The following is a 141,480-nucleotide window of genomic DNA, read 5'->3' on the forward strand; positions in this document are numbered from 1 at the left end:
ACTAGGGGTGTGTGGCAGAAAGGGCTGGGTAGGGGTGCAGAGGATGGGCTGAGACTGCCCCTGTGCCCACCGCAGCCTCGAGGCCCATAGTTCCTTTCCAGGTGCACAAATTCGTGCACTGGGCCCCTAGTCCTATATAATAAAAGGCTAATATGCAAATCGACTGAATGGCAGAACAACCAGTCGCTATGACGCACACTGACTACCAGGAGGGGCAGAAGCTTAACACAGGAGCTGCCCCCTGGTGGTCAGTGCGCTCCCTCAGTGGGAGCGCCTCTGGAGAGGCCAGAAACCTGGATCAAGGCTGGCAAACACAATGGCAGTGGCAGGAGCCTCTCCCACTTCCATGGCAGGGCTAAGGATGTTCGACTGCTGGACTGCAAGAGTGCGCAGTTTGGGCTAAGGAACCCTCCCCCAGTGCACAAGTTTTGTGCACTGGGCCTCTACTGGGTTAATAATTAGCATGAGGGTCTGATGGGCTGGGGTAGGATGCCTGCCAGACATTGCTGAGAAACACAGTGGGGGCAGCTTCTCTGGTAAACTGGCTGAAGGCTCTCTTTTGGGTGAGACATGGACTAACTGTTATTTTAACATGGTAGCAAGTTTCTATTACTTTCTAGAAAGATTTTTTTTTTTTTTTTTTTAATAATTAAGCTCAGATCCTTCTGTCAATCAACCGGTTGGGACAGAGGCTGACATGCTAATGGGAGTGAGCCAAGCTGGGCACCCTCGCTTACACTTAGCCTGATGGGGGCTGAGAGTTTCTTGAAACAGCCTGTTAAAACTCCCCATCTCCGCTCACAACAAGAGTGCCCAGCTGAAACCGGTTTGGCCCAGTGCATAGAGCGTCGGCCTGCAGACTGAAAGGTCCCAGGTTTGATTCCAGTCAAGGGCATGTACATTGGTTGTGGGCACATCCCCAGTAGAGGATGTGCAAGAGGCAGCTGATTGATGATTCTCTCTCATCAGTGTTTCTAACTCTCTATCCCTTTCTCTTCCTCTCTGTAAAAAATCAATAAAATATATTTTAAAAAAAAGAAAAAAGAAAAAATAGTGTCCAGTGCCCACCCACCACCCACGTGCTTAGGGCAGTGCAGTGAGAAGGTGGACCGTCCCAATTCCCCCTCCTCTTTTCCCTTCCTCCTGGGGGACAGCCTGTGACCTGAGGCCTGGGACCCTCACCAAAATGCTCCCTCGGCACCCCGACACCCTGTCACAAGATGGTGGCCTACTGCCCTCCTCCAAAGCCGCCTGTGGAATATGGATTAAACGCCGAGCACGAAACACCGAAATAAAATGCACGTTGGGCTCGGGGATGCCGTCGTGGTGCACTCAGCCAGCTCCTGCTCAGGGAACCGGGACGGGCCTCACCTCACACCCACAGACTGAATGGGCTTATTTAAGGGGCCACCAAGATATGATAAGGCAGTCAAGGGAAAAAAAGACGTTCTTCCATTTTGGGAAATAGTCAAAGCTTTTATATTCCACCAAAAATAGAAGTGGAATTCTAGAAAGCAAGACTAGCTGGGCTTATGCATGTCTGCCATTCAGACAAACCCACATAGACTACGATGCTCTCATCTTTCTGGAATGTGCGCCTGCGTTTCCCTGAGGACCCGGACCCTGGACAGAAGGGAGTCTGGGACCAGCATCTTTCTCTTCCCCGGACACCAGTCCTTCTCTTCCCACTCTCTTCCTATCACAGCCAGTGGGTACTGATGGGCATCACAAACTCAGCACAGCCAGAAGGGTCTCCTGGCTTCTCCCCCATCCTCTCTCGCTCTCCCCCCACCTCATTATGTCACTTCCAACACACGCAGCCAGAATACTGGGCAAGTCTTTTTTTTTTTTTTTTTTTTTTTTTTAAATATATTTTACTGAATTTTACAGAGAAGAGGAGAGAGGGACAGAGAGTTCGAAACACCGATGAGAGAGAAATATGGATCAGCTGCCTCCTGCACACCCCCCACTGGGGATGTGCCTGCAACCAAAGTACATGCCCTTGACTGGAATCGAACCTGGGACCTTTTAGTCCACAGGCTGATGCTCTATCCACTGAGCCAAACCGGTTTCAGCACTGGGCGAGTCTTGATCCTTCCCTCTCTATACCCCTTCACCCAGTCTATCACTAAGTCTTATTCAGTCTGTTTCCAAAAGCACCCCAACTCTTTCCACTTCCGTGTTACCACCTGATCTAAGCTATCAGCCTCTCACCTCAGCAGGTGCATTGACTTCAGAGCAGACACTGGTGAGGTGTAACAAGCCGCCAGCATGAAGGGCCTGGTCACATCCCACCTGTGCCATTGCTGCTGGGGAGAAGGTGAGAGTCACACCTGCAGCTCCGACTGAAGGGCATCCCCGAGTTAAATACCACTCCCTGAGGCCAGTCAAAGATGGCCTCAGGGACGGTCTCCTGTGAGTCACGTGTCCCTTTGTCACTTGCTTTGGGCCAATGAGACCTTAATAAACATGGTGCAGAGGTTGGAAAAGCCCTGTGCACAGAGCATTGCCACCATGAGAAAAATCCGGCCAGCCTGCTGATGGGGGGTGATACATGGCCCATCAGAGGATGTCCCAAGAGTCTTCATTTTTACTTATTTGTCAACTAGTGGCCCTTGGATACTGTGGCTGGCCGTTGGCCCTCAGGCAGGGTCAAGGGCTTGCTTGTTCACTGGCTGACCGCAAAGACAGGTTTTTCCTTTCCCTCAGAGAGCAACCTGAAGCAGGTGACTGGCCTGTGGCAACACTTTCCCCTGTGGTTAATTTATGCCCCGGATCACTGAGCTTCTCTGTCATGTTCAAATGTCACATGACTCCTGAGTAAGAGAAGCCAACACTGACGGCATGCTGACCATATCCCGGGCTCTACCCTGGGCTCTATACCTGTGTCAGTGTCTCCTCTTCTCCATCTCACACACCAGGAAACAGGCAGGGTTCAACCCCCTCAGTTGAGAATTGGCTGCAGCTGGACTTGACCTTGGAGCCTAGCCTGTGCTCCCACTGCCCGCACCCGGCACCAGGCTAGCCAGGCCCTACCCACTCTCTCCATCCCTTGAGAAAACGAATTAAGGGAACCCTCTGAAGGGGAAGCTCTCATGTACCATACTCACTGACATCTGCAGACTCCAGCAGGAAGAAGCTACCTTGTACTTTCCCGCCACGTATCTCAGTGGTTGAGTGTTGACCTATGAACCAGGAGGTCATGGTTCGATTCCCAGTCAGGGCACATTCCTGGGTTACGGGCTTGATCCCTAGTGTGGGGCATGGAGGAGGCAGCCGATCAATTATCAATGATGCTCTTTCATCACTGATGTTTTCCCCCTCTTTCCCTGAAATGAATAAAAATATATTTTAAATATGTAATTTAAAATTTTAAAATAAAAAAAGCGCACTTTATCACAGAGGCAGGAGGAAGGTTTTCTTCTGGCTCAACAACAGCCCAACCAATGAAAGTTGACACACTCAGCCAATCACCACCATGACCTCTGGTTCTCCTTGAATGGACTTTGGCTCATAACTGCTCCTCCCAACTTCCTCCTTTTTCTCCATAAAGTAACACTCTCCTCCTTTGTTCTCTGGACTTGCCTATTGTTCCCGATAATTTGCAGTCTCAAACTGCAACACGTCCGGTATTCCTGAATAAACTCATTTCCCCTGGTAAGATAAGTGGCAATTTTATTTTTGAGGTTGACATCCTTGAGTTCTCCTAGTAAACCACCCCAAAACAAACTGCTCCCGCCTTATTACCCACTCCTCCGCTCTCAGGACCCGTGTTCAAGAACTATAGTTTTTCCTTATAAACCTTCATTTTCCGTCTGAATAGAATCGCCGTCTTGAGTTATTCTGGTCTTCAGAAATGCCTCTCCACATATGCTTGTCGCATGTGCACATTTCTAGATCAAACCATACACCACAGATACAGGAGTCAGTCTATTGCATGCACTGTAAAAAGACTTTCAAACGCCTTTACTGTCAAAACCAACCAATCCAATGACCACCTTAACGCTGGTACTCTGGACTCGCCTCTGCTGTCACTGAAAGTGCTTCCCTGAAACAGGGGAGCCCCCTTGTAATTCGGGGACCCCGATTTCCTAATGCGCACCCAGGGCTCTCGGGGAGGTGGACCGGCGGAATGCGTTAGAACATCAGATCTCAGCGGGCCGTCCCGAGCCCCCTGCCCCGCCCAGGCCACCCCCAACCCCCCGGTGGGGCACCCCGCTCCTCGCCCCAGCCTCGCCTAGCGCTCGGGGTCGCCCTGGGACCCAGAGCAGAGCTCGGCTCGGCGCCCGCGCCCGCGCGCGTCCTACGTCACGCCGTCGCCCCCGGCGTGCGCGCGGCCGCGGCCAGGGGGCGGGGCTGGCGCCGAGGGCGGGGGCGGGGGCGGAGGCTGCGGCGGCGGCCCTGTCAGGCCCGCACGGGGGCGCGCTCGGGGCCGCGCCAGGCCACGGCCCGCGCGCCGCAGCCCGGGACGGCAGAGCGGTGCGAGCCCAGACGAGGCGCGCCGATCGGAGCGGCGGCGGCGGGCGGCTGAGGTGAGGCGGGGGCGGCGAGGGTCTGACACCGGCAGCGGCGGACACCCGCCGCGGGAGCCGCGTTTCTGTAAGCGCCGCCGCCGGGCAGGTGGGGAGGCCGGGCCGGGTGTGGTGGGGGGCTCTGGCGAGACACCCCGTGTGCCACCGGCGGGGTGTCGGAGAGGGGCTGCGGGCCGGGCTGCCCGGGGGAGGGCGGGAGGGAAGCTGCACCCGGACGGCCCGATCGCCTCCCGGGGCGCCGGTCCGCGCGGATGCTCTGCGCCGCCCGAGAGGAGGCTGCGCCCGCCCGGGGTGGCGGGGACACTGCGCCTCGGGACGAGGGTGCGCCCCCGGAATGAAGGGGAGGCTGCGCGCCCTGGGATGCGGCGGTGCCCGGGGGGCGGGGGCCTACATCCCTGGATGAGGCTGCGCTCGGGGTGGGTGAGGCTGCTCCCGGGGAGGGGAGCCTGCGGCGGGGACAGCGGGTCCCCACCCTGGGAGCGCCGCGTCTGCGCCGATCCTCCGTCCCGAGGAGGAAGCCCGCGCCCGGGGATGCGGCTGCGTCCCCGGGATGGGGCTGCGCCCCGGGATGGGGCTGCGCCCCCAGGACGAGGCTGCGCAGAGGTTGGCCCGCGTTCCCCGCTGTGTCCCCGCGGGATGCTGTGCTTCGCGGGGAGCAGAGGGGGCCCTCCTCCCGGAGAGGGGCCGCCGAGTCCCGGGAGAGGCTGCGCGCTCAGAGGGCACCGTGTCCGCGGGATGCCCTGCGCCGCGGGCGCCCGGGTGGGGAAGTTCCCGCCGGCGCCGGGCGCCCGGAGCGCTCGCTCCGGAGCAATCTGGGGCGCCTGGGGGCCCCCCGAGGTGACTTCTGACGCGGGCACCTCTGCGGTAGGAAAACTACCGGGCTGTGGAGGGGGCCCGGGGAAGGGGGCCGAGTGGAGTCCCGATGTACACGTTGGTGAACCTGAAATGTATTCCAGCCCCGGGTTAGCCGAGGGAGACGTCTCCCGCACCACTTTGTTTGGTTCGCAGGTCAGATGTTTTAGCCGCCAACCCGCGTTGGTGTTACGTATGATAAAGGCATTTTATCGCCTCCTTACCCAAGCCAATGACGGTTAGCGTTCCATTCTCAAAGTAACCTGTAACGAAAAGTGGCTTCATGTCAAACTTGCTTCTTGACTCGTAGTGCTCTCATTAAGGTGATCAACCGATCATTAAGGTTTGGGAATAGAAATATTTAAAGATTTTCGTTCCCTCTTACATGTACCCGTGCGTGTTATGCCTTGGAAAGATGCCACCCAGAGCTGCATTTCCTCTCTCACGGGCACCATCAATGGTGAGTGGCATGATAATAGGTGGTGAGAGCTCTGAGCTGGGTGCCCCATTCTGCCCTAGGTGGAGGCCAAGGACTCAGCTTGGGAAGGAATCCCTTGTCTTTGAGGAGTGCCTGTTAGCTACTGGGGGGTTCCAGAGACAATGCCTTCAGCGACATCCTCAACAAATTTGCAGACATAGTTGAAAGGGAAGAGCGGGGAAAGGAAAACTGGTCCAGCTCTGAGAAAGGCATGACGCCTGTCCCGAGGTGCGATGTGCCCAGGAAGTCGGTACTGGGAGTGAAGAGAGAATTAGCTGATGACATCATCGGCAGAAACTTCTGGACGCACAGGCTGATTCGTTCCTTTGTGAATTTACATGTTGCAAGAGCAGTTCAACTGCTTTTTGATTTTTGGAATAAGAAAATTCTTTAGGCTTACATTTGTGAGTAAAACAAACGTAACTCATTTGATAAATACTTATCCATAACATTTGCCACATACTGTGCTGGGTGCTAGGTCCTCCCTGTTTTTAGCAGGGGACACAATAAAGGAAAAGCTAGGCAGAGATTTTAAAAAGTTCAAAAGCTGGCAGTTTGTTTTATTGATCTCTTTGGTAGCACTACAGTTTAAAAATAAAATGTATAATTTTAGTTATACATTTTTAAATGTCTAGCATTAATTTTTTTTGCAGATTTAAAAAAATAAGCATGCACACAGTACATTCTAAAGGTACAAAAAGACATGGAAACCTTCTTCTACCCCATACCCAGTAGCTCAGTTTCCTCCACCTGCTATGATGATGTATTCTTCCCGCAATAGTCAAAATAGCGTATACACAGTCGTATATGCGTTCTAATATCGTTTTTAGTGTTTGCTGGAACAGACAGCGCTGCAGTGAACATTTTATGCATAGCTGCAAGCAAAACCTGCTAATCACTTTTTTATTAATCATCAAAATTCCTTAGCTATAAGAGCCCGCTTATATTCCCTTGAATGTTGTGACAAGCCTTGTCAGCACTTAGCACCAAAGCATATTATTTAAATAGGTAGACGATCGCTAGAACGTACACTTTGCAGTTTAATAGGTGAACTTACCAACTTATTAAAAACTTGAAGAAAATTTATCAGTCTTAGCATGAAACTGAAAAGCGCTTAGCGAGGTCCAATTTTATTGGAAAACCTGATTTTTCCCCCCTTTTTTTGGTGTTAGCATTCCAAAATGCAAATTTCCAAATCTATAATTTGTCATAGAAATGGTGATTAAAAACAACAACTCCTTTTAAAAATATATGTTCATAATATGTGAGGAGGGTAGGAAAGGCCAGTAGTGAGAATTTCATTTACAAATTGTACGTTGGAGTCATCATGACTTCCTTGTTCCTTGAGTGACTTCTCTTGGCTATGTTCCTTTCACGTGGACTGTGGAGAGGGGACATGCCGTGACCAGCAGGTCTTCACGTGGCCTTGCTGCAGAGCTCACCCCTGGGCCCAGACCAGGAGTATCATCACCTCTCGGTGTGACCCGGTGAGTGTGCTGGCTGACCTTCTCCCCCTGTACCTGTGCAAGGTGTTCTAGGAATGTACAAAGACAAGGCACTTTGGTTTTAGGTTTCCCATCCTTGCGATGGGATGAAGATGAAGATAAGCAGAGAGGGGTGGAAGGAGCTCAGAGGTGCCTGGTATTTTTATTGGCCACATCTGCTTGCCTCGAGGCTGGTTTTGTCTCACCTTCAGGGTCACCCCACAGGTATTTACAAGGTTATTGTTCTGGACATGGGAGCCCAAAGGATGGAGTGAGCTGGGTGCTGCCCCAGCAGCTTCATTCGGGCAGCAGGAACTCTGGAGTCAAAGCTCTGTGCCCAAGCGATCGTACTGCGCTGGTGATAGCAGGGAGGTCGCTGGCAGGAAGGGCACGGAGGGCTGAGGCGAGGAATTGGATGTTCACCTTCCTCAGTGTGATGGGAAGCCTTGGGAGGGCTGCCTTCCTCCCTGCTTCTCTTCCTCCTTCCTTCCCTCCCCTTCTTCCTAGTTGGTTTAGAGAGCTTTGAATGAGGGAGTGACATGATCTGATTTATCTTTATAAAGAATCGCTCTGGCTGAGACCGATTTGGCTCAGTGGACAGAGCGTCATTCTGTGGACTGAAGGGTTCGGTCAAGGGCATGTACATTGGTTGCGGGCACATCCCCCATCGGGGGTGTGCAGGAGGCAGCCAGTCGATGTTTCTTCCTCGTCGATGTTTCTAGCTCTCTGTCCCTCTCCCTTCCTCTTAGTAAAAAAATCAATAAAATATATTAAAGAGAAAAAAAAAGAATCGTTCTGGCTGTTATGTAGCTAACATTTGTGAGGAGCTTAAGCACTTTGCATATACTAATTAATGTACTTCTCATAAAGTCCAAAAAGTAGGCATTATTGTTTATCTTCCGTGGGTAAAACTAGACAGAGAGAGGCCACCGATAAGTGGCAAAGGCAGGACCCCCCTGAGCACCTGTCCCTGGGGCCCTTCCCACCTGCGGGCCACAGGCGGGAGAGGAACAACGGGGTGTCCGTGACCCGGACCAGGCAGGCTCAGGCCAGGCAGAGGAGGCCAGACCCAGCCCACCAGCGGTAAGTTGCAGTGTTACTGTTGGTGCTATTAGCAGGAAAGTGTTGCCAATTAGACTGACACGTGCTTTCTTATCGCTGCGCTTTTCCTTCTACTCACTGCAAGTACAGACTTTTCAAGTCAGACAGGTCTTGTGCTTCCATAAAAGAGGAAGATAAGAGTGAAATGAAAGAAAGTAATTCTAAACGTTTAGAATCCAGTTCTTCCAAGTCAGCCTTTGCTGTGGTGCCCCGCTGCCCACGGTGCTGTCCACTGTGCTGTCACTGAGCGTTTCTGAGACAGCCGCACTGCTGTCCCTGCGGTGTCTGTTGTCCCAGCTGCCAGGCCCAGTCAGCAGGTCTGCATGCTTCCTTGGACTCACTGGCAGGTGTTAAGGAAAGGCTTCCGGTCCTGAAGGGACTGGCTGACAGACTCGCTGACAGTTACTCTGTCCTGTCATACCTCCAAGAGCAGCAGCCCAGTTGAGTGTGCCTGCGCAGAGCGCTGCACTGACTGGCGGCTAAAAGCAGGTGACACGCCTCCAATTGCAGGCACTCCGTTTCCCCAGTAGCTAGGATGTGGGGCACGCCCTCAGCACTGAGGAATGTGGCCTGTTTAGCAGGCGGGCCCATCAGGATGGCCAATAGACTCTGTGAGAAGGAGCATTCCAGAAGGACCCCAGGGTTGTTTTCGGCACAGCTGGCTGGCCAGTGGTGAGGTGGGGAAGTCTCTGTGGCAAGGAGGAGCGAGGAGGAGCGCAGGAGGCAGCTCCTCAGCTGTCCCCGCGGACTAGAGCTGGGGCGTGCAGGCGGCTGCTCAGCCCACCCCAGCCAGATGTGTGGTTTTGAGCAGGCTATGTCATCTTCCTGGGCTTTGGTTTTCTTGCCTGTGAATTAGGAGGAAGACAAGCGGCTTGTGTCCTATGGTTACTGGGTGGATAAACTGAGCTCTGTAAAGTGCCCAAAATGTCCCTCAAATAGGACTAAAGAGGGTTTTGCTTTTTACTTCTATGATTAGTCACCCAAGGGCAGGTGTTTAGATAATTCAAGAATATGTAAATGTGGCTGTGATTTGCTTATCTCAGGTATTTGAAACCACAGACTGGGCCTTGGGTGTGGAGACTGGAGAGCTGGACGAGGACTGAGCCTAGGGGCTTTGGCCAGGAGTCCATAAGACAAGGATCTAGCGATACCCACTGAAAGCGGTCTGTAGAAGAAGGAGGAAACCTGGAGCGTTTAGTGGCCTGGAACCTGGGAGGAGGGCTGAGTTCAGCCCCTCTCAGTGAAGGATTGCTTGGGTTTGATGAGAGGCAGATGGCCTTGTGGTGGGGAGAGGGGATGGGAGTGAGGAAGCAAGAACATCCAGTAGAGAAGACTCTACAAGTTTGGTTGAGAAGGGACAGTAGCTGGGGAGGTGGGCGGGGGGACTCCGGAGTTTTTTTATTTTTTAAATGAGAGTGTTTATAGCATGTTTATGGGCTAATAGGAACACTCTCATAGTGAAGGACAAATATACACTGAGTGGCCAGATTATTATGATCTCTGAATGCATAATAATCTGGCCACTCAGTATATATGTGTATGTGTGTACACACACACACACACACACACATATATGTATGTGTATATATATAATGTATATACACATACATTAGAGGCCTGGTGCATGAATTTGTGCATGGGTGGGGTCTGGCCAGCCTGGCCAGGGGGAGGGGACATGGGTGGTTGGCTGGCCTGCCTGCTGATCAAACTCCTGGTTGAGAGGACAATTTACCTTTTATTATATAGGAATATATACTGAGTGGCCAGATTATTATGCGTTCAGAGATCATAATAATCTGGCCACTCAGTGTATAATACTACAGGCCCAGTGTTGAGAATCTGCCCCCTGGTGGTCAGTGTGCATCGTAGCGACCAATCGTTCTGTGCTTTGGTTGATTTGCATATTAGCCTTTTATCATATAGGATGCTGGGAAAGAGGGTAATTGCAGAGCAAAGTCTTTGAGAAGGTGAGAGGGCATGGCTAGAGGAGCAGGGACACCCAGCCCCAGGAGCCAGGCAGGACTTTGCTAACACCTGGGCAGCTTGATTTACTTAGGATCTAACAGGGGTCCTCAAACTTTTTAAAGTGGGGGCCAGATCATGGTCCCTCAGAGAGCTGGAGGGCCGGATTATATGAACTACTAATTCCTACTGTAACACCTCGGCTGCGCTCACTGCCCAAAAAACCTGGCGGGCCAGATCAGACTCCTCTGCGGGCCGAATGTGGCCCGCGGGGCCGTAGTTTGAAGACGCCTGAAAATGAAAATAACGTGTGCTCAGTCAGGAAGCTGGGCATTGTGCTCTAGGATTTGGCATCTAGTTTATGGTGTTCAACATGCCTTGGGCACTCTTACAGAAAGATACATGTAAAAATGGCATTTTTTTTTAATTAAAAAAATTTGAGTGTTCCTAACAGTATTAACTTAATTAGACTCTGTCACCTTTACTCACCAAATTTGGTACTGCTTAGAGGACTAGCAAGACTTGTGCTTCGTTTGTCCTAGGATCTGGCAGGAAGTGCCCATGTTACACCCTGGGGTAGGGGAGGGTGGGAACAGGAGTCAATGCTTTGGGCCAGGAATGAGTGAGCACGTAGGGGGCAGCAGCATTCACTTCAAGCTGTCTGTTGAAATTATAAATACCTTCCTTGCATGTCGGTTTGCATTGTTTGAGCTCACCTGAGTTTTTAGGTCAGGAGTTTGGAAAAACTACAGTTTCTCTGTGGTTCCACAGACGTGATGAAATGTGGAAGCCCTTCCTTGACCTTGCCGTCAGTCCGCTGTGGGTGGGGGAGGGGGGTGGGAGAGTGGGTTTGTATCGCTCTGGGCATACTTTCTCTTCCCTCTGCCCCGAGTGGACAGGTTTCACGAATGCCTTCTCTCTGTGTCACTGTGGAGAGACGCGGGGAAGGAGGAGCTCCCTGCCTTGTTGAGCCAACATTCCAGTGGAGGAGACTAAGCAAGGACAAAGGCAGATAATATAACCTCAGAATTTATGTCCTTGGGATGAGTGTAGAAACGGGGCTGAGGTGGATGGCGTCAGAGGGCTGCCCGACTGCAGGCCTGGCATTCCGGGAAGGCCTCCCGGAGAGGGTGCTGTGCTGAGGCCAGAAGGAGTTCTTTGAGGGACAGAAGGAGCTCTCGTGTCAGGAGAGGAGATAAGAATAATTCGGGCAGAAGGGACAGCTTGCAGGACTCCTGCTGGTTGGAACAGCTGAGGTGGGGCCAGTAGCCTTTGTCCAGTCGTCATTAATGGGGAGTGCAGAGGAAGGTGACTTTGAGAGACACGTGTGGCCGGCTGTGCAGGCTGTCATGCACCACAGGAAGTTTGAAGCAAAGGATGAGGAGGGTAAAGGGAGCAGGTGGAGAAGCTGGAGAGCAGAGAGCCAAGTGCAGTTTCTTGTGGTTGAGCCAGCAGGGCTGGTGATGGGTCGGGTCTGGGAGAGGAGAGGACTGGAGGGCATGAGAGGGGCTGCCCTGAGGACTCCTAGTGGTGCTGATGCTGAGGACCAGCGTGTCCGAGGGCGATGCTTCAGTTATGGACGTTATCATCCTTTACTGGGTTCTGTTTGGATCTGCAAATCAGTCCTTTCCAGTGTGTGATGTGCAGAATATTTATCTACACCGATATGTGGTCTATAGGAAACATAACATATTTGTAAACACACAGACCTTTGTAAACATTTAAACCTCTATTTGGTACAATAGAGGCACTAACTGGGAGTCCTCACAAATCTTACATGGAGGTTTCATTCCCCCTGCTTTTCAGATCAGCAACTTCCTGGGAGGGCTAGACAATAGCTATCAATACATTTATTATGCTCTTACTCTGTGTCAGGCATGGTGGGACCAGTGTATTCCAGTTCGCTCCTCCTGCTAACCTTCGATGGTCACTTTATGTGGGATCGCCATTATCTGCTCTTACTGATCAGGAGCCTTGCTGGGCTCACCTGAGTTGCCTCCTCACAGGTATCCTCTCCTCCTGTCTATTCTTGACCAGCAGCCAAAACAGAAGCTTAAATGGAGGACACATCAGTCATCCTTTTGCTCAGAAGCTTGTAACTGCCCCCATATCATAGTCCTTCCAGGGGCCTCCCCTCCTGCCATCCCGTCAGCTGTCTCCTGGGCTGCACGCCTCTGTGCCCTCAGCTCTTCCTCCACTGTGTGCCCTGCTGTCCCTACTATCTCCCTCATACCCTCCCAGCCTGCCAGGAAGATGGTTCTTGCTCTGTCTCTGTCCTTAGGGAACAGAACAATGCCTGGCAGATAACAGACACTTGACAATGTTTGTTGAATAAATGAATGCCTATTTCTTACTTTTTATGTTGGTAGTAAGTGGTGGAATCCAAATTGGGGCTCTTGGCCTCTGAAAACTTGTGCTTTTCTGCCTCCCATTGTGCTGGTGCATCAGGCATACATTTATGTCCATAAGTCTGTTATCTCCAAAGTTCCATGCTTTCCTTTGTAGAATAGAAACATTCACTAAACACTCAGAATTGTTCTAAAACTAGACATTAGTGCAATAGATTAAATGAATCTCTTGAAAAACAGTAAATTAACCTGAAAAAGTGGCTCTGTCCCACCACCATTATTTTAACCCCTTTCACTTGATGGGTAATTGAGACATTCTTTTAAGTAGTAACAGCATTTATAATAGTCAGAAGTAACAATTATAGCTACATCTTGATAAAAATGAGAATACTTTAAATCTGGGAAGTTTCAGAAAAGCAACCAAATTAAATGAAAAATATGGGATTCAACTGAGGAGGCTTAAAGGATTTACACATCGGATAGAATGCGGCTTTATAAGCTGTGTGGTAGAGGAGCAATCAGAAGAATTTCCCTGGGTTTGGGAATCCGGGGATTTAATCCCAGCCCTGCCCTGCCCTCACCAGCACCTCATTTCCCGGCTCTGCCGCAGGTCTCCTGAGTGTTAACTTGATGGTTTCCAAGCTTCCTTCCATTTCTAGAAGACTGCAAAATAGTACTGTACATGCTACGTGTTTTAAGGGCCATGCAGTGGGTTGTACAAGAAATAGCACCTGTGTGCAGTCCTGCTCTAAATACAGTGATGCCACTAAATACAGTCCTGCACTAAATACAGTGATGTCACTTCATGGCTGCTTAAGACCTACAAGAGGCCAGCAACTGGCACCAACCATCCCGCCCCTTCCCTGTGGACCCGGTCACTCTGTTGGAAGAGGTGAGGTGCAGGCCCGAGGAAGGTGGGCCAGCAGGCAGGATCTGGGTCAGGGGTGGAGTGATGGGTCTGACTCTATGAGAAGTGGTGAGACTCCAGAGTCCAAGTGATCTTCTGTGTTTTCCTCAGGCTCAGGAACTGGACTGCTAGTTGTCGTGAATTAAATGAAGCAAGGATTGTGTTCAGTTTGCAAATCTAGAGCATGTCATAACTAACGATAATTCAGTGGTAGGTGACATTGAATTAGCCCCTCTTCCAATGTTGTAGAGTTAGAAACAGGTGGTTGGAGAATAAGTTTGAAAGTCGCATTGTATTCTGTGCCTTCACTTCTGGGCAGTGCACGCACATCCGATTCCTTCTGGGCTTTCTTGGTTAGTCACAGTGCATACAAGTTCTCTCCCTCTCCGAGTGTCAGCACGCTCAGGGTGAGTTGATTTCTGTAAGGACAGGAACTTACCAAGGATGTCAGGAAGTGTCTCATCATGTCTGTGAGGCCGAGAGCCAGTCACAATAGCCCTTTTCCTGTGAATCACCTGCTTGGAGCTGGTGCTGCACGTGAGTCCCCTGCCTACTGTCATCTCGCGGCACCCAGGTCTCCGTCATCTCCTTTTCCTCCCTTTTCAGGAATGGGTTCTGCCAGGCACCTGCTTTCACAGGTTTCTCTTTAGAGGCGAGGTCTCGTGTGTGCCTTATGTGAGACCTGGCTGAGAGCGGACAAGTATTCCATATCTGGCCTCTGCCTTACGAAGGGGGACCCAGCCAAGGGGATGTCCCCAAGTAGAGGAGGGGAGTCAGGGGCTGTCAATGGGAAGATGATGGAAAACAGACTTCATTCAGATGCTTCACCTGGTTCAGGCCTGAGCACAAACAGTCCACGTTAAATTTAATACAGGAAGTAGTTTTGAGAGACCTGCTCGGACCACAGCTTAAATTGCAATGAAGTGACTGTTTATATCCACTCTAGCTAGATAGGAATGAAATTAATCACACCAAATGCATATTTATTTGTATTGACCACTTGAATTTGATCCCTTTTTAGAATAGGAATCTATCCCAAATAACAGTCAGACTTATTATTCTTGAGTCAGTCATTGGCATTAGATTTCACAGCATGCCTATTATAATACAGTGTTCTTTGCAGGCTACTTTAGAGGATTAGCTTTCCTTTCTTACTATATTAACACTTTATTTAATTAAAAAGTTACCTAAGGTAGGCCTGGTGGGGCAGGGGCACCTGGTGGCAGGGTTTTCCTTCTAGCTAGCCAGCCACTTCTCTCTGCCTGTATTAGTACCAAACATGAAATGTGGGGCATCGGCCTGCTAGTGCGGGTCTGAGCTGAGGTCTGGGTTCCCGGAGTCTGGTTTTGCACCAGCCTTCCAGGTGGGGCTGAAACCCACGAATGGCACCTCTGCAATGGGCCCTTGGGTTGTGGGTGGAACCTGCGGGCGCCTGGGAGAGGTCAGCCATGGCTCTTGACAGGTCTCTGCGGGGACCACTTGCAGGTCAGCCCTGCCAGGAAGGCCTGGGTGGAGCAGGAGGAGTCAGGTACGCCACCCTCATCGCCACTGAGCCCTGAGCAGTTGGCCCATGTCCAGAAGAACAAGACCGCGGCCCTACGTAGACTCACGGCTCGCAACCTGCATGTGAGTTTCTGTGAGAGTTGGAAGAAGCACCTTGGTGAGAATTCAGAAAACAATATTTTATAAAGCTAATGGGATTTGTTGCATAAGAAAGAAGGCATGACACTGTTTATTCACCCCTACACCAAGCCTCCACATGGATCCAAATATGCAACACAAGAGAAGGTGTCATTCTGGGACAGGATCCGTATCATGGACCAAATCGAGCTCATGGGCTCTGCTTTAGTGTTCAAAGACCGGCTCTACATCCCCCCAGTTTGGGAAGCATTTTTAAAGAGCTGTCTACAGACATTGATGGTTTTGTTCATCCTGGTCAGGGAGATGTATCTGGGTAGGCCAAGCAAGGTGTTCTCATTTTCCTCACTGTCTGTGCACATCAAGCCAATTCTCAAAGGAGAAAGGTTGGGAGCAATTTATTGATATGATTGCATCCTGGCTAAATCAGAACTCAAGTGACCTTGTCTTTTTGCTCTGGGGCTCTTATGCTCAGAAGAAGGGCAGTGCCATTGATAGGAAGTGCCTGGTGGTCATTTGCTGCAGACTACCCACCCCTCCCCATTGTCAGTGTACAGATGGTTCTTTGGATGCATACATTTCTCTAAAACCAACGAGCTTATGAAAACCTCTGGCAAGGAGCCCATCAACTAGAAGGATCTGTGACCTTGAACTGGGGTAAGAGTGAAGGTCCTCCAGGCGGCGGTTACTAGCGGCTGCTATTGAAGTATTTGTCAGTGACAAAGTTGAATTGAAAATAGAATTTCCCTAGTGATTCTGAAGCACTATGCATGCCAGGGAGGAAGTCTTGGTGAAGTGGCCATGAGCCAAGCTGCCCAGGAGTGGCAGCTTTGTCCAGCAGAGACTGTACCCTGTGACCGCATGTCTGTCTTTGCCACTTGGCTCTGGCCTAGAATATGCGTCAAAGTTTTCGGAAGGAAAAGGAGGTCAAATTCTCTAGATTCTCCTCCCCTCTGTTTCCTTTATGGTTAAAGATGGGAGATAAGCACCTTTTTGGTGTATGAGTCAGCTGCTCCTCTACTTGTGTTTACCTGTAGGTTAAACGTTAGGTTCTAAGGTGTTGGGTGTTTTTATATAGAAAGGCCTCCTTTGCACATCCTGGTGTTCTGGTCTGGCCAGGTACACTGCCCTTTGACCTTTTACAGAGCTCTCAAGCCCTTCCTTGAAGGAAATAGGACTTTTTTTTTTTTTTTTTTTTTGCCATTTCCCAGAAATTAAGGTTCAATTTCCTGACAGTAGCAGAGGTGAAAATTCCTAAGGAACAATCCTGTTGTGACTCTTCAGACTGTCAGAGCCAAGAGAACCGGGCTGGGACTTGTTATACTGTTCTCTGGGTGTTTCTAGCAATAAGCAGTGGAAGTTGAACAGAAAGGAGGGGAAAGGGGAATTTACTTTTTTTTTTTTTTTTTTTTTTTTTAGCAGAGGAAATGCTATTCGCTCAGGTGTGTCCTGAACTGGATTTTTAAGGCAGCACAGTGTCAAATGCTCTTTTTTCTTGACTGAAATCACTTCGGGATACTTTTTTCTGCAACACTGGAGAATTTCACTCTTTTAAAAAAAACTTCATAAATGGATGTTTTATATTTTATTAATCTTTTGTTTAAGAGACCATGTTTATTAGGTCTGTATCCAAGGTCCAGTTAGAGATGCTGTATTGCTGTTAGTTGGTCTCAAAGTTAAACCTGCTAGAGTTTGTTAATAAAAGGTTCCTGGAGTTAAAAAAAAAAAAAAAAAAAAAAAAAAAGCTATCTAAATGTTTAAAAAGTCTCATGTAATAATTAACATTTCCGGAAAGTAGTGGCATGTGCAGTAAACAATGAATTATTTGCTGGAGGTAGAAGCGGGTTTGGGGGTTGAGTCTGAAAATCTTAATCCAGGAGGATCTGGAATTTGTAGGATGGAATCTGAGGACTTCAGAGCTGCGATAGCCCAGGTCATCACCAGGGACAGAGTCACACCCTCAAGTCTCCGCTGGTACAATGAGAACCTCCGTGTGAGGACTTGTGAGCCGTGTCCTCTTCGCTGTGAGAGCCAGACGTGGAGCTGGGTTAGGCCTGCGCCTCCGACTCCTACTCTGGGGTTTTCTGTCTTCGTATATTTTGGTGTCACGAGTAGGTGGCTTCCGCCCATGTGCACAAGAGTGAGTGACATATTTGATGATTTCACAATGGAGCTTTCTAATCTTCAGTTTTATGCCTCTAATGAAGCTATGAGGGCATTGATAGTATTTCTGTAGAAGAGGCAGGTACTGTGTAAACCTACAGGATGTTTCAGAGCACAAAGCATCATGTCCCTTGTACCTCGTCCCACCCAGCTACCCTTAAATTCTCACTTTTTCTGGGCAGGCGGGGCACAGGCAGGGAGGGGGTGCAGGATAAATGGAAGTGTTCTCATTGCTAGCCCTTGCTGTAGGAAAGGGAGGCTTTCCTCTAAGTTCACCAAGACTTGGAGCCATGATGTAACCTGGGAAAGATGCACAGGGTTCCTGGGACAGAGCGACGCTGTGGGTGGCACCAGGAAAGGGCAGTGCTGGGTGACACACCACACTGCCCTGTGTGCAGTCACATAGAAGAACCCTTCTGCATGATTTCCCAGTCTTACTGAGTGTTGAAAGAAACACTACAGATTGTGTGTACGATCAGTTATGGTCTGGGTGTCCATCTTCTAAGTGTTTGGGAAGATAGAGGCAGAAGCAAGGCGGGAATGGTACTGTAAGGAGGTTTTGTTTCTTTTCTTTCTTATTTTTAAAAATATATTTTATTGATTTTTTACAGAGAGGAAGGGAGAGGGATAGAGAGCTAGAAACATCGATGAGAGAGAAAGATCGGCCAGCTGCCTCCTGCATGCCTCCTACCGAGGATGTGCCTGCAACCAATGTTTATGCCCTTGACCGGAATCGAACCTGGGACTTTCCAGTCCACAGGCTGACGCTCTATCCACTGAGCCAAACTGGTTTGGGCAGGTTTTGTTTCTTGTTTGGGTTTAAACTGCTACCATTGCCCCCCCCCCCCCCCCCCCGTAATGGATGATTCAGACATTTTCATGAATTTCTAAGTTGTGTAACCATTACCACAGTCTAGCCTTGAAACCTTCCCATCACCCCAAAATGTTCATGTGCTTGTGCTTAGTGCCCATTCCCACTGCAGCCACAGGCAACCACCAGCCTGCTCTGTCTTTCTGTTTGCCTTGTCTAGGCATTTCATATAAGTGGAATTAGGCCGTGTGCAGTCTTTTGTGCCAGGCTCCTTTCACTTTGTGTGTTTTGGGCATGTCCTTGTTGTAACATGGGTCAGTCCTGGTATCCTATTTGATAAAAGCCTAATATGCAAATTGTCCCCTCGACCAGGAGTTTGACTGGGAGTTTGACCAGGGAGTGGGGCAAGCAGGCCAACCGCGTATGGCCCCTTCCCCCAGCTGCCTCTCCTCTCCCCACCCCCCACTCACAATCAGGGGCAGGGCCAGCCAACTAACCTGGCTGGCCCAGCCCAAACAGGGCCAATCGGGGTTGGCCGGACCCCATCCATGCATGAATTAGTGTACCGGGCTTCTAGTAAGTAAATAATTGGATAAATCAGTTAATCGGAAGAAGGATTGAGGAAATAGAAAATCACCATCAGCTGACACCATAGTCAAGTCACTTCAGGCGAGACCCAAGGACCAATGCTAAGATACCGGGTGCAAGTTTGAGGAGAAACAGGATATTTGCCTAGTCTCGAAGTATCTCTTCCCAAGTTACTTATTTATTAAAAGAGGAAAAATAGTAACTGTAGAGTGGATAAAGCCAGCAGACACTACCTCCCCCAGGTGGCTCAGGTTAACAACACCTGTGATAAGACAGGTCCTAGGCTCCCTGCTAGCATACAGCACGTCCTCTTCCTGGTGTTCTTGTCATAGATTCACTACCACCGTGTCATCTCAGGGAAAAGCTGCCAGACTCTAGGAGAGGACTTCCTGAGAAACATCTGTCCAGTACTCTACAAGCACCCAGACTGGCAGCAATGGAGGAGGAACCTAAGGACATAAGGCCTTGAAATGCAACGTGCATTCTGGGTGGGGTCCTGGAACACGAGGGACAGAGCAACACTATGGATGGCACAAGGGACATTCCAGGGCAACCAGCACATTCAACTGTGGTCTGCACTTGAGCTGACACTGTTGTACCAGGGGCTCCTTTTCTAATTTTGGGAACCGCTCAGTGATTCTGAGAGATGTGGGCACTTGTAGAAGCTTGGTGAAGGGCAATGAAAACTCAGTTCTATGTTCCACTTAAAAAAAAAAAAAATATATATATATATATATATATATATATATATATATATATATATATATACACACACACACACACACACACATTGATTTTTCACAGAGAGGAAGAGAAAGGGATAGAGAGTTAGAAACATCAATGAGAGAATCATTGATCAGCTGCCTCTTGCACCCCCCCGCCATCCCCCCCCCCCCCCCCCCCCCCCCCCCCACTGGGGATGTGCCTGCAACCAAGGTACATGCCCTTGACCGGAATCGAACCTGGGATCTTTCAGTCCGCAGGCCGAAGCTCTATCCACTGAGACAAACCGGTTTCGGCTGTTTCACTTTTTATTAGCCTAACTTTTAAAAACAAAATGTTGATAAAGCAAAGCATACACAGCATGGTGTGGTACCTGTGGAATGTGGCCAGGACGGGGCCATGGCCTCGGTCTCCTCATCAGGCTGAGGGAGGATTCCTAGTGGTCCTCAGGGAGAGTCCTTCCCTGTGTTCGTGCTGGACATCCTGGCTACCTGGAGCCCCAGTGTGGAGCCTCTGGGAGAGTGGTTCCTGCCCGCACCTGTGTGGGGAGGGGCGTCTTCTTCACCGGGGCCAAGAATGCCTGGTTCCCCTGGGGAGGGGCACAGTGAGCAGGAAGCTCCAGAGTGGGGGCCTCTGGCTTGGTTGCTGCGGATGTCATAGGTTGTCCTTGGTCTTTTAATGTTTTTTTTTTTTTCAAAGAGAAATTTTTAATTTTTATATATTCAAACTAATCGGTCTTTTTCTTCACGACTTTGTGTTTGCATACCTTCTAAGAACATTTCCCTACCTCAAGGGTCATTCTTTAATTTCTTCCAGCAGTTTCATATTCTGTTTTCCACCTTTAGGTCTATGTGAAATCTGTCTTCATACAGCTTGAGGTCAGGATCATATGTTTTTTCCATTGGCTATCCATTGTCCAGTGGTCAGAAATGCCACTTTCATCATATCCTAAATTCTTTCTTCAGTTACATTCTAATTGCTTATCATTGCTCTGTGGGAAAGCTGTTGACTTTATATGTCAGCTATGTTTCATGTTTTCAGATAGAAGATCAAATTGTGCAAACAATGCCTCTTCCTTTCTAATCCTTGTGCTTTCCCCCTGACTCTAACTTCTGATACCCTGGCTGAATACGGTGTTTAAACAGTAGCCGTGATGAGCAGTGCTTCTCTTGTTCTAACTTTAACACAAATGCTTCTAAAGTTTCCTCACCGAGTGTGATGGTTACCATGCTCTCTCACCATAGTTGATTATACACATCCTTTGTCTAGTTAAGCAACTTACCTCCCCAGTTTGCTGAGAATTTTAAAATAAATTTTGTTATGTATAGTAGTTGAATTTTACTGTTGCTTTTTCTACATGCAATCTGTAGAGATGATCCTGTGTCTCCCCCACCCCTTCACCCCATCCTCCCCCCGCAATCTGTTAATATAGTACATTTCATTGGATTTCCTGATGGTAAATGTTCTTTCATTCTCAGAAAAAAAGTTTGCTATACTTTTAACACACTGAATATTAAATGTGTTATTTATTTTAATACCTTCTTTTGAAAAATGAATCCCTCCTCTTCCCCTTCAGTCCCACCCTTTTCTTTCCTGAGATGTAGTTTGCATACTCTGAGGTGTCCGCAATATGGCTGGTGCATGAGTAACACTGGCTTTCTTGGAGGTGGATGTGTAAAAGCCCTGATTTGCCGCATTTGTCAATTTTCATGGCAAAAATATTCTCACCCTTGGCTATTTTCAGCTGCCAATGAGCTGACATGACAGCTAGTTCACAAAACTCCCAAAAGTGTAGCTGTCCTTGCTCCTGAGCTGGTACCAGCTGCCACCGGACCCTGGTGTGCAGTCTGGTGACTTCCATGTCTGTGCACATGTGTCACCATCTCCCATGTTCACCCGGAGGCTTCATCGTGCCGTCCAGCTCAGCCCCATTTTGAGAAGTGATTTCCACTTGTCTTCTAACCATTTGGTAGAGTTTACTGCTGCTTTTCAGTCGTCCCAGGGTTACCACCAGCTTCTGGCTCTAACACCTAGTTTATTTATTTTCAACTCATTCTTGTTTTCTACTTGGTGCAGTGACAGCTGTTCATTTTCCCCTAAGAACTACCTTGGCTGCTTCACTTATGGAGAGTTAATATTGGGCTCAGAGTGATTTTTAGTGGCCAATTAGGCGTCTAACCCATGGGTGCATGACCCACAGTAAGTACAGAAAAATGAGGCAGGTTCTGTGATGGTATATCCTTAAATCTGAGGGGTTGCTAGCATCTTATATTCATGAAGCTTTTTGTCTTCCATAATGAAAATTAAACCATTTCTCATTCATCCTTTTGCAGTCATTTGACAAATATTTTTGAGCACCTACTGTGTGTCTGGCACTTTGTAGCCTTAGGTAGAGCAGTGGATAAAATAGTCCTTTCCTCATGGAGCACAGGTTCTGGTATATCTTTATTTTATATATATATATATATATATATATATATATATATATATTTGATTTCAGAGAGGAAAGAAGAGGGATAAAGAGATAGAAATATCAATGATGAGAGACACTCATTGATCAGCTGCCTTCTGCATGCCCCCCACTGGGGATCGAGCCCACAACCTGGGCATGTGCCCTGACTGTGAATCAAACTCAGACCTCCTAGTACATAGGTCTACACTCAATCACTGAGCCATGCTAGCTGGGCAGGTTCTGGTATATCTTTAAGCTGTGTGCTTTCCCAGTTTGACTGTCCTTGCCAATTTTCTCCTCAGACATCCACTTGTTTTTGCCCCTGGGATTCTCTTAAATCAAGTTGAAATTAATCCAGTTTATCCCACTGCTTCATTTTGAAATTTTCTGCTTCCATACTAACTAATCTTTAGCTTAAATAATTATATAATTACTAGAGGCCAGTGCACAAATGGGTTCCTCGGCCTGGCCTGTGCCCTCTCGCAATCCGGGACTTCTTGGGGGATGTTAGAGAGCCAGTTTCACCCTGATCCCCACAGGTCAGGCTGAGGGACCCCACCAGTGCATGAATCTGTGCACCAGGCCTCTAGTATGCATATAAGATCTTTGCTCAATCTCTTCCTGCCCTTCCTCCTCCCCTCTTTCCTCTGAGATTCATCAGTCTGTTCCAGGTTTCCATGCCTGTGCACTGATCATCTCCTCCCTGGTGGTGTCATAGCTACTGGTTGAATAGTCGACTGGTCGGCTTAGGCTTTTATATATATAGACTAGAGGCACAATGCATGAAATTCATGCAAGGGGCTCAGCCCTTAAAGCCCCAGCTATTTCAGCCCTCACAGCCCTGGCTGCCTTGCCCCTCACAGCCCTGGCTTTATCCGAGAGGTCGTTCAGCAGGTCGTTCTGCTATTCAATCCAATTAACATATTAGCTTTTAATTAGTAGTATATAGGATTTCTGCTTTGACTAAATTTTCCACAATGAAATGGCAAAGGAATCGAATCTGGTAATTTTTACCTTAGGAAAGGTTAATGTTTTCAAAGTGAAGCAATTAGAAACGTGTACCGAAGTGACAGTCTTTCTGACGTGTGGACTGTCGCCTAAGGAGGGGCTGCGGCGAGCCTATGGTCTTCCGTGGCAGCTCCGGATGTCGGCAGTTTGTTCCCCTCAGCGTGGTCTCTGGCTCTGGAGGGCATGAGGGTCCTTGGGGCTGTGCCTTCTGGCAGCTTGGTGGCTCCTAGGGATGGTGCCCTGGTCCCCAGCCCTGAATAGTATAGTTACATGTTTGCTCTGTGTTTTGGAAGCAGGTGGAGGACATCAGGACTCAGGTCCCCATTCTCCTGCAGGCCCCAGTCCAGGGGGCGTGGCGGGTCTCCTTGGGGGAGAAAGAGCTGAAGGACTCCACCGAGTTTGGTGTCATGATGGGGAGGCTGGGGAATGTGGATGCAGGCCAATGGGCCTCAGAATTCCATCTGCTCGTCTTTCTGCCTGATGGATTTGGTTTCTGCTTTTTAAATCCTTTGCAAAATCAGTGTCTTTAATTTACAAGTCAGTATTTCATTTTAATAAGAGAAAATAGTCCTAATTTATTCAAGTAATTTAAAAGTCCATAGAGGTCAACTTTCCTCATTCCTTGAGGAAGATCTGGAAGAATAGAGCGTGAAAGGCAGTCTGGGTGGGCCTTGGCTCCTGGCCCCCGAACAAACCATTTGCCAAGAAGAGCCTTCTGGGGAAGGACGGGTCACTCTGCTGCCGGGCTGTCGGTCCAGAAGGTGTGCCCTGGCCCCTAGCCGAGGTCCAGAGTCAACAACACACTCCCTTTCCTCCCCCTGATCCTCATGGCTCCTTTTTACCAGCTGGGTCTGTTCAGAAGGGAACCTTCTAAGGCAAGCATGTCAGACTTGCGGCCTGTGGGCTGGGAGTTTGACATGCTTCTTCTAAGTCATCTTGTTTATCAGATGACATCTTTTCTCTCCTGGGTGAATGCCTGAGCTGGTCATCCTTGCTCTCTCACCACAGTGCAACTGGCTGATAGAGGGAGGAATGTTAATGGCAATAAACATTTTCTTTTTAAAAAATGTAACCTTTGAAAGTAGTAATTATGGGGATCGAGTATTAATCTGAGGGTTGAATTCTTATAAATTACCCTTACATCTTGGAATCAGAATTCAGGAGCCCTCATCGGAGTCATTTTCCATTGTTGTGCTGCTGCTGGCTTTTAGAAGACAGACCCATCTTATTTATATTCACTTAAATGTGTAAGTCAGACTGATGCTAATAGTATCACAGAAGAGGAAAAGGCAAAGCATCTTTCAGTGAATATGAAGGTAATGAGCAATTTAGGGATTGTTACCAAAACATAGAGCGGATGAGGTGGAGGAAGTCAGTGACGCTCATAATAGCGTAAATCTAACCCTTTTTCTGAATCATTATTTAAAAATTATTTTAATAAGTAGAACCTCCCAATCCTATAAAAAGGCATAATTCATCATCACACGTGTGTATATTTTACTTCCTTTTCTTGAAGATACGTCCTAGGTCCTAGGGATGTCAAAGCCATGTCAAAACTAGTACCACTAGTTTTCAAAAGCCAAGGAAATCTTTGTCCTTTTCTCAGAGGCCAACAGGGCGATTACTAGGCTGTTGAAACGCTTTTGAATTGTCTCGGATCTCTACACACACACACACACACACACACACACACTATTTACACAATAAACACAGTGAAAACCAGGAAATCAAGGCTTTGAGATAAGCACATCTCGGGAGGAAGGAAGCAGCACAGCACAGCCTTCACGCGATTCGGGGGCTGAAGTGCCACCTGGAGGCTGTACTCCCCTGGCTCTCTGGCATGTTCCAGGCAGCTGTCCCTCCCCCCTCTAGGCCCAGGCACCAGTGGAGGCTGTTCCAGGTCGGCTTAGCACTCCTGTTGACAGAATTCTAGAGGTGCCCACTGACATCCCTGGTGATGGGAAGAGAGAAGTGGGCATCCTGGTGCTGAGCCCTCGGAGCCATGTGCTGTGGTTCTCTGATTGAGAGGCATTTTCCTGCCACTTCTTGCACTCTTCTGCGGTTTGGGAGTGAGCGCCTGTGCCCTGTGTGATGGTTCTGGGAGTTCACAACCTGAGGCTGAAGTTGTCTTGCAGGCACACTGCTGTGTCCATCTCTTGGCTTGGCCTCAGCGTCCTGCACCTGGGAGAGGCCAGGCAGCCATGTCTGTAAGGTATGGACAGCCCTGCTTTGGCCCCAGGACTCTGGGTAGGGTGACGAGGCCCTGCCAAGGGAGCTCTGGTGAGGAGGCTACTGGCAAGGCCTCCTGAGTTTTACACGACTGTCCAGACTTCATGAGTCTGACCTCCTGGCTCTAGTCCTGGGAAAACACCTAATCTGCCCAGTTAAGCACCTTTGGGTTGGGTTTCGTGTCCCCGCACAGCCGCAGTACAGTGGCTGCTCAGGAAATGTTTGATAACATGGACCTTATTTTCACTGGTGACTTGCTAGTCGCCTTCTCAACTTGTGACTCTTGTTTCTTTGGCTCTACATGGTTGTAACCTTCTCATTCACTGAATTTTAGGAGCTGGTTCTAGATTTTGATGTAATGTTTAATGATCTCTCTCAGACGATGGGTTTCTGGTGATTTTATGTTTAAGAAGTGAGGCTCTTTTGAGAAATAAAATGTGTGAGGTTATTTGTGCAGAAGCCCTCCGGAGCATGCTTGCAGGCCCCTCAGCGTGGGTCTGCAGGCCCTGTGCACAGCTCCTGTCAGGCTGCGCGTCCTGCCTTGACTGAGGGCAGAGCCTGGCGAGTGAGTGCTGGGAGCTAGTTTGTCATCTGAAGTTGCCTTTATACTCAGAACTCTTTACCACTTTGGGAAATTTTTGGCGAACCTCTAGGATGCTTTGGAATGTAGGATTTGGTGGGAAAGTGTTTCTGACATTCTGGCACCACCACTCACTGCTGCGTGAGGACTGCTTGGTTCCCTATGGGTCGCACCCTCTGCAGGGAAACGCAGCACCCAAGGGCTCCTGGCATGTGAGGCTGTGACGGGGTGGGGAGAGGGTGCATGAGCAGGAGACAGGGCCTTGCTCTTGTGGAAGCGTCTGGTGGTGCAGACATGTAAGTATCAGGTAGGCACCCACACAGTGTAAAACGAGAACCCAGACCAAGCCCAGGCCTCCCCTTGGGGGCTGGGGACAGCCTGCAAGAAGGCGGTCGGCGTTCATGCTGGGCTCTCCCTGGCTCCACCTCCTCGTCTTTTCTGGTCGGGTTTGATCTTACTGTTTCTCCGAGATGGCTCTTCAACTCACTAGTGGCCTGTCTTTGCCAACGGCAGTGGCCACTGTCCTGTCCCTGTCTCTCTTGGACCCTCAGCAGGTCTAACAGAACTGCCTGAGCCAGCCTGCTTTTCCTCCTCCTCCCGCCCCACCTGTTCTCAGCTCAAAGGCCACACTTCAGTCCCGCTCCAGATACCCAGGCCTTTCTCACAGACTTATCCTCCAGCCCCGGCTCCGGACAGGGGACAGTGAGTGCCAGCTCAGAGCCGCATTCATGACCCCAGTCCCGTCACTCTGGCCCAGCCCTGCTTTCTGAATGGCCGCAGCCGTTCTCACGCTCTGTCTCATCCGCACGCCAGTGCCCGGTGAGACCTGCCAGCTTCTGCTCCCACGTCGCTCCCGGCTTTTCTCTCTAGAGCCCCCTGTAAGCCACAGGGCTCCGTTTTGGCTTTCCTGGGTCCAGACTTGCTCCCGGGCAATCCTGCCATCATGTGGTCACTGAGTCGTCCTTCTAGAGCACGTCAGCTCAGGTAACCCTGCTTGACCCCTTCAGTGACTCCCAGCACAGGGCAGGAAATGAGTTTCCTCAGGGAGAAAGTTCACAGCTCCTCCCGGCCTGTCCCCTCCATTGTCCCTGTTTGCTGTCTGTGTGAACCCGCTCCCACTCCAGGGCTGGTGTCTGCGGTCCTCCCCGGGGGACAGTCACCCCAGGTGTTCATTATTCAGCGGTGAGTTCAGATGCCACCTCTGGGGAGAGGCCCTCTCTCCCTGCCTCCCTGTGTTATTCTCGTCCATGCCCCTGGTTAATGGCACTTGGATGGCCCCATGTTGCCATCCCTCTTCCCTGGGACCTGAGCTTTCGGAAGCCAGGGGCAGTCCTGGGCCCGGTGGTGGCTCCAGATGTGCAGGAGGCCTGTCTACAGGACCTGTCCAGGCATTCTCTTTGTCTGAGCTTGAGTCGGGTTGACTTGTAGCAGAAAACCTGACTGGTGTGGCTGCCGTTCAACTCCTAGGTTCCTTGTACTATGAAGCAGGCAGCATGGGACTAGGACAGCGGTTTCTGGACTCTTCCGTCTCCACTCTGCTGTTCATCCCCGTGCTTGGCCCCTGGGGTCTGGTGGCAGCTACTCTGACCCCAGCCTGATGCTGCAGAGAAAGGAGGGAAGCAGGAAGGGCAGGGTCTCTGCTGGGAAAGCTTCTATCTCACTGGCTGGATGAGCACAGCACGGCCACCTCTGTCACCGGGCGTCCGTCCGGGCAGAGTCTGTGCTCCACAGCATCAGGCTGTGTGAGGAGGGCGAAGCGGTGGTGGCCTGGCCGAGTCGGCTCCCCCAAGGCCACATCAGCAGCAGTTCTGTACGGCACTGCTGGAGGTTTTATCAGTGTTGGGATCTTTATTTAGCAGCATTTCTTACCATCTGAGGTCCCACGTCTCACAGGGAGGCGCGGGGAGAGCAGGTGCAGGCCCTGTTTTACGCAAGAATAGAGAACGGGGCTGTCTGTGGCCTTCTGGGCCTGCTAGTCTTTTATCCCAAACAAGACAGGCTTATCCACTTGGTGGTGAACACAGCCGGGGACAAGTGCAGGGTGCCCTCAGCAGGACAAGCCCCTCTGCACAGACACCTGAGTGCACGGTCGCTGTGTGTGGACCGGACAAGGATGAGGAGAGCAGAAGGCTGGCTGGGCAGGTCCTGCTCTCCCTCCAGCAGTGGCCTGTGCTCCCTCTGCAGGGAATGGGACTGAGCTGGATCCTCCATAGGGCACAGAGGAGCAAGACTCCAGGAGGGGAATGATGAGGGCGGGGGGTGGGGGGGTGGGGGGAGTTTAAGGAGGTAAAGGGGGAGGCTCAGGAAGTGAAGGGTGAGGGCAGGGGGAGGCTCAGGAGGTGAAGGGTGAGGGCAGGGGGAGACTGGGGAGGTGAAAGGTGAGGGCAGGGGGAGGCTCAGGGGGTGAAGGTGAGGGCAGGGGGAGACTTTGGATGCTGGGGCTGTGCAGTCAGCCTGGTCTGTGGCCTGAGCAGCAGGATGGAAGATGGTGCTGTGCAGGGAACCAACATGGTGGCAGGAGGGACAAGCTGAGGTCTGATTTGGACGTGTAGACTGTGACAATGCAGGCATTTGGATGGGGTCACTTGCTTACTTTTCCATTTCTCAGGTCCATGGCAGTCTGGGCCAAGCTCTACCAGGTAGCACATTGCACCTCCCTCTTGGGCTGATGTTTCCCGTGCACTCCAAATGGAATATCTGGAACCAACCACTCTATTTTACTAAATTTCACACCCTTTCTCCTGGTAGTACATGTCACCAACACCCCGTTTGCCAGAAACCTGGCAGTCATCCTGGACTTGTGGCTGTCACACCCAGTCCCCAGCACAGGTTGTGCCTGCATCCCGCATTAACCCTCCACCTAGGGTGTCTGCTTCTTCATGTCTCCTCTGCTGTCCAGTGGCCCACAGCTCACACCATCTTCCTGTTGGCCTCCTCAGGAGCCTCACAGTGGGTGCTGAACTTCATGCTTTCAGCGCAATCCATATAGCACCAGAGGTCATTATCTTATCCCTATGCTTGCTCACCTGTGTCTGCAATAAAACTTACTTACTCCTAAGCCACAAGCACCCTGCTTGATCTGGCTGTCACCTATCTCCAAACTCCCTTTGACCATTCTCCCCTATGTGCCCCAGGCCACAGCCTCCTCCCTCTGACCATTCTATGTGCTCTGGGCCACAGCCTCCTCCCTCTGACCGCTCTGTGTGCTTGGCTACAGCTCATGGCCCCACTTGTTCCCATCTCATGCTTTCCGTGTGCTGCTCCTCTGTCATCATATAACTGCCACTGTCTGAGATGGTCCTGACCCACTGCCTGTGGAGGTGTCCTCTAGTTTTCAGTGGAGAGGCAGCCGAGGGATGTAGTTATTTGTCTGGTCTCTGGAACCAGATTGTTGGGTTTGCCTCTTACCAGATGTGTGATTTAACCTGGGCCCTAGTCTCCCCATTTGCAAACTGGGGATATAAAACCTACCTGATCACCACAAGGACTGAGAGTGTGAAGTGTTGTGAAGTGAAGCCAGTGAAAGCTCCCCATGGCCAGAGATGCAGTTTCAGCCACAGAATACAGTCACGTTGGATTACAGCCGCAAGTCTAAAATAAATATCCGTGAGTCCACACTAACATGAATAAATGATTAAGTAAATGGGGAGAAGCATAGATCTCCCATGCAGACAGTTCCAGATGGTTTCTGAGCCCCTGCGTCCCCAGGGAGGGGGAGCTCACCACACTCCTTAGGGATGGGCTGTGCATGGTGACCACACAGAGGACAGTGTGGGGGCAAGAGAAATGAAGGGAGAAGCCTGACAGACACACCTCCTCCAGGAGACCACGGTCAGTGCCAACGGTGACAGCTCATGTTGATAACATGTACTCTTCATATGTAATAAGAATGGCACTTTACCTCTGTGGTCCCCCTCCCACACCCATGTCCCCAATCTGTCATGAGAAATCATTGTGCTAATCCCAACTGAGGGGCATCCTACCGGCCAGCCCTTCCAAAACTGCCAAGGTCATCAGGGAAAGTCTGAGAAACTATCGCAGCCCATGTAAGGGAACATGACGACCACATGTCATGTGGTGTCTTGGATGGGTTCCTGGGCAGAAACAGGACATTAAGCAAAATCTGAGGAAATCTCATTACACTACGGCTCATTAGCCATAGTGTAATCAGTTAACAATAGTGTGCTCATTAATTGTAACAAATGTGCCATGTCAACGTAAGATGTTAATAACTGGGCAAACCAATTGTGGATATATAGGAAATCTCTATATTGTCATTCCAGTTTTGTTTTGTTTTTTTCTAAATCTAAAAGTGTTCTCAAAACTAAAGTCTGTTTTAAACAGTAGTGCTTTTTAAAAGGTAATAACTCCTTACAAGTTCCTTTTGTGTCTACCTCCTCTGCCCTAAATACCATCCTGGCTTCCGTGCTAGCTGGTCCCGTGGTTTTCTTTGTGGATTCGGCACCATTTTTATTGCCCTAAAGAGTATGCATCCTCTGGTCTTACTCAGCAAGAAAGGGTCACATGGCTGGCAGGCCCTTCCCGGCGAGGCCAGGGTCTTAGTGACTCTGGATCTCCAGGGACCTCACTTGGCAAGGGTCCCTCTTGGGCAGCGTCTTCACTAGGTCATACATGTTTATACATTTTTCAAAGGGAGGCCTTTTAATTCTAGCCAGGGCTTCCATGTCACCTTCCATGCTCCTACACCTCCCCGTCTCCTGCATCGGTACGCCTAGGACCCTCCTCCTTAGAAGATGGCCTTGGGCACCTTAGGGATCCATCAGCTGAGAGGAAGATGTGCTGGGGATGCATTTAGTTTGGGTTCAGCGGGATACAGTGTGAAGAGTCGGCTGTCATCCGGGTGGTGTAAGCTTGGACTCTGGAGTCATCCTGTGCAGCCTGGGGCACAGAGCAGCCGGGCCAGAGGAGAGGGGCCGTGGCCACTGCCCCCACTTACCTTGGGACCCCTGAGCAGAGGCAGACTCCAGGAAGGGGAGGCAAGGTGGGGCAGTGAGAGCACAGCCGAACAGGGCCGGAACCGGTCTGACTGCCACTTGGGGACACGAGGGAATATGCAGAACGGACCAGGAATGGAGGTGCTTCCAAGGAGGAGCTTCTCCAAGAGCTTTGAGATGAAACTCCTGCCACCCTTGCCTACAGTTAACTCTAATGAAATTGAGGTGGTCCGTTTGGGCCAAGTCAGACAGACAGTGTTTCAGGGGAGACTGCAAAGGGCTCACAGCAGAAGTGTCAGAAGTGGTAAGTGGGTGTTTGGGGAGCAGGGACTGCCTGTGGAGGAGGGGCAGGCTTAGAGACGCCCCCTGCTGTCCTGGCGAGGGAGGCCTGGCTGAGAGTGTTGCTTCACACACACTCCTGTGGGACTTTTGGGGGTGACTGCTGGCCACAAGGAGTTTTGGTTTCTATGATATGAATATACAGTTGGCATTTTTCCCTCAAGGGAAATACTCTCAAATGAAGTGCACCCATTCTAAGTATGCAGTCAGATAACGGCTGAACTGAAGAGACTTATCTAACAGGGTTAGTGTGAAGATGAGTGAGGTAGGTGAGGTTGGATTGACTTCCTCAGGACTCTTCTGTTATCAGTGACCCTTTGCATCTCTAATATTTGTGTCATTTGTGATTTCTTTAGAGGAGGGTTCGGTTTCATGTTGGCTTTTTAAGTATAAAAGATGGACGGCCTGCTTCCTCCACTATCATCACCTGCTCCTGATTGATGGCCTGTCTGCTGTCTCGCAGCCTTGGTGGTTCTCAGATCACAATCAATTGAAATATTTTAAATGAGACAGCCCATAAGAGTTAGCCCTAAGGAATTACTGAAAATTTTTTTGGACATTGTGCAAATAAAAACATTGTGTTGTTTCTATGCTCTCTATCAAACTTCTTTCATCCCAATATGCCTAAGGGGGTAGTTTCAAGAGCCAGCCTTCTTTATGAAAACAGAGGGGCCCAATGCATAAAATACGTGCGAGAGCAGGCCTTCCTTTCCCCTGCTGTCAGCACTGGCTTCCCTCTGGCACCTGGGACCCGGGCTTTCCTCGAAGCTCTAGCTTCATCCGGAAGGTCACCCGGAAGGATGTTTGGTCTAATTAGCATATTATGCTTTTATTATTATAGGAGATAGGGACTTGTGGGGAGACACGGGACTGAAAATGGGATCACCTGTCCTCAGAGGTGCCAAGCAGCTCACACTGTCCAGGTCTTCTGAACCTGTTGGCTGAGCTCTTTCATCGTATGCCCCTGGGTAGGGATGGGGGCAAAAGTCACTCCTTTGCTTTCTTGGTCTGCTTTGCTAGTGATACTGTTGTCTTTGGTTTGTGAAATAACTGTGGAGGATATAAAAAACCTGGTGTAGAAATGCCTTTGTGAGAAAGCACTGCCTCGATGTCATTTCACATTTTAGGAGTCTTTGCTTCTCAACTTGTTGACGAAGTTGTTCGTCGAGTCTGAAGCATTATCAGTAAGACTTCGAGCTTTCAAAGCTTTTTGTGTGTTTTTTGTTTTTGTTTTTTCTTTTTCCACGTCGGTATTAATTCCTTTCTGTATGGAAAATGAATGGGGCAGCCTGGCCAGTGTGGCTCAGTGGTTGAGCATCGACCTATGAACTAGGAGGTCATGGTTCTATTCCCTGTCAGGACACATGCCCAGATTTCAGGCTTGATCCCCAGTGTGGGGCGTGCAGGAGGCAGTGGATCAATGATTCTCTCTCATCATTGATGTTTCTATCTTTTCCTTCTTCTCTAAAACCATTAAAAACATATTTTAAAAAAAGAAAAGAAAAGAAAATGTTTATGGCAGAATAAATTTCTGGGTGTTTTTTTTGTCCTCCTGCCCACCACCTGGACTCCCACAGCAGAAGCTGGTGCTGGACTTGTGGACCTCAAGGAAGAGCAGGGAACAGAAGTTGCACAAAACAGCTCTGTCTGCAGTGGGGGGCTGCCCGGGCAGGGGATCACCCTGTGGGAGACCACAGCCCCAGAGAGTCAGTGATAAAAACGACTCAGATCTTGGTAGCAACACAAAATTGATATTAAACATCATTCATAACTTTCATATACACAACGGATAATCAGAGATATTATGGAGGAGACAGCTCCATTTACAATAGCAACAATGAAGATGAAGTAGTTAGGGATAATTGTAATAAGTGTTCAAAACTTAAGCAAATAACATTTTTAAAAATGTTCGAGAAAGACACCAAGGTAGCCTTGAGCAGAAGGAAGGGTATGTTTATTCTTGGCTAAGATGTGGTAGCATCATTAAGATGTCAGTTCTCTCTAAGTTACTTACAAATACTAACAACAAGCCCGGCTGGTGTGGCTCAGTGGTTGAGTGTCAGCCTCTGAACCAGGAGGTCACGGTGATTCCTGGTCAGAGCACATGCTCAGGTTTCGAGCTTGATCCCCAGTGTGGTGCATGCAGGAGGCAGCTGATCAATGATTCTCTCTCATCATTGATATTTCTATTTATCTCTCCCTCTCCCTTCCCTATGAAATCAATAAAAATACGAACACAAGAGGTTTTTTTTGTTTTTGTTTTCTCTCTTGGGCTGGACATGTTGATTATAAAATTGATGCAGTGAGAACAAACATGGGTGAATCCCTAGAAAACTCCGCAGAGGAAGGGCTGAGAAGCGGAGATAGCCTGCAGACAGTGTCACGTGTGGTAAATAAAGTCTCTCTACAGCTACGTGGCACAGAGCCCCATGGGAGTTCAGAATGGGCCCAAATCAGGTGGAATTCCAGTACCTGATTCAGATGCCATCTCACATGGCTGGGTTAAGATCAGCTTTTTAATCAGGATGTAGGACAGCAGCACCCAATCTGTAATAGACGTTAGATTTCTGCCTTCCGCCCTGTACAATCGTGGGGGGGGGGGGGGGGGGGGGTGGTCAGAGAGCCGGATGTAAAAGATGGATCTAGCCAAGTGTTAGAAACAGGTGACTATTTTGTGGGGGTCAGTGGTAACCCTCCAAGATCCTCTAGGAAAATAGGCAAAGGACATGGACAGACAGACACACATGTGCACACATACCCACACAGCCTTTCCCTGAGACACCATTTCTCACGTCAGATTGGCAGAAACTCCAGAACTCTTTTGAGAGCTGTAACTGTTCCCCGCGCTGAGTTGGAAAGGATGAGTTAAATGCAGCTGGTGGGCCTTTCCAGCTCCCCTGATCACGGAAGCTTATGCTTGCTCATTTCTGAGCTCACTCACAGTGTGCCTTGAAATTGGCTGCAATGATACCTCTGCCTGCCCCCCCCCCCCCCCCCCCTTTTCCTAGGTCCTGGGTGCTCACCCCGTAGACTCAATGGCACTTGGAAACCTGTGTGCACAGAGCAGGTCCTCTGATTCCAGGGCTCCAGGCCGCTTCTGTTCCCTCCACACACACGCCTCACCCACCCCTGGGCTGAGGGCTTTCTCATCTACTGCTTGTTCCCTTAGGGTGGCTAGGTGGTGATTATGAATCTCACACTTGGTGTCAGAGAGGAGGAGGATCAGGGGAAGGCCAGTGCTCTGTTGGCGCTGGCCATGGGGTCACGGTCACCAGGCCCTCCATGGGCTGGGTCAGCGGCCAGCCTGCCCTCAACAGAAGTTGAGCCGTGCACACAGCCTGGAGAGCGTTGGCCTCCTCGCTTGAGTCCGTCTCTGGAATTTGAACCAAAGAAGTCAGACGGGGATGAGGAAACACACAGACGAGGAGATGGAGACAGCAGAGCGGCCCGCAGGGCCAACTTCATGCTCAGGACTGTGCCAGAACCTTCCGTTCCGAGCCACAGGCCTGGCCCCCAGCCTCCACCTCACAGCAGACACCCTCTGCGGACAGTACACTGTGTTCTCTGCTCCTGGGTTCTATTAAAGGCTGACTTGTTGATTTGATTTGAAAACGAATTTTATGGCTTTTAATGTGGACTTAAGCCATCCTCCGCTTGGATGGCTTCTGCACAGAGATGACAATGGCACAGGGAACGATGAAACAGAATGAGTGTTGGTGCTGCTGCCAGGTGTCCTGGGCCCAGGGCAGCACGGGGGCCAGTCACTTCCTGGCTGGGAACTGCTTACTCACTGGATGATGGCTGGACAGGAGGCCCTGTGTCGGTCCTGCTGGTGCCAGTGGGCTCCCGAGGCCTCGGTTCTCATTTAGGCGGGGAGGAGGCAGCTTGGCCTCAGGTGGGTCACAGCAGTCCTGCCCGATGAGACACCAGGTGTGGTCAGTGCCCGGCCCCCGGTGGGGCCTGATACTGCAGTGCTTAATGTTTGCTCACTTTGACTACCAGATCCCCTCCTCCCCATTGAGCTCCATGCACTCAGACCCCTTTCCTGACTGCCCCCAGCCTCTCCTCTGCTGACCAGGCCCATCAGGAGTATTTCTGTGTAAGAGAAAGCCGGTCATTGAGAAGGGTTAGGGGCCTGACTGGCAAGCACCCACCTTTCTCCTGCCTCCACTGTGACTCTTACACCATTTAATCGTGGACAGGGCGTAGCATCTTGAGCCTTGAGCCCTGGCCACTTGCATGGCCTCCGTGGTGGCTGTGGGAGGGACAGCACAGGGCCACTCACAGGTTGCTGGTACACTGATGGAAGGTGGGAGCTCAGGTCTTGGGCAGGGTGTGCGCAGCTCCACCTTCCCTGCATGCGGCATTGCTTCTCACACCTCTCTCTTTCTGTTATAAAACTGTGTGTCAGTGTAGAAAATTCAGACCATAGACACAAGGAAAGGAAAACAGGAGTTGTCTCGGCAGTCAGATAACCCTCTGTAGCCATCTTGGGGTGGTAACCTCACACATGCACACACGCAGCTGGGCACACAGGCTGGCATTCGAGGGTTCACGGTGCACTTTTTACCTGCGATCCCATTCACCTTTCAGCCACAGGGACTGGGCATTGCTGGTCTCCTGCCCTGGCTTATAGCAGGAAGACTGGGCAGCTGCCTGAGCTGGCACAGATCTTGCTGGAACTGGCCAGTCACATGTGAGTTCACATGTGAGTCGTGGACTGCGCAGCTCCTACTGTGCACATGTGTATGCATGCAGGTGTGGGTATGGGCATGTGTGCCCACATGTAAAGATCGCACTCCTGCTCCCTACTGGACAGGGCTCCCTCCTGGCGTGTACACACTGGTGAAGAGTCGGTGGGTGAACACGGTATTTTTAACCCGAAACAACCTTTTGGTTGTTTCCAGGTTTGCTGTGAAGACCAGTGTTTCGGGATAACTTTTAATATGTTTTTGGGATAAGTGACAGAAAAGCCAACTCAAACTAGCTTAAGCAAAAATAGTTTGTTTGCTCCTGACGTTTTCTTTGGAATTCCACAGTAGGCCGTGCCATGTATGAAGTAGTCTGTCGCTATGTAATTTCCAGATGTGCTGTGAGCACTTTCTCTATTTTCCTGTCTTTATAGATATTTAGTGGAAAGCTGAGGGTAGCTGTGCAGTTATAGCTGGTCTCTTGGAAGCCAAATGTGAGCATATATTTCTACTCAGCACCCTTTTTCTGAAAAGTTCAGGCAGCTCTTATTTTTAACTTCCTGCTCTATTAGCTAGTGCCGGGAGAAGCTCAAATTAGTCACTTTGCTTTGTATTTATTTTTACTTGACCTTTTCTCATCCAAATTTTGGGAAGAAAATGTGAGATTCTTTTCTCTGCATAATTTTCCTCCCTGACAAGCAGCCACTTTCAGTAACAGGCTCTGGAAGAGGTGGGACTAACCTCAGGGTGCGTGGCTGGCATTTTCCATTCATGCAACAAACTTTAAAATGTCCATCTGTTTATTCTATGAAGTAACTGTTAATTCCTTTTTCAGCAGTTTTGGGAAACGGTACATATCTTCCCCAAGTAATGGTGTGTTTCCCAGGCGGCTCGGCCCGTTTCCAAAGCAGAGGGACGTGGGGCAGGGCGTGTGTGCGGAGCGTTTTGTTGGAGAGCCAGATGACGCAAGAGTGGGGAGGGGTGGTTTACTATTTGGGTGTTTTTTCTTCAGTAACTGGACTAAATACTTGTCACTGATAGGAATCTAATTTCATTTCTAGGAGATTAAACTGCTCACCCATGGCTGTGTGAGGAGGAATAATTGGGGTATATGTGAGCCCCAGTTGTCCCTTTGGAGAGTGTAATAGTCAGGGGGTGCTAGCATTTATTGCACCTGTAACGTTTCTAGTTGCAGTTGCTATCTGGATTAATTTACTCTGAATAGGTCATTCATTTTTGCCATTATTTTATTTTATTTATTTATTTTTTTAAATATATTTTTTATTGATTTTGTACAGAGAGGAAGGGAGAGAGATAGAGAGTTAGAAACATCGATGAGAGAGAGTCATCGATCAGCTGCCTCTTGCACACCCCCTACTGGGGATATGCCCGCAACCAAGGTACATGCCCTTGACCGGAATCGAACCCGGGACCTTTCAGTCCCCAAGCCGATGCTCTATCCATTGAGCCAAACCGGTTTCGGCCATTTTTGCCATTATTTTAAAAGGCAATAAATACGCATATTAAACCAAATCCCATGGGCAGTGATATGACAGCAGTTTCCTATCCTGCCTATTCACAATGGCAAGCCAGCCCCCCTTCCTCCCCCCCAGGTTTTGTTCTTCCGGAAACTCCTGTGCTGAGAACTCTGTCCCCAATGAGTGTCTTGAGACACGGCGTCCCCTGGAGGTGACGATGCTCATGCCTCCTCAGGTCCCTCCTGCTCTTACTCGTTCCTCTTCGAGCTCAGTATCTGCCTGTGGTGCGGCTGGGGTGGGTCTGCCTTCCCACTCTGTTGTTTGAACTCAGTGTATATATACACTCTGAAAGCATAATAATCTGGCCACTCAGTGAATATATATATATATATATATATATATATATATATATACACACACACACACACACATATACATATATACATACACATATATGTATATTAGAGGCCCGGGTGCATGAATTTGTGCATGGGTGGGGTCCAACCAGCCTGGCTAGGGGGAGGGTTGGCCAGCCTGCCTGCTGGTCGAACTCCTGGTCGAGGGGACAATTTATATATTTGCCATTTATTATATAGGATATATACTGAGTGGCCAGATTATTATGCGTTTAGAGATCATAATGATCTGATCACTTAGTGTATAAATGCATTCTAGTAATGCGTTTTTGTATTTGTTTTCTTTTGTTCAACATTATATCTGTGAGGCTCCCTGTGGGGTTGGACTTTATGTTACTGCACTGTAATATTCCACCGTTTGACCGCATCATATATGTATTCAATCTACTGATGGATATTTAGGTATTTGGGGTAATTATGAGTAAAACTGCCATGACCATTCAGATACACATTTTTGTATAAGAAAGTGCAGGCCTTTGCAGGGTGGCCACAGAAGCGTGTATCTCCATGCCAGTGGACAGTGTAGACCACGGTGGGCAGATGCTCCGGGCACCCTCAACACGGGCACCGATTGTCTTCTTACCCCTTGCCATTCTGTGGGTGCTCATGGTGTTTCCCTGCAGTTCCAATTTCTATTTCCCCAACTGCTAACGGTTGAGCACTGCCTCCTTGGAAGCGCTTCTTAAAGTGCCCGGCTAAAATCTCGGTCCCCAGGGAAGGAAATGGGTGTGGGGACAAAGCTCTCCACCACAGCTTATGCCATGCCTACATCTTTTTTGTTTTCTAACACCCCCCCCCCCTACCTATAAGTTAAAGAAATTGGCTCATCTCTGAATTCTACCTCCGGTGTCTTTTCTGGAGTTACCTGGTTTATTTTGTTTTTAAGAAGGCGTAAAGATTTTATAGCCTTAGTTATGGCAAGTTCCCCACGTGTGGCAAGTTCCCTGGAGACACGTGGAGGCTTTTGGCAGCCTCTGCCTGCTCCGTCCCTGGGGACTCTCACAGGCTCCTGTCCTCCAGCTCCCGGCATCTGGGCGAGGGCTGGGCCTTGTGCTGGGACTCCAGCTCTACTCTCCCCGTTTGTCCCAGGAAGAGCTGCTCCTCAGATGAGAGATTCTGTTCTAATGCAGCCGGGCGGAAATACAGAGGCGGGTCCTGGATGGCCCGAATTCCTCCTGTGGGTCCGGCTGGTGTGAGGTGGAAGGATGAGCCGCAGCCCCTCTCTCCCCTCCAGGTCAGGGACACAGGCTGCTAAAGTAGATGACATGCAATTTACTGCTTGAACGGGGACATTTTTTAGAGTGAAAGGGCCTGTGATTAGTAATGAACTGGCTGTCCTGGCCGGAACGGGTCATGACCCCAGTGTTACGATCCCAGTCTGAGGGCGTCCCCGGGGAGTGAAGGATGAACTATGAGTTGTAAGGGGCCAAGGGTGTCCACTGAGCCACAATCCAGAGGGGGCTTAAGGGGGTATGTGTCTGCTCCCTGCGGCACTGCGGAGAGGGGCCCGCTGGGCAGTGGGAAGATGAGTGGACTTGGAAGAGGAATGTCTAAGTATTTCACACCTCACCTTTTGACTGTGTTTAGTTTATTCACCTGTGAAAAGGGGAACCTTGTACTGGCCTTGCTTAAATGCCTCCCCTGGGGCTATTTGGGAGAGGAAATTGTAATGATAAAACTTAAAAATATTGTATAGAATTTTAATTATTCATCTTGCCCTCAGCTCTTCCCTTGTCTCCTCTTTTATTTTTTTATCCTCACCTGAGGATATGATTATTGATTTGAGAAAGAGAGGAAGGGAGGGAGGGAGGGAGGGAGGGAGGGAGGGAGGGAGGGAGAGAGAGAGAGAGAGAGAGAGAGAGAGAGAGAGAGAGAGAGAAACATCAATGTAAGAGAAACATCAATTAGTTATCTCCTGTATGGACCCTAGCTGGGTTCTGAATTCTAGGTGTGTGTCCTGACCGGGAATCAAACCCCAAACCTTTTGGTGTACAGGACAGCATTCCAACCAGCTCAGCTCTGCCAGGCGCCTTGTCTCCCTGTAGTGGGTGCTGAGAAGGGCAAATGGCTGCAGATCTTGGTCTCTTAAGACTGTTCTCCTCGTTCTGTCAGGGAGGCGCCCAAGACAGATTTGTCTCAGACCGTGCTGACTCAGAGGGCTCTGCCTGCAGGAGCAGCTGAGTTCCTACAGCTCTTTAATATCAGTCACTGTGTAATTGAACTCCTTGCCATTGACACAGTTATAGCCCAATTAGCCATCCCTGGCACGTGCAAAAAACAACTTAGCCACTTCATACATTTTCCAAAGATCTCAAATTGCAAGTCACAGTTGGCTTCTACTTTTGTAAGCAATCCACTGTTATGATTAGTCAGTCATATACACACATCACATTTAGGAAGATTGATAGTTAGTTAAGTAGTTAAGAGCACTTTAAACACTGCCGAAGCACCAGAATTCCTTTATAAATTGAAGAGAACCATGATGGAGCACAGTGGTGACATGCAGTTCTCTCTCAGTGAATACTGGCATTGGAGACATGGCTCCAAGCAGCCAGAGGGTACCTGTTAGCTATGTTTTTTTTTGTTTTTTTTTTTATTAGACAGGAGCTCGGCCTGAAGGCACTTGGAGGTTTTCTTGGGTCCGACCCTTACAGCCTCTGAGATCAGACACACAGATAAAACAACAATCATGGGAAGGAAACATCATTTATCAGGTATCATCTGGGGACAAACAGTATTTTGAACTTAGTTCTATTCCTTCATCCCAAAAATGCAAAAACACTTTTTTTTTTTTTTTTTAAATGATCTCATCTGTTGGTGGTCAGGAGACAGAGTGAGTGATGTCAGCCTGTCCCTTGTCACCTGTTAAAGCTCTGCGGCCCTGTTGGTGTGGCTCAGTGGACAGAGTTTTGGCCCACAGACTGAAGGGTCACAGGTTTGGTTCTGACCAAGGGCACGTACCTCAGTAGCAGGCTTGATCCCCGGCCCCAGTCAGGGTGCATGCAGGAGGCAACCAATCGATGTGTCTCTCTCACATCGATGTTTCTCCCTCCCTGTCTCTCCTCCTCCATTCCACTCTCTAAAAATCGATGTGAAAAACAAATAAACAAACATATCCCCGGGTGAGGATTAACATAATAAAATTGTGATTTTTATATGACTTATGTAATCCAATAACCACCTTACTAGTTATAATGAGTGCACCTTAGACTGTCCTGTGGACACCCTTCAGTTTCTAAAAAGTCCCCATTGGATGAGGGCGCCCTTAATTCCACTATTTAAAGTAGCTGCCGGAGGTAATACCAGACATGGTGTACAGCATCATCAGGGAGTGTGAGCTAAGGTAAAGACTCCCTCTCCCTTCTCCTCTCCCCAGACAGACGGTTTCCAGTCCACATCTTCTCCCCCTTCATCTTCATTCTTCTTGTCGTCGTCACCATCACTTCAAGTCACACTTCTGTTTGTTAGTTCGTGTGGGGACTTGAGAAATGCTGCCTCTCCAGCTCTTGGTCTTTGTGAGTTATATTTTGAGATTTATATTGACAAGATTGGAAACATTTGTAGTCTGTTTCCCATCTATCATTAGGCTTTCTGCACTTTTTTTTTATAGTTTAGTTTTAAAATGTTAACACATGCAACGTAATATTTATAGTGTCATGGTAATGTAAATATACTTCACTGCAGAACCAAATAGTGTGCCTGGAGAAGGCAGAACGTGTAATTCTGTATCGCAGATCCCTCACCCAGGAGAAAAGGGTGTCTGGAACGACTAGAACTCTCAGCTTCTGTTCAGGTTACTCTGCAGTTCCAGTTGCTCCGGCTCCCACCCTGTCTCCTGTCCCACCCTGTCTCATGTCCCACCATGTCCCATCATGTCCCACCACGTCTCCTGTCCCACCGTGTCTGTTTCTTGGATTCTGTTTTGTTTTGCTGAAGCACCTCCTTAACCACTTCTTCACCCAGTGTGTGGCTCACAGACTTCTCGGTCTCCTCACGCAGTGGTCAGCATGCAGGCCTTTTATCCCCATCCTTAATTGGTAATTTGGCTGGGTCTAGAATTTTAGACCCTATAATTTCCCCTGGGAACTCAGAAAACATTCTCTGTGATTTTCCGGAGTCTACAAGAAGTCAGATGCCAGCTCCATCCTGTTCTTTTGCAGGTAATCTCTCTGCTTTGTCCTCTCCCTCCTGTGGCTGATGATTTCATTAGGAATGACCCTTTGCCTGACCTGCTTCTTGTCCAGGCCCCCAGGACCATGCTGAGATCCCACTGGAAAAACCTCTGACCATCTCGGAGAGTTTGTTCTCAAGTTTCAGCCTAGAAGTCCTGTCATGGCCCCTGTTCTTGGGGAAATCCTTGCCCCCCCCTCACCCCCAATCCCTCACTGCCATTTCCACTGCTCTTCAGATCACCCTGATGTCATCTGCTTTATGCCTCAGCCACGCAGGCCAGCGCCTTTGTCTGCTGCTCAGCCCCCTTTGTAATTTTGCAGCACTGTTATAATTCGTTCACTGCCAAAAATGACCTTTTCTACCACTCTGATGGGTTCTTGGGGAGAAAAGAAAGAAGATCTATACTTTATCACCGTTTTCCATTAAAGCCTTTTTAGAGTGCTCTTAGCCACAGCATTCTGTACCTTGAACATCTCTAACCATGTGAGAAACCGCTCAACTTTATCAAACAATTGGGAAGACATTAAGTGAGCCAGCTCCAGTAAATTTGTCAGCAGCTTATACAAAATTCTTTATGGAACTTCATTTTATATGATGTCAGAGCATTCCATATGTTTAAAAAGAGCTGGTAATTTTGCTACACTTAACCTTGATAGTGTGTTTGCAAGTTAGTTAAATGACACATACTCTGAGTAGGCTCTTTGCCAATAAATGGAAAGGTCCTACCTCACAGAAATGGGGGAGGGATCTGTGCATCTGTTTGTAGTAAGGCTGAAGATAATTTATGATGCTGTTAAGTTTAGTTTTTTAAAAAAATCACGGTTCAAATTAGGGTGAAATTTTCATCACTGTACACACAAACAATCCATAGGAAACTAATGTGAGACGATGAAACAAAACTAACAGTATAATTGTACAAACAAGAATGGTGGCTGTTGAAATGCATGATTAGCCAAAGCAATCATTGATAAGGAACTGTCTTAGGAAGCTGCGGGCATGTGGCCTCTCCATGCAGGTGTGCTGTGGAGTGGCTCTGCGGCCAAGCATGGAAGCCACACTCCTTGGGACTGAATTAGTCCTCTGTTAACCCTAGGAACACCCAAGTGTAGGTGATGCATTCTGAACTTTAGGGCCCCTCAATAATTCCCTTTCTAGGTTTCCATTGACTAGCCAGGGTTGTATTGGAAAAAGAAAGGCTGTGCAATCTTATTGGTTAAGCGCCAGAGAAAGGACTGAGCTTAGGGCTAGTTCACAGCCCTGGTGAGGCTCCGCTGGCTTTGGGCTTCTCCGCTAAACCAGCGTGCTCTGGGGATCTGATAAAGCTACGGACCTTTCACTAGGCAGATGCACCTAGGCATATAAACACCGTGTGGTGTATAATTTTACTGTTCCCATGGACTGTGACCCCTCAGTGAATACCTGCTCTGGGTACAGCTGGGAAGCCGCTGTTTCTCTCCCTTGGCACTCACCTGGCGGTCTTCCCATCTGTGGGAAACTGACTCAGAAAGCCTGCAGAGACCAGGTGTCCCCCTGGTCTGGCTCTGCTCATGGTGCCCTCAGAGTGGACACACTAGATCTCCTGCGGACACCGTGGCCAGCTGTCCTGGTTGGGTGCTCCTGCTAAGCTCAGTTGCCTTTCCTCCTCACAGAGGAAGGAAGGTGTAGCGACTTCCTGTGCTTGGTCTTTATTTCCATGGTTGGCAAACACATTTCATTTGATCAGCTTCTTTACCCCCCCGCCCCCCCAACCCCTCTTTTTAGCTATTTCCTAAAGGTTGAATGTATTTTTTAAGAAGAGTGTCAGGTACATTGTACAAATGGAGATTTAGGAAATAACCAACTTGAAGTATTGAGCAGTCTAAGTTAAAGAACTTTTGAATGGAAACGCCACTATTGATTGATTTCCAAATGTGCAGCCAACTGCGCATCCTCGGTGTATACATATTGAACTTGGTTGTGATGTTTCTGTTCCTAGGAGAAGCTGACCACTGGTTTTCAATTCCTGTGGCGTCGGCGACAGGTTTACTCCAAAGGCGATCCTGGGCTCCTAACAAGAGTCAGGAGTGCTCCCTCTCTTTGCTCTCTGAGCAGTGGGAGGTCTCTGTTCCCACATGCCACTTGCTCTTCTCTTTGTTCTTTTTGTTCCAATTCTCTCTCCATAATAGCGCACTTCTGTGTCTTTCAGGATTTTTCCTAGTGAGGGTCGCTTCTGGCAGCTTCTCGGCTGTGACTTGTTTGAAAACATCTTTACTTACTGTCACTGTGGAGAGGTTTTTGTTGGGTCTAGCTTTCTGATGGGCACGGTTGGGCTCTCACTGCCCCCTGCCGACTCTCCCAGCTGCTCCTTCAGTTTGCCAGGGAAGGTTTGTCAACTCCCAAGTTGAAGGAACGGGAGTCAGAACAATTGAAAACTGCCCTCTTCTACCATTTTTTTTCCCCTCTTGATTTTATCATGTTGGTTGTCAAATTCTATCTGGCCCTTCACGGAGCCTGGGTCCTCAGAGTTGCCCAGGCTTAGTTCATTCCTCCACCTGGACAGTCACCGAGTCCCGCCCCCACACCTCTGAGATACCTGATGTTTCCAGTCTCTGCCCTCCCCCTGGACCCAGTGGTCTTCACAACCTCTGATCTCAGCCGTCTGGCCAGTGCCCACAGAACCCTCATAGCTGCCTTGCTGAACACAGGCTCGGTTTTCTTTCTTACCAACATTTGTCTTGTTTGTGGTGCCTTCTCCCAGGAGGCCTTCCACCCTCCCTCTCACCAGGCATCTCAGCCCAGGGCCATCTCTCTACCTTCCGTACCCCAGCCTCATGACTGGCCCATTCTCATCTGCTCACTGGTGCCTGCTGACTTCCCTCCTTGGGTGGTGGGTACCGGTCCTTAGGACTAATTAAGCACTTGGAAGCCACTATGAGAAGTTGGGGAGAAAGCTTCTTTGTCTAAGCATCCTTCAATCAATTGGTTATTTGTTGTTGTTCACTTGTCTTGAGCATATCAAGCCTCTGTATCTTGGAGTAATTGGTGTCTCTAACCATCAGAATCTGCTCCGTTGAAATCTTTGTTTAACTCATGTAATCGATTTATGCAGCTACAAGGTAGAAAATGAGAGTACTTATTTTTTTTTGCAGAATGAAGCCTTAATTTCCAATCTAATTAAATTATAATGATAAATATCACTTTAGAAGGAAACACAATTGCTTCATTTAATCAGTGTGATTATTACCGGCACAGCCAATCCATCCAGTGCTGAGTGACATGTTTATTTTAGTACAGCTACTTCTGTGCTTGCTATTAGTGCAAGGCATGCTACATCTTACACAGCCCCTATTTTACCAGCATGGCTGTGGCATTTGGATTTCCTAGTGTTAGGACAGAGGCCGGCAAACTCATTAGTCAACAGAGCGGCAAACTGACCACTGTGTTTGCCAACCACTGTGTCAGGAGGTAGTCAGATGGGAACCTGTTGTGGAAGCCCCTCGGCTTGGTAAGTGGGGGGTCACACTATTTTCAAGGGGGATGTCCGGAGCTCAGGAGCACTCAGCAAAAGACTCCAGAAAGGCATGGGGCTGAGTCGCCTGGCCCAGTGTGTCAGGAACTGGAGTCACAGAACTGCGCATCGGTGGGCCTTTCTGTTTGTCCCATCTGATACCTCTGGTTCCCCCTTTCAGATTTTCCTGTGGCCTCACTTCCTGCCCTTTTTACCTATGGATGAGGCATTGAGAAGGAGCAGAATCTAGCTCTCAGCCTTGTTATGGACTTGCTTCCTGTCCTCAGACCACAGCTTCGTGCTGCTTCCTCCCCACCTTCTCTCTCCTTCTCTTTTGCGAAGAAGACAAAGCCTGCCCCGTCCTGACTTTTCTCACACTCTTGCCACCCTCTGCACCTGCAGTGTTAGCTCTTGTCCACCATGGTTGGCTGGTGGCCCTTGTCGGTTTTCATGTGGTTAATTGCATAGCAACTCCTTGACCCCATCACTGTTGGGATGGTCCTAGTGGGGTCCTGGCCCACAGTGCCGGTGAGTCCAAGCAGTCACAGCCGGGAGGTGGGGAAGGCCTTGGAAAGCAGTCATTTCTCACCCACGAGGACCAGTAGTTGTGGCAGGAGCCCCGGTGGCCTGGGTGGATATCCTGATGGCTGCACTGTCTGCACAGTAGGGGCTCCTGCCCACTCAGACCCACCTCATCCTCACTCCAGCCTCAGTCTCCAGGGCCCACCAAGGTACCCTCTGGTTCCTGCCTTCCATGTTAGTGCACAGGTCTGCCCTAGGATTTCCCTTCATTTGGATGTCAGTTTGTTTTTAAAAAAGAAAATGTAATTTTACTTAGATAGGTTTTGGAAGTGTATTAGCATGTGAAAACATTCTCTTTCGTAACTTGCAGGTTGAAACCATTCTTACCCAGAGAGGGAATGGCATGGAGACCTCCCTTTACAGCCTTGTGGTGCCTGTGTGTGGAGAGACCGTGGCTCCTCTGCCTGGGCAGCAGGGGGCGGGAGCGGTTCTGTCTGCACTCACACACGCTCACCTTGCAGGAGGGAAGCTCACACAGGCGGGGCCTGTGGCCACATTCCTTGGCCTGTGGCTTGGTGCCTGTTGGCTCTAGTGTGTTGGGAGCAGAAATGAATTGTGAGTGTTCCCCGTGCATCTGCCTGCCCTGGCAAGTAGGGTGAAGGCATGATCGATAATTGTGTATCAGCTTTAAAGAATCATAAGAACACATTAAAAATAATTTACACTTGTATTCAAAAAGGAGATTTTTAATTGAGTGTTTATTATCAGAGCTCTCATCTGAAAGGGGGAAGAAGTATCTAAGATTGAGTTACGTTCATGCAAACAATTGAACCTTTTTATTGCACAGAGTGAAGTCTCTCCAGTTGGGCGTGGAGACCTTGAGAAGCAGCCGAAGAAACCTGGCCAAGAGCATGTTCCGATGACCTCAGCCCCACACGCACTGACAGAGGCCCGGCCCCAGGATCAGAGCCGACACAGGAACTGAACTCACTCCAAGGTAGGTCAGAACCTGCAGACATTGCCAACATTCGCTTGTAAAAATGACTTCTGTTTGATGTGAAGTGATCACGCCTTCTCACGTGGGCTTTCTTGACTCACTCCCAGCAGAGGTGGTTGTTGCTGGGGATCCCTCTGCGATCCCCACTGGTGCCCTATCCCCACTGGTGCCCTCGGCCCCTGCCGGCTGGAGCCCTGCTGCCCTCAGAGACTTTTGGCCCTGGAGCCGTCTCTGGCCTCAGGGCACCGTATAAGGGTTGGTATTGTCTTCAGCCTCTTACCATAAATCAATTTCTTTGAGGTGATTAGAATAAAATGTCCTTAGTTCTTATTTCTGGTGTCTGTTATGAGATTCACCATCTGCCTTTGAAAGAAGTCACACACATATTTGGGGAGTGAAGATGTACCCGTGTCTGACCACTGGGTTGAGTTTGTGGCTTGAAAGGCCCTGCTGGTTATTTCTGAGTCGGGAAAGGTCAGGAATGTAGGGTAACTGGTTCCTAGGGAGACGTGTAACAGAGTTTCTGCTTGATCCTCAGCTGACGCTTTTCTTTGGCACCAATGCAGTAAGAGCTTGGGGGGAGGGGGAGGGGGAGGGGAGAGGAGAGAGGGGGGTGAGGGCGGCATCAGGGTGACTTTGTCCATGGCTTGTGCCCTGAGTGGGGTTTATCTTCAGCCATAGATCTTCTTGTATTTGGTCGTGATACGAAATCAGCTTCTCTGTAGCTTTATTTACTGAAAGCTAGAATCCCTGGGCTGGCGGGGTGTGAAGGGGACCTGTGCCTAGCGCTGCAGAGCGAAGTGTAGGTGTGACCACCCACATGTGACAGGCTGCAGGTGTGAACGATGGCATGCATGATGCTGCTTATGTAAGTATTTTTATGCAAGTATTTTTATTTAGTGTAAACAGGCATTGGAGAAACGAAGTATTTATAATCTTTTGCTCAAATAAATTGTCCTTAAAGCCATAGAGAAAAATAATCAGGCCAAAGGAGCTCTCCGAAGCACATGCTGAGAAGGTGAAGAAGAGGGCTGCTACTAAGACGTCACAGCATTCGAGTCAGGTCTCCTGACTGCGCGCTAACCCGTGACTGCACAATACAAGGCTTGTGCTTCTTCTTGTTTTCCACAAAAGGAGCTAATTTTGGCAACAAATAGTCAGATATATATGCTTTTTCCTTTTCAGGGTGGCTTAAAATAAACTAAATAAGCATGAATTTTTTTGGCTAAAAACCATATTTACTAGTTGAAGCCCTCATCTCCTCAGCCCCACGTGCCATCCATCTCTCCGACCCTCGGGCATGTCTGTCAGGGGCGCTGTAGGCGTCCAGCTTCCTATTCAGCGTTGGGCACAGATGCCGCGCTTGCCTTGCTTAGTCCTTAAAAAGACTGAAGCTGTTTCTGTGTCTTCACACGTGAGGGTGTCCCCGAAGTTGGGGCACCTTGGGGTGGACTTGGGCATTCCTGTGGTATTGACCCAACTGTACACATTCGGAGAGGGGCCCACGAGAGCCTGGACTCCATCGCAGCCCTCTCCGTGCGTCTCATTGCCACCACAGCATTATTTTTCTAACAATGACTCATTAGCTCCTCCTTTTATTCTGAAATTCGTAGAAGATACTGCTTTATACACATATAACTATAATTTTTAAAAGCGCTATACTGCCCAAGCGTCATAAAAGGGAAATTAAGAATTCATACTAAAATAATGTTTGGGTCACCACGTAAAAGCTCAGGCACCGCTGCTCTCAAAGGCCACTGTGATGGACACGGGTGAAGACAGGTGGCGCCAGGTGCTGGGTGATGGCCGGAGCCATGCCGCAGAGCTGGTGGTGGCTCCTGGATTAGCTCCAAAAGAAACAGTGCAGCCCCCTTCTGCTCTCGGTGGTTACATTTCTGGAATGTGAGTGGGTGTGGAAAGTATCGAGTTGTATGTAAAAGTAGGGTCTGGGCGTGGGGATGGGGAACCCCTTTCACCTACACGTTGTCCTTCATGGTGGGGCACTGTTTCGCTTCTGGACATCTAGCTTGTCCCACGTAGTGCCCTCTGCCCACAAGGTGCCTGGAGACCCCACCCTGTAGTGTGCAGGCCCTTCCACACATGGCTACCGTGAGCACCACTGTCACCCACCACAGCCACGTGCTGGTGGCCATGGGCTGGGGGAGCTAGTCAACAAGGACCCACATGGAGCATAGAAACCCAATCGCCTCTTCAGTGTTGGGTATATGTGCTGTTCTTAGGAGTCTGTGGGTAATGTTCTTCTGGCTGTTTTGTGTCTGGTCGTGACTAAACAGAAGATAATGGATGCAGATACCTTCAGACTGATGCAAAAGAAACAAAACAAAAAACCCACAAAGAGGTTGGTTTGTAGGTGCAGGAAAGTCTGGCATCCTCCCCCCTTGCTTTTTTTCAGTTTCTCTGAAGGCATCCGTCACAGAAGGCGCTTGTGGAAGCACAACAGCGCCCTCTCGTGGACCTTCCTATGCTCCTGATGTGCGATAGTTCATGCCACCTGTCAACCCAGCCCAGCAGCCCTGTACCACCACTGGCCATGAGCACGCCTGCCTGGTTTTACAGCCATGGGTGACCTCAGACGTGGGCAAGAACGTTCGATGTGGCCTCTCCATCACTCCCTCACATTGTGATGAGGAGAGATCTGTGGACGCCATTCTAGAAGGAAAAGGCACCGAGTTACTGGAGGGAGGCGGGGTTACTTGTATCACTGGCACTTCCCAGGCAGGCACCGGGAAAGGGACGACATGGCCTGTGGCCTCAACATGAGCGTCTGGTGGGCTCAGGGTTGTGTCTGCTGGTGCTGTGGCAGCAGTGGGGAGACAGGTAGCCTGTTCTGGAGGCAGAGGCGGCGAGCTTCGCGGGGTGAGCTGGAGCTGAGTCTTAAAAGAAAAGCCTGTTGTCCAGGCAGTCACTTGGGGAGGTGGGCACACGACAGGAGGGGCTGCGGAGCAGGGGCGGGGCAGGAGACAGCCGCAGTAACTTGGTGGTCCTGTTCTTGAGAAGATCCCCAGGAGTTGTCACATGACACTTCTGTTTTCATCCCAATGGACTTACCTTTAGTCGTGTGACATGACTGGCTGTAAGGTGACTGGAATGTGGGTGCTCTGCCTGGAGAAAGAAGGAAGGATGTTGGTTCACAGATGGCAGTCCCTGCCGAACGCCCCGCATCTAAAATATATACCCGCTCTTTTTTTATTTATAAGTTTTAGACATCAGCGGATGACTTTTAGCTCAGATAGAGGAGGACTTAGATCAGTTACACTTCTCCTGCCTTCTCCTCTCTTCCTGTGTCAGTCAGGAGTGCTTTCGGCTGAAAGTAACAGAAAACATGACCTACTATAGCTTAAACAGCAGGGGACTTTTTTCTTCATTTGTTTCATTAAGAGTAGCATAAAGGTCGGTTTTTACCAGTGTTGAATTAGAGCACAACCATGTCAGGAATCTGGACCAGCGTCTCTGCAGTTTCCGTTACCTTTCCCTTATGGTTGCAATGTTGTTGCCACAGCTCCAGTCATCACATCCACATTCAAAGCAGGAACAACCGGGAAGGAACAGGCAGGACAGCCCATGTTTATCCTTTTTATTGGGGCATTCAAGAAACCGCCAGTATATATATTTTTAAGTATATTTTATTGATTTTTTACAGAGAGGAAGAGTGAGGGATAGAGAGTTGGAAACATTGATGAGAGAGAATCATTGATCAGCTGCCTCTTGCATACCCCCTACTGGGGATGTGCCCGCAACCAAAGTACATGCCCTTAACCGGAATCTAACTTGGGACCTTTAAGTCCACAGGCTGTCGCTCTACCCACTGAGCCAAACAGGTTTCGGCTCCAGTATATTTTTACTTGTATCTTGTTGGCCAGAACTGTTTTGAGCATAGAGCTATAGCCACAAAGGAGATGGATAAAATGTGTATTTAATTCTCATAGCATCTCTGATTAAGGGGGCAGGGGCAACAGGCTTGGGGAGGAGCGCTGGGTCAGCCGGCGGGATAGGCAGCCTCGTTGCTCTGTTGGTTAGCTCAGACTGTGTGTGCTTCCCCATCCTTGTTCCCTGGACTGCAGACCCCTCCTGGCTCCCACCATGATGGACATATGGAAGCACTTACCCTGCCATGTCCAGTCACCTCTTCTCAGTCTTTCCACTGTTCGGCTGCGGTCAGGTTTGTTTTTCTGTCTCCTTTCACATTACCGAAGTAGGAAACTTCATTTTGTTCCGTACCCACAGTTCACTCAGTTTCAGATCCCAAAGTGGTATTTGTATTCTGTATTATCATGGTCAGAAGTGTTGACAAAACCAAGAGGAATGCATGTGGTTGTGTTTTCTTCTCCATGTCCCTCACCAGGACTTTTTCTCCGACAAAGGGAAGCATTAGCATGACTCCTCTCTTGCACCCTTTGACTGCCAAAAATCGCCCGCATTTGATTTCCTCTGTCATTGGGCCGTGCCTTTTGGTTCGGTTTTATCGTTGCCTGCATTCTCACATTGCCTGGCAGTAGAGCAGAGGACGAGAATGGCTGTAGGCCTGGCCCTCCCCGGAAACATCGTGGCCTGGGCTGGTCTCCTCGTATGTGCAGCGAGGTTACCGTGGTGACAGTGAGCCTCAATCGAGGTAACCTGCGTCTGCGAATATTGGCCCTAAGCCTCTGTTTTCTCATTGAGCGAGAAGCCACATGCTTCCTTTGCTTCCTCCCGGTCTCTTCCAGTGTTTTCATTCTGCTTTTTGGAGTACATTCATTCATTTTCCTTGAAATCTCTGTGATGTCTGTTTTATTTCAAGTAGAGGTTCTGACTTTTTATACAGGTTTTTTTTCCCCCCTCTGGGATTTTTGTTTTTTAAGCTGGCTTAATTGAGGTGTAAAAACTCACCCTTTTCAAGGGTACACTTGATATATTCTGACAGATGTGTGCAGTCAGCCATGCCTCCATCCCAGGATGCCCTCTTGCCCAGGTAGATGTCCTGATCCATGTCTACAGTGGCCTGCCTGGCGGTGATGTCCTGTGACATTGTGTGTGTGCGCAGGACAGAACACCAAGACTGTGCGATGAGGGGCAGCCAAGCTGGGAGCCAGGGCCCGTCTTTGCTCACTTGAGTGACAACTTCAGACAGTAGATGGTGCTATAGGACCATACTAAGATGAGGAGGCAGCTACTAAGGAAAAAACTCCATTTTCAGGCCATTAAGTACCTTTTCTATGCCTTTCCTCTGTGAGGCCCGATACCAATTTCCTTCAGAAAACTTTTTGTTCACCAGCTTTTAACCACTTTATTTAATTATTTAAATATATTATTATTTCAGAGAGGAAGGGAGTAGGATAGAGAAATAGAACCATCAATGATGAGAATCATTGATCGGCTGCCTCCTACACATCCCACACTAGGGATCAAGCCCATACCCTGGGCACGTTCCCTAATCGGGAAGCAAACCCTTACCTCCTGGTTCATGGCTTGATGCTCAACCACTGAGCCACACTGGCAGAGCTATGCTGTTTCCTTAACCTATCCATTTGTCATTTTAAAAATCCCTGGAATTATTTACACTAGATTAACTCAGCCAGACGTTTTTTTGCTCTAGAATGAGCAAAACTGCTTTGCCCTCTTTGAAGGACCAGCTATTATAGTTTTACTTTATATTTCAAAAGGTTTGTGTTCTATTTTGTTTTTAATAGTCAGTTATAGTAAGCATTGTTTTTAAAGGATGATTCAAAATTAATCATTAAAAATACCCATTTAAACTGTGACCATCAATTTAACTTAGTTTCAAGTTTATGTTCAAATTTTCAGCAATTTCTTTCAAACTTTCCCTCAATCTATAAGTAGGAAGCAGAGCTCCCTCTGTGTAGCTCCAAGCCTTACAGGTTTATATTATTCTCTGCTGCAAGCATTCATCTGCATGCCACCTGAACCATCTGCATGCCATCTGAGCTGTCCCAGGGCCCCTGAGCCTTCCATGGGCCACATGGTCCATCAGTGGCCACCATAGCTGTCTATCTGTGGGCCTGAGCCTTCTCTGGCCACCATAGCCATCCATCTGTGGGCCACCTGAGCCATTGGTGGCCACCATAATTATCTGTGGGCCACTTAAGCCATCCATGGGTCACCTGAATCATCTGTGGCCAACACAGCTGTCTGTGGGCCACCTGAGCCATCTGCGCACCACAGTCTGTAACTGCTTCCTTCCTTTAGGTCGCTTTTGGCTATTGGAGCTAATTATAGGGCCTCCAAATCAAGGGCCTCACCCCCGCTTTTTCCCCCTAAACCTAACACCTGCTATACTTATTTGAGAAATGTAGATTATGATTTAAATCCAAAACTTCTTGGTAAAGTCACCTTAAAAGAAAATGAAAGAAGCTTAATTGAATCCATGATCTTGAGTGGAGGGATGTTGCAAGTAGACTGAAAGCTAGACTGATCCCAATCTATTTGAAACCATTTTAATATAGAAAACAGAAATGTGTTAAAGAAATGCATATGTGTTATGTGTTGACTTTAAAAATTGTGAGGAATCTTAACGTAGTAAACACAGTAAACTTGAGTAGTTGTGAATATGCTTTAATTGGGCTGCTTGCAGGAGAAGGAAGAGTGTGGGATGTCTTGGATTCCCCACAGTTTTCTGCCACTTCCCCAGCATCTGACCTTGGACAAGCCATCTAGCCTTTCCAGCTGCGGGGCTCACCTTCATAAAGTGGGGGTGCTGAAAATACGACAGCAGCTAAAGCTCAGGGGCCACTGTGCCCTCGCTGGATTCTTCCAGCAAGCCTAGCGGAGGGAGGAAGGACGGGGGGTGGGGGGTGGGACCATGACTGTCATCCTGTTGTACAGATGAGGAATCCGAGGAGCCATGAGGATGAGAACTTCCAGCAGGAGGCAGAGCAGATGTCCCACCAGGAGGACCTGCTCAGGGGTCCGTGCTGGTTACTCGGTGCATCCTCATGGCCACACTGTCCAGCCATGGGGTTTGTACACTGCACACCTCCACTCATGAGGGCTTGCATGTTGTAAGACAGATGGTGGCCATGTCCAGGCTGTTCATTGTCAGTCATCTCAGAGTCTTCTGTACTGAGACTTGGTGAAGTCTAAGTAAGCTAATACAGATTATGTGATTGGCAGACCACTTAATAAACATACTACACGCCATGCCCCGTGGCTGCTCCTTCACAAGCTCCCTGCCCATCCTTCCCTCTCCTATCCTCCCAGCAGCAGGCACTGCCCAGTGTACTTACCAGCTCAGTCCTGTTCTCTCCCGGCTCTGTCTGTGCTCATGACTCAGGAATCTCACCCCTCTCATCTCTGCGTAGGTTGAGTCCCACACCTGACTCTCCAGCCCAGGGCCTCCTTGTGCTGTCCAGACACAGATCTGGGTCCACCCAGCATATTTTCTTGGGAATTCACAGATAGCCCAACCTCAGACAGCAAACCCAACTCCTGACTGCCCAGCCTACTGGCAGTCTCTTTCTCAGCAGCTCCGTCCTTCCAGCTCTCAGCCCCTAGCAGGGCCATCCTTTCTCTTCTGCCCCACATCTAAGCCATTGGGGAAGCCCTCAGACTCTGGTTATTTCTCGCTTGTCCCCTGCCTTCCATGCTGAGCTACCTGCTCTGTCTGTACTGGACTCCTACTCAGTCTCCCTGGGTGAGCCCTGTGCCTACAGCTGCTCTTCCCCAGGGACTGGAGGTCAGAAACAGCTTAAAACTCCTGGGCTGAGTGGTCACCACATCTTGGCCCAGGCCCAGGAGACCCTACGAGCTGACCCTCCAGGACCTCCCAGCATTCACCTTTGCCATTCGGGCCTCCTGACTGTTCCTGGGCTGCTGGGCGCTGCTCAGGTTCTTGCCCTTCTGTGTTCTAAGAACATTCTTCCCCAGTGTCTCTTCGCCCTCACTGCCTTCGTCTCGGCTTCATGATGGCTTTCCTCAAAACTCAAAGCCACTCTTGACTCCTCCCCACCCTAAACCCCACCCCCTCTGCCTGCCACCCCCCTCCCCCGCGCCACCCGCCCCACCCCTACCCCCTTCCTCTTCACTGGTGGCATCATCTCCTCTGACATAGGTCCCAGACCATTTAGTTGCTTAGACACACTGTTGATTGTCCTTCTCGTTAGAATGGAACTTCTGAAAGCAGGCGTGACTGCCTTTTGCTCACCGCACTGGGATGAATGACTGTGGGCTATTTCTGGAGTGCTTTAACATTCAATTAAGTAATGTTACAGATTCCTGTGTATGTCGAATATATATAAATAATTGATGAATAACTGACTCATTTAGAGAGTTTAGAATTCTAATGGAATACACTCCCTTTTTTCCTCTTGTGAAAGTAGAAAAATAGTTTTTAAGAATCTCATTCTAAATTAATATTCTAGGAACATTACATTTTGGAGTCTTTACTCTGAGGACATAGATAAAAATAAAATTAATTAGATACCAGGAATGTCAGATGCTCAATGGCGTGTGGCTATTTATGACATTCTCCTAGAATTCAGTAGTTATTAACTTGCAAAGACATGACAGCCAAAGTCTGAAATTGATGTGTTTTAAAGTGGGGGGGGGGGGGGGGGAGAGCTTTAAAGCACTTTTTTTCAATTACAAACTGTCAGTTTACTGGTTACAGATACCATACCCGGTCCATTAAATCACTGTCGTTCAGCTGTAGTTTGTTGACTCTCGTGAAAGCAGGTGTCTGTTTACACGTCTCTCTGAAGTAGTCCTGGAGGCAGAAGCAGGACTTGGAAAGGATGAGAAGGAGAAAATGAGGGGCGCAGAGTTAGGGCATCGCCTAACTCTGGTGACTTTCTGTGGAACGGCTGAGGTCAGCGCCTGCGTCAGAGCTGACCTCTCCACGGCTGCTGCAGGCCACACACAGCCAGGGCACTGCATGCCGCCTCCTGTTGCTGGATCCGAATCTCTCTGATCTTTAGAAAAAGCAAAACGAATGGCATTTGTTATGTTTTGAAGATTTCTCATGCATTGGGTTGTGTCATTTGATGAGGGAAAAAGGAAATGATCATTTAAGGAGATGAAAGCCAAGTAGATGTAACTGGCATTGTTAATGAACTCATTAGCTGAAGGTAGAGCAAATACCACGTAGGATGGCACAGTGTGACAGTCAGGAAACCATCTCATCTCTGTGTGTCTGATTAACGCCTTTTTAGGTAGCAGGACCCTGAGTAGGCTTGGTGTTGTCAGATCCAGCAAGTCTAGAAATGCTCTCCAGTCCTAGTACCCTGGGAACTGTAGCTCTTATGAGGGTGCTGAGTGACCCCAGGGAGAGCCAGTGCCATTGAATAAGACTTACTCCTTTCTTTCTTTTTCTTTCTTTCTCATTTTTTTAAATTAAGGTATTATATGTGTACATACCTTACCAATCCCAACCCCACCCCTATTCCCATACATGCCCTCCCTCCCCAGAGTTTTTCTCCATTGGTTATGCTTATTTGCATGCATATAAGCCCTTTGGTTGATCTCTTATCTCCCCCACATCTCCCTATCCTCCACGTTGTAACTTGACAGTCTATTTCTTTTACTGTCTCTGTATCTATCTTTTTGTTCATCGGTTTATAATGTTCCTTATTATCCATAAATGAGTGAGATCATGTGGTGTTTTTCTTTCATTGACTGGCTTATTTCACTTAGCATAATTTTCTCCAATTCCATCCAGGTCGCTGCAAATGATAAGAATACCTTCTTTTTTATGGCAGCATAGTGTAGATGTGTAGATGTACCATAGTTTTTTGATCCAATCATCTGCTGATGGGCACCTAGACTGTTTCCAAATCTTAGCTATTGTAAATTGTGCTGCTATGAACATAGAGTTGCATATATCCTTTTTGACGGTGTTTCTAGTTTCTTAGGATATATGATATATTCCTAGGAGTGGGATTACTGGGTCAAATGGGAGTTCCATTTTCAGTTTTTTTAAGAAATTCCATTCTGTTCTCAACAGTGGTTGCACCAGTTTGCATTCCCACCAGCAGTGCACGAGGGTTCCTTTTCCTCCGCATCCTCGCCAGCACTTGTCATTTGCTGATTTGTTGATGATAGCCATTCTGACAGATGTGAGATGGTACTGCATTGTAGTTTTGATTTGCATCTCTCTAAGACTTACTCCTTACAGTGCCGTGGAGGCCGGCACGTGCCATGCCACATGGGTAGCTCCAGGTTGGTCAGGAGGCAGACAGCAGTGAGGGAGAGCCTGGGCCAGAGACTTCACTGGGGCTTCCACAGGGCAGGCAGGGCAGGGCTTAGGAGTGGCCAGTCTGAAGACCCCTGGTGGCGGTGGCGATGAAGGTGGTCTCTGGCTGCCTGGCCCTGGCCAGGTTGTTTCAGGGCAGGGAAGCATTGCCTTGGCTGAGTGAGTTGGAGAAGGAGAAGCATGCACCGTTGTCTGAGCCCTCTGCTGTCCCTCAGACCGGCTAGCCCTGGGAGGGCCATCACTCCAGGGTCAGCAAAGCTCCCAAATGGCAGAGCATCAAGAAAAAGAAAACAGAGTTAACATAATCTGCCTGTGATGCGTGGATGTGAAGTAGACAAATGCAGAATCTAAGACACAGTTGGAACCACTGCCCCGACTGACAACGTGGCACCTGCAACCCTAGACAGACCCCCAGATGGCAGGCTGACCCCAGCAGAGGGCCTCCTATCAGACTCACTGTGTCTTTTACAGCATTAGCTCTAACTCCCGAGTTAATTTTTAGGGACAGCATCTCTCCTGGATTGCGGGGTTAGTGTGTTTCCCTTCAAGCAGGATCTCATTGGAGTAGCTCCGTGTCCATCCCGTTTGGGTGGGTTTAGCTAGGAGCCCGCAGTGCTCTCTCTGGGGCGGCTCACTCCCCAGAGCACAGCCAGAGCCTTTGAGTCGGTCCATCTTCACTGCTCCCGACTTACCCAATTTGTGCATCCTTTGCACATTTTCCTTTTTATGAATATTCTGGTTATAAGTTGTGACATATCTTTTTTTTAAAATATATTTTATTGATTTTTTACAGAGAGGAAGAGAGAGGGATAGAGAATTAGAAACATCAATGAGAGAGAATGCCTCTTGCACACCCCCTACTAGGGATGTGCCTGCAACCAAGGTACATGCCCTTGACCGGAATTGAACCTGGGACCTTTCGGTCTGCAGGCCGACGCTCTATCCACTGAGCCAAACCGGTTTCAGCAAGTTGTGACATGTCTTGATGTTAAATGTTTTGTCCCTCAGAGGTCAGGGTTATGGTGGATATGGATAAATTATAATCTCTTTCAAAAAAGCGGGTAGGAAGGCTATGAAGTCACCACAGCAACTCGGTGGTGGCCTCACCCAGACAAGTGCCTGCGGAGCAGGGGCGCAGAGAGAGCACCCCTGGGGTGGCCCGACCTCTTTGCCATCCCTTCCCCTTTGGGGATAAATTAGAGACTGAGCTCCACTTCCTGGAGAAACTAGACCCAAATGAAACCCTAACGCAGAGAGAACATGAGGTTTATTTTTTCTAAACCGTGTCTCCAGCAGCTGGGGAGATGGTCCTTGTTTTCTCTGACTTCTCTAAGCAATATTTCTCCAGAATAATTTCATCGTAAAGAATCCGAGTCCAGGCAGCTTTTCACCATCTACTTTTTTTTTTTTTTTTTTTTTTTTAAATTAATTCTGTGTTTGTTTTGCTCTGGCCTCCCCAGGACTCTGGCAGTATTAAGCTCTTTCTCCTGGATAAGGGAGCTCTAGAAGTTCTGGCTCCATTTCTCAAATTGTTTCTTTCGTGGTTCAGTCCCCGTTAGGAGACCCCTGGGGCCAGTCTTAGCGGCTGCACGCTCCAGCCTGCGTCTCCTCAGAGGCAGGAGACCTGGCTTCGCGGCTCTTCTCAGCAGGCCGGCTTACCGCTGCGGAATTAGCTGCTGGCTCAGCCTCTGCCTCCAGCCTGGTTAGGCACAGTGCGTGGCCGAGTTCATGGTCAAGTGCACACTTGCTTTGATGCATGACACGGGAATAAGTATAAAGAAACCCATGGGAACCTCTAAACACAGTTTTTAAAGGCAATAAATGACTGTGTTCTAAAATAGGTTTTCTTGTTTCTTATTTGAAATAATTGAAGAACGTTTATGTTTTCTTTTTTGAGTCTCCTTTTTGACCAATCCTTCCTTTCTTCCTTTCTTCCTTTCCTCCTTCCTTCCTTCCTTCCTTCCTTCCTTCCTTCCTTCCTTCCTTCGTTAATCCTCACCCGAGGATATTTTCCCATTAATTTTATTTTAAGAGAAAATGGAAGGGAGGGGGAGAAACATAGAAAAAGAAACATCGGTGTGAGAGAGACACATCAATTGATTGCCTCCGACACATGCCCCAACTGGGGCTGGGGATCATGCCTGCAACCAACGTATGTGCATTTGACTGGAATCAACCCCAGGACCCTTCCATTTGCAGCTGATGCTCTATTGACTGAGCCAAACCGACCAGGCCTCCTTTGTGGTTTCTTGATTCTAGTTCCCATGGTTACCTTTGGGTTCCTCTGTTGGGGATGCACTGTGCATCCGAACTTGATCCAAGGGGCAGCAGCAGGACTGCCAGCCCAGTGATACTGTAAGGATTGTGTCCAAGGTGACCTGAGCACAAAGGTGGAAAGGGTGCTATGTCAGACTGCAGGGAGAAGGGGTTACTTGAGGTTGTTCAACTGCTGCCTCTACCAAAATGAATGCCTCAGGCCACACCTTTGGGGGCACAGTGAAAGCACAACAGCAGTGGAAGTGGGGACTCCAGCCCACGGCCACAGAGCGGAGGGAGCTCTGCCCACCTGTGGCATTAGTCCCACAGTCACCATGGGAACAGTCCGGGGTGTGAACAGGGATACACTTGCTCCCCTCGGCACTCCTTCAGGCCTCCGGTTCTTTGTCCTGCCCTTAGGTCCCTCTCGGTGCGTTAGGAGCCTGGCTCAGGGCTCTGCTCTGTCCCTCGCCTTCTTCCTCCTCCCTGAGAGTGGGCTGAGGGCTCTATCCCACCAGGGCTGGCTGCCTGGGGGCTTCGGAAGGTGGTCTGCAGGGCTCACAGTACAGGTCTGAGGAGTGTGACCAGGTCACAAGCTTAGATGCTATAAGGAAGAAAGTGGTTTTCACTTCTTGGAGAAATCCATCCGAGCCGGGGGGGTGAGGGGGGACAGCCTTTGCCAGAAGCTTCTCTCCCCTCTGCACCCCAAGGCCATGCCAGCCTTGTTGAATTTGTAATCAATAGAGACATATGGCCACAAAGTCTAAAATACCTGTTATCTGGCTTCTGATCCAAAGGATTAATGGTAAAATATGTGAGTGAAATTTAAGTAAATTACAAAGTAAAACATTATACTAATTTTTCCACCGTTTTTACAGGATACTTTTCAAAATTACAAGTTAAGAGTAAGTTTTAAAATATAAATGATGGTTAGTATCAAATGTTAAAATCAAAATTATTTTCAGAGAGCTGAATTTTAATTAAACATTGAAAGTTTAGTTAAATGATATTTGTAGTAGGAATTTTGGTGTCCAGCTCCCATCTGGTTGCCTGCACACACATGTGCACAGATTGGAGAGTAATAGGAATTGCTGAGAAATGGTGAAGTGTGTGGTGGGAAAGTTAGCTGCTGTATGTGCCTTTGTGCTAGCAAGTTGGGGAGAAGATGCTGGGCATGGCTGGAGAAGAGCTTCCTTATGGAGAATGCACTTGCTGTGAATTGAGACAAGTACTTCAGTGCTCCTTCCACTCCCATGCTACCCGAGATCCGCTCCTCCCCAAAACCCACAGCCTCTGCGTTTGGGATGTCATTGCCTTTTCTCCAAGGACTCGAGCCTGGAGCCTGGAGCAAGTCTGTCTGGACCCGAGGATATGAGGGCTGTGGGCTGTGCTGTGCCTAAGGCTGGAACCCGCGTTACAGGACCATGTGCTGTGGGGTGTGTGCATGCCTGTATGCATGCATACGTGTGTGAGTGTGTATGTCCATGTGCACATGTGTGTACATGGCATGTGGGCCCTGCTGCCGGGCTGGCCCTGACACTGTGCTGGTCCCACTAGCTGTGCTGTCGTCCCCCAGGCTCGGTAGCCCAGGCAGAGGAGTCAGAGTCTGCTCCCCCACTGTTTGGCATTTGCTGTTTGGCACAGGCTGTGGCCTGTGCTGTAGTGAAGGAGCCCACAGTGGACCAGCACCTGGGAACCAAGTGGGGAGAAGGCAACCCAGGGGCATGGTGGGCAGGTGAGCACGGGCCTGAGTGAGAGCCAGGGTGCCTCTGGACACTGGCCGCCTCTGCACTGGTGTGTGGCAGCTTGAAGGCGGCAGGTTGTTTTGTGGACTGTCCTCTCAGGGACACTTCTCCATGAGCCGCCCTGTCTCCTGTAAAGACGACAGGCTTTTTACTTAGACGGGACTTCGAGAGTCCTGTCCCCTGGAAAGCGTCCCCAGGACGTCTTTCCTCCCTGCCACGGTGCTGTGTCCATGACGGCCCTGAAGGGTTAACAGCCTCCTGCCACCCTGGGTGGTGCGCTGGAAGTCCCTGTGCTGCTGGCGCCATCGCCCTGGTTCCTGGGTTGATGAATGAGCCTGGGCTGCGGAGGAGCGGAGCGGCCCCCCGTGCCAGCAGGGGGCTGGCATTGTCGCAGCCGCCCCGCTGGAGCGATTCGCAGTGGCGAGGGCACAGAATGAGGCCGGGCTGGCGGCCGGGCTGGCGGCCGCTCTGCCCGATGGCCTCGCTCGTCGCTGGGACTCTGACCATGGGGACCTTCTTCAGCATCGTGGGACGTCGGTCCAAGAGGAGGCGCAGGAAACGCTCGGAGCGGAAAGGTGATGCGTCCGCTTTCATTCTGAAATGTCAGATGCTGGGCTTTGAATGCAATGCAGGAGCGTGTTCTGGGTTGCAGCTTGGTGAGTTAATGTTGCTGCCAGTTACTTTATATTTTTCCTTTTCAAGTGCCTCCTGTTGGCATTTTGTAGAATTTTAGGCAGGGGCTGGCTTAAAAAGGTAGGTTTAAAGACACGTCTGTACACTTGTTTAGAAATCATTAGCTATTTGTGAAACCACAGAAGTTTGTAGCTTTGCTTTATAATGCTTTACCCTTGGCTGTCACCTTTCTTAGTGACTTTTCTAACATTTAAAGTACTTTTCCTGCTGAAGAAATAAGACCGTGGCAAGCATTGTTAAAATATTTTCCTTTTAAAAACCTAGACAGCAAATTCCTTACATTCACCATTCCAGGTGCTTTCCGTCTTTAATTCAACTTGATGTTTTAAGATATAAAAATGTATATTTTTTCTTAACACCAGACTCAGAAGTTGTCCATGACTATAAAAATTAAAAACGACTGTCTTTGAGAGGGTGGGTTGTTGCTTTAAAAGGTGTTGAGAGTTTGCGGTCTTCATTGAAACGCACTGAGGAATAGAGAATGACTTAGGTGCAGAGATACCGGAGCGAGGGGAGCAGCGGTGTGCAGCCAGTGAGCCTCTTTTCCTGAGTGTCACTCTGTTACCCCCCAACCGATAGGACTAGACCGTCTTTTGCCAGAGCAGCATTCTCTTGGCAGGAGATAGTCCTCCCACAGGAAATAAAATGAGCCACAGTTGTTAGTGTGGCTTCCTAAGAAGTCAGTCTCAGAGTCAGTAATCTTGGGAAAAGAGCATCTTGCTAAATATTTCGAAGAGGACTGTGCCTGGTGGGACCTGTGTTTGGGGGTGGGGGGTTGGGGGTGGGAGCACCATGACCTGTAGACCTTGGTGGGTGCCGTGCCCACTGTGTGCCCAGGACAAAAGGCACAGTCCAGAGGGGGCCTGGTGTCTTCTGGGCGACTTTCACCCATGTCTCTGGGATTCTCCAGACTCTCATCTCCGGTTACAGCATTGGTGTGTTTTGTTTCCTCAGTTAAGCATTAAAAAGCAAGATGTCATTAAGTCAAGCAACAGAAGAGTAAGTCCAAGGCCAAAGCAAAAATGCAAGAAGTTTTGATCAAATGCCCTAAATTTAGAAAGGCCACCATTTTTTAAAAAACATATTTTTATTGTTTTTAGAGAGTAAGGGAGAGGGAGAGAAACATCAATGATGAGAGAGAATCATTGGTCGGTTTGCCTCCTGCATGCCTCCTCCTGGGGATTGAACCCAAAACCCAAGCATGTGCTCTGACTAGGAATCGAACTGTGATCTCTTGGTTCATAGGTCGATGCTTAACCACTGAGCAACCCTGGCTGGGCTAGAATGGCCAACATTTTTTACTTGACTTCTCATCACTGAACATTTATGTTGGAGAAAATATTGAGAAGTACAGGGAAAATTCTGTTATTCTTTTTGTAACTTACTGTAATTCACATGGTTTGAATCAGCCCCACTATGTACAGATTCAAAATGTCTTCTTGCTCTGGCCACTGGCTCAGTTGGTTGGAGCATTAACCCCTATACCAAAAGGTTGCAGGTTTGATCCCTGGTCTGGGCACTCATAGGAGGCAGCTGATTGGTGTTTCTCTCTCTCTCCCTCCCTCTCTTTCCTCCCTTTCCCCCATTCCTTTCTCACTAAAATCAGTTTGTTTGTTTTTTAATGTCTTAATGAGTCTAGAACAGCAGTTTTAACTGGTGTTCTGCAAGAATTTTTTTAAACATGCAATTTAGTCAGGGGCACTGATCTCTTTTCCCTTAGATTGTCAAATTAAAAAAATGACAACAGCCAACACAGCAATAGCTGTCTGGTATGAGTGAATCAAAACTATACCTATTTTTTTTTTGTCACAGCAAAAATATATATTTTGTGTGTGTGCTGTGGAATTTTGTAGTAAATGTGTACTATGAGATAGAAAAGGTTGAAAATCACTGTTCTAGAATCTTATTCTTCAGTAGGTAAACCTTTCTCAAATATGTGTTTTTATTACAACATCTTGAGAAATTGATGGTGTTGTAATATGTAACAATTAAGCCCATGTATTAAATGTCAAGTTCACTGGACATTCTATGTAAGTACAGTGTGACTCTCATTAAATAGTAAAATGTTATATGTTGGTATTTGTTCTTATTTATAATATGGACTTAATAAAAATGCCTTTGAAAATTATGAATTTTATTAAAACTGACTGTCCTATTTATACTAAATCTTAGGAAAGGTTTACAGGATGTGCAATGTCTCATTTTAATTGTATAATTTTAAGGTGCTCCAAATCATGTGTATGGAGCTTTTCTAAGACTGGTATAATGTGAACCTTTTCAAATTTTATTGTTTGCTGAGGACAGCATAGCAGCAGGTTGCTGGCGGCTTCGGCAGACATATATTTCAATGATTTTCATCACCCCTGAGTTATCCATACAGTCCTCCCTTCCACGGGCAGGCAGTTGGCTCCTGACTGTGTGTGAGACACAGATGGATTAGCTGAATCATCAAAAATTACAGTTGAAAGAGAATAATGTGCAACTTGGCCAGGCCCTCCAAAGCCGATAGTGCTGCCTTGGCAGATCCTGCCAGCTGGGACCTGAGGCAGGCCTGGAGCCCAGGTCACTGCCAGGGACAGCTAGACCTCACACACCCACCTTCCCTGGTCTCAACCTGTCCAGGAGGTTGCTGCTCACCTTCCTACCCAGGTCGTGGTTGCAGAGTAAAGGCACGTTGCGGTGGGGGGGGGGGGGGTGGCGGGTTAAAACGTGAAGGCTCTCCTCCACCAGGTTTTGTGAATGAGATCCTGTATTTTCACCTTCCCACTGAGTACTTTGCCTCAAGTGTGATAGCGCCCTACCTGTGCCCAGTCATTCTGCACACCATGGGAAGCCCACCGCCGTGGGGGCAACAACTCTGAGCTGTGCTGCATCTGAGGCTGGGATCCCCGTTTCCAGGATGGGGACGTGAAAGTGGTAGGGGACCTTTTGTAGAAATGGAGACCAGGCCCACAGAGGTGTGCCACCTCTGAGCACTGCTAGGGCATGGGCGCTTCACAGAGTAGCGGGCTGTGGGTGAAACACCTGAGAGAGCAGACGCTGTCATGTCAGCTTTCTCACCTGATTCCAACCTGGGTTTCACCTTGCTAAGAGAACGCCTTTGTGAGGTTCAGAGCATGGTTACATGCTGGAGGTATTGGACGGGATGTTATTCATATCTCCACCTAGCCATCTACCTTCATCATTTACTATCTGCCCATTTGCCCATCTACCCATCCACTCATCACCCATCCCTCCATTCACCCATGTACCCAGCCATGGATCCATCCATCCATCCATCCATCCATTTATTCATCCACCCATCCAGCATCCGCCCATTCGTCCATCCAACAAGTACCCATTAGAGCTTTCTGGGTGCTGACCATAGGGATTGGGGCATGCACAGGACAGGTGTGGGTGGCAGGGATGTGGCAAAAGGACAGCTTCCAGACTTGAGGTTAGTGTGGAACGGGCCCCCTGAGGACCACTCAGTGATGAGCAAGTGGACCGTGTGATGTGTTGCTCCCGTCCTGTGTGCATCAGGAGGAAGGGGTCTTGCCCAGTCTCTGGATGGAGTGGAAGATGCATGTCTGTCAGGGGAGGGTACGAATCCAGAAAGTTGCAGAAACCCCCTCTCCATCCCCTCCCATTGAACAACAGAGTATGGATAGAAGGCCCTAGTTTGGGGTGCATTTCATTGCATTTGTGAGGACCCTGCTCCTGGGAGGTGCAGGCAGGCAGAGCCCCTGCAGGTTGACAGCTGAAATGATAAGCCAAGGTGTAGAATTAAGAGTGCAAAATTATACTTGAAATACTATGAAATTGGATCAAATCAGTGTTTGTTTTGAAAATATAGTTCACATTTCTCTCTGGACTCCAGAAAATAAAGTATAATTTTAAAAGAGTGAGACTTTAATGGGGCCGTTTTACAGAGAGCAAGGTTGGATGGTGCATCAGATGCACCGTTACCGTGAGTTCGTTTGGAAGGACAGAGTGTGGTTATAAAAATAATGGGAAGTGTTTTCTTCTGTGGTCAACTCTGAGCCACTGACGTTACCTTGGTGTTCTGGTACCAGGCTCCAACAGTCTGTGTCCGGTTCTAAAGGCTGGATGGCCCAGGCCTGACAGAGGAGAGAGAGCATGTGCACCTGTGTGGGTTTGTGCGTGTGTGGGTTTGTGCACACGCACACACACACACACACGCACACACACACACACACACACACGGGAAGGAGGCAGGGGATGGGACCAGAGCAGCAGTGACTGAATAAGAAGCAAGCCCGGTGCTCCAACACAGGCTCTTGCGGTGGCTCAGGGACCCAGGTCCTTGGTTCTCTCTGAGCAGAAGGTTCTGGAGTCATCTTGCAGTCACCCCACCCCCGTCCAGCTATGGGAAGATGAGAGAATGCCGAGAAGCTTTCAGGAGGCTGCGTGGGCAGGCCTAGAGGCAGTACCTGCAGCAGACGAACGCAGCCCTCCCAGGGAGACAGACCTCCCTTCATCGCCCCTAAAACCCAGACCTAGGGCCTATCTGGAGGAGGCAGTTGAGGGATGGCAGCCTGCAGTGGGCATGGGCACAGACAACCACATAAACTGCCCTCCAGCAGGGTGGATGGAGGTGCCCTGCAGTTGGGCCTACAGTGACGATGGCCCACCAGGCTGGGCTGTATCTGGTTTCCACCCGAGTCTTGTCCCATCCTGCAGAGCCCTGCCCGAGGTGGGTGAGGCACAGACCACAGCAGAGAATGGCAACATTTGAAGGTCATTCGGCGAGGTGGGTGAGGCACAGACCACAGCAGAGAATGGCAACATTTGAAGGTCATTCGGCGTGCCTTACCAATTATTCCAGCTTAGGCCAGACTCACTTCCGTGTTTCTGGTAGTTGTGAAAGATAGGTGTTTAGAAGTGTGGGTAGTGGGGATAATCAAATGAAATAAATGCCTCGAATTTGCAGGATTGTGTCAGGGAACTGCGAGTCCTTTGTTCCTTTGTCCCAATGCTGCTTTATGGAGGCTCACGGCGAGTTGAGGGGCCTGCCCAAGGTTGCTGGGCAGCAGCTTCACGGGCAGGACTAGATCCAGGCCCCGCTCTTTCCCCACTGTGCCTGCAGGTGCCTGGCTGCCTCACCTCCCCACGTCTCCGCCTGATGGTGTGTCCTTTACCACAGGTATTTATTCTGCCCCTGTTTTGGCCGTTACACTGCCACTGTGAGATCTGACACCGTGATCTCATCCGCAGGGCGTCCAGAGTTTGCTGTGATGTTAAGGCGAACCAGCACCTCTTCTGCTCAGTGGTGACCGCAGATGACAGAGTCAGTCGCTGGGCAGGTGTCAGTGCAGACTCAGGTCCACACCTTCCCAGACCAAGTCCAGAGTTCTCTGCAGAGCATGCATCTTTGTGTACAGGAGGGTGGCTTAGAACAGAAAGCCACGCTTCTCATTATTGTAAGAATTAGGAAATACAGATGCAAATAAACCGTATGAACAAGCAGACGTGATGATCCTTGTAGCTAAACCTTTGAATATGAGCAGAACCTTGGTAATTTTTTCCAATCCTTAGAACTGGACTTAGGGTTAGAATTCAGTGACTGTTTCAGATTCTGTGTTTGACATTATGGCCAGGACCCAGGGATGCCTGACTTCTGCCTGTGGGGTCCCTAGGGAGGGAGGCCATAGGAGAAGTCCCCGAGACTCCCCGCCCCCCGTCACTGGTGGCGGAACCCCGCTGCCCCACCACCTCTTGCAGCCCTGGCTCCCCAGTCCAGCCCCTCCTGACTCCTGGCATGGTTTTCTGTTCTGGATGTAGCCAGGGGAAGGCCAGGAGGCCAAGGGCACTCGCTGTGAGAGTCAGGGCCTCAGCCCTCAGGAGGCCGCTGGATTTCATCACCGTGAAGAGTGAACCCTCCCTGTACTGAAATCACCCCTGACTTTGGTCTGTCAGTTTGACAACTGATACCTTTCTTTACTTACTAGCGAGTGAGGTAAAGCTTTAAAGAGTAAGCTTATTAAAGTCCATTCGCATTTTTGTAAGGAATTTTGTTCATATTCGACTACAACTTATTTAAGCTGAGTCCTTGTTTTTCTTTTTTTTTTAAAATATATATTTTATTGATTTTTTTACAGAGAGGAAAGGAGAGGGATAGAGAGTTAGAAACATCAATGAGAGAGAATCATTGATCAGCTGCCTCTTACACACCTCCTACTGGGGATGTGCCTGCAACCCAGGTACATGCCCTTGACCGGAATCGAACCTGGGACCTTTCAGTCCACAAGCTGACGCTCTATCTACTGAGCCAATCTGGTTTCGGCGAGTCCTGTCTTTCTGTTACGGGCTGGAGTAGGCTGTTGAAAGGTTGACTAAAGAAACATGGCTCCTATTCAGACAGACTGGGCACACGGAGGTCACGGGGTGCCCTGGGTCAGGCTCATCTGGAAGGTGCTGCCTCCTGACAAGGGACATCGAGGGCCTGAAACGTGCAGAGGGACACATGGCCCTTTGTCCAGTGGACTGGGGTCCGAGTTGCCCAGAAACATTGTCCTCTACTAGGGAAGCTCTCTGCCTCTCTGAGACCATCCCCAATTACCCCATGGGATAAAGGATGAGGCTCAGATCCAAAGCTCAGTTCTGTTTGATGATTTTAACCCAGAAAAGTTGCTTTTCGGGTTTTCACTCTTTCTGTTGCTGCATCAGTCTATTTATTGTTTTATCCAAATCTGCACACTTATAGTTTATCAGGCCCTGGCTCCGTGCCGTGCCATGTTCTCGTGTGTGTGTGTGTGTGTGTGTGTGTGTGTGTGTGTTTGCCTGTGTGTGTGTGTGTATCTGTGTGTGATGTGCCGATCACGCTTTATGAACACTCGCAGTAGCTCAGTTCTGTTTAGTTATCTCAGTGCTAAATGTAGTTAATTAAGTCTATGCGGAAGATTCTAGATTTTATGTGTCTGGAACTCTCATTTATTAAACATCTTTCTGGATATGACTCTACCTCACAGTATTATGGATTTGCTCATAAGCAATAGGATTTTGTTCACCACTTAATCATTGGTTTCCATTGGACCTTCTGCCTGGAGAAAATGTGCTCAGTTTGGTCTTCCTTCTGAGTATTTATCTCCCGTCTTCTTTATTCTCATTGTGCTGTTACATACAGAACCTACCAGCCACCAGCCACATGGAAGGTTAATGGCTAGAGAACAAGTTGAAACATGACTTTGAAAATGTATTTCTTGAAGAATTACTTTAATTTTCCTGAGATTACAAATACCAAGGTTTCTAATATCTGCCGTGGGACTTATGCTGCAAACAGCTTGGCAGAATTAATTAGCCTGCATTTGTTTCCTGGGTCGCACCCTCTAGCATTTCCAGCAGCATCAGTGTTTTGTCTTGTCAGCTGAGCCTGGAGCTTTGATTGATCAAGAACAGCCACATGTGATGGGAACACTGAGAAGCGTGAGGCTCTGTCTGTGTTGGCCCTGCTCCGTGCTGTAGCCATGATGACAGCCGATGCTCAGAGTGCTTACTGTGTGTAGGTGCTAATTCATCCCCACAGCCCCCCACCCACAGCCCAACAGACCCACTGACCTCTGACTAAAGCCCAGCTCAGAGCCCTTGAGAACCTTGCCTGAGGTCACATAGCTAGATATTAAAACAGGCTCACCCAGGATGGTTACCCAGGCCCCAGTCTGCCACCCTGACAACAGCCATCATGTGGGCCAAAGGCATGGGCAGAGTTCCAGCAAGGCGTTCCTAACCCATGTGTGTGAAAGGAGACTGGTCATAGCTGCCGGAGACAGTTCCTAATCATGCACTGTACTCAGCAGGTAACTTTTAACCAGTGTAAAGCTGCTTTATTTACTGATGTTTCTGATTTAAGGACTTGAGAGGTAACTTTGTTCTTCTCCTTCAATATTGTGTAGGCTATTCTGGGTCTTTGTCTCTCCACATATACTTTAGTTTCTCTTTGCAGATAGCCACAAAATAACTAGCTGGGACTTTGGTTGAGATTGCTTTGAATTTCTAGATCAAGTTGAAAGAACTGACATCTTGCTAATACTGAGCCTTCCTATCCATTAACAGGGACTATCTCTACATTTATTTAGTTCTTCTTTGATTTCTTTCATCAGTGTTTTGTAGTTTTCCTCATATGGGTGGTGTTTATATTTTGTTTGATTTATATCTAAGTATTTAATTTTGGGGGTGCTAATGTAAGCAGTATTGTGCTTCTCTTTCAAATTCCACTTGTTCATATATAAGAAGGCAATTAAATTTTTGTATTAACCTTGTATTCTGTGATCTTGTGATAATTTCTTATTTTAATTATTCTGTGTTGCATTTTGCTAGAAGAAACATGTTTGCTGAAAGTAATGCATGAACCTTATTTGCTATGCACAAAACAGTCTGCTATATTTGCTCCATGTTACAAAATCTCTAAGGGTAACCAAACTAAACATCCGTTACTTAAATGGTTACTTAGAAATGAAACTACTGTAAAATACAATAAATTTATAGCTTTCAACGCTTTAGTGATATTGTGTTTATATAATACTGAATTTGATTATATCTTCAAACATAAAAAATTTGTGCTTCAGTTACCTTTGTTAAATAATCACATTATCATTCCATATATATATATTTTTTTGCTATAGCAACAGCTTTTAGTATATTGCTTGATGTATGCTAAAGAATCAACAGGAATCATCTCCATTTAACACTTCTCTTTTTAAAATGTGCAGTGTTGGCTGTTAAAAATAAAACCTTTAACAATCATAAAAATATATAAAATGTTTTTCAAACCATTTTTTGAGACTAAAATGAAGTAAATCCAGTAATAATTAGTAGTAAGTTTAATTAAGGTAACTCTTAGTCTTAAACATTTTTGAATTCATAAGTTTTTTTTTTTTAAAGTGTTTTTATTGATTTAAGAGAGGAAGGGAGAAGAAGACAGAGATGAAAACATCAGTGACAAGAGGGAATCATTGATCGGTAGCCTCCTGCATGCCCCCTACTGGGGATCGAGCCCACAAACCAGGCATGTACCATGACCGGGAATGGAATCATGACCTCCTGGTTCATAGGTCAATGCTCAAACACTGAGCCCATGTGGGATTTTGGTGGGCTTTCAATTCTTAGATGTTTATAGTTCAGGCCGTAAGAGGTGCTTTCAGAGTGAAAGAAAAATGGTTATGTGAAATGCTCTAAAGTGCTTGCATTTGCTGTTTTGCTTTGTTTTATAACCTTTGATACAAAAGTTGGCATTTGTAGAATGTGAAAGTGTTGCTCCCGCTCAGCGAGAGCTTTCTGGCTCCCGTTCTCCTCACCGTGGCTGCCCACAGCCTGATCATTTTCCACTGTGAGACATTTCCTTGTCCTTTTAAAGAGCTTTCATATGTAAGAGCAGGGAAACAGGGCGCTCTACAAATCGGGTGAGCTCCATTAGGGCCGGTCCTCCCGTGGCTCAGACTCACTGTCAGTGTCCCCGGCACTGTGCTCTCCCTCGCCCCCGGCCTCCAGGGAAGCCGTCCCGCTCTGCACACCATCATTGATGAATGGTATGATCATTGGGCCTTCTAATTAAACTTTTTATTTGGGGATAATGCAGATTCACATATAGATTCACAGGGAGAACCATGTTTCCTTTACTCAGTGCATTGTCACAATCAGGATGCTTGTTGACTGGGATATAGTCAGCACCCAGAGCCTTCCATTGTCCCTGGGACCCTTCCCTGTGCTTTTGTAGCCAAACCCTCACCCTCCCAATACCTGGGGGCCACTAATCTGTTCTCCGTTCTTGCAATTACTTCATTTCAAGAATGGTATGAAAAGGGACCACACACAAAGTAACTTTGGGATTGGCGTTTCCCCCTCAGCCCAATTCTCTGGAGATGCATCCAGGTCACTGCGTGTATCAGTCCTTTTCGTTGCTGCACAGTACTTCCTGGCATGGGCACGCCCACAGTCTGTTTAACCATCTGCCTGTGGAGGGGCATCTAGTTGTTTCCGTTTGGGAAGTTGCTGTGAACTTCGTCGGCATCTGGGGTTGCACCTGGTTTCATTTTGGCCACCCAAATGGATGCAAGTGTCATCTCCCTGATGGCAGATGATACCGAACATTTTTTCATGTTTGTCTTAATATCCTCTTCCCTGAAAAGTCTCTTCATGTCTTCTGCCCACTTTCTGGTTGGATTGTTTGTTTTGAGAATCTCTTGTGTGTGCCATTTGTTCAATGTGTGGTCTTCGTAATATTTTCTCCCCGTTTGTGGCTTGTCTTTTCATCTTCTCTGAAGGGTCTTTAGCAGAGAAAAAAAAATAGTTTAATTTTGATTAGGTCCAAGTTGTCAAAAAATTCAATTTATCTTGTAGATTGTGCATTTGGTGTCTAGTCTGCCTAAGCATGCTCTGCCCAGCCCCAGGTCCCTGGGATTTCCTCCTATGATCTTCCTACAGGTTTATAGTTTTATGCTTCACACTGAGCCCCGGACCATCCCAAGTGCATTTTGTGTTGGTGTGAGACATGGTGCCTGGTGGCTGCAGCGCTGTCTGGCTGTCTGTAGCCAGACCCCTCCTCCCTGCCTCATGAGCCGCCAGCCGGGCACGTGCCTGGTTCTGTCTGTTCCATGTGGTCCCTGGCAATGCCATACATGCTGCCTTGCGGACTAATGCTATCGAGTGCATGTTGAGATCGGTTAGACTGCTTCCTCCCACTTCTTTATGCTGGCTGCTTTACAACCTTAGGCAGACGCTTCTAGGTTGGCGTCTGTTGATTGCCTTTTTTCCCTCCGTTTAGTTTAAGATCTTCCTGGCTGTTGTTCTGATGGATGACTTTTTTTTTCTTACTGAAACTTGGACTCGACTCCAAATCTTACTCAAACCATTGTGTCAGCTGACTTTCACTCGTGCCACTCTGTTTGGGATGGGGACGTCACCTCAGGTTCCCCACCAGGCCTCCGCCGGGGGTAGGGGAGGCAAGGCCCCAGCCCCCTCATCCTTGCTGGGTGGGAGGGTCTGGCTGGAGTGGGGCAGTGCTGTCTGTCACTTTCAGTCCCGCAGGGAGGAACCGCTCCTGGTCCATTGTCAGAGAGAGCAGCATTTGTTGGGCTTTTGTGGTCTGTGCCCATTGGTGTTTCTAAGTTGCTGGCTTCTTCAGCCCCGAGTCTGGGATAATGACACAGAAAGACCAGGGGCCATGCCATGTGGTCCCTCGGGTCCCAGCTAGTCTGCCCTCCTCCCTCCGCCTACATATTTGTTGTCGGGGTTTTCAGTTGTACTGAGGGGAGGAAGGGAAAAGGAAGTCTCCATCCTGCCACTGCGCACGTCTCTGCTGCCTGTTTCAAAGCCAGGGATCAATGTGAGCTGTTCCCAGAAAGCATAGTTTGGGTTTCTTTGACGTGCTTGTGATTGCGCCTCTCACACAACCTCCGTGCTCCTCACACGCCACCTGTCTCCTGTCTCCGTGGTGTGCCCGACACCCTCCGCTCCTGGCTCAGTTTCACCTCCACGTGCCCACCTTCTGACCTGACCCGCAGCCCGGAGCCCTCGGAGCACCCGTACCTTGTGGAGGGCGTGCAGTGGTCCTGTATTCCTGCTACATCTTACCTTCCATTCTAGACCCGAGGAAAGGACTCTGAGTAAAGCTTTCTGTCGTAGAAATTGTAAAACACACACAAATACAGAATTGTATTATGAATCCACCTCCCCAGCAGCCAGCCCCTACCCCTCAGTTTTAACTATACACCATCTGCTTTTCCCCACCACGCTGGGTTCTTTTACAATAATAAATTCCAGATATTACCATTTTGTCTCTACATGCTTCAGTATCGCCAAAAATAAGTACCATTTCTACACCTAAAATGATTAATAAGAATTTCTAAGTATAATTAGCTATCCAGATGGTATTTCTATTTTAATTTCTCCATCGCAGGGTCTGTGTGACTCACTTCAGGTTCTCCTCGTGTCCCATTCTGTGCTTTGCACAGAAGGAGGATTCCAGAAAACAAATCTAGAAGTAATCTATTTGGAACACTCTCTTGAATAAAGATATAAATGTTTCTTGTTTGTCAGATACCTGAAATATATATAGTTTTTATGACAACTGCTTGTTAATAATGTCTTACAAGCAATGAATTTGCCTTTTAGTGACTTATAATATCAGTTTTATTTATATATAAAGCAACATATGCAAATCTTTTTCCTCAATTACAATTTGATGGGATTCTTTAGTACAGATGGTGTGTTATTAAAATTTTGCTAAGTATAGCCAATCTATTTAGGAAGAGAGAAACTCTTAAGTTTGTTAATTATTAGATAACTAAAGGCCCAGTGCACGAATTCATGCATGGGTGGGATCTGGCCAGCCTGGCCCCAATCAGCAAATTGTTAGGAGGAGTAGATGGCAGGAAGTTGACTGGCGGGCCCACCCCGATTGGGGCCTGATCATGGCCAGGTTGTCAGGGAGGAGGGGCCGAGGGTGATTGGCTGGCAGGCCCCACCCCCAATTGGTGTTTGTGGGGCTGATTGGGGGCAGAGCCAACTGGGGGGAAGTACCATGGGGGGGAAGTGGCTGGCCATCCCGCCCTCAATCTGGATGGGAGAGGCCAATCAGGGCCTGGCAAATTGGGGGTGGGCTGGCCAGGAGGAGGGGCCACAAGAGGTTGGCTGCAGGAGTGGAAGAGGCTGATCAGGGGCAGGGTTGGCTGGAGGGAGAGGCTGCAGGAAGTTGGCTGGCCAGGCCAACCCCCCAGTCAGGCTGGTTTACTGGCCACAGTGGGTATCATAGCGACTGGTTGTTCTGGTCGTTATGGGTTCCGGTCACTGGCTTTTTATATATATAAAATAGAGGCCTATTATATGAAATTCGTACATGAGAGAGGGAGTCCCTTTAGCCCTGTCTATAACCTCTTTTATCCGGGACCCCTCAGGGGATGTACGACTGCCCGTTTAGGTCTGATTCTGGGGACATCGGGCAGTCGGACATCCCTCTCACAATCCTGGACCATTAGCTCTTAATCACTCACCTGCCTGTCTGCCTGCCTGGTCGCCTGTAACTGTCCCCACTGCCAGCCAGGTTGCCCCCAACTGCCCCCCTTGCTGGCCTGGTAGCCACTCATGGTCCCCCTGCTGGCCTGGTCACCCCACATAGCCTGCTGGTCAGTTGTTTGGTTGTCCCTCACTAACCCCCTGCTGGCCTGGTTGCCCCACACAGCCTGCTTGTTCAGTCGTTTGGTCATCCCTCACTAACCCCGCTGCCAGCCTGGTCATAGACAGCCATCTTGTGAGGGTGTGATGGTTAGTTTGCATATTACTTCTTTATTATATAGGATTGTAGTAATTTAAGGATTTCCTGTGGTTTCTTCTACCAACAAAATAATGTTATACATAGCTAAGAAATTCAATCAGATTTAATAATTACATGCTTTTTAGATTCATCCACACGAGATGCGGCTCAAGAAGAAAAAGAAGTGGTAAAGTGAAATGCTGTTAGGCACTTCTTTCTTTGTAGCCTTACTTTATAACCTGAACCAGAAGTCCGCCAGAGCAAAGGTCAAATGGCAAACAGGTTGAGTCCTGTTTGGGTTCTGTGGTCATCTGTCTTCAGCCCTTCCTGCAGGAGCGAGCTTCCTAAGACATAAATGCCATCACCTTTCTCCCTGGTTTGGTGCTTGCCGTGGCCTCCAGCCTGGAATCAAGGCCAGCTCCTCAGAGGGAGACCCTTCCCCACCTCAGGCCTCCCTCTCCGCAGCAGAGTCCTGGGGCCCTGTACTGACCGTGCTGAAGAGGCAGGAGCATCCGAATATTCCGTCCTGACGGCAGATCGAGCTGTCCTTGTTTCACAAGCTTTCCCGTTAGTTTGTCATCCTGTGGGCGCCATTTCTTTAGAGGAGACTACCTCATGTGACAGACTCACTAAATGTGACTTTCTTGCTGTCTTGCAGACAGAAACAGCCTCCGCCAGTCAAGAAACCCTCCAAAGTATTTTGCCATGGATGTAGAAGATGAAGAGAACCTGAGTAAGACCTAGGCCTGCCACGTAGTCTCAAGTAGCTGGTTTCCCGTTAGTCTTAGTGTTCCTGGAAGTGTTTTTCATGAGACCGATTTGGGGGAAATGAACGTACAGGGCTACCAGCAGTGGCGTGCTTTTAAGTCTTGCCACATTCTCTGTTTACTGGGGCCCTCTCCCTCACAGCCGCAGGGGGGTTGCCGCTGCCTGAAGGAGCGCGTGCTCCGGTGCATGTCTCACCGAGCTGCACGCTTCCTGTTGGCGCAGCCTGGTTACCATGACGATGGCCAGATTCCCGTCTAAGATAACCTCTGAGGTGGATTTAAATATCGATACCTGGCCATTTAAAGTAGCACATAACCTTTTCTGTCCGAATACCCTGGGTTCTCCTATATTTTGAGGGAAAGGGCTCACATGAATCTGCTGATCTTAAGTTTCTAGACTTTAATGAGCCTTAGAACTAGAGTGGCTTGAGATACTCCGGGCCCTTCTCCTTTCCACCCTGCCCTCTCTGGGGCGGGGGGACGGAGGGACGGAGAGGCTCCGAGCTATGCCAGCGTCCCCTTAGTGTTGTTCTCTATGAAAAGTTCAGTGAACATTCTTCTCTTCTGCTTTATCATTCCTCCCAGAGAGCAGTGCATTTAAATAAGGCTTAGACTTCCCTCCCCATTTGGGAGCTTTTAGTAGGGACACTGCAACAAGACATCCCTTTTCTAACACATGTAGACATGGAGCATGCTTACTTGTCTGTGTTGAGTTGCTCCCAAGAGAGCGTGCAGGTCTAAGGGATAGGTGACATTTTTACGAGGAGTGGTCATCAATGGCGAGGACACGGCTCAGTCCTCCTCTCTGTGTCACCACCCAAACCGGCCAGCTGAGGCCTTGGAGTTGGCTCTTGTATGTAGATAACCCGGAGGTTCCCTCGGCAGACCGCCCCGCCTCACTCGCAGGCTGCTTCGTGGGTTGGGTTGGAGATGATGCGGGTGGGCTGGGTCTTGGTTACATGGACCGCACAGTGGACGCTCTCTGGCTGAAGTTGGCCCCAGTGGGATGGACACAGCATGAGCAGCCGCCCAGTCGCTGTTGGAGAAGCTCGTGGCCTCGTGCTGACCTGCGGTGGCCTCTGGCGGCCTGGCGGAGCTCTCTTCAGGGTGACCTCCCCATCAGAGCCTACCCTAAGGTCCCTTTAGAACAGCCCAGTGTTTTTACTGGTCCGTTCCACTCGCCATCTCCAGTTTTGCCCGCACACTGTTCCCCGTGAAGTGCGTGCATCCAAGTGTCCCCAGCCTCCGTGTTGTTGGGACTGCGGGCCGTCGTCCACGGCAGTGGGCTTCTGGTTTGGGTGGAAATGTCATGCAGTGTAGCGTATATAAATAACTGATCCTTGGGTAACGTAAAGAATCCTTCTGGATAACTTTTCTGGAAAGATAAACTGCTGGTTCAAGGGCTAAAACTTAGCAGTGCCAGTCCTGTATTGCCTATCATTTCATAAGCAATGAAAAATATTATCATGCTAAGCAGTCACACTTATGAAACAAAGTAGCATGATATGTAAAGAGAGAGTTGTGGCAGAGGATGTATCTTTCTCCAATTTGAATATTTTCTCTTTACAGTCCCATTTAAAAATATATATATTTTATTGATTTTTTACAGAGAGGAAGAGAGAGGGATAGAGAGTTAGAAACATTGATGAGAGAGGATCATCAATCAGCTGCCTCTTGCACACCCCCTATTGGAAATGTGCCCGCAACCAAGGTACATGCCCTTGACTGGAATCGAATCTGGGACCTTTCAGTCCACAGGCCGATGCTGTATCCACTGAGCCAAACTGGTTTTGGCGACAGTCCCCATTTTTAATGAGGCAGAATGTGGGTAGCATTTTAGTGCTTCTGAAGCAAATAAGAACTTATGTGAACTATGCTACAGAAAGTGTATTTTTCCTATGCTCTTGAGACGGTCAACCCAATACTGCTTGTCTGTATTCCTTGAGGAAAGCACTTGGCGGTGGGAGGTGGTCCTGTTTGGTTCGATGCATGTCAGAATAACCGATGACCCTCTGAGTGTCTCTGTTGCTAGTTCTTCGAGCAGGAGCACCAGCACGTCCGCCCGCGGTCCTCTGTGGCGCCCTCGCTGCCTGTCCCTCTAACCTGTCTCGCTCTGCCCTTCTCACCTTGTGTTCCCTCTGAGCACCGAAAGGAGTAACCTATCGAGCTTTTGCTGGAGGATGTTATAAATGAAAATTTAGTGCCTATTCCGTCAGCTTTGTCAACTGGGAGAAGTGGTGTGTGTGTCAGGGCCTGGGAGGAGCTGTCTGCAGAGGAAGGGCACCTGGCTCTCACCACCGCCAAAGGAGAGCCGGCTCCCCCAGGGGTGTGTGCAAGCACATCTCGGCTGATGCTGGTGGCCTGGGGCCCAGGCCTCTGTCCCGTGAGGCCCTCCTGTGGGTAGAGCTCAGCATGATGAGAGCCTGCGTTTACGCTGTGCTGTCGAAATAGACCCAGGCCTCCACTCTGGGCACTGTAAATCAGTGAACGTTGTAAAAAATAGTTTGGTCACGTAGAAGATTTATTGTGGGTTTCCGAAAGCTAGCGGCAGGTCTTACATGCACTGCCATCAACGCCCCACGCCCTGTGGTCACCGCTCCTGCGCTCCATGCAGCAAGCGGCCTGTGGAAACGTGCCAGGGAAACGGAACTTTTTCTCGTTCTCCTTTTTAAAACGTCCAATAAGAGTAAAGGGGAGACTAAATACTCTTTTATCCCCCTTTTCGAAATTCAAATCATATTTTTGCCATGAACCTTCAGAGTCCTAAACTGATCTTTATTAAGTATAAACACCTTTAGAAGATAGAATGACCAAGTTAGTCTGTAATTTCCAGCTTTAGTGAGGAGGTGGTAGCCTGCCTGGTGCAGCTTCAATTTTACATCTTCTCAAAGATTTTTTTTTCTAATGTGGACTGTATTAAAAATTCAGAGGTAAATCAGTCCCCATGTGTAATGAAAAAACTTTCAATGAATACTGGAAATGAAGTTGTATCCTTTAAAAATCATTTCTAAATGGGCAGAATACTCTATGTAATTACATAAGCAGATTCCTAAGACTGACTCATGAACCGAATCAAATAGCTGCACAAATTGATGGAATATTTTGAAGCTCGAGAGCGAACCAGCCTGTAAATGCTGCTTTTAAATATGTCACTTCCTCTGGGAGAGCTGCAGTGCAAAGCCCAGTGAGAGAAAATGCCGTCGGTAGGGGAAATGCCAAAATAAACAACGTGTCAGTGCCGACTTCAGACTTAGCAATGTACGGTCTTCTGGATACATGTATCACCCCACATTCTGATGCTTCAGCATATTCTCAGAAAAGTTATTTAAAAATTCACCTTTTAATGTAAAAGCAGTTGGGGACACTAAATAGACATGGTAGGAGCCATTATTCAGCAAAATGTCAGGCCCTGAGTCGGTGGTAAATGTGCAGCCCTCCCGTGTGCAGCAGGCAGTAAAGTAGCACACACATCACTTACCCAGTTACAAAGAGAGATAAAGGAATCTATAAATTTTGCATTTACAAGATCCTGCAACGAAGGCGTTGTAAGTTGCTCTTTCTGGGCACCGCAGGTTCGAGCAGCACAGAGGCTAAGGACAGCTGCAGTGTGGACCCTGGGCCCCCGGGGGACAGCGCTCCGGGGCCGGCTGACAGCTACCTGCTCCCCAACGGGGGCGGGGGCGGCGTCGGCAGGAAGCGGCCCCTGGACGAGGGCAGCAATGGGCATGCCAAGTTCCGCCTGAAGAAGCGGAGGAGGGCGCCGGGGCCCGCGCTGCCCAAGAACGCGCTGATGCAGCTGAACGAGATCAAGCCCGGCCTGCAGTACACGCTGCTGTCCCAGACGGGGCCGGTGCACGCACCGCTCTTCGTCATCTCCGTGGAGGTGAACGGGCAGGTGTTCGAGGGCTCCGGCCCCACCAAGAAGAAGGCCAAGCTGCAGGCGGCCGAGAAGGCCCTGCGCTCCTTCGTCCAGTTCCCCAACGCCTCCGAGGCCCACCTGGCCATGGGCCGGAGCCTGTCCGCCAACACGGACTTCACGTCGGACCAGGCGGACTTCCCCGACGCGCTCTTCAACGGCTTCGAGACTCCGGACAGGTCCGAAGTGCCCTTCTACATGGGCTCCAACGGCGGCGACGACTCCTTCAGCTCCAGCGGGGACCTCAGCTTGTCCGCCTCCCCCGTGCCCGCCACCGTCGTCCAGCCGCCCCTCCCGGTCCTGCCCCCGTTCCCCCCGCCCGCCGGGAAGAACCCCGTGATGATCCTGAACGAGCTGCGCCCGGGCCTCAAGTACGACTTCCTGTCGGAGAGCGGGGAGAGCCACGCCAAGAACTTCGTCATGTCCGTGGTGGTGGACGGCCAGTTCTTCGAAGGCTCGGGGAGGAACAAAAAGCTGGCCAAGGCCCGGGCCGCGCAGTCTGCCCTGGCCACCATTTTTAACTTGCACTTGGATCAAACGCCATCTCGCCAGCCCATCCTCAGCGAGGGCCTCCAGCTACACCTGCCCCAGGTGAGGCAAAGTCTGTCCGCGCGGTCATGCTTCACACCGCACTGGGGTTCATTGCCACTCTGCCCTCACCATGAGCAGCCGGCAGTAAGTGTGGCTGCCGGGCAGCCTTCCTAGATTGGGATGGCCAGGTGGCCCCTGGGGAGCCGTCTGAGGCCATCACGGCACAGGGTGGGGACACCGGAGCAGCGCCATCAGCCCTCTCCACGCTGAGCCTCACCCAGAAGGACAGTCCACAGTGCCCTCCCCGTGTAGCTGCCCTGCGGGGTGAGGGGTCCCACAGCAGCCTCTGATGATGAGGTGGGGGGCAGGCACCAGAATCTGCCCAGCCCAGGGTATTTCTACATCTCCCTAGGGCTCTGGCCACAGAAGGAGTGAGTCTGGCCATTCAGCTGCTGAAACCCAAGGGCTCCAAGCGGGACTGGCTGGCAGTGCATTCCTGAGCCTACCGTGCAGGGACCGTGTGTCAGAGGGATAGGGGTGTAGGGGGCCCTTAAGCTGATTCTCCAGGGCCCCCCAGGCACCCAGGTCTCTCTGTACCTGGAATTCCCCATATGGTATTTATGCAGGCTCCCTCCTGCCTGGCCCCTCTTCCCCCTAAAATCAGAGTGAACAGAAGGAAATGCTTGGGACTCAGATTAGAATCTGTGAAAGAGGAAGACTGAAGGAGAAATGGCACTAGTGTCATCTCCAAACACTGCAGCTATGAGTATTTATTGCTCTTTTCTTAGAAATCCCAAGCTCTCTGGTCTACTGTAAAAATTGGTCTTTTCGGGAGAAAATATGACCCTTTCCTCTGTTTATTCCTTCTTGTCACCGTATTGTTCAGTTTGAAGATAAAATATATTGTGATCTGATCAGAGAAAGTGAAGGACTCGATAGATAGTTTGGCCTGGATTCTCTCAGCTGGATCCGAGAATGTCGGCTTCTCTTTTGTCTTTGAACCAGTTAGAGAGGCCTGTGTTCAGTCCTCTGAAATGACCACGGTCCTCAGTATTAAAAGAGGGAAATTTATTTTATGTTGCCTAAGAGGCCAGGTTTTGCAGTGCAGACGAGTAACTGAAGCGGGGGCAGAAGGAGGTCTGTGTGTATGCACACACATGTGTGTGCATGTGTGGCATTTGCAGCCCGAGCCGTAGGCCAGGCTCAGTAGGGCAGTGACCAGCGGCCCTGGCCTGGGAAAGTGGGGCCTAGCAGCCTCTCTGGGGAGAGTGTCTGGGGTCCTATGGGGGTGCGGGTGGGAGGGCCTCCCAGCCCCACCTGTACCACCTGTGCAGGTTCTGCTGGGCTGAGCAGCAGGTACCGGGTTTCTGTGGTCTCCAGCCTGGGAGGCCTGGGGGTGTGCAGCTGTATCTGCTTCCCAGTCTCTGCTCTCAGTAGCCCCATAGTGTCTCCCAGAGGCCTCTGCGCCCCGGTAGCCATGTCTTCCTGCAGGACCTGGGGGTGGCTTTGCAGTCAGCCCAGGCCTTGTTTCTGGGCTCCGCTGTCTTTCCCCTGAAGCCCTCCAATGTGCCTCTAGGGTGGGTGGAAAGCCTTATGTCTCCCAAGAGTAACCCATGCTGGACTTGGGTCAGACATCCCTGGTCTTAGGATTCTCTGCCTTCATGGTGCTCATAGTGGCACTAGAGTTTAAAAAGCAGGTGGCATTAACCACGTGGTGAGTGCGAAACACCCTGTCAGCAGTGACTTACTAAAGTGGCCCAGCCAATCCTCCAGGCCCTCCACCCTGAGGGTCGTTCAGGAGGCAGTGCCGGGGGCCTGCGGTGGTGAGGGTTTGCCATTGAGGAGCTTGTCAGTTTGTGGTTATACCCACCCCCTCGTTTAGAGGGAGAGGTGCTTCATCACCCCTAAAGAATGAGGCAGTGGCCTCTTTAAGGGAGAGAAGAACGTCCCCGAGTGCAAATGCTGGCATCGCACAGGAGTGTGCACAGATGTGCCCGGCCTCTGAAAACGTGCAGGTACGCCTCACATTCTGTGAAACAAAACTCTCTCCTCCGGCTCTCGTTAGCCTCTCATTGTTTTCCTTCTATGTGTGGTCCTTTATCTGTGGTGCCCTTCCATTGTGTGATTTCACGTCTGTTTCTGTCTGTGCTCTGGCTCCCTCCCCTGTGTTCACATCTATAGCATCGATGCCTCTGCTGAGGTGCCAGGTAAGGCCCGAGGGTCCCGCCTGGACCTCCTGCCCACCCTCCACGGGGCTGGTCTTGAGCATATCCCCGGGGGCTCGCTGGAATTTGCTGGATTCTAGCAATGATGGGAGGAGAGCTTTCTGATAGCTATGCTTTTTCCAAATAAGCCATAATTTAGGATGAGTGACTTTTCTATTTTATTAAGGGGACATTAGATTTGGCCATTTGATTGTCAAGACCAGTGTGAGATAAGGGGGATATAGATTAAGTGTGGCTCTTCACACACACACACACACACACACACACACACAGTTAGCACCATTTCCCAGGTTCACTCTATCTACAATAACTTGAGTCATAAGACATGTCCCAAATCTAATGTGTTGGCTTCTAAGAAGCACTCCCTGGAGGACAGTGCTGCTGGGTGTGGTCACATGCAGTGAGGTGTTCCAGGCCTTGCTGAACACCTTCCCTGAGTCCATCCCGCTGTCATTTGAGCTCAGTGACAGCTGCCCATAGGCTCTGCTCAGGGCTGGATTCGAAGGGAGAGACTGAGCCAGGTGATGGGACAGGGGTTGGAATAACTGAGACATACCTGATGGGGCAGGGCCTTAGAGAGGGTGTGCTGTGCAGAGCTCACGCTTCTTTAATTTGATCACTTTTACTTGCCTCTTTCTCCTGAAAGAGCCTGGGCAGCAGAGCAGCGGAGGGGGAGGCAGGTGACCCCAGGAAAGCACTCTGGCCCCTTCCTCCTGGGTGTCCTCATCAGAGGGTGGGGCTGGTGTGCCGTGAGGACCAGAGAGGCATCAGGGTATGCCCCACATGCACTAGCTCGAATGCCCACCGGCCGGGCTCAGGGCTGACCCTGCCCTCTAGGCCCTGTCAAAAGATTCCAGCCATGGCCTCACATGCTCCTCGGATGTGTGTTTTGGAGGAAACACACACACACATGTGCACACGCACACACTTGTTTGCCAGACTTGGTGTGGGATTCTCCAGAAAAGAAGGCATCGGAGCCATCACCCTGGCTTTCGGGGGGCAGGGGCAGGTGCCTAACCCCCTGCTCTGGTCCCCAGGTGTTAGCCGACGCCGTGGCCCGCCTGGTTCTGGATAAGTTCGGTGATCTGACGGAGAACTTCACCTCCCCCCACGCACGCAGGAAGGTTCTTGCTGGAATCGTCATGACAACAGGTAAACATCTTGCGTCATAGAAACCTCTGTCAGGAAAATTGTGTTTTCCTTCTTCTTCAGAATGTCTGTCATCTGCAAATGTGGGAACTGTACTTACATATTTTCCCCAAATGTTCATCTCTTCGACCTAATTGTTCTCCTGTGGAGAAGCCCCTCTGTAGGGTTAGGTTCCCATGATCGTGTGAGAGTGGTCTGGTCTGCTCAGGAAACTGCAAGAGACATTAATCCCTGCTCATGGGAAAGTAGGGCCTGTCTGACTTACCGTTAAGTGTGCATGCTGCCAGGTAGGTTTCCGTGTGGCTTGTGGGGGAGAGAGGAAGTCCAGCAGAGTTGAAAATCTGGGGAAAAGCACGGTTTGGAAGGCAGAAGGAACCTTATTAAATTTGTCTAGATGGAACCCTTCCCCAGGTCTTCTCCCCACACCGGAAGTGGGACCTCAGGCTGCATCTCTGTGGTGACTCCTAGGAGCAGGAAGCACACTGGCCAGTGCCCAGTCCAGCCCTGGGCGGGCGGGACGAGCGGGATGTGCAGCGCCCTCTGCTGGCAGCACCCACGGCCTGTGCTGGAGTTAGGCTCCCTTTCCCCCACCCCTCCCTGCTGGAGGCCAGGGAGGAGGGCTGGGGATGGCGCACCTGACTCCACCAGCCAGGAGAACCCAGCTCTCTGTGAGGCTGGCTGTACTGGTCTCTCCCGAGGCAGTTCTCTGGCCCACTGGGGAGAGGACCCGGTTCTATAATCCTAGCCTTGATCCCCGCTCGCCCTGGAGAATGTGAAGACTCGAATCACAAGCTCCTCCCGCCACGTGTGTGCTTTGGCACAGCTGAGCATGTGTCTGGAGGCGGAGGAAGAACTCTGAACGTTAACGTGGGTTTCGGGTTTTGTCTGATGTTTGTAGTTTCCTCCTCTTCTCTCTGTGCTTGTACTATTTACGGAACTGAAAGGAGCAGTCTCAGCTGCTGAGGCAGCAGCTCCCTGAGCAGGCTCTGTGGTATGTGGCCTGTTGTCACCTAGCTCTGCTCACTGCCTGAGGAGAGGCAGATGCCTGCAGTGAATCCCACCGCTCAAAGCCACAGTTTGCACCTGCAGGCAGGACTGCCAGCAGGCACCTGGCTCTGACCTCCGATGGCCTGCACTTGCTGAATGACCTTGGGCAGGTTATTAGCCCCTCTGTGCCTCAGATTCCTGGTCTGTAAAACAGAGGCAGTGGTGCCATGCACCTTAAGGATGTGGGGATGAAGTGAGAAAATCTTCCCTGGTGAACCCAGCACAGTGTGGCTTCCTCTCCCCGACGGTAGCACTAACACACTTCTGGGCGGTACCGTCGCAGCTGGTGGTGGTGCAGTTTGTCAGGCCTTGGCAGCACATCTGTGACAGATTTACCGCAGAGTGGCCGCTCCTCTGGAGGTGCCCGGGGCTGCGGGCTTCCGTCCAGCATGAGGGGGTGACAGAGACTCCTGGCCAGCACACTGTGAATGCCCTGTTTTCCTTCTTGTTCCTCCCTCGTTGCTCTTTAGTGCTTTCATATTAATCTTAAGATTCATAACCAGACCACTTACCTGCCTTCACATAGTGCTTTCTCCCTGTACCCATGGGACTGTTCAAGAAAGACTGTTCCATTCCCGAGGAGTCACTTCCTCAGGCTCAGAACCTTCACACGGAAGACAGGGCGGCTGGCTCCCAGGGGTCCCAGAGCTGGCCCTCTTGGAGGCTGTGGTTGGCTGGGATAGGCGTGGAGAGTGAGTGCGCGCTGAGGTCTCTGCCAGGTTCCGTCTCTGCGGACACGTGTCAGGCCCTGGGGCGCGGTGGGCAGGTGACTGTGACTTAGAGGACCGGTCTCTCTTGTTTTCCAGGCACCGATGTTAAAGATGCCCAGGTGATATGCGTTTCCACAGGAACGAAGTGTATTAACGGCGAGTACATGAGTGACCGTGGCCTCGCTCTGAATGACTGCCACGCAGAGATCATATCTCGGCGGTCCTTGCTCAGGTTCCTTTACACACAGCTTGAGCTGTACCTAAAGTAAGTCTAGTAAGTAAGTAAAGGAAGCTGTTTTAAAAAGCATTGCCTTCTCCCCTCCCCCTGTCAGAAAACACTGCAGAACTTTCACTCACAAATTCTCAAAATAGTAACTTTGTCAGTAACAGTGAGGTTGGATCCCATCTTCCCATGATGCTCAAGCTACAAGTAGAGTTGGCTAAGTTATAGCACACATGCATATACACATGTACGTAGGAGCACACACGTATGCACACATGCATGATAATATCGCCGATTTCAGGGCTGTGCTCAGACCCTGGGCTTCTGTTTCCTGCGGGCTGATATCAGTAGACTCCACTGCCTGTAGACACGGTCGTTTTTATCCCAGTCCCTGTGCCTCACACAAGCCCATCACATATCCAAACGGCTTTGCTCTATAAAGCCATCTCTACACATTCTGTTTGGAATCAGAAATGAGAAGGAAAGGGTAAATGCTCGCATCTCGATGACCTGTTCATTGTTGAGTGACAGGAACCGTGTGAATGATCATAAACATGGGAAAAGAAGGTGCCAATCCCAGCTCGTCTGTATCCTGTTGAAACATAGGCCTTTAAAGTCTCTGGGCGCTGGGACAGACCGCGTTGGGACTGCACGTGGCTGGAGCACTTACTCTCCAACTTGCTTCCTTTCAGTAGCAAAGAGGATCAGAAGAAGTCCATCTTCCAAAAGTCCGAGCGGGGCGGCTTTCGGCTGAAGGACACGGTCCAGTTCCACCTGTACATCAGCACCTCGCCCTGCGGGGACGCCAGGATCTTCTCGCCTCACGAACCAATCCTGGAAGGTACGGCCAGGCGTCTGGACAGTCCGCGGTGTCTCGATGCGTGGCCATGTGGTGACAAAATAATAGACTTACATCAATACCCTTCTTTCCGTGTCAGCCTTGAACGTGGACCTGGGGACTAAATAAAAGCAGGAGGTTTTACTTCTCCATGGATAATTAATGAGAATATTTTAATGAATGAAAATGTTGACTCTAATGAACTGTGGGATTGGAATAGAATGAGGACACCAGGTCAAAATGGATGTCAGCACTTAAATGTGGATACTATGCAGGTTGTCACAATCTTTGGGACACCTTGTCTGTGTCTAAATCAGAGATGCACATCCTCTTGCTGTTTCTGATGAACTGTGACTTAGTCAATGTGTGATTGTTTGGCTGAAACCACAACAGCAGATTAGACGAGTGAAAAAGGAGACCCTGTTTCTATCACCTTTCCCCGCCCTTCTCTGCACATGTTTTCCACAGATTTCTGTTTTCCACGGATTTGTATCCACCTCTCTCCCCGAAAGCTTGTTTGTTCCAAATAGAACACTTGATTGCATTGTTTTTCTTGATTATAAAAGCAACAAAAATCAATTGTGGAAATTACTAAATATTTTTTAAATAAGAAAGAAAATCCAAATTGCCCGTGTTCATATGACCCAGGGGTAGTCACCGTGTGTGCGTGCTTCCTGTGGGCTTATTTAGCATCCATATGGGTTTTCTTAGGAAATTTTTAAATGTGGGAGGGGGGGGGGAATATAACAAATACCCAAATATCCAACATCTAGAATGAACAAATGTTAGCATTTTGTCCTGTTTGCTTCAGTTCCTTTTTAACAATAGAAATCAATCACTTGGGTTAAAAAGGAAGCCCTCATTTTCCCAAACCCCTAAGGAGGCCAATTCTGTGAATTTGGTTCATATTATATCCTTCCTGTCCAGTTTTTATATACTTACACTGCACATATGTCCTATAAATATAGAACAACCATAAGCACCTACAGGTGGACGTGTGGTAAATGGGTGGGGGGTAGTTAGATGTGCGTCTCAGTGAGTGAAGCAGATGATTTCCCACCAGTAGCTTCCTTCTCCCCTTTCTCTCTTAGAACCGGCAGACAGACACCCGAATCGCAAAGCCCGGGGACAGCTGCGGACGAAGATAGAATCTGGCGAGGGGACGATCCCCGTGCGCTCGAATGCGAGCATCCAGACGTGGGACGGGGTGCTGCAGGGCGAGAGGCTGCTCACCATGTCCTGCAGCGACAAGATGGCACGGTAAGGCCATGGAGCACCCACTGCGCCAGACTCACCCTGCTGGTTCCTAGGTATCCCCCACTGTGCCCTTGTGGGCACTTGACCTTCCTCCTACACCAGTTACCCACTTTCAAAACGGTTTGGTTTTTGCCCCCCTCCCCACTTTAATGTTCCCAACATTCTTTGAAGGATAAAAGCTCTAGGAGGGAGGGGCTCCAGGACCCTTCGAGGGGGTGAATGTGGGCCTTTACCTAGGAGGCTCCAGGTTGCTACTCAGCAAAACAACCATCTCGCCCTTAATTATTATTGTTATACTAGAGGCCCGGTGCATGAAAATTCGTGCACTGGAAGAGGGGCTCCCTCAGCCCGGCTGCCCCCTCTCACAGTCCGGGAGCCCTCAGGGGATGTCCTACTGATGGCTTAGGCCCGCTCCCCTCTGTGGGAGGCAACGGGCAATCAGGGAAGACGCTGTCCCTGTTACTCCTCCACTGCTGCCTGCCCTCGGCCCTCATAGCCGCAGCAGCTTTATCCGGAAGGACATTTGGCTGCCCAGTCCAATTAGCATATTATGGTTTTATTATTATAGATGTGGGCTTCTGGAGTGAACTGATGTGTTCTACTATTTTAAAACGATTTGCTCCCAGAGAAAGCAAAGAGGTTCCTCATTCATCATAGATGCACTTTAACAATCATATTTACTATTCAGTTAGTATTTGGGGTGATTGGTATTTACATCTTAAAAATAATGTGACACCCACCCCTCACAGGCATTGTGCTCTGAGCACCGAGAGCACCCCCTCATGGGGAGGGGAGGCTGGGTGCTGCAAACACCCTGAGTTTGCCTTCCCCTGAGAAGTGTTATTCTTTCAAGAACCTGCATCCCAGGCAGATTTTAAAAACCCATTACTTCAAATGCTGCTCTCATTTCTCGTAGTCCTGTAACTTTTAACAAATGTCTATTTGAAAAAATCACATGGGCAGAGGGCAATGGTAGAAAAGCATGTAAAATAAAATCTCCTCCCCTCAGAGCGCTCCATTGGGTCCTAAATGCCCTCCTGAGAGCTGTCAGAGCCGACGCATGTGTGTGTGTACATTTTGTCTGTTGTTTGTAAGCTTGGCTGTGACGTTCTCTAATGGTCATGCCAGGGAACCTAGGGGGCACGGAGCTAAATGAATCATACACCATGGCCTATTCCCACCCAGCAAGGTGCCCACACTATGTGCTTCCTAATTACATGCCTTTGTATTCGCTGTCCATCCCGCTTCTGTGTGTGAGTGTGTGTCCGTGTCTTTGAAAAATAGGTGTATATTGTTCGTTTACAGATTTGGCATTGTGTTTCAAATCCCATTCTGTACCCCGTATTTTCATTCACCCTGTGTTTGGGGGACTCTCCCTGATGCCATTATGTCCAGCCCATTGACCCCTGCATCATAGTCATGGCCACGTTATGTCCTTCCCCTTGTGATGGACACGTGGATTTCAGCTAGCTCCCCTTGCAGCCTTGAGACCCCGTAAGCAACTCGATATAGGCCGTGGTATCCAGAGGTTCCTCACACAGCACTATTGGCGTACCTAACGGCCCTCCAGCTGACGCAGTCCAGTGTGCCGAGGTTAGCTCCCCTCGCTCCCGATGCTGACTCAGGGTTTCTGTTCATCTCTCCTCTCACTAGTTGTGTTGAGCATCTCCTCAACCCCCATCTTGCTCCTGTGAATTCCCTGTGTATATCCTGGCCATTGTCTATTGAACCTCATGCCCTTTCCATTTTGATTCGCAAAAGTTCCTTTTGTAGTTTGTAATCCTTAACAGTGTGAGACAATGCAGTGCCTCCTCAGGTCCAAGTCCCTCTTAACTTTGTGCTGTCCTTTTTGGAATAGAATCCCCTGATTTTGATGTAATCTTATCCATCGATCTGTCACCCTGTGATTTGTACTTTTAGGATCTTATTTAAGAAATCCCTCCTCAAATTAAGGGCATAAAAATATTCTGCTGTCCTTCTTTCTAAGACATTTATCATTTCACTTTCACATTTAGGCCTTTAACACTTTTGTATTGTAATTTAGCTTTATTTTAATACAGAAAGTCAGTTTTCTATTGAATAACCTATATTTTCTCCCTGATTTGTGAAGGCACCTGTTATATACTGAGCTCCACAAGGATGGGTCTATTTCTAGACTCTAGATTCTTTATTAGTCTACCAGAGGCCTAATTCATGCATGGGTGGGGTTCATGCATGGGTGGGGTTCCTTGGCCCGGCTGACAATGGGGCTGATTTGGGTCATCTTGCCCAGCCCCGATCGGGCCAGGATGGAGGGAACCGCAGGAGATTGGCTGTGGGAGTGCACTGACCACCAGGGGGCAGCTCCTGCATTGAGTGTCTGCCTCCTGGTGGTCAGTGCACATCATAGGGACCAGTCCTAACAGTCACTTAGGCTTTTATATATATAGATTATTCTGACATTTTAATAGTTTAAAGATCTGGTGGGATAAAACTGCCATTCTTTAGTCATTTTTTTTTTCAAACTTTTGATAGCCTTTTATGATTCTCTGTTCTTCTGTACATATTTTAGAGTCATCTTGTCTAGTGTCTCCCAAAGTCTTGCTGAGATAACATATGAAACTGCATTGAACTTATGGACTGAGTTGAAAGGAATTGATATGAAGTTAAATCAGTCCACCCATGAATATTTTATATCTCTTTCCATATTTAAAATATTTCTTTTACAGCATTTATAGTTTTTCACAAAAATGTCAGGCAGTTTTTAACAGATTCCTAGAACTTTATACTTTCGGTGTTAGTGGGATGATTATCTTGTTATCTGCTATATATTCTGTGTAATTATTGGTGGCATCACTGACCTATTATAATTGTGGTAAAACACACAATGGAAAACTACCATCCTACACATTTCTTTAGATTCATAACAAAATTAAGACAAAGGTACAGGGATTCACATATGCCCTCTACCCCCTCCGCCCTGCCCATCCCCCACCAGAGGGCACATGGTTTCAATGGATGAACCTACACTGACACATTGTGTTAGGGTCACTCTTGGTGGTGCACATTCTGTGGATTTGGACAAATGTATAATGACATGTGTCCAACTTTCGTTGTAATGTCAAAAACTAGGAGCAATACAAGTGGCAGCAGTAGTACAGGGGTGGCCAAACGATGCTTCTCCTTGCAGTGGGGCACCACTCAGGCAAATAATAATAAACAATGATGCACATGCAGCCTGGGCAAATCTAAAAATAATTATTCAGAGTCAAGGAAACCAGATCCCCAAAAGTATGTACATTTCTAGAACATGCAAACTGGTCTGCAGTGACAGATGCAGATCAGTGGTTGCCCGGGGCGTAGGGAAGAGGGGGACAGGGATCAGAGTAAGAGGGACAGTGAGGAAGGAATGGAACAAGGTGAATAAGGTATGAGCAAGATTCGGGGAGTGATGGTCTCCAGGTAGAAACACATGTGCTACTTACCGAATCATATGCTTCAACTTATACAGTACCGTACAGCGCATGCCAGTTATACCTCAGGGCTCACAGGAGAAATCGCAGTGGGAACTAGAAAATGACTGTAGGTAAATGACAAAAGCGCCACAGCAGTCGGCTGGAAAGAGAACAATAGAACAAAACAACAGAACAAACCCAGCCGAGGAGAAGGAAGAAACGAAGGTGCCCTGTGAGCAGTGACCCCCTCCCCCCTCCTTTCCCATCTGATGGGTTCACCAGCCTGTTGGGTTTTACGCAGATCTCTGTCACATAGCCAGGACTGATCGCATCATTGATTATTGGTGATCCGTTTGACCCCCAGTTCCTCTCCCACCCCCTCTAATTATGTAGTCTGTTCCCCTGGCAGCTGGCCCCCATCCTCCTAGAGTCACCTCATTTTTGTAAACTCGGGTGTGATTGAAAGGGGCTTAATACTCAGTGTCACACTGACAGATGGTCATGCTTCCAGCAAGAACAGCCGTGGCCCAGAAACAGCGTGGTGGCCGGAGCGCTGCCCGCTGGCTGCAGTCCTCCTGTCCTGTCCTGAGGGAATGAAATGAACAGCCACCCGAGAGGCCGTCACGGATGGGAGGCAGTGGGCAGGTGCTGGCGAGGTGTCCTGTGTCCCTCACAGGGGACAGAGCAGTGTCCCGTAGTCCCAACCTGCGGGGCAGGACCTGGGCCAGGGGCAGAGGGCAGGCGTAGGAGTGAGGCTGCAGTGGGCTGTCGGTGGGGAGGGAGGTGCAGAGCTACCGCTGGGGTCACCAGGCGCTGTCTGGTGGGTCGGTGGGCAGTTTGGCTGAAGGCAGCTACGGCCCCCCTCAAGGTTGCATGGGTCACAGTGACGAGAGTGGGGTTAACCATCTCATGGCGTGTTGCGTCAGCTGGGCTGTGAGAAGGCGCCAGGGTCTCCAGTCTGATGACCCTGGCCTCTGTGCTATGGACTACATGGAGCTGTGGGAGGAAGCAGAGACCACCGCTGAGGGCAGACAGTTTGGTTAGTCAGAGCTGCTGGGGTTGGGGGTGGGGGGCGGCCCCACTGTGTGGGCAGGCCGGGCGGGACAGCTCCATGGGACCAGGGAGGCTCAGGTGTGTCCCATGGAGGTTGGGGCTCACTCTCCAGAAGTGGGGCTGCCTCTGTTGGGGCGCAGGCTGGGCTTTCTCTGAGGACCCGAAGTTGGAAGCAGGGACAATAGTTAGGGCAGCTGACCAAGTCCTGACTGTCTGGGCCAGGTGCTGAGGAGGCTGTGGTTGGTCAGAGCTCTCCTGTGACAACTGGCCTGGCCACGGGCAGCTTGCACACTCAGCCTCTCAGGACTGGGCCAGGCACTTTACGGATCCAGGGACTCGCGGGAACGGCAGTGCCCTGAACCCTGTCCTCTGAGAAATGATGTAAGGAAGGTGAGAGAGAAAGCGGCCTGGGCAGCGAGCACAGCGGCCGAGTGAGCACTCAGCACCTGGTGGTTCTTCCAGTGTCACCCAAGCAAGTGTCACCAGCAAACTGCTCTGAACCCTGCACCCTCCCCAGGGAAAAGCAAAAGTCACTGGGCCCCTTGGCCATCACTGGGCATTTATCCTCCTGGTGAAGTTCGGTCCTGACTGCCCTTTGTGATGCTCAGGGGTGGAGCCTGTCAGCAGTGGCAGTGTGCACCCCACTTCCACCAGGGCCTCCACAGAGCCATCCGGAGCTCCTGGCACTCTTCTGGAGCATGTGCCCGAATTAACGACTCATAGCAAACCGAGCTTTCTGCAGCGTCAGTGTTTTAGAGTGGGCCCAGGAGGTGGCATTCTGCCTAAGGATGGCCTGAATTTCCACAGAAAGGTGCCTGTGGTTTTGGTAAGCATCCAGTCATGTCCTGCTTTTCCTTGTAAGACAGGAGACCTGTGTTTTAATTGTTTGAGAAGGCGGGAGAGGTAGGAATTGGAGAATTTGCCTGCTTGGCACCTGCTTATCGACCTGCATGTACCTGGTGCACAGTTTAAGCTGGAACAGATCAGGGACAGAGTCCTTCCCCCAGGAGCTTACATACTGGTAGGGGTGGGGAGACAAAAAAATAGACATGCAAGTAACACAGGAGGGGCTGGTACAGGGCACCAAGGAAGACTTTCCACAGACACATCGAAGGGGACCGTGGTTCCAGGATGAAGCGCCATGGGCCATGTTCCGGGATGGAGGATCCAGAGGAAGGACTCTGGAGGGGGCAGCAGGACCCTGGTGGCCCGAGCTGAGCGTGGGAGGCCCCGAGGCTGGAGGGTCAGGGAGAGGAGCTGGGTCAGACGGGCTGGCAGCTGTAGGGATGATGGCCTTTTCTCGGAGAAGATGGGAGTGCTGGCGGGTTTTGTGCACAGGAGTGACCTTGTCCGACCTGCATTTTCACAGGTCAGGCAGCTGCTGTTGGGGATGGGCGCTAGGTTGGGGGCCATGGGGGACGTAGGAGAGGATGAATCAGTGGAGGCGGGGCTGTGCCTCAGCAGAGGTGGCGTCTGGACCCCTGAGAAAGGAGGTCTCTTCAGTGACAGGGACGAAGGAGCGAGTTTGGCCTGAGGGTGGGACATGGAGCTGGGTGGGCCAGGGTTTAGGGCGAGGTTCCCAGCTCTGACCATGCTGGAAGGCCGGAGATACGGCAGAGGTGGTCGCCAGTGGAGAGAGTGGACACGGGAAGAAGACAGGGGAGCACTCATGTTTCTACATTTGCTGCCCCCACTCACCTCTGACCTGCGCTGCAGAGGCTGTCCTACGGCCACCACCTGGCTGCCATCCCACCAGACTTTCCCCACAGTCTGGCAGCTCATCTCCACAAAAGACCCTCTCGGGAAAGCACTTCCATTGAATCGGGTGGCCCCACCCTCCCTGGGAGGCCTCAGGAGCTCCTCGCCCTGAGGACAGCCAGGGCCAGCGGAGGCTGCTCAGGCCTGTCCCTGCCCTGGCTCCACCCTGGCCTGGGCCTGTCCCCCGCTGGGTCTGGGTGGTGGCTCGTTCCCTCTGCCTAACTCCCCCTCTGGGCCCAAGTTCAGGGTCACCTTCTCTGAGCCTTCCCTGAAGCCAGCACCCCTCTTCTGCTCTGTCGTGGAACCTTGCTCTCCCTCAAATGCATTTCAGCTCAACTTTTAATTCTTGATTCATGTGTTTTCCTTTTGACTGCTTGTCCCCAGGCTCCAGGACCATGTGGGCTGTGACGTTGGTCCCATGGATGAGGCCAGCACTGAGGGTGCGGACTCCCGGGCTGCAGAGTGTTTCTCCCCTTGGGGCTCAGAGAGAGAGCAGTGGCATGTTTGAGGGATGATGTCTCAGTTAGAGCTCAAACAAGCCCCTGGATGTCAGCGATGTGAATGACTGGTTCGGTGAGGGTCCTGCAGTCAGCCCCAGTGCGGTTCCAGTGTCGCCGCTGCTGTGACTGACAGGGCAGGCTCAGTGACCAGTGGGCAGCGAGAGCACACACCTCCTCCCGAGGTTCTCGCCTCCGAGTGTGAAAAGGACCCTGAGCCAGAGGTGTCGCTAAGGACCAGGGAAATGACCGTTGAGTGGTTTTAAGGACTCCAGAGAGATCATTTCTATTGGAAGTGATAAAACATTTACTCTCCCTTTTGATTTTTCTCACATGCCTCATGGATACCTTGCTAGAACTAACCTTCAGTCAGCGTTTCATTGTGGCAAAATGCCATTTTACAGCCAACATGATTTTTTAAGTAGCTTTTTCTCTATAACACTTTAAGCTGCTAAGTTGGTTACTTCTAGCTGCTCTCTTTTTAATTGGCTGACGTGGTGCAGCATTAACGACATCTGCACACCCAGCAGGTGGGCGTCAGGTCTGCGCAGACGCTGCGCCCGCTGAGGCCCGCTCCCTCTGCCCGCAGGTGGAACGTGGTGGGCATCCAGGGCTCCCTGCTCAGCATCTTCGTGGAGCCCATTTACCTCTCGAGCATCATCTTGGGCAGCCTGTACCACGGGGACCACCTCTCCAGGGCCATGTACCAGCGGATCTCCAACATCGAAGACCTGCCCCCTCTCTATACCCTCAACAAGCCTCTTCTCAGTGGCAAGTATCCCAGCGTGACCTCACCTCTTCCCCACGAACGCGTGTGCAGTGGCCACGCCGTGTGCATAAAAGAACCACAGGGAAGCTGCTTGTGGGGTAGCTTTTCCTCGGGGGACAGACTGGCCACTGAAGGGGGGAGAGGGTTGTTTTGCGAGTCCTGGGGCCAAGGTATCTCTTACTGATGAAAGCCTCACCATTTGTGAAGGATCGACAGCCCAGATGTGGCACCTCTGTGTCTGTCTTTCATGCATATGCATTGAGGCCCTGTCTCCATGGAGAGACAAAAATGCTGTGGAAATTACACCCATTGGCTGTCTGAGACCCAGCTGGACTGGCCACTAGCATATGTGGTCAAGCTGATGAGCTGCCCCTGCAGAGCCAGCCCTGTGCAGATGGCAGCCTAGCCTTTCTCCTTGCTCCCAGCTTGCTCTTAGGAGGTTGGTCATGTCATTGAAATGTGCCCTTGACACATGAGTGTGTCAAGGATGTGATTGTATGGACCAGTGCAAGCCCACGTGTCAGTGAATCTGGGGCTTGTCCTGTACGCTCACTGTTACTGGTTTGTTGGTTCTCTCTTAGAATTTCAGTGGCTATCAGCAAAGTGAACAAGAGCTTTTGAATTCAAGGGTCCAAACTTCTCAGTTCACCCCTATTTTAAAAGACACAGGTATTTTTTATCCTGCTGAAAATATCATTTTACTTACCTTTTAAGCTCAGAACTAAAACCATAGCCCAAACTCCCCGAGTCTCCTGGTGTATGTGTGCTGGCCGCAGCGTGCGGTAGCAGACTGAAGCCGTGTGGTACCGAAAGCGCGGCCCGCCGACCACAGCGCTTACGCACAAGGGGGCACACAGGTTGTCTCAGATAAAATGTCACAGCTCCCTAACCTTAGCCATTATTTTTGAAGGAAAAGTAGAGTCTGATAAAACAATTGTGGGGAAGTTGAAACGGTAGCATCCACACCCATGGAGCTTCCTGGAAGTTGTGAAGTGTCGTTGTGTTGGCGTCCGGCTGTCTCATGCATCAGAGGATAAGTTTCCCCTGTTTACTCCCTGTTCTGCATTTGAGAACTGGGCTTCATTTCGGCTGCCACTCATCTCCTGGACTCAGAGACACGGAGAACACCGTGTGGAGCACATGGCCCACAGGCGCTGCTCAGAGCAGCTGCTCGTCGGTGTCTTGATGAGTCTAAGCAATGTCGAGTCCATAGCAGAGTCTCCGAGGACAGGATCATTTTCTAAAGGAATATTCTCAGATACTGAAATGAGAGCTCATTTTTAAAAGTCAGGTTATTTTTATCAGATCAGATGTACATGAAGTGCATGAATGGCTATAAAAAGATACTGAAGCATAGCCTTTGCAAGACAGAGGCCTTAAACCCATCGGTGCATTCTACATGTTTGAAAAAAAATATGAAATAGATGACAAAATAGAAGAACCGCTCTTCATTCTCCTGTCCCTAGTATCATCTCCAACCCCAAAGCCGGGGCCCCAGCCATGGGGTTAGGGCCATGCTGAGCCTACACAGCTGGCAGCCAGAGCCTGAGGCACAGCCGAGGCTGGCTGCTGTAGCTCCATCCTGTTGGCAGGTTTGTGCCTCAGTTTCTCCCTCTGCCTAGTGATAGGGACAGACCAGGGGCCTCCATGAGCGAGTGTTAGAGTTCTGTGAAGAGCAGAGACAACACTCAAGTATCGGCAGCAGAATGTTCTCGAATGCTGACCAGTGGCAGCAGCATTCTGGTGTAGGGCATTCTGATAAAGTGACAATGTTTAGATCTTCAAGGATAAACAAGATCTGTCTCCATTGTATATTTTTGGAGGAAAATGTAATGATACTCTAGCAAAATGAAGCAGACATACCTCTAAGAAAGAAAATAGTGGGATCCAATTATCTTATAAGTAAACAATATGATGACAGGATAACTCAGCAGCAAGCCTATTTTGAACAGAGAACCACGTCAGAACTCAGAAAAGGATGTTTTTCGGAAGAAAGTGAATATATTTTCACAAATAAACAGAGAAGCTGAACAGCCTTTCAAAGGTGAAGGGACATGCCTCTTTCATAAACAACAAAACACAAAGGCGACGGGAACTCCAGGAAACCCAAACAGCTGTTCAGGAAAGAAGCGGTTCAGTGTACACCACAGTAAAAGGAGGTCTGTGATGATTAGTTTCTGCATCATCCTGGCTGGCCACAGGCACCCAGAGTACTTGTTCTTTCTGGGGGTGTCAGGGGGTGTTTGCAGGTGAGGTCAGCATTTGATAGGTGGATTCAGTAAAGCAGACTGCTTCCCCAGCGTGGGTCCACCCACATTGAATCCACTGAGGCCCATGTTAAGGAGTTCATCCCTTTTTCCTGCCTGGCTGGCTGAGCTGGGACGACTCATCTCACCTTCTCCTGTTGGCCGGGACTCACACCGCCGGCCCCCTGGTTCTCTGCCTTTGGACTCAGACAGAGCTACACCGCCAGCTGTCCTGGATCCCAGCTCACAGCCAGCAGCTCATGGGACTTCTCTAACCCTAACCCTCCCCAACCTGGGGAGCCAAGCCCTCGTCATAACTCTCCACGTACCCTACTGTCTGTCTCACACGGTGTGATGTGGAGCAATTGCTGGAAGTGGGGACAGAGGCTCCATTTGAAGTTGGTCTCCTTGAAAGGTAACAGACTTGTTAACGAATGAACAGTTTTCTCTCCAGTCTGTCATGCTGCTCAGCTCCGCAGTGCATCTCGTGGTCACTGCTCTGAGTAATTGAATCAAATTACTTTGACTGCCCTGCACTGAAACTACACATTGGCTACAGAGAGAGAGTATGAAAGGCCAAGGGCCTGGCCACGAGGAAATGGGACTCATCAGTAACTCAGAGATAAACTAGACCGAACTAGTTTCTTAGAACTCACGTCAGAAGTGACAAGTGGAGCCACAGGGACACTTTGCAGAATGGTGGCCCTGAGTGAAAATAAGTGAATGAAGCATTGGTCCTAGAAATGGATGAGATGTGGTAGGAAGACATGTAAAGAAGTTGGTTCTCTCATGGGGTGTAGGGTTTGCGAGGCAGGGTGGGCCCAGCTTCAGGGTCTGAGCTCCAGGGCCGGTGTCATCCCCCGAGGAGCACCCAGTATGACTTGGCGGGACCCGGAGCTACAAAGCCGCTTGCCGTCCTCGTGCAGGCTGCCCGGCTACCCGGCTCCCTGCCCTGGGGAGTCAGAAGTGGTGTGAAGCTGAGGTTCCAGGCTCTGTGGACCTTCAGCCCGCCTCCCAGCAGACAATGATCCCTGGGCAGTGGGAGTTGTGGGAGCCCCCCTGGTCCCACTCACCTGCCGGGTGGGACTCCGTGTCACCTTGCCTGTCTCTCCCTGCCAGGCATCAGCAACGCAGAAGCGCGGCAGCCGGGGAAGGCTCCCAACTTCAGCGTCAACTGGACGGTGGGCGACTCGGCCATCGAGGTCATCAACTCCACGACGGGCAAGGACGAGCTGGGCCGAGCGTCACGCCTGTGTAAGCACGCGTTGTACTGTCGCTGGATGCGTGTGCACGGCAAGGTACTGAGGCGCCCGCGGCGATGGCCGCCCCACTCCCCATCGCTTGTCCGTCCTGTCACAGCCCCGCCCCGTCCACACGACCCTCCCAAGCCTGTTCCCTCTGGCGGGGTTCAGCCTGAGATCTGGCCCTGGCTCGTCACCCTAACGCAGCTCCGCTCAGAGGCAGCGCCCCTTCTCGCCCTCCTGCCGGCACCTCCTGTCACCTCAGACGAGGAGCTGGGGGCCCACACGATGGGCACTGCTGGGCGCAGTCAGACCCGCAGGAAGGATTTTAGACCTTTTCCCTGCAGTGAAAACCAGCAGCAGCAGGACCCTTTCCCCCAAATAAGCCCCAATTTAGCAAATCTATACACTAGCTAGTTTTCACCGACTTGTGAGTCAGGCCTCTAGTGTTAGTTGGTTAGGAAGCTGGCTTTGGAGGAATAGACGAGTTGCAGGAACTCAGCTGTGAGTGGCCAGCGTAGAGTTCCAGTGACCAACCCTGTGGTTTTAAAGAGCCACCGTGTTGAAATGGGCATTGGGATCCACTGTTTGCGGGTGGCAGAGCACCGCCCGTTTGCAAGGCTGCTCCTTGGGGTGGGAGGACGACCCTCGGAGGACCCTGGCTCTGTCCCACGCGAGGGCGGCCCCTCTGTGGGAGCCACCGTCACCTGGTGGCCCTGCCCCAGGAGCCAGCACAGCACCACACACCACTGTCTGAACATGTTCCGTTTTAGCTTCTGTTGCTTTTTAAATGGTTGTGCTTGTCTTCTCGTCTTCACACAGGTTCCCACCAGCCTGCAGCGCTCCAAGATCCTCAAGCCCAACCTGTACCACGAGTCCAAGCTGGTGGCGAGGGAGTACCAGGCGGCCAAGGCCTGCATGTTCCGGGCATTCATCAAGGCGGGGCTGGGGGCCTGGGTGGAGAAGCCCACCGAGCAGGACCAGTTCTCGCTCACACCCTGACAGGCGGCGGCAGGGGTGGAGCGCCAAGCGCCCGGCACCCGGCGCCTTCCCGAACCTCCATCCGAACTGGGATGGGCACACAGCGGGGGGCGGGGAAGGGGGGTCCCGTGCCGCCCTGGGCACCTCTGCGGCACCATCTCCCCCCCCAGGGCCCAGTGACTGCTTTCAATCTCCGTTTACGATAGAAATTGAGTTCTACTGAGTAGGGCTTCCTTAAGCTTAGAAATAGCAATTACTTGGTGTGAAATTCTTGAATAAATAATTTATTCAGAGCTAGGAACATGATTTATATAAAATAAGTACTTATGCCAGGTCACTCTTATGCCACATTATTTTAATTGCAAAAAAAAAAAAAAAAAAAAAAAAAAAAAAAAAGCGTTCTCTATGGAGGAAGAGTAAGTAGAGGTAGGAAGTAGTAACCGAGGGAAGTACAAGTCCACACTCCACATCCCCGACGGGGCCCAGCCGCTCCGGAAGCTTCTGTGCTCCTCGTAGGATCATATCACAGAAAACCTCCCTTGGTTCACTTCTATATAGTCAGGGGTGAATGGGCCATTCGTTTGGGTTTTGAAGCAGTATTTAACCTTTTGGGACCAGTGGGAGCACATCCGGGCTACCGCACAATAACCAGCCTGACCCCACTCCTCCCTCTGAGCCCGACGCCATGAGCGAACACTCATTTTGAAAAATACCACTTAAGGCATCTTTTTAAGTTATTCCTTTCAGCTTTATCAAAGGCACATTTGAGAAGAAAGCACGCAGGCCGAAGGCGGCAGCACAGTGGGCGGGGCGGAGTCACGGCAGGGAAGGGTGCTGCTGGCAGGTGAGGACCCAGGGGTTCTGCTCAGCACCCTCCAGCACACAGGACGGCCCAGGGCAGGCGAGCCAGGGGGTCAGGGCTGGTCGAGGCCAGCTGCCCCCCAAACTGTGCTCAGAGACCCATACCAGTGACCTGTTGCTTCCACTCGGGGTCAGCGCTGAGTGGGTGGAGGAAGTGCTTCGAGCCCTTGGCTGACTCTGGGTTGTGGAGGGGCCCATGGGCGCCGTGGGGAGAGATAGGGGACACCCCTCCCCACAGCGAAGTCCCGGCGCCGACACCGGTGGCATCGGGCTGTGCACCCAGTGTCCCGTGTCCTCAGGCTCAGAAAGCGCAGCGTGTGAAGCCCTGCTGATCACATCCTGGGGGGCCCACATGCGGGACTCCCAGGCTCAGGCACCAGCATTCCCCCTCTGGAGAGTGTTGCTCGTCCCCAGCCCCCTGAGGGCGGGCTCAGGCCTGGTTCCCATGCGCTGGCACTTTCCCCATCGCAGGGAAGGGCCCTCGTGGTGCCGGCCCTCCCCGCAGGCTCGCCCACGCCCGGAAGACATCGGGGAGGCCCTGTGTTTTTATGCTTCTCTCTACAAATGGTATTTTTTCTAACGGGGAATGGGAGATGGACTTAGTTTTTAAAAAAAAAGATGTGGATTTTGACGACAAAGCCCAGTGGAAATACATTCCGTAGACGAGTCCCGTCCCATGTGTCCTGCCGTCCCTCTGTCAGATGCTGAGAGAAGTCGGCTGAGTCCCTCTCGCCCAGGTGAGTGGAGGCCTTACTGTGTGCCGCTCCCGTGGGACCCGCGCTGGGCACCATCCTGGGCCGGGCTTGTGTGACCAGCAGGGCAGGCTCGATGCAGGGCTGGGCCTGAAGCACCCAGGCCTAGCCTGTGGCTGCCTGGGAGGAAGGCAGGAGGCCCACCCAGCCCCTGCTCCTGGGACAGGGAAACCCCTAGGACAGGCGGCCGGAAGCTCTCCCCTGAGCAGGAAGGAGGGTTGGTCGGGTCACTCCTGCAGAGACAAAGCACTTTAGACTGTCCCCTCTGTGCTCACCGCGCTCTGGACACCCAGCTGGCTCCTCGGGGCATTGATTGGCATCTAGGGTCCTCTATCTGGACTTTTGAGACGTCACAGAAAAATTGACACAACCAGGGACTTGTTTTTTTTTTGTTTGTTTGTTTTTGAGAAAAACGTTAAGTTTTGAGGACTTCTGACCAGTGGGGTGGGGAGGGTTTCTGCTCTGGCAGCTAAACCTGAGTCAGTTCCACAGGAACCAGTCACCGCCCAGCCCAGGCCCTGGCGGCCAGGCTGCTGGCAGGAAGGGAGTGGAAGGGACGTCTCGGGTGGCAGGACGTTTGTGTCGTGAGCCAGGCTCTTCCAGGCTGGGCCACAGCCGGGGGCCGGCATCCTAGCCACGTGGCCCAGCCCCCATCACCTGCTCAGGGTCAGCCTCACCTTCTCAGGCAAGGGGCACCGCCATTTCGATCCCGGATCTTCATTGAACCTTTCTTCCTATTTGGGAGATTTGCATTGTCATCAAAAACAAATTATTTTTGAATGTCCCCTCCAGCCAACATCTCGGAAAGGATTGGTTTCTCTGGAATCCATGTTTATTCGAACCACCTCATCGGTCTCCGCGCTGTAGGGTCGCTTTGTAAAGAAGCGCTTCCTGTTCAGTGACTTCTCGTGGCTGCTGGGGAGCAGCTCCATCCCTCCCAGGACCTGAGAGGGGACAGAGGCTGCATGTCCTCCTCACAGAACACGACACAGACGGGCCCCTCCATTTTCAAACTATGTATACCAAAATGTAAGGTCTACCCCAGCCACAGAGAAATAAAATTAGCTGGCTTTTCCATCTCTACATCCTATGAAATCTCTCAAAAGGTTTCCGGCCGTGTACATGGGAAGGGCAGAGTACTTGTGATCATGTGTGTCCAGTTCTGTGTGTCCTTGTCCCCCGCGTGTCCTGTGCCCACCTCCTGCCCACAGCACACAGTGTGTCCACACGATGGGAGGGGGTGGGGGACAGGGTCTGACCTGATTCTGGCTCAGCGGCTGCACTTCCCTGCACGCTGTTTGAAGGGATCAGCCTCCAGCCCCCAAGATACCTGTCCAGGTGCCAGGCACACCTGTTCGGGCTCCGGTGTGGCTGATGGTGCGCCAGGCCTGAGGGCATCCTTTGGAGGTGCCCACCAACGGCGGAAGGCATGGTCTCCGGAGTGTTGATGGGGTGAGCCCGAAAGCCCTCGCCCTCTCAGACTGTAGGCTGTGTGCTTTGAACTTGACTTCTGAACTTGGACACTTTATGTGACTGTAATTCGGCCAACAAACCATCGCTGAGACGCCCCTCGGTGTTCCCATATGTATATTGATGTATATACCACACGTCACACCTGCATGCGCTCCTCGCGCACCGAGACCCGTGGGACCGAGCATGAGACGCTGTCACGTAGACAAAGGATTTGCAACATCCTCAATAAAACCAAGCGTTTCACTACCGCCGTGTGCTGAGTCTCTCTCCTGCCTGACCCTCTCTCCCTGGTCTGCTGCCAGGGCAGGGCCGGCCGGTCCTCTGAGCATCAGCTGGAAGGTGTGGATAAGTGGCCAGAGCTGGGGCTGTGGTCTAGTGGGGCCAGCTGTGCTGCTCCCAGCTCCTCCCATTAGGGGACAGGCTCGCTGGGTCCCTGCCCTCCTCCATTCCTGGCTTTTTCACTACCTTCCTGAGCACGCCCGCAGCTCCCACATGTAAGGTGTACAGAGGGCGCTTAGAGCTGCCCTGCCCAGCCCCTTCTGTAAGTGATGACGCGGTGAGCCCAGTCACCGCCAGGCCATGTGAGGGCGATGTGGGCGGGGAGGAGGGGCACAGGAGGGACTGGGACACCAACAATAGCCATGGACCACATCAAGCTTGTCAAATGCTAACACATGGCCAGATAAACGAGGCATGTGGCCCACAGGCCATGAGTTTGACTTGCTTGGTCTACATAGACCAGGCATACAGGCCCAGCAAGGGTGAGACAGGGCATTCAGGCCCAATGAGGAGAGAGATGGGCATTCAGGCCCAATGAGGAAAGAGATGAGCATTCAGGCCCAGTGAGGGGAGAGGCAGAGCATTGAGGCCCACTAAGGGGAAAGACAGGGCATTCAGGCCCAGTGAGAGCCAGGCAGGTAGATAGGACGTTCGGGCCGAGTGGGACAACACAGCTACCAAGTGACAAGCCAGAAGCCTGTTACTTAGGACTAGTGTCCCAAAAAGACACACGTAGTAAACCGAGGGGAAAACTGGCTGCTAGGGCCGTAGGTTCTGTGGCCGTGGAGACGTGTGATGCTTCAGGTGGGTGCACAGCGCAGGAGAGCCTGGGAGGAGCCACATCCGGTCCTGGTGCATGGGTGATGGGATCCGGGGTGATTTTTATTTTATTTCTCTCATCTATTTGTCAATGTGTCTATAATTAAATGAGAAACAAGGAAACGTTTTTGAAACATTAAAAGCCCCATGCAAATAAAAAGCCCTGATAGAGACAAGTGATTTGTTCTATTGCATTAAGTTTGAATCTATTCTTTTCACACGATAAAAACGATATTAAAGTGAAAATGTTGCATTAAAGAAGAGACAAATTAAGCTTCATAGAGAAGACGGGGTGGGGGTGGGGAGGTGACATCTTACAAGTTCAGTCCAGGTTCCTGGGGCGTCTCCCGTGGCATCATGTGGCATCGGACTCCATGCCTGGGGTACAAGTGCCCGGTGCTAGACAAGGACTGCTGCCCCGGGAGCCATGTTCTCCTGGGGAAGGGTGGAAATAAACTCCCAGACAGACCGACGTCCAGCAGACGCTCGGGGGGAGAAAGGCTGGGCAGGGTGGGAAGATTTGGAGGCTGAAAGGGCAATTGTGTGATCAGTCATTAAATTCTTTAGATTTAATATGCAAAATGAAACATTACATTTTGATTATTTAATAGTTATTATCAGTAAATTATTTAGTAAAGACAGAGGGAGCAGCCGACAGAGCTGGCAGCTTGGAGCTCTGTCCAGTGTGGGCACAAAGGCTGAAGTTCCAGAAATTCGGAGCAGTAGTTGGATACAGCCATTGTTTAAAATCCTGTTATATAAATGCAATTATATGATGCTCCAGCCCATGATAACGTGGCCACCTCCAGCTCCCTGGTGGGATGGACGTGTGTAACAATCAGGAAGGCCGAGCTATGAGACTTCCCAGGGGTTGATCTGACATCATTCCAAGCAAGATCCACAGAGTCACAAGTGCGTACATGCCAAGAAGAAATGAGAGGTTTATTTTAAATCTGTAATATTCATAATAGGCCAGCAATCGCTGTAAAAACCTATGATCAAACGATTGCATCGTAAGCTATAAAAGTATATGAGTCCATAGAGGTTTCGAAACCTTTCAGAGATCAATAGCAAAACCAAAACAGCCCTGTGAGCCCCTCCCAGCTCTGCAGGGAGCCTCCCCGGTGCCCCAGGGCCTTTGCTAACCCCAACTCCAACTCCAACATCCCTTGGGGCCTTCCACCGAGCCCATGGCCCCGGACCCCTGTCCCAGCCCGGGAAGGCCCTTGGGGCACCCACAGGCCACTGATGTCCCCAACCCTGGACCCTCCTGGGGCTGCCCAGTCCAGGGTTGGCGAGGCGTCCTGCTGTGAGTCCACCCCCCCCCCCCCCGCCCCCCATGGCCTCATTTTGGGGAGAACAAACCTGTTTCTTCTCAGCAAATGATCTGAGCGGCTGAGCAGAACAGGCTGTGAGCAAACTCAGATAAGGGCGGCCTTCACACCGTGTTTGTGTTTCTGCTTTTGCCTAGAACTAATCGGCTTACGATGGACACCCGGTGACCGGGAGGTGGGGGTCCGTGGCACTCGGCTCACTTCTCATAGAAGCCCGTTCTCGCCGGGCCTTCGTGGCTGCTAGAGCTTCCCTCCCAGACGGCGCACGCCCGGCCGCGACAGGGGAGGGCAGAGCTGCGTCTTGTGGAGCTGTCGTTGCTTTATCCTGGGCTGTTCTCGCCAGAGAGGCCGGCTGTGGATGGGAGATCAGCACTGCCCAGCAGGCTGCCAGCCTGCCACTCCCCCTCCCTCTGTGCTCGGCTGCCCGTGGGGCGAGCTGACCTATCGGCTCCCATCACCTGTGCCGGGGGCAGCGAGGGGAGGCAGGCTCTTCGGGATTACCTGCCCTGTGCAAACTGGAGACGCCACCGGACAAAGCCGATTCCTGGCCACAAAGCGGGTGCCCTGGCCCTTGACCACGAAAGGGAGGAGGCTGCATTTCAAACTGCATTGCCGTCCCCCAGGCTGCTGGGCTCACCTCAGCCGGCCCCTCTCCCCACAACAAAGCTGGGGGGAGACAGGGGAGACGTGGAGACGGCCATGCAACTAGACCTGCCTGTGTGGTGAGAACAGCAGATTGCTTCGTGCCCCCAAGGTCAAAATACTGCGGGCAATTTGCTCTTAAACCAGTCACATGTCTGGAGCAGCCTGTAGGTGCAACTGCTGTCACCAGGGGGCCCCGTTTCCCTGCCCCATCGCTGCCTCTCCTCTCCTTCCCCTCCCACCCCCCCACTTCCTGCTGGGCCAGGAGACCTCTGCATCCTGCAAGCGGGGATGGTTGTCCTGAGGACACTACGCCAGCCATTTCCCAGGCTCCTGTTCCCAGACCCACCAGCCGCAGGCCCAGGCCGCTGGGAGGTCCAGGCCGTGCTGTGACACCTTCCAGGGAAGAGGGAGGAGGGAAGAGGGTGGGGGGGAGGAGGGGGCAGGCCCAGGAGGCTCACACTGTATGGGAGCTGCACCCACGCGCTGTTTTCTACCTCAGTTTCTTTAAAGGACATAACAGTCTCTAGAGTAAAATTACACCCATGTCCCATTGGTTTGTGACTGTCTGTACGTCTGTGCTTTACAATAGCACAAAGGAGGAGGGGACTGCACTTCGAGGAGCTTTGGGGATGTGAACTGAGAAAGTGCATTGCAAAGCTCAGGGCCCTGGAGGTGGATTCATCATGGCGGGCAGGGAGAGGGGGAGTGTTATTTAAGGCACTTAGGAGGTGCAGCGAGTCCTGATGGTGGGGGCAATGGGGCGGGTGGACAGGATGGCAGCAGCCCAGTAATTTCTCTCCGGGGCCCCCGTTAATTGCGGGACGCTGCAGGTGGCAGCGTTCCTCCTTCCTCCTCTTTGCCTTTCCCGTCCTCCTCTGCGCAGCTGGGCGGGAGGGGGTCCTGGGGGCTGCGGGGCGGGGAGGGCAGCCTGTGCTCCACAGAGCTGTAGGGAGGACCCTGAAGGGTGCCAGGGGTCAGGGTCAGGGTCCTGGGGAGTCCTCCTGCCTCTGACTACCTGAGGCTTTCCGTTCTGTGGGAGGTCCAGCCACTCTGCTGGGGATTCTCTCCCGGATGCGTCACCATAAATGACAACGGAACCATGGGAAAGCGTTATTTATGTTTCTTGGAACCAGAAACATTGAAGACAAGTTAAAAACAGCTCATTTCCACCATCTCCCTAAAGGCACCATCTTCGAGTTTTGGCCTACACACAAACACACACACACACACACACACACACACACACACACACACACACACGGACGTACAGACGGTTCATACTATCCTGACGTGTTCCCTTTCCACTTCAAACCGAATGCTTGTCTGGATCCTCATCATTTTACTGCATTTTCCTCGCCGCCCACCTGCCGATGTGAGAGAAGAACGGCGAGTTCCCGTAACTCACCACACGCCTCTCCCGTCTCACACAGGCAGCCAGGCCTCCCTGCCGGGCGATCTCGCTGCCACGGACGTGCCTCAGCTTCGTTCCCAGCAAGATGCTTCCCTGAGTAAGTCCCTGCCAGCAGCACTGCTGCGTCCACACACCCACGTCGGCATGGCGTTCGCTGCCTGTTGGCCAAACTGACAGTGATCATCCTAAGTGCTGTTTGCCAAGGGGTTGTGTTCAAGTTGGTCCAAAAAGAATCAGGACAGCCCAGCGGCGTGGCTCAGGGACTGAGCGTCGACCTATGAACCAGGTCACAGTTCGATTCCTGGTCCAGGAACAAGCCCGGATTGCGGGCTTGATCCCCAGTGTGGGACGTGCAGGAGGCAGCCGATCAGTGATTCTCTCTTATCATTGATGTTTCTATCTCTCTCTCCCTGTCCCTTTCTCTCTGAAGTCTATATATATATATATTTTTAAAGGAATCATGACTCTTAGGCCATCCAGATGTTTGTAGAGTAAATGCTTCCCCCCTGCAAATGAACCGCACATCTTATCAAAGACAGAAGCCGATCCGATTCGTGTGGCCCTGAGCGAAACAAACTTCACCTATTGTGACCTGCTCACTAGTTACCATGACTTTTCTTTTTACCGGCGCTGACTTGTTAAAAGCGCGATTTCAGACGATTTATTATTTGTGGTAAGAACACCCACTGTGCTAGCGTTTACTGAGCTCTTTTGTAAGCTCCTGGCACCCCCAAGCAGCGCTTTACATGCGTTCTCATCGCCATGACAACCCGGAATCCAGGCTTGCAGACTCCCGCAGCGCCAGTGTGCGGGAGCAGGGGCCCCGTCGGGCGAGGATGGGGTTCCCGAGCCCAGACCAGTGCATCCAGTGCGTCCAGCACTACTCTCTTCCTCGGGGAGCTGGGAGGGACACCAGAAGACCAGCTACGGTCACTAGCAGGCAGGTGTCGGAGTCACTTCCTTCTCATGGGCTCCGGAGCGGAGACAGAGACGAGAGGCAGGAGAGCAGCCCTCACCGCAGTGCCTGGCACCTGAGGTGCCCAGAGAGAGCAGTGCCTCTGAGGAGAGTGACGTTTGATGACAGGAGGAGGGACCTGTGCTTGGAAATGCTTTTCTACATATTTAGGGCCCAAACCCCACCTGGTCACTGTCCTGTAGGCGAAGGCCCTTGACCTCCCTTCTGGGTGAGAACCTGAGACTGGGCAATGGGCCAGCTCTGTCCCTCTGGGACTGACAGGGGCTCCGTCAACTCAGTTCCCAGGTGTGGCCAGCGGCATCCAGGCCGAGATCCGTGGCCCAGGGGGAGGTGCCGGTGAATGTGCCACCTACACAGCAAAAGGGACAGAGCAGGCAGGGGTCATTAGGTCTCTAAGCACCTGACCTCAAATGGGAGGCTGCCCTGACCTGGGGTCTCGGGTGGGCCCGGTGGAGTCACACGGGTCCCTGATCCCAGAGGCAGGAGGGGAAGTGGAGAGGCGGCATCGGGGGGCCCATGAGTCCTCGTGGGCCTGGAAGATGGGAGAGCCACGGGGACATCGTGGCAAGGACTTCTGCTGCTGCTTTTTTCTTTTTGCTTTTCTGGTTGGGTGTGTTTTGCTTCCTCATATTTCAAATCTTTAGTTTGATTCTTGGGGTCCTTTGGTCTACTGTTTGAAGTTCTGTATATTATTTTTTATTTCAGACAGTGTATGCTTAATTTCTGACTGGTCCTTTTCCTTTTTTTTTTTTTTTTTTTTTTTTTTTTTTTTTTTTTCCGCATTCTCATTAAGATCCTTAAAAGTCTCACTAAATTTTTCAGAGGTTTCTAGAAGATTCTTGAGTAACCTTATAACTGTGGTTTTGAACTCTATATCCAGTAGTTTGCTGTCCTCCATTTCTTTCATTTGTGACCTGTTTCTTTGTCTCCACATGTTGGCTGCTTCCCTGTGTTGATGGAGTGGCTTTGTAAGTGACTAGGTAAGTGACCTATAGGGCCCAGTGGCTCAGCCTCCCTAATTACCTGAAGTGGACACTCTTGGTGCACCACTTTGTGGGCTGTGTGCACAGTCTTGTTGTAGTTAAGCCTTGATTGCTGTTGGTATTACTGGGAGGAATTGACCTCCAGGCCAATTGACTATGAGGATCAGCTGTGTCTATAATGGAAGAACTGCTATGCTGGAGACACCCTTATGGGGCAGGACTTGTTTCAGTAGGGCTTTGGTGTTCACTGAGCCTGCCTCTTGAGTGTGTCACTTATGTATGTGAGGAGTTGAAATTTGGTGTCATCTCACATTGTCCACTAGGTATACTGGGCTCCTGGATCTACAAGGAGGTTCAGGTTAGCTATTGTCTGTGGCCACCCAGCAGGAGCTACAGCAAGATCTGCAGATTTCTCCTCTTTGCTTGGGGTGTGGAAGTTTTGGAGCTGACCCAGATGCAGTTTGTTATGTTAAGTTGCTATTAGGAAGGCCATTCATATGCAAAAGCTGCTGCACACAATTTGGGTGGATTTGTAAATTGGTCAGGGTGGGGTCTCAGGGAATCACGAGGGCATGGCAAACAGCGATGGCTGCCAGTCAGTTATCTCTGCATCTCCATGTTTCCACCTCCCATGTCCCACACCCCAGTGCAGTAAACAATCATTTTTGCACGCACCTGTGTAAGAAAGCCACCCTCACTTTCCAACCCGATGGCAGACAGTCCCACTTTTCTCCATAGGAGTCTGGATCCCCAGAGTCTTGCTGGAAACTAGAGTTCAGAGCAGTTGGGAGCTATGTCTCCCTTCAGATTGAAAACAAACAAACAAACAAAAAAAAACAGCACACCCTGTCACCAGCCTCTGTACTGCTTTTCCGTGCCTGTGCATATCCTACCTGGTCTCAATGCTCTTCTCTTTTTCCTTCTAGTTGTAGAACTTCTACTCAGCCAGCTTTCCTGTGGTTCTGGGTGATAGACGTTTTGTCTTTTAGGTGTCAGTTTTGGTGTGGTTGTGAGAGGCAGCACGTTCAGGTGTATACTTTATGCCACCATCTTGATTTTTCAAGATTTAGATTCTATTGTTATCATTTGGAAATCTTTAATCTATTTCCCTTAAAGGGTCTGAAGTCATCCAATCTCTTGATTCTCTCTAATGTTCTGTAGTCCTTAAGACCCTATCTCTGCTTGAACCCATCCTGGCCGCTGGGACCACTGCCCACAGCTGATCCCAGCTGGTTATTTCTACCCACAAAGTCGATGGCGTTGTTATTTTCACTCGTGTTTTTGGTTTCCTCACCTTTGTTTTTCTTCTTACATCTTTGAGATTATTTCCCGTCTTTAGTAAGGTCTGGTTACAGGTTTATTTTTGCCTGGAAAAATCTGTACCCGGTTCTGATTCTTGAGAGAGAGTTTTGCTGGTAACAGAAGTCTGGGCTGGCAGCATTGACTCTAGGTTTGATGGATGGCTCCCATGTCTACCCCTGCTGCTGTGGGACTCCAGCTGTGGGCCCGTGGCTGTGCTTCAGTGGATCATTGGGAAATTGCTGGCTCTCAAGTCCCAGGGGCTTGAAGGCCTCCTCTGCCTTTATGTTCCTGCAGTTTACTGGTAACTCTCTGGATTTCTAGTTGTGGGAGCTGCGTGATTTCCTTGGGCCTCTGAACACCAGGATCGATAACAGGAAAATCCCCCCCAGCTCACACCTCCTTCCTCAGTCCTGCCCTGCACCCCTGGTCCCTCCTAGAACATCCGAGCGATGGAGGTGAGACCTGTGCATCCTCTTGTCTCCATCCCTTCGTGTTGCCGTCAGTTTCTCTCCAGTGCCCAGACTCCTTGCTGGGTCACCTCCTTTCGGTTATCATTCCACTGACAGTGGGTTTTAACTGTGGAATCCGCTATTTAACTCTTTCGTTTCTGATGTCAATCATTTAAAAAAAAATTTTTTTTCTGGAAGTTATATTTTATTTTCGATGGTTTCTTGGTCCTTTGTCATACTTCAATACCCTCCTTCATTTCTATAAACATGTCAATCAGGTTACTTTCTATTCTGATCGGATTATTCCAATTGTCTGCAGAGTGTGGTTCTGCCCGAGATGTTTCTGCCGTGCACAGGGCCTCCTGGCGTGGCTGCTGACCCTGTGGTGTGGATTCGGGCTCCCTGGGTAGGGATTCTTGGAGCAGGGAGCGTGCGTTCCTCCAGAGGGTCTGTGTGTGCATCTGCCAGAGCCCAAGGCACTGGGAATACAGTGTGTGTGTGTGTGTGTGTGTGTGACTGCACACACACGGAGGCTTTAAACCCTTATTCCCAGGGGCCAGGAGGATGGCTCACAGTAAAAAACTCTGGGAAGGAGGCTTTTTCTCTCCTTTGCCCTTCCACCCAGAGTGAGGCCCCCAGAACTGACATCCCTATCCCTTCTGGGGCCCTGACTCACACTAGGACACCTTGCCTTGGGGCTTCGGTTCTGACCCCCGCCTGCCCAGGCCCTGGCTGACTCCTGCTCCTGCCCCAGGAAAGCCAGGGCTTGGCTGCGGGGATCGGAGGTGCCAGGCTCCTGCGGCCTCTGTGACCCACACTTGTCTGCGATGGCTGGTCTCTGGGGTTCCCCCTCAGCCTGTGCCCCAGGGTCCCCAGGACTGCTCAGGGGGCACCTCAGGTGTGGGCGGCTGGCTTGGATGGCTCCCCCCATGCCTGGCCTTTCCAGCCCAGCCCCGTGCTCACAGCCGGCCAACGGCCTGGCCGTCCTTTCCAGGGCCACCCTCCTCTCCGGGCACGGCCGTACCCCCCAGACGGCCACCTCCTCACTGGGACGTCCTTCCACGCCCCTCTTGTCCTGGCAGTGAAACGTCACTCGTTCTACAAACCACCGTCTCCGGAGGCTTCCTGGTCCTTCTCTGACTTCGAGTCACATCACTGACGCTGCCTTGCTCCTGTGCTTGTTGGTCCTGAAGCTGAGGGCCAGGAGGGCAGTCGGGGGTGGGGGGGGCACTCAGTCCCTGGTCCCTGGTCCAGCCTATGCCGGCCACCAGTGGGCTCAGCGAGGTGACGGGACGCCTGCTCCACTGGCTGCCGGACCCGTGCGGACTCATGGCCTCCTCCCAGCGAAGGGCCGAGGCTGTCAGGGCGCTGGCCGCTCAGGGTACAGTGCAGACGGCACTGCGGTGTTTGCGTACTTGTCCCCTGGGCACAAAGGCGACCTGGCTGGCCTGGGCCCAGCCGTGCGGGACACGAAGCGGCCCTGGTTTGTCCTAAAAAGGCCTCTTAATCGAAATGAGAGATTTAATGTGCCACGGGCCATTTCCTGCAGCACCAGCCTCCATTAGCCAGCTAATGTGGCCGCGAGGAGCGATGAGGCGGCCGCGGGAACAGATGGCCCGGGAGCCGGCAGCGCGCTGTGACCGCAGGCGCGCACCCCCGGGACGAGGAAACCGGGTTACTGAGTCCGCAGGCCGGATGCCAGCTGCCGGCCCTCTCTGGGGACCCTTCGCCCCTCCTTTCCGGTGGGGGGCCCTCCTCAGCCCCTTCTGTGGTTTCTCCCGTGTGCCTCCCCGTGTGGCCCAAGCTCTGCTCCTGGAGAGGGGCCCTGGTCACCCTCAGGCTGCAGAGCCGGGTTCCGGTCTGGCTCTGGTTCCCAGCAGGAGTCCTACCCACCTCACTGCGAATCCACTGGTGTGACAGCAAGGTCCGGGCCAGAGAGAGCGGGGCGGACCTGTGTCCCAGGAGAGAGCGAGCAGGGCCGGCCCATGTCCCAATGCCTGTCCAAGGTCAAGATAAGGTTTGTCCCCCGACAGCCCATCGTCTGGCTGTCCTGCATGGAGGGCCCCTTCCTCACTCCAAACACTTCCCAACAGCCAGACCGCCTGGCGGAGGCTGCAGCGAACAGTCGCCATTACCAAGGACAGCTTCCTTCCGCCCTCCAGGGAAGAGCGCCTGCTGGGACAGGCCCTGGAGGCCGCTGGGCTGTCAGAGCTGGGCAGGACGAAGCCATAGGGGCCACATCACAGGCCAGGTCACCCACAGGGCCCTGCCCTGGGGGAGCCTTGCCTGGGCGCCCCGATGGCCCAGTCCCTCGGCACCCACTGCCCCTCCTGGGCCTTGGCCGGGCCACGACGTGCCACCTCACACCAGCAAAGCTGCCTGCTGGTCCCCGGGATCTGATGCCAGGAGGGTAACCACATTGGCCAGTGTGCTGGGCCATGGAGACCATGTGCCAGGTCCTCGGGGGACTCAGCCCTGGGCCCTGAGATCCCCTTCTGCCATCTTCCCAAGTGTCTCCCACCCCCCGACGTGGGACTTCTCACTGCTCTTTCCACCGGGATGCGGACCCAGGACAATGTGGCTGCCTCTGCAGGCTTGAGGCGTACGTTCTGTTGCTCCAATAGTGGAGTTTTCTCTCAGGAGCTAGGCACCATGGACAGGAGGCAGGCGCCCTCCGCACACAACTCACCCAGTCCCGCTGGCACACCCCTGCCACCGCACTGCACACCCACAACCAAGCACCCTTTTCCCTTAGAAAGGGGTGATCACGCCCACACTGCTTCGTACAGCTCTCAGCCTGAGGATTCTCCTGCGTGGAAAAGACACCATGTCTAGGATTCCACTTTCTATCTAGAGTAGGGGTGTCGAACTCAATCAGAGAAGGGGCCAAAATCTAAAATCCAGCCTAAATCGCGGGCCGAATGGTTTACTGAACAGTCATAAACTGTCATTGTGATGGAAACGCAGCGGAGTGCAGTGATGACAGCACGGTGCGGGCCACATTGCAAAGCCTGGCGGGACGGATTTGGCCCACGGGCCTTGTGTTTGACACATGTGATCTAGAGCATTGATTTTATTAACATGCGAGTGTACAAATGGAATAGAATAAATATATCATCACTTCAGCCTGCACAGCTGACACCAGGGGCCCTGCATGTTCACAGACTTCCAAAGCCTGGGAAGGAGACGGAGGACGAAGGCCGTGGGCCTCGGCCCCGTGTCCTGGCTGCCGGCTCAGCAGCAGGGCCATGTGCCCACGCTCCTGCCATGGCCGTTCGCCCAGGTGTCCCTGAAGTCAGGGTTCCCAGCTAGGAAGGGAACAGGGCCCCCTGGCAGTGCTCCACAGCCGACCCCCATGCCGGGGGCACCCCCAGCCCCACCTCCCTGAGGAGCTCCGAGGCCTCAGAAACGGCCCCTGGAAGAGGACGGCGAGGACAGCTGGCCTGCTAGGCCCCTCCGGCCACACAGGTCGGGGTGCTGAGTGACAACCACAGATGCAGAGGCAGCAGCTGGGCGTGGGGTGAGGATGTTTGTGTACAGGCCAAGTCGCTGAAGATCTGGGTGCAACTTCCAGCACCGACTGGGAGGAGCAACCAGTCACAGCCCCTCCCACCGCTCTGCAGGCAGCCGTCCACCTCCCTCTACCGCACAGGTTTTGCTCAGGACCAAGGGCGGAACTAAGACTGTGCTTTAGGGTAACAGTGAGTTACCCACAGACTCAAATCACACCGAGCCCCAGGGCCCGGCCAGCTCTACGGCCCCCAAGATGGGAGCTGCTTGCCCGTGTGCCTGCTGACTCCCTGGGGAAGCCTGCCCACAGGCGGCCGAGGAAAGCACACCGTGGGCCCTGCTGTGGCTTCAGATCCTGAAGAATAGACCGCCGGAGCCCCCAGCGGCAGTGCCTGTGCACAGGCAGCGAAAGCTAGAAGAGACACAGGAACGGGACAGCTCAGGCGCGGCACAGCTTCCGCTGTCCTCACGTGGCCATGGCTGTGCATGCCTGTGGCCTCCTCTGGGCCTGAGACCCCAAGACATGACGTTTGTCCGTCTAGCCAAGGGCAGGAGCAACACCACAGCGACATGTGACATCAGGGGACGCCCCGAGTCCACCGCGGGTACAATGGGTGCCGGGCACGCGCCTCCGAGTGCCAGCTCAGTACACGACCCTCCAGTGCGTGGGCTGCTCGCACGATTTCTCCGAGTCCCCACAGAATCGGTTGTATGTAGTATTGGGGTCCAACCCCAGGATCTCTCTCTCCTCATGAATCCGAAACGAGAACGTGGAGACAGAAGTGCCGATGAAGAACCTGCAACCGAAGAACAGGGGTCACTAGAGTTGTGCCCGGAACTCACCAGTCGCAAGCCCAACTCCCCCGTCACCTGCCCAGCTGAGGCCCCAGGACCCCGAGGCCATCACACAGCCAGGGCGGTGGGGAGCCATCGCCTGCAGCCGCCAGCCCCCAGGCACGGTCGCACAAGAGCTCTGCCCTGCAAACGCCCGCCAGTTTGGGTCTAAGGGAGGCCGGCCTCGCAGCACTAACCTACAATCTCCACAGAACTCGGGGCCGAGGGGACAGAGCTGTCAGGCTCTCACTCAGAACCCAGGGTGGCGGCCAAGCTGCAGGCTGTCTGTCTCTCAGACCCAGCCCACCTCCATCTCCACCTGGGGCTGAGCCTGCTCCCCAAGCCCCTGCTCAGCGGAGGAGAAGGGCCCTCACCGAGGGAGCGCCCGGCACACACAGGGACAGGCGCACATGCTGACCCACCAAAACCAAACACGTGCCTCCCCCAGGAGTGGGAGAATCCTGGCACAGGAGGGAATAAGCCCCTCCACTGTTCTTTTCCATTTTACTCCAAATGTGCTTCCTGGCCACATTTGGAGTAAAATGGAAAAGAGACACAGCCAGGGCGGTGGGGAGCCATCGGGCGCAGAGTCCTTCGAGGCATCCACAGGGAGCCCAGGACCCACCTGCGCGGGCTGCCTCCCACAGGACAGTCCCAGGCGGGGGCTGCTCCTGGCAGGCAGGCAGGCAGGCAGGTCTGGATGAAGCTGGGCCCTCACTGGCCACACTCACCCTTCGGCAGCTAGAGGGGAGGGCGGGGGAGCCATCACCCAGCACAGCACGGGCCCGAAGGAGACCAATGCCCGCAGCAGCCCAGGGGTGCTCGGTAGGCAGCGGGTTCACGGGGGCGGGGCTGGGCAGTGGCCCACGGCACGCAGACTGTCTTTGGACGGTGACCTGGGACTCCCGCACCTGGCATGTGCGCAGATCCACTGGTCGATGATGGCCACGCCTCCGTCTTTGAAGAGCTCCAGCTCCTCCCACGTGGGCTCGAACCGCACCAGCTCGGGTAACAGCTCCTTCAGCTCCTCACATTCTGCCAATTGAAAGGAGCCGCCGTTGAGCGGGGATCTGAGCTGCCACTGGGGTCTGCCCACCGGGACTGCACGCACACTCCGTGGCTCGCAGAGGGGCCAAGGGGACAAAACCACAGAACGCAGGCCGCCCTCCCAGCAGCACAGCCCAGGGTCAGGACGCACTCGGGTCTGCCCAGACACGACGGGGGCGAGAGGACGACAGAGCCAGGGCTGCCCACCCGTCCTCACGGCGTCTGTGGCCACAAACACTCTGTCCAGCCCGTGGATCCGCATGAGGCTGCGTATCTTCCTCACGGCTCTTTCCAGGCTGGGCACGTCCTCCCGGTGGCCCCAGGTGAAATCCTTCCTCCTCAGGTGCACGGCGAGGTAGGGCCCCCCCAGGGAGGAGCCCAGCTGCACCTGCAGAGGCGGCACTGCTGGGGCGGGCCTGGGGGCTGGGCCAGCATCCAGGCGCTGCCACTCAGGAGAGGCGGCGGGGACGGCGGCCCACACCCAGCATCCTGCACCGTGTGCCTGTGAGGGACTCTCAGGCGGACAGGATGTTTCCTAAGGCCGTGGAGTGACTAATTACCGAACCCTCTGATCTCAGTGCAGAAAAAGAAAAGTAAATGAAACATACCAATTAATTGAAAATAAAAACCTTGAGCCCTGCTCGTGTGGCTCAACAGTTGAGTGTTGACCTGTGAACCCAGAGGCCACTGGTTGCTTCCCCGTCAGGGCACAAGCCCGGGTTGTGGGCTTGACCCCCAGTAGGGGGTGTGCAGGAGGCAGGAGGCAGCCGGCCGCAGATGGATGTTTCTATTTCTCTATCCTTCTCTCTTCCTCTCTCTCTAAAAATCAATAAGACATTTTTAAAAATTAAAAAAATAAAAGCCTTCCACTTACCAGTGTATTTTTCCAGTAAAGACTACCCACATATCTAGGCCATTTCTCTAAGAGAGCCACATGTCCCGTAAGAGAGTAAGCAGGTGAATGGTGTTCCTGTCTATGAAATAGTTTGCTCTTAACAACCATGGGGAAAGGTCAAACAACTACATTATACTGAAAATGCTTAAAAACTATGTCAATGTGAAAACGCAACATAATATTTCTTAAAATTAAGTTACAGGAAAACCCAACCTCCCAGAAAAGAAAATGTGAGACGGGATAATGCTGGCCCAAAAGCGTCAGTGGTGCTTGTGTGGGTGGACTGATTGCGCTATTTTTCCTTTATGGCTCTCGTATTACAAAGAAACCACTGAACGTACGTAACTGGTCATCGTTTCCTGTCTGCTCACGTATCTGTGACCTGATTTCACTCTAACAACGACGGTCTGGGCTGCCGGAGCCTGCAGTAATTTCCGTCCACTTCACTGAAGAGAAACTGTCCCAGCCATTTCCCTAGGTTTTCACCAGGACCGAGTGCGCGCGCATGTGTGTAGGGGGGGCGTGCACACAGGGGCGTCCTGATGTGTGTGTGTGTGTGTGTGTGTGTGTGTGTGTGGAGGGCGTGCACACAGGGTTGCCCTGGTGTGTGTGTGTGTGTGTGTGTGTGTGTGTGTGTGTATGTGTGTGTAGGGAGGGCGTGCACACAGGGGCGTCCAGATGACCAGCACCCACGATCATTACAGTAATGAGCGAGGACTGCACTAAGGGGGTGACACTGAAGGTGACAATCGTGTCACCCCCTGCTGTAAATTAAGGGGTTTGCCATCAGACATCTCAAGAGATGACTTACATCTTCTCTCATTAGAGAGAGAGAAACTACCTTCATCTTGGTCCAGTCCTCCTCGTCGGGGATCCGGTCGGCCTTGTTGCTGGAATTGAGGTATTTAATTCTGAAATCATCGCCCACAGCACGCAGGTGCTTGGCAAACACCATGCTCCGCCGAGTCTGGGGGTGCAGACAGGACAGCTGAGTGCTCCGCCCATCAGCCCCCAGGTGGGTGCCCAGCTCAGCCCCTGCCACGACCCACCCTCACCCCGGCCACACGGTCTCAGATGTTAAAAAACAACATGAATTAAAACGACAGGGAACAGGTAGCAAGGCCCGCAGGCAGCACTCACGTCCCAGTACTCCTTTCCCCCGTAGTGATTGTGAAGGAGGTTCTCCGCTCTGTCCAGCATCACGGACCTATTTTAAACATCAGGAAGGAACGCCTAACTTTAAAAACTGTAAAAACGTTTACCACACGCGCTCCCCAGGGCAGCCTCCGAGCGGGCCGCGGCCGGGAGGCACAGGCACTGGGGCACCCGGGGCAGGTACTGCGCTCCTCCCACACCACGGTCTGAGGGTCCATTTCCGGGCGGTTCTAGGAGTGAATTAGTTCTGGCTAACGCACCGGGTTACCAAGCCCATGTGACTGACAATGCAAGAATGGAGTGGCCAGCGTGGGAACCCCGCCACGCGGTTCAAAAGAGCGGTGGCTCCGAGGAGCGCCCCGCGGGGACAGACTGCACCGTGCAGAGCCTAGGGTGTGGGTGCGCGAGCCAGCTCTGGGGCCCTTCCCTGGCCTCTCCCCAGCGACACACGCCTCCTCCCGGATCCCATGGCTGTCCTGCCTTGCTGAGGAGCAAGTGTGGGGGGAGGGGCAAGATCTAACTTTCCAGCAACCCCACACAGGCCACAGCCAGAAGGCATTCTGATGCCCTAGGACAGTGCACATACACATTCACGCGTGCGCACACACATGCACATGCATCATTCATGTGCGCTCATACACGTGCACATACATTCACACACATGTGCACACATGCACGTTCACACGTGAACACACACACACACACACACACACACACACACACGCTCATTCACTGACCCTTGCTGAGTGGATGGTGCAGGCACCTACCGTGCTGTCGTGTTTCTCAAAAGCACAGGTGCAATGATAGAAGCCGATCCTTGAACAGACAGACAGGAAACTTTTAACCCCCTTGTTTCTTCATAACCCCAAAACCATCCCCTGGAAAAGAAGAGCCACAGGACCCCTCGGTCAGTCTGTTTCCCACAGGCAGTAAGTACATCTGGGTGCACGCCCGCTCCTGGACCTCGTACACCCAGGCACTCGCAGTGAGAGCTCACTGGCCAGGTTAGTGAGAATTCTGGAGAAACCCTCCGTTTCTCTGACTTGTGAGAACTGGAGCTCTTTCCAGGAATCGGGGCCCACTGGCCGGGAGAGCAGGCCCGCAGGAGGGAACCTGGTGGAACTGAGGTGTTTACTTCTGGACTCATAATGACTGCCTGGGCCGGGTGCCCGCACGGCGGTCCGTCCCTACAACACTCTCCGAGCTTCCGTGTCGCTCAGGCTGGGCCCGGCCTGGGGGTCGAGCGCTCTAAGGTGCCGGCCCTCCCACAGGTCTTCCGATGGCCCCTTAGGATTGGGGTGACAAGACCCTTCCCAGGACCTGGTTCAAAGGCCATCCACACCGGTACCCAGGTGACCTGAGGCGCCGTGGACGGGGACCAGTAGGCTGGTGCACACGGCGAGTGTGGCCACGTGGCCCGCGTGCGCTCCGAAGCTGGGTGACCTCAGCCCCACGGGCAGGGCGGCTCGCCCTTCGTACCTGAAGTACTCGTGCTGGTCCTGCGAGTACAGTGGCGTGTCCAGGCAGGGCCGCTCGTCCACCTTCTCCTCCCAGGTGCCCTCCTTCCATCCTTCCGCGTAACCTTGCAGGACATAGATCTGCTCGATGAAGGGCCCGCCGTTCTCTGGAAGAGACAAGAACTGACAGTAAATTGCCGCCGCCGCCGAAACGCGTCATGTGGCCCGGAGCGGGCCGCCTCCGACAGAGGATTATCCCTCAGGACCCCTTCCTCCCGGGGACCGAAGGCAGCTTCAGTGAGGCTTTGCCAAACAAGTGACATTGGGGCAGAGTTCCCGGAGGGGTGCGTGGGTTGGCTTGGGGGTGGTTGAGCTGTCCAGGCCTGTCACCCTGGCCTCTTACAGCACCTGGGCTTGCCTCCACCCTCTTCTCTTTGTCCCTATATACCCTCCGGTCCCCCTCTGAGGAAGGGCTGGCCTCATGCCAGCCACAGGCCCCGTCCTCCTCTCCGGGGCTCTCCCGGGGACTGGCCTCCCCACTGTGCCTCCCAGGGGCCTCCGAATAGCCATCCCCATCTGGACCATCGCCCGGGGCTTGCTCATGCCCCGTGAGGCCATTCAAACTACATCCCTCAGACGCCTTTCAGGGTCTTGGCCACCCGCCCCTCCAACACTGTGGATCCTGCCAGCATTCCTTTTCTCCTTGCACGTTTCACCATCTCAAACAATGCAGGCTTCAATGGCTTACTTATATTCTTTCTTAAAGATCCTCACCTGAGGATATGTCTTTATTCATTTTAGAAAGAGGGAGAGGGGAACGAGGGAGGGGGTATGGAGGGAATCAATGTGAGAAACACCAAATGGGGACAACCTAGGTATGTGCCTGGACCAGGAATTGAACCCACAACCTTTTGATGCACAGGATAATGTTCCGACCACCAAGCCACCTGGTCCAGGCAGCGTCATTATATTCTTTATTTTCTGCTCCTCGTTCCCCACAGGAGCCCCAGAAGAGCGGGGGCCTGGGTCCCCACCCACACCTAGGATGTGCCTGCCACATCTGTGGCGGTCAGAGATTTGTTCGAAGATGGAATGAATGAGCCAGGGACAAGAGGGCCACAGCAAGTGACATCCCGGCGTCTTGTCCACGGTGTCTCCTGGGGCACTGTCATCTGCAGGGTGGGGCCCCAGGGCCTGAGCTCCAGGCCCCTCTCACAGTGAGGGGCCGTGTTGCGATCTGAGAGGCTGGTATTGGCCAGGTGCTCCGCTGCACACCCCCACAACTCCATCCTGGGATGGCCCCGTGTCTGCCCCTTCTGTGGGGGAGGAGACAGCTGAGCAGTCAGCTTGTCGGGTAGGATGGAAGCAAAGCCGTTCTGCCTGCCTGGGGCACTCCCTCTTCCCTCCCCCTGGTGGCTCCAGGTCCAGGGATGGGGCCTGGACAGCAGCAGGAAGGGCTCCTGGCTCCTGTCCCCACACACCTGCAGATTCGTCACTAAACGCCATGCAAATGGCTGAGGCCCAGACCCGCCCCCGGGCCCATCTGTCAGGAAACCCACGCCCACCCTGCAGGAAGGTACAGGCAGGTTCTCCGGGAAGCTCCGTCACCCGGTTCAGAACCAGGTGAGGCCAAGTCGGACTAAGCACCCTGCTACACCTCCCGTCCTGGGCTGGGGGAGAGAGAGAAAGCTCCAAGAATGCTTTGCACAGTCTCAGAGTTTGCCTCTTCTGAGAAGACACTATGTCGTTCCAGGCCTGCAGCGTTCATAGACCTTGAAAAATGAAGATGTGCAAGCCATCACCCTCAGTGTGAGCCCCGAGTCTAAGCTGCCAGATCCCTGCAGAGTCGGAAATCAAGCAGCGTCCCAGAGTAACTGTTACAAGTATCAGCAGCTTGCAGACCGTGACTCATCATTCATGCTACAGTGTGTCAGTGGCTGACAGAATGTGACTGGCTCCCCCAGGCCTCTAGGGAAGCAGAAAAGACAGATCACCGATTTGTTAGGCTTAGGTCTTCTAAACAAAGCAATAGTAAGTGCTAAATACCTTTACTCTAAGAAAATCTTCAAGCGGGACTAAATAAAGGACGCCTGGTCACGAGTTTCACCAGCACTGCGGTGGACAGCGCAAGGTCAGCGCCACACGCGCACACACACACACACACACGTGGTGTTTTGGTAAAGTGGCCTCTTCCGCCCGGAGCTGCGAGGAGCTAGGACAGCCGCGGCCTCCGTGGCAGCGGCTTTCTAACTGCACTTCCCTGACGCCCAGGCTGTCAGAGGTGAGGACAGAGCTCATAAGACTTCAGATCTACTTCCCTAGAAAAATTAAGGCAAAACCAAGGTCACTGGTACGTGTAACGGAAGGACACAGAGCTAAGGCTGCGTACAACAGCAGGCCCGACGAGACAGCCCTCGGGCCTGGCCTGCCGTCCACACCGGGACCACCGCCTCACCTCCGATGAAGTCCTCGTACTCCATGACGGGGATGTTCTTATTGAGACTGTCAAGATCAAAGAAGTCGGACCAGGGAATCCGGACCTGGTGAATGTCGGGGCTCTGCCAGTGGTAGAGGCGGCCCCAAGGGGGCAGCACCAACACCCACTCCTCATGCTTCATCAGGATCTTCAGGAGGGAGGCCATGCGGATGTAGACATCCCTGCGGAGGTTGAAGCCCTCCGGGGGGTTGACGTCGTACAGAAGATACCTGGGGGACGGACGGACGGACAGGACAGCGGTGCTTCAGGGTGGAGGTCTCTGGACGGAAAACCCCGAGGCGCCAGAGGTCCACAGGAGGTCATCCACCCTGGGGCTCTCAGTAACTTCTAGTCTTCGAGGTGGAGGCAGCTGCCCACCCGTTTCCATCTGACCGAAGACGTACAGAGCCCACAGGTAGGAGCGACTGGCGATAACTGACACCTAAGCATGGCGGCCTCGGTGACCAGATCCCGAGAAGCAGTCCTCCTGTGGTTTTCAAACTTTTTAGCCTACAGCCCACTTTACACTCTTCATTACCGAGGACCCCAAAAGGCTGTTGTTTACGTGGGTTGGATCGATAAATAACTCCTGCATTAAAAGTTAATGTTAAGAACGTTAAAAAGCACGTGTTGAGAACGTTAAAAAGCACGCGTTGATTCACTTCAAAGTAACACACCCATTACATAGTAACCCTTTTCAATAAAAAGTATATTTTTTCAAAACAAAAATAACTGGTGAGAAGAGTGGCAATGTTGGTGAATGTTTCCATCTGGCGAGAGCTGGATTCTCTTCTCTGCTGCTGCATTCCACGTGCTGTGACATCACAGGTGGTGGTGGGGGGGGGGGAAGACACGACGACGACACACTAAACCGGGAAAGGAGAGACAAACACCCGCAGAGCTGGGGTGTGTGCATGTGCGTGTGTGTGTGTGTGTGTGTGTGTGTGTGTGTGTTGGGGGGGGTCCTCTTCAGAGAGGGGAGCAGACCTTGTTCCCAGGGGAGCCCACTGCTCCCGCTGCTCAGCTGTCCCTAGGTTGCAGACACATTCACATTTACATGGGTCAACTGCGTGGGAGCAAGAGAGGGGAAAGGGGCAAAGACCACCAGTCTGGTATTACTGCGGAAATGGAATGTCCAGGGGTTCCTGGACACACGTTGAGAACCGCTGCCCGGTCCAAAGCAACCCCATCTGCTACAAAGACCCAGGCCGGGGTCCTGGGCATCTATGGCAACAGGTACTCATCCTCATCCTTCCTCCCCCAACGCCCCCCCCCCCCATGGCCCTTACTCCAGATGGACTGTGCGCAATCCAGGGGGTGGCCCATCTGCCCTCTCTGCACCTCCCACCCGGCACAGGTCTATTTTGTACGAAGATGACCTGCGCTGACCCTTCTTTTTCAGGCCTGAGACGTGAACATCTGGACGGAGACTGAGGACCCCGTGCACATACACAAAGCTGCGCTTTCTAAGAACCATGCCATCCAAACCTCCGATTCTGGGGCTCCAGGAAACTCGGAGGGGAGCCTGCATCATCTCACAGGGTCCCGCGCCCACCCGCCCTCCGCGCTGACCCACAGGCAGCCCCCCAGGTGTCTCCGGGGCCGCACCCGCCTCGGGCCGCCCTGGCTCGCGTCCCCTCCCCGGCCCGGTCCTGCAAGCCCATCAGACCCACCTCTCCCCCACCCCCCCACCCCCCACCAGGGAACCACGCGGACAGCTCAGCCCCGCGTTTACCGTCTGAAGGTCGCCCTGTCCGACAGGAGGTTGGCCGGCGACCGGTTGAGCCAAAAATTCTCGTCCAAGGCCCAGGCGAACTGGCAGCTCGCTGCCCCGAGCAGCACGCAGACGACGCCCAGCGCCGCCATGGCCTCAGACGGCACACACTTCCGGCCGCCAAGTCCCGCCCAGGAAGCGCCCGCCCGCCAGTCCCCGCGGGGCGCCTCGCCGGTAACCACGGCAACGCCGCGCGCCCCGCTCCGCCCCGCACGTGCGCGATGCGTCCTCGAAAGTCCGGAAGTCTCCAGGGTCCCACGCGCTGGGCAGCCGAGTCCCGCGGCCGAGTTCCGGGCCTTGGGCGGGGGGACAGCGGGGTCAGCGCGGGAAATCGGGGACAGCGCGGGGCGGAGTTGGGGGGGGGGGGGGGCCCGCGCTGGCTGCGGGGATCGCGACCTCCGCTCGGCGCCCTCGCTGGCCCGGGAGGCGGAGCGTGGGCAGCGCTCAGGCCTCGCAGGCAGGTGCCCGGCCTTGCTCCACTCCCCGGGCCCCGCATGGTGACTTCCCCTAGAGGCGAGGAGCCTTCTGCGGCCCTTCCACCCGTTTCTTCCGGGAGCACCTCGCGGAGAAAGGCGCAGGGGTTCCACGCCGCCGGGTAACCCCCACCCCCAGTGCGTCCGCCAGGGAGGGCTGCCGGGGGGTGGGGGGTGGGGGTGGCGGGGGGAACCCCCTTCTCCTCTCTCCTCTCTGCCTCCGCTAATAGGCCCCTGGAGTGTGGTCCTTACCAGAGGAGAGGTCTCACGCGCCTTTCATTAAGGAAAAAAAAAGAGAGAGAGAAAAGAAATTTTGATACAAATAAATGGAAATAGCTTCCTCCTTCTGCACCACAGAATAGGCCCCTGGAGTGTGATCCTTACCAGAGAAGAGGTCTCACGCGCCTTTCATTAAGAGAAAAAAGAAAAAAAGAAATCTTGATACAAATAACTGGAAATAGCTTCCTCCTGCACTGGGGTCTGATGGTTAAGGTTAACGGTGTTGCAGAAACGCCTGTTCTCCAGCGACTTGAGCTGCAGCCACTTGGCCACCAGAGGGCAGAAGAGCCCTTCCCAAGGCCCTGGGCTGGGGAAGAAGGAGGAGCCTCCAGGCTGGCCCAGGGAGCTGGGGGTCTCAGACCTGGGCCTGTGTCTTTCCTGCCCTGGGAGCTGGGTCTGCTTCTCCCCAGTCTGGCCCAGTTCCCCCAAAGAGGAGCAGCCATCTGGCCTGGGGTCCAGGCAGGTGTGGTCTGTGAGTTGTCAGGCCACACCTGTGAAAGCCGTGATGGGCTCTGGGGTCTCAGAAGTTCCCTTGCTGAGCACCCAGACCCCAACCTTGGGGTGGGAGAGTCACAGGAAAAACTGAGCCCAGGAGTCTGAAGAGAGACAGATTCTTCTGGAAGCTGAGATTCCACAGTAGGGACAGCTGTGTCTGAAGCAGAGTACAGGAAAGGAGGGTAGGACAAACACCTGCAGAGCTGGTGTGTGTGTGTGTGTGTTGGGGCGGGGGGGGGCACTGCTCCGGCTGCTCAGCTGTCCCTAGGTTGCAGCCACATTCACAAACACCTTCCAGTCGACCTGGAGGTGGCCCTATGGGTGGGGCAGAGAAGGAGCGGGAAAAGGCATCCTTAGGGAGACCTGATCTGCAATCACAAAGCTGGAGGTAGGGATCGGGGTTGTGGTGGGACAGAGTGGAGGATGGGCTGAGAATCTGAGATCCAGGGAAAATGTCAGAGTACATACTTTGTTTCATTAATCAGGCTGTTTGTTTATGTTTGGAGAGCTGGTTTCAAGGACTCGGCTCAGCCCTCTCAGATAGCATCAACAGAACCACAAACAGATGAAGGGGGGTGGTGTCCCTCCTTGGAACGAAGTGCAGGGACCTCTGCTGATTCAAAAGGAGACCTTTAATCAGGTATCGACTCCACACGACCCTTGTCCTCTGTGCTCTGGGGCTCTGTATCTGGCCAGGAATGCAAATTCTTCCAGAGGAGTCCCCAAAACTGCAGAGGATGGGCCTCTGGGGGGTGGGCAGGAGGATAGTTTAGATCCAGCCCATGAGAACCCAGAAAGGGGTGGAGGGCCCTTTATCCAGATTCTCCACAGCCAAATACATTGTAGCTGAGTTGCAACTCCCCCAGCAGGCGTGCGGGGAACTCTGTCCTCAGTCTGAGTAGGGAGCAGCCTGCCTGACTCCGGGGCTGGGAGAGAAGCTGCCGCAGGTGGAAGGGCCAGTGTGAGCACCCCCACTGTGTGTGGTGGGTGGAATGTGTTCTTTTTCAAATGCACAGCCAGTTGTCACATCATCATTTATTGAAAAGGGTATTCTTTTTTCACATAAATTCCCTGAAATACAGGGTGTCGTCTCTGCTGTTCCAGTCCCGACCCGCGCCCCTGTCTGTCAATTTCTGTGCAGCAGCGGTGCATTGGTTAGGATGGCTTTGCAGCAAACCCCTTACAGGCATTTCTCAGCTAAGCTCGCACACTTTCTCCTCCATGTGCAGTTTAGAACCCACTGCTTGTAGCCAGTCCTGCTGGGAGTTTTATCAGGACTGCACCGAGTACGTGGGCACACTTGGGAAGCTAAGGTCATGTGATCTGGAGTCTGGCTCCCGGGTGGGTCTGTATCTGGACTTATTTAAACTTCAGTAAAGTTTTCTAGTTTTGTTTTATGTCACAGTCATTTCTTCACTTGTTTCTGGGTTTTACTGCTGTCATGAATGGGGCACTTTTGCTTATGAAATATTACACTAGGGCCCAGTGCATGAGTTTGTGCACCAGCGAGGTCCCTTGGCCTGGCTCATAGGATTGGGCCAAAACTGGCTCTCCAACATCCCCTGAGGGCTTCAGATTGTGAGAGGGCGCAGGCCAGGCCAAGGGATCCCATCGGTGCACAGTCGGCTGGGGAGGGATGCCAGAGGTTGGCCAGCTGGTAAGGGACCGCAGGAGGGCTCCAGGGCGTGTCTGGCCCCCTTCAGTCCCAATCGGCCAGACCCCAGCAGCAAGCTAACCTACCAATTGACTGTCTGCTTCCTGGTGGTCAGTGCACAGCATAGCAAGTGGTTGAGTGGCCTTGCTATATCATTAGCATATTATACTTTTGATTGATTGAATGGCTGACCAGACATTTACCATATTAGGTTTTTATTATATACTAGAGGCCTGGTGCATGAAATTCGTGGATGGGGGGAGGGTCCCCTCAGCCCAGCAAGCACCCTCTCCAATCTGAGACCCCTTGGAGGATGTCCAACTGGTTTAGGCCTGATCCTCAGTTGGACATCCCTCTCACAATTCTGGACCACTGGCTCCTAACTGCTCACCTGCCTGCCTGCCTGATCACCCCTCACTGCTCCTCCCGCGCCCCACCCCCTCCCCGCTGGCCTGCCGACCTTATCGTCCCCAACTGTCTTTTCCCCATCGACCTGGTTGCCCCCTAATTGCCCCCCTGCCAGCCTGGTCGCCCCACGCAGCCTGCTGCTCAGTCGTTTGGTCGTCCCTCACTAATCCCCTGCCAGCCTGGTCGGCCCCATGCAACCTGTTTGGTCGTCCATTTGGTTGTGATGGTGGTGTAGGCTTTTTATATACAATAGATAGAAGATATTGCTGCTTTAATAAATGCTATTATATTTGTGTGTTGACCCTAAAATTGGCTGCTTTTATTCTGAATGGTTTGCCAGTTGATTGTTTTAGATTTCCTAGACAAATAGTCATGTGATTATGCAAATAATTGTATTTTTATCTCTGCCTTTATAGTACATATGTACTTCACATGTATTTTCTTATATTATTACATGCACTAGGATTCAAATATAAAATCGGGCATCTTTCTCTTGTTTCTGACTATAATGTGAATGGCTCTAATGCAGCTGTCAGCAAACCATGGCTGGGAGCCAAACCCTGCCCACAGGGGTCTCTCTTTGTAAGTAAAGTTTCATTGGCAGGCAGCCTGGCCTGTTCATTTACATGTTTTCTAATCGGCTGTTTTCATACTGTGGCATCAGTGTTAAGTAGTTGGGACAGAGACCATATGGCCGGAAAAACTTAAAATATTTGCTGCCTGACCCTTTGCAGAAGTTTGCTGACCCCTGTTCTCATGTATTAAGTGCGATGCTCGTTGGAGGTTGAGGAATTTTCCTACCATTCCGAGCTTCCTGAAGGTCTGGTTGGGTGTGCTTCCAGCTCAGTAGTAAGTATTATATGTTGCCAGGTGCTTTGGGGGGGTTGGCTAGTTTTTGAGATGACCAGGGATTTTCCTCTCTTTAATCTCTTAATGTAGCGAACTGCACCCACGGATTTTATAATGTTGACTCATCCTTGCATTCCTGAGATGAGCTTTATTTGCCCCTGATGCATTGGGTTCTGTTTGTCAGAGCATTTATTTGGGGTAATTATGTCCCTGCTATAAATCACATGTCCCCATGAGTGTGTGTGTGTGTGTGTGTGTGTGTGTATGTGTGTGTGTTGTGTGTGTGTTATCTCATCACTGGGATATGTGCTGGGAAAGGTGCATATCATCAGAGACGAATGACCGAGTGGCATCTGCCACTCCCAGTTCCGAACCTGGGAGACCCCGAGCTCAATGGCGACATTACCGTGCTGTTACCTGCTGCACCAGCGTCTCGGAGGATGAGAGAGCGATGTGAGCGCGGGGCCAGCTGCGGTCAGCGTGCGGGGCTGACTCGGGTTTGCGGACCGGGCGTGTGGGAGAGAGAACACCCTCCTGGCAAAGCCGCCGGAGCAGCGTCGGAGCTGGAGAAGGAGGGCCGGGCTCTGCATGCGAACCTTCAGACCAGCAGTCACATCTGGGCCAGTATCTCCAAGGGGCTTAGAACCAGAGCCCAGAGCAACGCCGAGGACGTGGGATGGTGTGTGATTTCACAATCGAAGGGAATCGGTGTCCAACGTCGAATACTGAAGCACGGTAACGTGCTGAAGGCTTGCCCAGGGACCAAGGGGCTGCTGCCCACGTGCAGTGGCTCTTCAGAGCCTCCTTGGCCCCTTGGAGGTGGGCACCCCCAAATGTTGGTGGGGACCCTTGGGCCACAAGGACAGACTGAATTCCCAGGAGCTCGAGCTAAGAGCAGAACGCGCTGCAGTTCAGAGGGAGAGACAAGTGAGCCAGGGTCCCTCTGATGCTGCCTGGCCCTCAGCGTCTCATTGTTATGTCATCTTCTCCTCACCCTCCTTTCCCCTCGCACCTCCCTCTCTCTCTCTTCCTCTCTCACTCTCTCTCTCTTTCTGCTCTCCACATGTGTCACTCACTGCTCATGGGGGCAGCCACGTAAGCCGGCAGAACACACCTCTAGAAAGATGGGTTCCACAGAGCAGGAGGCACCAGGGAAGCCCTGGAGACATACGTTTGGTGCTGCCATTGACGGCAGGTGGCGGAGATGCTGGAATTACGTGGGCATCAGAAGTCACCTGGTTTTACAGGTACAAAAAAATTGTGGATAATCAGGCACTTCTAGCCCTGACCCCAGCCCAGTGTCACTGGGCAAGTGGCATGTTTTTCGGATGCAAGGAGTTTCCGGAGGCAGAGGGCTGGGCCCGGGCCCCTCAGAAGTGTGGGCCCAGCGTTCATGCTGCACCATCACCACCCATCCCCCATGGATCCCGGAGTGATAGTAAGGTCCGGGAGAGATTTCCCAGAGCAGCGGTTCATCGAGTCCCGGGAGGCATGTGAGAATCTCCCGTCAAAATGCAGGATGGAATGTCCGTCTTGTAACCGGACAGCTTTCTGCAAACCGCAGCTTTCTATCTTAATCTCATGGAACCGGGAAAGCCCAGGTCGTGAGAACATCAGAAGCATTCCTTTGAAAGCCAGCAGGCGCTGGGCTGGTAGCTGAGGGACCGCCAGGGTCCTGGGAATCTCTGGCCCTGAACTCAGCGCCCCCGCCCCAGGCGTCTCACCGGCCCCTGTCCCAGGGTGGGGTCCCTTGAGGCCTCCTCCATCTGTTCCTCATGCAGGCAACCCCCTGTCCTCGGCCCAACTTCATCCTCATCCTCATCCTCACCCTCATTCTCACCCTCACCCTCACCCTCACCCTCATCCTCACCCTTACCCTCACCCTCACCCTCATCCTCACCCTCACCCTCACCCTCATCCTCACCCTCACCCTCACCCTCATCCTCATCTTCATCCTCACCCTCATCCTCACTGTCACCCTCACCCTCACCCTCACCCTCATCCTCACCCTCACCCTCACCCTCATCCTCACCCTCACCCTCATCCTCACCCTCACCCTCACCCTCATCCTCATCTTCACCCTCACCCTCACCCTCATCCTCATCTTCACCCTCACCCTCACCCTCACCCTCATCCTCACCCTCACCCTTACCCTCACCCTCACCCTCATCACCCTCACCCTCACCCTCATCCTCATCCTCATCTTCACCCTCACCCTCACCCTCACCCTCACCTTCATCCTCACCCTCACCCTCACCCTCACACTCACCCTTACCCTCATCTTCATCTTCACCCTCACCCTCACCCTCATCTTCATCTTCACCCTCACCCTCACCCTCATCCTCATCCTCATCTTCACCCTCACCCTCATCCTCACCTTCACCCTCACCCTCACCCTCACCCTCACCCTCATCCTCATACTCATACTCATCCTCATCACCTTGCTTCCTTCTCAGGGAGCCCCGGGCTCTGGGGAATCTCGGAACAGAAGTCAAGGACACTGAGCCCCATACCAGGCCTCACCTGCACCCACACCTGTCCCGGGTCCCAACCCTTCCACCAGTCCTTCATCAGCCGACCCTCCCTACTGGTTCCTCCACCAGCACAAGTGCACCTGAAGTACTTTTCACCCTAAATCAAAGTAATCCATCCACACGAGGTGCCACCTGGGCTGGGTGGAGCCCCATGCCGCCCTCTCTGTGCTGTCCCTCCTATCCTACCCGCCACCTCCAGGTCAGTGGCCACCTCCGCATTCCAAACCTGGGAAATCCTGTGACTTCACCCACCCACACCCAGAGTTCCCTCGGCCTCTGCACTGGGTTTGCTTTCAGGGCGGGGGTGTCTTCGTCCCTCACGTTGGTCTCTTTCCTGTGCCTCTCTCTCGTGTCCCATGCTAAGTCCTCCGTAGATTTTGTTGGAAATGGGGGAAGGAATAGCCCGGCCTGAGGGTCCACCCAGCAGGACCTGTGGGACCTGCCTCCCAGGGACCCTCCCGCTCTGCCCTGCAGGAGGGGCCGGGCAGGGATCACACTAGGGCCGCTTCCCCCAGCCCGGAAGCTGCCCAGAGCGTGTCTTCTTCCCTCTGCACGCAACCTGGAAGGGGCATCCCTCCCCGGGTCATGGTACCCAAAGGAGATTGGGAGATGCTGTCTCACCCACTGTGCCCGCCTCCCTGCCAGCACCTGCCTGCTCTTCCTGGCGTCTCTGCACCCACTCAACAGACCTCTGTTTTCTCCTGCAAGACCCTGCACCCAAGTCTGGCCGGCCAATTGGAATGTCTTCCTCTGGGTCCTGCCAGGAGCCAGCCTGGAAGTCAGGGCCCCCGGTCAGGCCTGGCCTCGTTTCCTGAGGATGCCCAACAGCAGCTGACAGCGGAGGCCGGACAGTGCTGACCTTCAGGGGCATGTGGCCTGGCCCAGGCAGTCACCACCCCCGCGGTGACCATGAGCACGGGCACAGGGCTTGTGGCAGCGGAAGCCGAGCCTGTGGTTGGTGGGAGGGCAGCCTGACCCCTCAAGGACTCCCATTTGCCTGTGGGCCTCCTGGGACAAAGCCGCCGGGCCAGGACAGCCTCAGCGCACCCTTCTTGGGATCCAGATTGCCATGTGCTGCCAGTGCTGCCTGACGTTCTGGGTCACGGTGTCAGCCAAGGACCCGGGGCCATGACACTGCTCTCCCCGAGGAACCAGGCTTCTCTGACCAGCCCAAGTGGCCAGCAGCTCGGACCCACGCTACGGACAGCAAAGCAGGCTGGCACCATCAACCCAGCGTGTGCCCGGCACTTCCAGTCCTGCCTCAGGGATGTCACCAGGCTGTCAGGGGCCTCCTCTGGTCGCTGGCGCTTCCTGTGGAGAAGGGTCGGATGTGGCCGATGGGGAAGGGGCAGGGGTGATGCCAGTAGGACTGATGGGCTGGGACGGGTGGGAGTGTGGGTGTTGACGTGAAGTCAAATGAATGACTTTGTCATGAGTCCTGGCAGCGCTGCTGCGCCTGGCGGTTAAATATTTCGTTGGAGATGCTGGAGTTTTGAAGCTCAGCTTCCCAACAGCCAGAAGAGGGGGAAGGGGGAGAGGGCTGGAAGCATTTGTAGGTGGTTTTATCCCAAAAGTAATCTTTGAAGCCGCCACCCTCCCACGCAGAGGAAGCGGCCCAGCCCTCGGCAGGCCGTCAGGGGAGCTGTCTCCCCGCCTCGCCCGGGAGCCATAATGTGGCCCCAGGGACGGTCTCCAAACATCGGCCTCACACCCTGGAGCCGGGACAGGCCCCGGCAGCCTCTGAAGGGAGACAGTTATCATCGTTATCTTCGCTCCGACAGGGCCTGTGACGGAGCCAGCGGCAGCCTCCAGGGCCCCGCGCGCGTGTGGGGAACCCGTTAGCGTCTGTGAATGCTTTTCCTTCTGTCCCTGGTCTTGGCCGGCAGCGGGGGAGGCTGGGCTGTCTGTGAGGGCCGGTACCCGCCCCAGGCTGGCTCTCGGCTCAGGAGCAGGCTCCCCGGGGGGGTCGGGCCAGCCTGCTGTGCTGGGACGGGCCCCCCTGACCGCCCTTTCCCAAAAGGTGCTCGGTCGCCAATTGTTGAAATACGGACAGAATACAGTGGGCAGCATCATCACCTGGATTATAGAAATCAGAAGGGCCGGTGATACGGGTCACAGGCACCCTGTGAACTGTGCCCTGGGGTCTTTCCTGGCACAGACCCACAGCTTGGGCCGAGGACAGAGGGGACTCAGAGGGCAGCGCCTCCTGTGGGCAGGGTGGTCGAAGCACCACGCACAGAGGGGGCCCAGAACAGAAGTGCCACCTCCAGGAGGCAGAAGGTAAGCAGAGCTCAGGCCAAGGTCAGGCTCTGCTGGGGGGATGGGAGGCTGAGGTTTAGGGAGTGAGTGGGCCTGGGGCCTGTCCAGCAGACATGACAGACGCGTACGCCCAGAACTTCCCAAAAGAGGAGGAGGCGATAGCCACTCAGGTCCCACCTCCCCAGATGGGGTTCACCTAGCCTCCTGCCTACCTCTCAGAGATCTGGGTCAGGGCTCTGGGAGGGGCCTGGGAATGTGGATTTTTAAGAAGTGCCTTGCCAGGCCATGTGGCTCAACAGTTGAGGGTCGACCAGTTAAACTGAGATCATGGTTCGATTCCCAGTCAGTTCACATGCCTGCGTTTTGGGCTTAATCCTCAGTAGGTGGCATACAGGAAGCAGCTGATCAAGATTCTCATCATTGATGTTCCTATCTCTTTCTCCCTCCCCTTCCTCTCTCTGAAATCAATATATATATATACTAATAAAAGAGAAACATGCAAATTGACCATACCACCACTACACCCAGCAGCCAATCCAGAGCAAATATGCAAATTAACCCAACAAATATGGCAGTGGCCAGGGAGCTGGAGCAAGCAGGAGGCTTGGGTTGCCCTCTGGCAGTGGACGATGCCAAGCTTGGGTTAATATGTATATATGTTATTTTTTTTTAAAGAAGTGGCTTGGAAGAATCTGACCACTAGGGAAACAGAAACCTAGGAACCTAGTGAGAGTGGGTTAGGGGCCCTCCTGGAGCTCTGAGGCCACCCCACATCCAGCCCATAAGCCCTGGGTCCAGGGGGTTGGGGCACCAGCTACCCTGGGCCCTACTCCATCATCTGGCTCAGCTCAGCTATGCGACAAAATTGCATGTAGCCTGTGGCCTGTGGCCCATGCATCCACCTGGCTTCAGGATGTGGATCTGGGAGTGAGAACCCAGCCCTGATCGGCAGGGTGGCCTCCAGTGCAGGGCACAGTGTCAGGGCTAAAACCCAGCAGCACCCAGAGCCTGGGGTGGGGGTGGGGGAGCAGGGCCCCAGGTGGGTGCTCACATGGGCTTTCATGAGTGGGAGGAAGGGTGCAGAAGAGGCTCATGGTGGGGCCGACTCAGTGTCGCATGCTCTGCCCACCACTCAGATGGGGCATGGGTGAGAGCAGCAGGAGTTGGCCTCCCACCAGCCCCCCCACCAGGTCTAGGGTCCCAAACTGTGGGTCTGTGCCAGCTTGGCAGAGGCCTAGGGTGGGGTCCCAGCCCCACCTCCCTGAGGGTCCTGAAGACAGCCAGGTGTCAGCCGGCACCTCCAGATGACAGCAGCTGCAAGGTGAGAGCAGAAACCAGCCACATGAGGAATTGTGTGTTTTTTAATTTACTTTTTATTTCAAACCATCTTCAAACATTGAAAAGTTGCAAGAGTAAAGAGTACAGAGAATACCCGCATATGCATCAACCAGGGGCCTATTCGAGTTTCGCCAGTTGTCCGAATCATGTCGTCGACAACAAAATATGCAATCTAGGGTCCCATGTCACCCGTTGCCATGTCTCCACATCCCCCGAATCCTGGTACATTCCTCAGTCTTTCCTGTCGTGACTGTGACATCGGAGAGCGAAAGGTCCAGTTTGGGTTTGTCTGATTCGTCCCAGATGCCCCTGACTGGGAATTGCCCCTCACCGGACAGGCCCTGTCCCCGATCCACCGTGGCCGTCGGCTGGAGGAGGGTCTGCAGGGGTCTCCGCTGGAGCGTTAGTGCTGCAGTTTGTACACATTTTATGGGGTTTCATTTCACTCTCACCAGCTGGCATTTCCTGGGGTCTCACTGCCTGAGTGATGGTTGCTGTGACGGCTGACAAGTACATAATGACTTCCACGGCCGTGATTTATCGGCTGGAATTCTATGGTAGGGAAGAGCCCTCTCTTTTCCCCATTTATTACTTACATTCATTTATGTCAATGGACCTCACACAGTCCCAGCTGATGCAGCGGGTTCTCATCTGTCACTGCCCTTTTTTAGTTTATTCTGACGCCCGAATTTGTGCAGCGGGAGCCCTCTGGCTGGTTTTGTGTCTCTTTAATATGCGCCCATGTTTTCAAGCACTTCATGACCTTGCTCCTCCCCCTTTTTCTCTCCCACCCCCCATCCTCTCCCCCTCCCCCCCCTCCCCTCGCCATACTTCACACCCAACCCTCAGTACAATCAGGCCCCTCTTTGATGTATGGACTTCCCACCTCTGCCAGGGAGACCACCAGACACTGGACTGCCTGCAGTTCCCGAACATTTGTCAGTTACTCAGCAACACCCCCTTCTCCCATCTGCTTGTGTGGGAAGGAGGGCGGGTGTCTTCCAATGAGGCACCCTCATGTGGAAGATGGGGTCCTCGCTCTATACTATCCCTGGGCTCAAGGGGGCAAGTTCTTTTTTTTCTTTCTTTTTTTAAAATATATTTTATTGATTTTTTACAGAGAGAAAGAGAGAGGGATAGAGAGTTAGAAACATCGATGAGAGAGAATCATCGATCAGCTGCCTCTTGCACACCCCCTACTGGGGATGTGCACGCAACCAACGTACATGCCCTTGACCGGAATCGAACCTGGGACCTTTCAGTCCACAGGCTGACGCTCTATCCACTGAGCCAAACCGGTTTCGGCGGGGGCAAGTCCTGCTGGTCCTGGGGCAGCCCATGGTCAGGCTCAGCAACAGAAGAGGGGGAGGCTTGGAGGCTCCTTCTTCCTCCTGCTCTCTCACCACCACCACCCCCCCCCCCCCCCCCCCCCCCCCGCCCCTCAGCCCAGCCCTGCCCATTCTGATGTGGAAGGAAGGCCGACTCACAACCTGCTGGGCCAGCCAAGGAGTCAGGGCCGCCTGCTCCTGACTCCACTGCAGTGAGCCAGTTGGGTGGAGAGGGGGGGAGGGTGCAGGGGGTGCAAGGTTTGGGAGGCCACTTCAGTCCAGATGCCTCCTCTGAGATGAATGGCAAAGGTCAAAGGCAGCCCCGGGGGAAATAGTTCCCACACCGAATCATGTCCAGAGCAAGTCGGGAGCGAGGCTGGGAGCACATGGTGGGTGGGAACAAGGCCCCTTTGTGCGCCAGGGCAGCTGCAGCCAAGCAGCGGGCTAAATGGACAGGCGTCTGGCCGCCCGGCCGGCCCCGGGGATGGGAGTTCCCCCCTAACACACACACACACACACACACACACACACACACACACCGTCACAGCCATGTCTGAGGCCTCCGTCAGCCTGAGGCCCATCCCTGGGCCTGCAGGGGCGCCCAGGACCCTGGCGGCAGTCAAGGGCCACTTTCTTCCAGCAGAAAATTCCCAAGCCAAGACAGTCATAAACATATGGTCATGCTGATGGTCCGTCAGAGCTGCTGGGACAATGGGAAGTGGGTCATTTAAGCTAGCTGGGGCTTATTTAGTTTATTTCCAACTCAGAGCCTGCGGCTGAGTCCCAAGCTCTGATCTGGATATGAAATGTGAGGAACTGCAGACCAGCAAGGATTTGTGTGGGGGCCCCTCATGGCCTCATGGGGGGCAGGGCAGCGAGGACAGGGCTCTGTGCCCCTCCTGCTACAAGTGGAGCCTGCCACTGCCACCACGACCCTCCCCGCCGTGCTCCAGAGGGGGTGAATCCCAAAGCGGGGGGCACAAGTTCACACATGCTTGCATGCACAAACACAGCAGAACACATGCACCCACACAGCAGAACACACGCACCCACACAGCAGGAACACACACAGCAAGAATACGTGATGTATGTACACAGCAGCACACACACACACGCCTGCATGCACACACAGCAGAAACACATTCTATTATATGCAGTTCGTGGGGAGGGGTGCACCATCTGTTCCCTGAGGACTGGCACACACACGTCTGCACACACACAAGCACACATTGGATCCCACCAGCCCCCGCTGAGCTGCACGCTCAGTGGAATCAGGGGCTTGATGCTCCCATCCCTCCCTGCTGCTGACCGCCCAGGGCCAGGAAGCACCGGCCCAGGGCCACCGGAGGAGGCTGAGAGGCGGAGCTGGGCGAGGGGCAGTGTTCCCGCTTCGTGCTGGCGCCCCAGGAGATAACCGCGGGCCTGGAGCGCGTTGCTGGAACTGTCAGCCCAAACCGCAGCTATGCGGCCCGGAGCTGGCCTGCGTGTTTACAGTGCCGGGGGTAACGGAAGGAGGCTCTTGTAAACACTGCAGAATTGCAACATGTCCTCTGAGTTCAAAACGTGGAGTGGGTGTCACATGGCGTGCAAGGTTCCCTGGGGACCTGAGCCTTTGGGGGCGGCCTCTCTGCAGGCAGGCTGGATGGGGGCCCCCAGGACGCTGACCGGGCTTGTGGTCACGTGTGGATGCTGCGACCACTGCTCTGTGGCCAGGCGGGCAAGAGAAAGAAGCCTAATGGGCAGAGAGGCTGAGAGTCTAGCTTCCAGCCGAGACCCCTCCCTCAGGTGGCCTTGGCCTGGCCCCTCCTTCCCCTCTGCCTAAGGGGCTTGTGACCTAACGGCATCAGGTCATGTGGATACAGGTGCACACACACACACACACACACACACACACACACACCATATCCATGTTCAGTCCGTGGAACCGTGAATGTGCCTAATAAGGAAAGGACATCTGCGGGTCTGGTTACGGCTCTGGGATGAGGAAATCATCCCGGATTAGCTGGGTGGGCCCTTAATACGTAAAGAGAGGAGAGAGGAGGACACACACAGGGCGGGGGCCATTGAGCACAAACACAGAGAATGAGCGACGTGGCCGCACGCCCAGGGAACGCAGCTCCCTGTTGGCCAGCAGCAGCGGGAGTTCTGTGCCTCCTCTCTCAGCCTGGAATGCCCTTGCCACTCGCTTCCATCTGCAGGCACACTGACTATGCGTGCACCTGCAGGCGTGTGGAGGTGTGTGTGAGTGCCAGCATGTGTGCAGGTGTGGCTATGTGTGCTTGTGCGTGTGCACGTGTGCGTATGCACTCCAGGAACTGACTGTCAGGGAGAGGCCTCCCCTGCGTCCTCGGCGGGACCTGAGGCGCCCTGATCTAGAGCTCTCAGCCCCTGAACTCTGGGGAATGTGTCTGCGGTCCTTTGTCGCGGCCACCTTGGGACATTGGTGGACTCCTCAGAACTGCAGGGGCCCTTGTTCACGCTCCCCTAAAAGGTAGGGACACAGGCCTGGGCACACAGGCTGCCCAGAGATCGGCTCACCTACCTCTTTGGCAAGAAAATTAATTGCAGATAATGAGCCATGACTTGAAATTTCCAGAAATATCTGTTTTCCCTGGACATTTAATCCTCTGTGCACGGATCAGAAAATTGAAACTGCCATACGTGAGCAGCTGGCAGCCACCGCTCTGCTGTGGTGGGGCTGGCGCTGGGGGAGGGCAGGGATTGAGAGCTGGTGCAGGGTGCCAGGACTGACCCGTGACGCCTGCTCCTCACAAACCCTGCGGGCCGGGCCGGGGAGCCCCAGCTGACTGTGAACTCGGGCTGTAGACTCCAGGCTCCCTGAGTCCCTGCTCCGGCTACCACACCCACACCTGCTTGTCCTTACACTGGGAGAAAATGGGTCCCGAAGTGGAGCAACCACTTGGCTGAGGCCAAACAGTTGCTCCAGGGAAACCAGCCACTTCCCATTCGTAGGGTCGCCTCCATGATGTCACAGCCGCCCCTGACGTCGGCGCTGAGGACAGACAGGAGGGGCTGCCCTCCTTAGAGATGGGACTGAACTCCCAGCCCAGCACTGGCCTCCTGGGTGATGGAGTTACTTCAGGAACACACAAGCACCCGTGCACATGCACACATACAAGCACACATGCTCACACACAGCCACACCTGCTGGCACTCACACACACCTCCACACGCCTGCAGGTGCAGCACAGTCAGTGTGGCTGCAGATGAAGCGAGTGGCGAGGACATTTCAGCTGAGAGAGAAGGCGCAGGACTCTCGGTGCTGCCGGCCGAGGAGCTGGCTAAGCGTCTGGAGGGGAAAGACCAGCCCTGAGTCCAGATGGCGATCCCCACACTCCGGGAGCGCCCTTCCCGGCAGCCCACGGACTCCCGATTGGGGGCCGGGCACCCGGGGCTTCCCCAGAGCCAGCAGAGAGACGGAAGACTAAACAACAGCATCCACTTCTCATTTCCCGAAAACCCCTTTCGGCCAAAATAAATAGATGTCGATCAGCTGCTCTGTCGTCCATAGAAACACTAGTCGGCTGAGAGACAGGCAGAACAGCCAGAGGGTGGGAGAATGTGGACTGGCTGACCCCCTCAGTGTGCTGCCTCCGTCAACGAGGGGGAGGTCAGGACAGCAGGGGTCTCAGGTACGCATTCCATCCCTCGAATGTGAAGATGTCTGTCCCCCCACATTGACACACATGTCAGAAGCAGCCTTAGCCAAATCCCCAGAGATTTCTGATGGAACCTGGCACTAGGAACAGTCAGTGAGGAAGAGCCAGGACAATAACCGAGAGGCCGGCACGGTGCTGACAACACTGGAGGCTGGCACTGCCCGGTGTGGACTTACCCGAAAGCCGCAGTGATCCAGGCCACGTGGTGCTGGCGGCAGAACAGACAAGGAGATCAACGGGACAGACAGAGAGGCCAGGAATAGGCCCAGACACATGCAGGGACTGACCTCTGACAAAGGAGCAAAGACTATTCAACGGAGCAAAGACTATCCACCTCTTTCACAAATGGTGGAATGAAAAAATATTTAGACATAGACCTCACACCCATCACAGAAATGAACTCGAAATGGGTCACAGACCTGAGCTTAAAAGGCAAAATGACGAAACTCAGGAAGATAACATAGAAGGAAACCTACACCATCTTGGTTAGGGTGATGCCCCCCAAAGGAACTGATAAACTGGGTTTTGTTCATTTTTATCGACATTTAAAACTTCTCTGCAAAAGGTGCTGTCGAGAGAATGAGAAGACAAGCCACCGACCGGGAGGGAATATTGGCAAGACGTGTGTCTGACAAAGGACTGTTGTCCGAAATATTAATATATGCGAACCCTTAAAACTCAACAATGAGCCCCAGCTGGTTTGGCTCAATGGATAGAGCATTGGCCTGTAGACTGAAGGGTCCCAGGTTCGATCCCAGCCAACGACACCTGGGTTGTGGGCTTGATCCCCATTAGGGGGCATGCAGGAGACAGCCAATCAATGGCTCTCTATCATCATTGATGTTTCTATTTCTCCCTTCCTCTCCCTTCCTCTCTGAAATCAATTTAAAAAATATATCTAAAAAGAAAAAAAAAGAAAAAACTCAACAATGAGAAAATGGACAGTTTAAAACATAGACCGAAGACCTTAACAGACACCTCACCAAAGAAGACATACCAATGACAAATAAGCACATTAGAAAATGCTCCAGAGAAATGCAAATAAAAACAATGAGATGCCTCTGCACACCTATCAGAATGGCCACAATCCAGAGCACTGACACCTCCAGGTGCTGGCGAGGATGGGAGCAACAGGAACTCACTCTGCTGGTGGTGTGCACACAGGCATCTTCAAACTACGGCCCGCGGGCCACATGCGGCCCGCAGAGGAGTCTGATCCGGCCCGCCAGGTTTTTTGGGCAGTGAGCGCAGCCGAGGTGTTACAGTAGGAATTAGTAGTTCATATAGTCCGGCCCTCCAGCTCTCTGAGGGACCGTGATCTGGCCCCCACTTTAAAAAGTTTGAGGACCCCTGTAAGCCCATGGGGACACAGTTTAGCAGTTTCTTACAAAATGAAAATACTCTTACCACACAGGGTGCGGCAAAAGTAGGCTCACAGTGGTGAGGACGAAAAATATGGAATTTATTCTTGCATTATTGGGTATTAATCATTTTCCATATGAACAACTGTAAACCCACATTTGCCCCATCTGTCTTACCCAGCAATCACACTCCTTGGTGTTTTACCAAAGGAGTTGAAAATGCACGTTTACTCAAGCGCCTGCACACAGATGGATCCAGCAGCTTTATTCACAATTGCCATACTTGGAAGCAACCAAGATGTTCTTCAGTAGGTGAGTGAGTAAATAAACTGAGGTCTGTCTAGACAATGGAATATTATTTACTGATAATAAAAGCCTAATATGTTAAGTGTACAGTCAACAGTTCAACCAATCAAAGCATAATATGCTAATGATATGCTAAGGGCGCTCAACCATTTGCTATGATGTCCACTGACCACCAGGGGATAGGTAGGTTAGCTTACTGCTGGGGTGTGGCCGAACAGGACTGAGTAAGACAGGCTGGACACACCCTAGATTCCACCCACAGTCCCTCCTCAGCTGGCCAACCTCTTGTGTCCCTTACCGGCCCCAATTTTGTACCGGAGAGGTCCCTTGGCCTGGCTGTGCTCTTTCACAATCTGGGACCCCTTGGGGGATGTCAGAGAACCG

The 141,480-nt window shown here is 51.7% G+C and overlaps 2 protein-coding genes and 1 pseudogene across 6 annotated transcripts; 2 read left to right on the forward strand and 1 right to left on the reverse strand.

The window, feature by feature from the left end:
* Window positions 1-4,393: 4,393 nt before the first annotated feature.
* ADARB1 (adenosine deaminase RNA specific B1) lies at window positions 4,394-103,032 on the forward strand. 3 transcript variants are annotated; one of them, XM_045585297.1, is made up of 11 exons: window positions 4,394-4,532; window positions 46,765-46,914; window positions 75,717-75,791; window positions 79,398-80,332; window positions 83,535-83,649; window positions 85,500-85,668; window positions 86,322-86,467; window positions 87,556-87,724; window positions 95,053-95,234; window positions 98,598-98,732; window positions 99,542-103,032. In XM_045585297.1, exons 3-11 carry the CDS (start codon window positions 75,764-75,766, stop codon window positions 99,904-99,906), a joined length of 2,244 nt encoding a protein of 747 aa, XP_045441253.1. In that variant the 5' UTR covers window positions 4,394-4,532; window positions 46,765-46,914; window positions 75,717-75,763; the 3' UTR covers window positions 99,907-103,032. The 3 variants fall into 3 exon arrangements, with proteins under 3 accessions (XP_045441253.1, XP_045441254.1, XP_045441255.1); XM_045585298.1 differs by having other exon boundaries at window positions 4,395-4,532; window positions 86,319-86,467; window positions 98,598-98,776; window positions 99,542-99,875; XM_045585299.1 differs by having other exon boundaries at window positions 4,395-4,532; window positions 98,598-98,776; window positions 99,542-99,875.
* On the forward strand, window positions 5,268-15,947 carry LOC118722754 (annotated as a pseudogene).
* Window positions 103,033-114,042: 11,010 nt separating the features above from the next.
* POFUT2 (protein O-fucosyltransferase 2) lies at window positions 114,043-124,661 on the reverse strand. 3 transcript variants are annotated; one of them, XM_036446217.2, is made up of 9 exons: window positions 124,094-124,265; window positions 122,338-122,588; window positions 119,905-120,049; window positions 119,193-119,303; window positions 118,411-118,477; window positions 118,112-118,237; window positions 116,583-116,763; window positions 116,240-116,363; window positions 114,043-115,291 (listed from the first exon to the last, which is right to left on the reverse strand). In XM_036446217.2, exons 1-9 carry the CDS (start codon window positions 124,222-124,224, stop codon window positions 115,138-115,140), a joined length of 1,290 nt encoding a protein of 429 aa, XP_036302110.1. In that variant the 5' UTR covers window positions 124,225-124,265; the 3' UTR covers window positions 114,043-115,137. The 3 variants fall into 3 exon arrangements, with proteins under 3 accessions (XP_036302110.1, XP_045441256.1, XP_036302111.1); XM_045585300.1 differs by lacking the exon at window positions 122,338-122,588 and having other exon boundaries at window positions 124,094-124,661; XM_036446218.2 differs by lacking the exon at window positions 119,905-120,049 and having other exon boundaries at window positions 119,193-119,241.
* Window positions 124,662-141,480: the final 16,819 nt, after the last annotated feature.

The sequence above is a fragment of the Pipistrellus kuhlii genome, unplaced genomic scaffold (genome assembly GCF_014108245.1).
Source record: "Pipistrellus kuhlii isolate mPipKuh1 unplaced genomic scaffold, mPipKuh1.p scaffold_m20_p_2, whole genome shotgun sequence".
NCBI classification, from domain to species: Eukaryota; Metazoa; Chordata; class Mammalia; order Chiroptera; family Vespertilionidae; genus Pipistrellus; species Pipistrellus kuhlii.

Coding starts and splice junctions, on each gene's coding strand:
- ADARB1 (XM_045585297.1), top strand. CDS start 75,764: ATGGATGTAGAAGATGAAGAGAACCTGA. Junction 85,669..86,321: donor CAGCTTGAGCTGTACCTAAA/GTAAGTCTAGTA, acceptor TCCTTTCAGTAG/CAAAGAGGATCAGAAGAAGT. Junction 86,468..87,555: donor TCACGAACCAATCCTGGAAG/GTACGGCCAGGC, acceptor TTTCTCTCTTAG/AACCGGCAGACAGACACCCG.
- POFUT2 (XM_045585300.1), bottom strand. CDS start 124,628: ATGCGGGGCCCGGGGAGTGGAGCAAGGCCGGGCACCTGCCTGCGAGGC. Junction 119,304..119,904: donor GACCAGCACGAGTACTTCAG/GTACGAAGGGCG, acceptor CTTCTTTTCCAG/GGGATGGTTTTGGGGTTATG. Junction 116,764..118,111: donor AGGACTGGACCAAGATGAAG/GTAGTTTCTCTC, acceptor CCGCCTCTGCAG/GTGCAGCTGGGCTCCTCCCT.